Genomic DNA, 144,179 nt, shown 5'->3' on the forward strand with positions numbered 1-144,179 from the left:
TCTTGGGATTATGTTTCCTGACAGATGTTGGAACAAGACACCAAGCATGGACTGTCAGATGTAACCTAACACTGATGACAGATAAAGCGCCTTACCCTATAGACTTGCATCTTTTCAATCCTTGGCCTGTCGGCATGTGCCTACTAATTACTGCCTTTGATTAAAGATGCTTAAATGCAGTGTTTGTGGGACTGAGCAGTGGCATGGTTATGTAGAAGATAAGCATTTACTGAGCTTTCCAGCTGGGCTATTTGAAACCAGCTTTAAAATGCTGGCATACATTTGGCAAGTAGGTCTACACTAGACCTTATGGATAACAAGACGCATGCCAGCTGTAATCGATACAGCTTAGAGTTCACGGTTCAAACGTCTCAGACTATTCCTTAATGAATTTTGTTGCTTGGGATACAGTATTTGTTTACTGTTCACTGAGTTTATCCTAGTTTAGCTAAATAAAACATTTTCTTATGGATTTTTCTTGCTTGTATTGAATTATTGCTGTTCATTTTTGTTTTATTGACTCTAACTTTCATCAATATATCTTAGCTTCAGTTACTGATACAACAAAACGGTGAGAAAAATATAAAAGATGTCTGAAGGCATGCATCATTACCAGAAAAATATAATAACTGGAACTGTAAGAATGCTAAGAATTTTAGCAATATAAGCCTACAATTTTTGTTATATGAGCAATCCTATGCAAATGTCAACCTTACCATTATAAAATGAAGTTTAACCATATCTCAGATATAAATATCCAAGGTCTTGAATTAAGTTATAACGGTGTTTTCCTTATAAATGTGCACACCGTAATTTAAGTAAAATAAATATTTTATGTTTTTTAAAGAGCCAACCCTTCTCCATTTGTTTAATATAGTTGGTTCTAGTTTGTGCATTTTTATTAAGAGAATTTATACAAATTTTGTTGTCTCCTAAAAACAGAAAACACATGCACTGTAAAAAAAAATTCTTGTTTGCACTTTATGTTTATTCAACTTGAATTTGCAGTTCATTTCAACGTTCTTGACTAAGGAGTTGCTATAAATTATAAAAATGAAGTTAAATTAGCTTAAGTTATTTCAATTTAATTTTTTATTATTTGTACTATGCAACTACTCTCTTAAAATGAACTTGTTAAATGAACACATTTTGTTTCTAGTTAAGGACAACACATCTAACAATCTTAACGCACTTTGTGTTGTTTTAACACCGTGTTGTCCATTTCATTTATTTGAACACAAAATCAACACGAAATGACACATAATGTGTTAAAATAACAAATAATGTGTTAAATAGTTTAACACAAAACAATGTGGTAAAATTAACACATCCTTTCTTAGAGTGTACTCAGTCAAAAAAGTTTAACTGTAAATTCAAGTCGTTTAAACTTAAAAATGTAAGTTTTTGTAACGTGGGCTGCTTACAGTGTGCATAATATTTTTAACTGATATGTCTCGACCAGGGGTCTCCAACCTTTTTATGAGCAAGGGCTACCACAATTGATAAAACAATCTGGAGGGCTACTTTTTGATACTGTAGTCTACTCAAAACTTTTTTGTTTTAATTGTTGATTTTATTTTACTATATATAAACCAAGCTAATATAAAAAATATGTAATAATTAAATATTACAATTGAGACTATTAATCGAATGTGCTTTGGCGGGCACCTCAGGTTGGAGACCCCTGGGTCTAGACTCATATCGTTAAAGGTTTATATAAACATAATCGTAAATAAAAAATAAAAACATTCTCTGATAAATTATATTTTAATAATTGACTGATGAATGACACATTCATAACGCTGGAGTTGTTCCTATGAATTGCTTTTCATTTCTCACGCAGATTCTTGATCAACTGCAATTGCTGCTATTTAAAGCAATTGAGCAATATATCTTGACACCACAGAAAACACGCGCTCAGCTGCAGAGGAGGCGGGGAGAGAGAGAGAGAGCGCGAGCGAGCGAGAGAGGGAGAGATAGAGAGAGACTCGCACACCCCCGTTGGGTGTGTATACTGTATGTGAGCGCAACGGAGCGCAGTATTCGTACAGGCTCAAGGCGCAGAACAGAACACTTGGTACCGCAAAGAAAAAAATAAACAAGGATACAACCGAACCGATCACGGATCTATAATCACAGGTCAACGGTGGGTTCGGCTTTTCATCTGCGACGTTTCCTGTAGACCCGCTGCCACAGACGATTCATCTCTATGCTCCAGCATCTTGACAGACTGATTTATATATGTATTATAAAGAGCTACCGGGCGCCGTGTTTTAATTCCCTGCTGCTATCTTTATCTCCTGCGTCTGTGTTTGGACTATTATTTGTTTTATTGACTCTTCCATCAAGGCTTCGTGGTGCTGGCAACGGTAAGCCTAATACACATACAGCCTAATAAATACGAGCTGCAGTGGAGGACGGGTTTCCCTGGGAAACGTTTGGATATACGTGTGATAGTAGGGGACCCAAACAGCATCACTTGTTTCAACTGCATCTTCATTTAACATTGAATCCATCCAATGGCAGTATTTTATTCTTGACATTTCCACATAGAAGTCATTTTTCACTCAGAGTTGGGTTTCAGTACCATCCGGCTATAATGTAGACGCACACGTTTATACGGTCACCATCAGTGTTAATTTACTGAGTATTAATTTTGGGATCAAACCAGGGCCTTCTTGCGATTTTTTGTTCACCAAAATGCCGGCTGGAATGAAGCCTCTTGAAAAATTCTTGAAAAAGCAGACCAATGCGCTCACACGGGCAGGCGGTTTCGGGGAGAAGGCCACGGGAACCGGGGCTTCGAGGCGGCGGGCCAGCTTGTCCCGTGTGGTGCCGTTCTTTAGGGAGACGTCTCCCGAGAGCGGTCCGGCCAGGGAGGTGTTCAGCCCGGAGACCGAAGAACCGCCGTGCTGGCCCTCTGCCACAGCGGACATCAGGAGCCCGTCGCTGTCCAGCGATGAGCAGAGCTCAGAGGCGAGCCTGGACACGAATTGGACCCCACTACCCGCGGACACACCGGACAATTTAGCGCTGGCGCTGATCGACAGTGTGGCGGGAAAGCGGTACGCCAACTGCACAGGTGAGATCAACGGGTTAATGTTTCACGGCGCATGGCCACTGATAGTTTGTTTCATGCGCATGTTTTACTCGTATTTCAGTAGAGTTGCATTTATGGGCTTATTGTTAATTGGTAAACATTTGCAGGGTTGTTTTAAGGTAAAATTAGGCTACTAGTTGTTGAAAACACAGCATAGGTCAATTTCGACCCATGGACTGGATTTGTGCATAGCCTATTTTTCCCAATCACTGAACATCCCAGTGTTCGGGTGTGTGAACAGTGTAACACCGTTCCTATGTGTTGCACGTTTGTTTTGTTAGCGTTCCCGCTATAATGAGCTACATTTACATTTTTCATACGTATTTGGCAGACACTTTTTTCCAAAATGACCTGCAGTGTGTTTAAGCTACGCATTTCAGTGTGTTTCTAGGATCGAACCCATGACCTTTGCGTTGCTAGCGCAATGCTTTACAAACGTAGCTACGGGAAGCTCCTCGAAGGCGCGCGAGGGTTACGTAATAAAACGCATTACGCATGTAAGTCAAGATTTGTTGCATTCCGCTTGTAATATTAAATAGTTGTTGACATACGAACACATGCGTCAGGCGGACATGTCGCGCTCTTTTGCCACGAGCGTTGCCACGCCAGCGAACAATTTGAACTTTTGGAGGCACCTGCGTCCTGTTCCGTTACAGGACACTTGCTGTATGAAAGGCCCTACACTGCAGTGTAATTGGTTTAAAAATTCAAATGCTTCAACTATCGAAAGAGCTACAGTCAACACTTATAGTATGTGTGTAAAACAAAGCCTGTTTCATGAAATCCACACATCAAAGTCAATCGTGGCCCAGTTTCCCCTAATATGCCTGTGCTGGGCTGAATGATGTAGGCAACACATCCCCGAAGGTGAGATTTTTACAACAGTGTATGCTATATTAGTCGTGCAAACAAGGTGATTTTTGTACTTCAGAAAAGCTTGTAAAAGTGAAAAGGTTTTAGTTTTTATTGGATATAGGCACCCAAGACAAGGGCGTTGATTTGGTTTGAACACAAGTACTGAGGTGGGTTTTCATTGCTATTTTTGTTTATTGGGGTTACCTCATCCAATCTCTCTGAATACTACACCCTTGCTGAAAGCAGTTAAAAGGTTTGTCATGTCATAAACCGACTTTGTCAGTCATTGAGGAAATGTACAGGATTATTGGTTTCCCGGACAGGGTTTATTCTAGTCCCAGACTATTATGCATGTTTGAGCTGCCTTAATTTGAAAGCAACTTGGTGCCGTTGTTTCGTCTCAAGGTGCTCACCAGTAGTTTTTTTTTTGTTAGATATGTTTGTAAAAACTACTTTAAATGTCCTAATATAACTAAAGTCTAGTCCTGGATTAATCTAAAACCTGTGTGGGAAACTTAGGTAAGGGTGTAGCTAGGGTATTTCCTGGGGAATAGGAAAGTTTATGAGCAGAAAGTGAAAGTATGACAGTTGCCAAGATGCTTTACTATGTGTCTCTCCTCAGATTTTGTGTTGTGGATGTTTCACAATAAGTCAAGCTATAACCACCCACATACAACACAGAGACCTGTATTCAGAAAACAATTAAGGCAAATCTATTCAAGTTGTGGGGATTTCTCCTTTACCATCAGACAAAAGACTGTTTTTGGGAAATGTGATAGGAATGAATATGCTGCGTGTATGCACTTGTCGGAGACATGTTATCTGTTCCAGTAAGGTGTACTACTTTTATCCTATGAAGAATGGCTCTCCCACACATTCATTGGCCGTGGTGCTTTGCTGCGGAGTTCACTGCACATGTGCATCAGAGTGTTTTTGTGAAGTAACCATGGAAACTGCAGGGATTTTAACAGTATGCCCGTACATAAAGGGAAAAGTATGCTTGATGTGAAATCAATAAGCAGATGGACCGCTTGCCTAGATTCATTGGGGTTATTAGAATAGCATTATGATGAAGAATAGGACTTTTGTGTATTTTTGTAAAGAAAGGGTAGGAACCTTAGCCTGTAGTTAGACTTGTAAACTTGGCATAATACATCCAGTTTTATAGTTTCAGTGCAATGAAAAACACAGCATTTTTCATGAGTTTCACTTACTCTCTGTTTAAAGCAACATGTTTGTTGCAAACACATTCTTTACAAAATGTCTATGATAAAGATGCTTCGATCTGTGTGGTCAATTCAATTAGTCTGCTTGACATCACATGTCGAAATGACCTCACTGTTTTTCCTTTGGAGACCATTTTAATCTTGATTGACCACTCTGTATTGAGCATTTGAGAAAGCTTTAAATTTTTATGTCACAGACTGACACAGTAAGCCCCTTTCCGCCCCACTTTGCCATTATTTTCTGAGTCAGGATGTCGTGTCTTGCCTTAAGATAAGACTGATATTTTCTCTACAATTTTCATTTTTGAAGCCTATTAAATGTTGAATAAGTGGCACTAATCCTGGCTTAGCCAACAATGGACTTGCAATTTGTCTCATCTAGGTTTGTTGTCTGTGGAGCGACTTTGGATTATGGACTGTCGGAAGTCCACTGATCCGAGGTCAAGAGGTAATGCACTGAAATAAGAAACCGCTTCAGTCCTGGTGGGCTGTCAATTTTTCAGCAATAAGCCACATCCAGCTGTTGACCGAATAAGTGAGCGTAGGCAAATGTCACTTTTTTACGGAAGACGAGAGAGGACATGCACTATTATTATTTTTGATTGCTTGTTTTCTCGTGATCACGACTTAATTTTCTCATGATTATCCTGACATGATAATCCAAATGTCATTATGTCATTTCCTGTCCATAATATATAATCTATTTTGAAGTGGACTGCTAATGTATATGAGTTGGGGTCTTCGCCGTTACACATGTGTAGCTAATGTGTAGATAGACTTAATAAATAAATAAATTTGGACGGTTCATGTTCGTGAATTTAGGGACCATCTCTAAAGTAATACTGTACATGTTTCTATCTTCAATAGTATTTACAGTTTATTTAAATAAATATCAACAATCTAAAAAGTGTGCATTATAGCTGACAACCACATAAACACATTGGTTTTGTGACTGTTTGTTGACTTTCAGTCATTCCATTTAAATGCTGTTAAAAGTAGAAACGTGAATTGAGTACCGTAACTTAAAGACGGTCTCTAAATTCACCACTGTAAAATTGTAAATAGTGATAAATCTATTTCAGTTTGAGCGAATCTCTGATCCAAGTAAAATCTCATTTGTTCATCCATGCTAATTTAGCAAAATATGCTTTTGCTGTTTACAAACAAAACAACACGTTCTATCGAGTACATGTAAGCTTTAATCATATCTCAAGTTTGCAACTTTTGTTTTGTTGAGATTACGAAAACAACTTTTGTTATCTTGAGATAACGAGAAATTAAGTCGTGATCACGAGAAAACAAGCAAGCAAAAATAATAGTGCATGGCCTCTCTCGGCTTCCGTACTTTTTAGCTGGTTCTACATTTTGGGTTTTTACGTCTAGCAAACATGTACGTGTTTAGCTGCAGTACAAACTATATATACATTTCTGTATACTTCTTTTTACTTTATCCTCAGTCTTTGCCTTGCTTTGGTGTCTTCCAAGTGGAATTTCCAAAGTTTCACTTCCTGTTAACAACACTCCAAGACAACACACCCAGGCAGCTTTATCTCTGGAATGTGAACTGACACCTTATGTGCGTGCGTGTTTAATGAACATGTTGTGGAGTAATTCTGCCAGGCCCATTGAACTGAGATTAGGAAGTTGATCATTGCATAACTGTTTACCTTTAGTCCCAGTTGTGAGGCAGAGACAGATGTCATTCTGTCGGCTGGCGTGCCTGAACAAAGTTCCAGAGGGCAAGGCAACAGCAGTCTAACGACTTGTTGATTCCTTACTGTTGGTAGTTGCTAAATTTGGAAACTTTTTCTTTATTTGTAGGTAGTAATAGAAGTGAGTAAATCAACCAATTTAGCAGAGAAAACACAACTGTGCACGGTAGCAGAATTGTTGGGTCAGCTCTTCGATCTTTAAAAGTCTCTTAAAGGGATAATTCATCCAAAAATGAAAATCCTCATGTTGTTCTAAATGTTTATGATTTTTTTTTTCTAATGAACAGAATTTTCATTTTTGGGTGAATTATCCTTTATTGTAAGCAAGCATATTTCTTTAACAAAGCTTAGATGTTATAAAGTTGTGAGCTGTTCAGATTGCTGCTACTTACCATTATCCCTGTATCGTAATAGCATATGTAAAAGTACTTCCTGTCACAGTAATTTCGTCATGCTTTAAAACCTCATTGTCTTATTTAGTATACACGATTCTATAAATATGCGAAATAGTCCCCGCCTCTATTTAATTGCACAGCTTGGACCATAGATATGAATATGCACCTAGTCCAATCTTTTGCACTACATCGGACCATAGATGTATATGTAAATAGATGCTACATTCTTTAGTTTTTATACTCATAACTGCTAAGGGGCCAATCACACCAAAGCGTTTATGACAGTTGCAGGTGCCTTTTTGGAATGATATTCTATGCAGAGATCGTTTGCGCACTGTTTATGCGCGCCGAGCGCCTTGCGGTTTTTGCCGGCAGCTGCAGCACGTGCCATTGAAGGAGCGCTGAAAGCGGAGAAGCGCCCGACGTCATTCGCGTCTTTCCATTGTCCAATCGAATGAGGGGAGAGGCGGGCCTTACGTTGTGGTGAGGGAAGTTTACAGTTGCTTTGAAGAACCAGACTCCACTAATTTACTCTCTCCTGTGTGTTTGTGCACCTCTCACTCTCAAACAAGGTCAGAGCAAGCGCCCTCTTTTAAAAATTTCTGCTAATATGACAGTTAACAGCAAAAGAGCGCTCACGCTTCAATATTTGATTGACAAGACAACTGACTCAGTGGTTGCTTAGCAATATAAAAGCTGTGTCGCACTGCTCTTTTTTTAAAGAAGGCATTGCGTCGCGCCTTGCGTTTCCAAGCGTTTAAAGCGCATTTGGTGTGATTAGCCCCTAAGTCAGGCTTGACACAATACATGCATGAACTGTGCGTTTGCAGCACTATTTTTTCTCAGCGCTGATGTTAACAGGTTAAAGTGTTAACACTTCATGTGTGAGCATCACAGAAGTAGAGCCGAAGCAGCCGTGCTGCGATTGTTTCAGCTTCAAGTCTATGCTGCATCCATGCACAATATCTACGGCTCGAACTACTCAGCAATGGTGTTAAAGGAAAAATTTGCACATGGTTAACACATAGACAGATAACCAACAATAAAAATGAATTATCACCAGGGAGACTTTAAATTAACACCACACTGACCCTGTGTAGCTGTTACATATGAAGCATTGAATATGAAGCATTGCATTTAAAGCATTGCCAAGAGCCGCTTATAATCATAAATCAGATTTCAACAGTGATGTTCACTTGTGCTATATAATGATTTACACTGTCAGCAGATGTTAGTGAAGGAAAAGAGAGGCCTGGTTGTGTGAGGAGGACCATCCCACTCTCCATGTGCCGTTTTCTAAAGGGCCGAAATTGTCCTCAGGCTGTTTTCAAAGAATCTTCAGCAAGCAAAGTGTGGAGAAAGAAAGAAATGCACGGGAGGAGGGAGGGAGAGAAGGAAGGAGAGAGAAGTGCAATCTGAGAAAGTGTGTTTGTGTGGGAGGAATACTGACATTTTTTTCTTTAGAAATGAACGAGGGATTAGAGTGCAATGGCTGCCCACTCACAGGCCTCGATTTGCAAGGCTTTACATAACATTGTTAGGAAAAGTGAGATATCCCCCTCACCGCCTTTTAAATGGCTGTGCCCACTCATTTTGTGCACACCTGGGCAGTTCTTTGCTTTAGAAATGTGGTGGTGTCCCCCTCGGCTCTGTCCTCGGACCCCGCGCATATACCGAATATTTGATTTGTTTGAACTGTGTAGGTACTTCAGAGGGTATGTATGTGTGTGTAGGGGGCGGTGCAATAGTGTTGTATCATACAACTGGGTATTTTCTGGTAGTGAAGTGCTGAAAGTGTGTGGGGTTGTCATTATACATTTCTGCATTCATGCATCACTGTTATGCAAGGCAACTAGTATAGTGCATTTGTGGGATACGTAGTTGTTATCAGATTCCCTGGAATTCAAACCCACGTTTTTAGTGTTGCTAATCCTAACACCATTCTTTACTAGTTTGGGCTACATAAAGGCCATTTTTTATTTGTGATGCAGGTATCATGCTTTGCTTTGATGGCTCGGATAGCAATGTTTGTATATGAGCTTGTGGGCTTCTCTTTGCAAAAATGCTTGTGTGTAAAGGATCCTCTTTCAAACTCGGCACCTGTTCACATGGCAACTGGTGCTCTCGGAAAAGGTGGATGAAGATGAGGTAAATGGATGAAGGGAGAAAAATGAGGTGTTAGTGGGGAAACTGTGACATAGACACAACATATGCAGACAGATTTTTTTAAAAGAAGCTGTAAGATGGCATCTCTTTCCCTCTTTTTCTCCTTCTCTCATCTCTCTGCCTCACAAGCATTACACAAAAGAGCACCGCCGTCACTCCGAGTCAATCCATAGAATCAAACCATAGAAAATGGGCCATGTGACAACCCTTTGAAGTGACAGTCAGAGGTTGCTCTTTTGTACCACGCTGTTTGCGCACTCCGGCACACTCATGCACACGCACACACAGATGGCCCACAGCGCCCAGATCAGTGGCTGGACCGACAGCCCTAATAACAGCCTGAGAACAGCTTCCCTGCCTGCTAGTGAGAAGGATGTGATTAGCACGAAGTGATGACTCCCACAGAGAAACAGTCACATATGAACCCGGTCCTTCTGAAACAGCTTCGTGAAAGGATGCAGACCTTTTAAACTGCTTTCATGCATTAGACCACAGAAGTCATGATAATGCTAATATGGTATCTGTCTGCAGGTAATCTGTCTGAAGCATAAATACATACACATATATTTATATACAAATATTACACAGCTGTACAGTGTAAAAAATTTGATCCATTAAAAAATTACTTCAGTTAGTAACACTTTTCACTTTAGTTTTACTTATGTGAAAATGTTCAGTAGAATAAACATATTTTTTATGTTTGTATGTTTCTAGTTATTTTTACATTAAAGAGATAGTTCACCCAAAGATTAAAACTTATTAACTCATCTTTATGTTGTTTTAAACCCCAATGTCTTTTTTTGTTCTTCAGAACCTAAATGCAGATTTTGTTCTTTTGAGGTTTTTTGGTTACTATGGGACTGGATGGTGACTGACCACCTGCAGTTATCATTCACTCCCATAGTGAACAGAAAACTCTTAAAGGAAAACAGCACCATTTTTCAAAAATTTACTATGTTCTTATCTCAACTTAGACAAATTAATACCTACCTATATTTTTTCAATGCGTGCACTTAAGCTTTGTACAGTACGTTGTGAATGTGTTAGCATTTAGCCTAGCCCCATTCATTCCTTAGGATCCAAACAGGGATGCATTTAGAAGCCACCAAACACTTTCATTTTTTCCCTCTTTAAAGACTGTTACTAGGGATGCACCAATACCACTTTTTTGGAATACGAGTACGAGTACTTGCATTTCAGTACTTGCCGATACCGATACCGAGTACTTAATAAAAAACATGATTAAAATTTACAGGTAACAGCTTTAGTCATATAATTTAACAAAAAAACAAGGGACTAGTTTTCCAGTTTGTTGTAAACTCTGCCTCTTTGGACAACACAAGAGGCATTAACCCCTTACACGCCGCTCAAACATAGACATTTTTCAGACCGTGGTATCGATCCCTGGTATCGGGGGACTTTTAACGAGTACTTTCGAAAATGTGGTATCGAAGCCGATACCAGTATCGGTATCGGTGCATCCCTAACTGTTACACAAGTAAGTATGGTGGCACCAATTAAACACAATTTATTTTAAGCGGGGTTGAAGTGCTGGAAACTAAGTCCTTTTTTGCCATACAATATAGTTCTCATTTTTCTATCCCCTTAAAAAAATCACCATATTTTATTTTGTGCCACCATACAAATAAAATATTTGTTTAATTATTTGTTTAACGCTCAAGCACAGGAAATGTGCACTAAAAGAGAGGCAACACTTCTGCAAAAATCTGCATTTGGGTTCTGAAGAGAAATTGGGGGTTCAAACGAGTAAATAATGACAAATGTATAATTTTTTTAATTATTCTTTAATATTTTTTTAAATAATATTTTTTTTAAGAAAATAAATGCTAGTGACTCTTCATCAAGCCGTGTGACGCATTTTAAACCCAATATGCGCAATAATAAATACTTTCTTACTAGACAGCCTTGGTCTTGATGTGCATGATTAATCAGCAAACGTACTAAAGAGAAAAATGTAGCTTGAAAAAAAAACTTGAAACTTTCTCTGGTAATGAAGGTTTTTCTGCTGATGTAACCAGTTGCAGGAAAATTCTTACCATTATTTAATATGAATAGTTAACATTTAAGCGTCCTTGGATTTATGAAAGGTGTTTTGAGGTCTTCCTTTAGCTCAAACTGAATTGAGCTAAACCCTCCACATATTCATAAAATGTATACATTGAATGCTTTTGAAGTTGTTTTAGATAAAAAAGCAAATGCATAAAAATTTCTATCAATAATAAACTAAATTCATTTCTATTACACACACAGTTCAGCTAAATCCCGGTGGATAAAGTCTAGCATACTTTATTACTCACTGAATATTTTCTATCAAACTTACATTTAGATGTTTTGAAAGTTCCTGCAGATCTACTCCTCATTTAAAGAAATTCAGATTATGTAATAAAACCTCACAAACGCAACTTCATTTCTGCTCGAATATTTGCAAAGCGCCTAAAGCAGCATTAACCGACTGCCTGCGGTGTTATGGCATCAATTCAGTGCCAAGTTCAAAGGTCGTGCACACGATAGGCAAACAAATGTGTGTAAATGAATCCATTACTCTGCTGTGGGTTAAGATTTGTTTGCATGGGTGTTCCCTCCAGTATTTGTGTTAGTGTGTGAGTATTTGTGCTGTCGTGCTTTCATGTGGTCACATCTCAGTCTGATGTCGAGCTTTGAACTACCTCTCATTCTTATCTTATTTCATACCAGTCGCAGAGGTTTCGAATCATTTCTCCCCGTTGACCAGACTAAAGCTTTTAAAAATACTTTTTGTGGGAACAATTTCTCCTGAGGCCAGTTTGAACTGGGTTAGGTCTAAAAAAATGCGTGCACCTAAATTCAGCAAGCTCTGTTTTTAGTTTTAAATCACATTGTTATTCTCTAGACTGGTGCCTTGTTGCCTGTGTTACGGTCTTTTAGATTTTTTGTCGCTTTTGCAGACTTTGAAAGACACGCAACGTATTGATTTTCATTTGCACCTGCTTTGTTGCTTCAACTGTATGAGAAGTTTTTTACCACAAGCATTCAAGCGTTAATTTCAATGAATTGTTTTGTTGTTCTGGGATAGCTGCGGTCCTCTGGTGCCTTTAGCGCATTTACTTGTAGTTGGCAGTCAGCCAGTGCAGATTTGCATGTGAATGATCATGTTTTGTGTTACGATCCAAAGAAAAGATGGGAGTTGAAGGGTGAAATGCCTCCCAGAACGGACAGATTTTATACAGGGGGTCAAGATCAAGCAGATATGGAGAACAAGTGCAGACAGCCCCGGAGAATAAACACAGATCCCCCAAAATGCACACAGTGTGCAAACACGAAGTGCCGTGCCAAAAGGCACCAATGCGAAAGATGGAGAAAGCAGAGCAGTATGGAAAGCAGGAGAGCGTGTGTGGGTAGTGGGAGGTTTAGGGCCTCCATGGTAACTGCATGCCTGTCATGGTTTATGTAACACCTCCCAAGTCCTCTCCATTCCCCTCTCCTGAAATCCCAGCCCTTCGATTACTCCAGCTGATTACTATCTACATTGGCCACATCCCTGCAGCTGGAGCTCCGAGTGCTTTTGTCTCGTGCATGAACTCTCTTACCCCCAATCTGGAGGTGTCCTGACTCAACCCATGCCTTACAAACCTGCACAAATGTATGTTAGATTTTTCATTTTTTTTGGTTTTAGCACACCCAAGGAATTTTTTTTAAGATTAGGCCCATCAAGGTCATTTGTTCAGTCGAAACCGGAATGCTTTTGAGATGGCCTTCAGTTGCGCACACGCCCTGTTCCCTCCCTTCATCTATGGCACCAAGACTGTGTCATGAGCTTCTCTTGACCTTAAGATGAAACTGCAGGGAGGATTTTGATTTGTCTGCAAGTCTGTAGGGTGTTCGTGTGAACTCCCAGTTAGTTCTCACAGTGCGAGGGCAAGCATGCATGTGCCTGCGTGGAGAATACATGTGCCGCTTTGCGGTGGAGAATATCTGAGCATGTGCGGTTATCTTTGTGTGTGGGTATCAGGGTAGGAGATGGATTTCGTTCTGCTCCTACTCGTGTCATTTGAGGCGATGCGTTTTGTGCCGTGCTGGATTTTCCACACTTTACGCTCTATCATAATGTGAACGAGCAAATCGAAAGATGGATGAAAGAATGCTGGAGAATGTGGGTGCAGACAAAGAAGAGATTAAGTAGAGAAATGAGCTTGGGAGGTCATATTTAGATCTTCTGCACTTATTTTTATACTGGATTACATTTGGATGTCATATATGGTTTCTGCTTATGCAAGGCGTTCGTTTTATTTCCTGGGATTATTTAATGTGTTCATTTTTCATGCTAAATCTTTGGCCCAAAACCGTTGAGTCAATGCCAGGAGTGTTAAATATGGACAGCTGGATGCAAGCATTTTTCTTCTTAATATTCTCTACTGATATTCTTGTGTTATACGCCTAGGGCAGGCAAAACAAAGTTATAGAGAATTAAAAACTCCTCTGATTTAATCCAAACATTCTTGACAAATACTAATGAAGAGAGATGGTCATTGCATACAAAAATAATGTTTGAAATAATTTGTTTGACTGGGCCGGGCCTCAGAAGAATTACAGTCAACGCTCACATTAACACGCTCATTACGGGACTAAAAAAACTTGATTTATCCCTCATGTTCTGTTTAAATTTGTGCATAATAAAAACCAGCAGGCATTACTGAAGCAATATACCACTGTTTTACCACAAAAAAATTATAAAGGTGAATGACGGACATTTCTAATAAAACTGTTTCTTGGTATACTAAACTGACAGCAATTATATTATTTTTATTATTATTATTATTATTATTATTATTTTTATTATTATTATTAGGGATGCACCGATACTGGTATCGGGTATCGGCCTCGATACCACATTTTCTTAAGTACTCGTACTCGTTAAAAGTCCCCCGATACCGGGGATCGATACCACGGTCTGAGAAATGTCTATGTTTGAGCGGCGTGTAAGGGGTTAATGCCTCTTGTGTTGTCCAAAGAGGCAGAGTTTACAACAAACTGGAAAACTAGTCCCTTGTTTTTTTTTGTTAAATTATATGACTATAAAGCTGTTACCTGTAAATTTAAATCATGTTTTTTTTAAGTACTCGGTATCGGCAAGTACTGAAATGCAAGTACTCGTACTCGTATTCCAAAAAAGTGGTATCGGTGCATCACTAATTATTATATTATTATTTTAATTATTATTATCATTATTATTATTATTATCATTATATATATATATATATATATATATATATATATATATATATATATATATATATATATATAATTTTTATTTATTATTATTATTATTATTATATTTATTATTTTTTGAGAACTTTTAGAAGTTTGGAAAAGCATGACATTATTTTTAGTTCTCACTGGATTAGTAAGATATTACTGCTTTTCTAAATCTTAAATTACCTTGGGGTCTCTGAAGACCCTAAACACAACATAAAGGTTGATGTCTGAGACATAACACCTCGTAATTTACTTGTCGGCGTGTGCTGTTGACAGCGTGTAGCTGTTGACAGGTTTTAGTACGGACTAAAAGTAGCTTGTCTTCTGTCTGGTAGTTAACACATGCCTGTCAGGACGTAGCAGCTGTCAGAGATGGTAATGAACCCTGTTGACTCCGATTCCAGTGATTCCATTCCGTTTTGTTATACAGACTGACTCCCAACTTAGCCAACCAAACGTTGCTGGCTTTGCATCTTATTTGCTTTTCGTGGGGTTTACCCTGATACTCTTTGCATTCGTATTTTTCTGTGTGTCCTTCTCGCTCTTCTTCTCTTCTTATGACTCACCATACAGCCATTAAAGTGAAAGTTGCCACGGCAACCATAAGAGATCTGCAGCCTCCAAGATGTGAAAGGAGCCTGACTCACATGCATGCCCTCCTTTAATGTACATAGAGTGGCCATTAGAAAACAAAACGAGGGACATTAATAGCTCAACATTTTAGAAAAGATGTTAAAGGGATAGGTCACCCAAAAATGAAGATTCTGTCATGATTAACCTGTATAAATTACTTTGTTTTGCTGAACACAAAACAGAACAAAGTGTTCAGCAGAACAAATCAATTTATACAGGTTTGTAACAACCTGAGGGTGAGTAAATGAAGACAATTAAAATTTTTTGTATGAAGTACTCCTATAAGTTTTACAGAGAACTAGGTTCATATATTCACTTAAAGTTAGCTTTATGTATTTACTTTGATATATTTTATTAATGCAATAACATGTATAAGTGTGACTAAAGTGTCTATTTTAATACATATGTGCTTGGAAGAGTAATGCAGGTGGCATATTTAATTTTTAAAATTTTGCTGCATTGCATCTTTTTGTTAAATGTGTATAAGAAAAAGCCTGAGGTTTGTTTTGCTCTTGTTGTTTTATGCATGGTTTGCTTGGTTTGCGTAGCATGTGAATGCGTAAGCTTATAATGAGCTCATTTTGTGCCAACAACTTTTATCTTGTTCTCTCAGTGTTCACAATTTTAATAGTTAAATATCAAAGATTTATGTGCCTCCACATTGATATAACCCAGATACGTAATCTGCATCATGTCGTCTTATCAGCCAAAATACAACTTGAATGTCAATATGTGCACTAGATCAAAAGATATTAAACAACGTATGCACATTTCTAAAGATGCTTAAACACAGTATAGTCTTACTCTTTCATTAGCTTACTTTTATCATTTCCGTTTCACTGTCTGTTGATGTTTATACAAGCATAACTTTTTAACGGCTCTTCCTTGCGGCAGTACAACATCAGATCAAGCGGTTTGTCGGAAGTAATGCTAATGTGCAGACGAACTTGTCATGCTCAGATACAGGGAGCTTCTGGGAGTGTCTGTGCTCCAAAGTGGGCCATGAAGGACTGTGATTTATTTTACCCACAATCCCACTGTCCTTGAGATGATAAAGTTAAAGTAAAAGTGTTGACAGCCGAGGCTATCAATTTAGCATTGTCTCTTCACATGCGTGTCTTCACAACCCGTCAAACAAGTACAGATATGACAGTTTTAGCACCGAAAGACATCATTGATTTTCCCATTTTCTCCTCTTTCATTTGTAAGTTTATGTGCTTCCACTGTTCTCCAAACAAATGTTTGGTCAGACTTGTTGTTCGAAATGATCCCGATGTCAATAATGACCCTGTGTTCTTCTCTATTTTCAGAAATACTCCTGGATGACTTCATGCTGACACACCCCATCTTCTTGGCCTCAGACAAGTTTCAGCAGGTCTTGCTTCAGCAGTATCCTTCTGCCTGCCAGGAACATAAGTATCAAGCAGGCTTTTCTTCATTTCTGTAAATCTTAAAGCCAACCCTGATCTAATAGAGACTAGTCTCTGGACTGGCACTTACAGCACTAGCTGTCATGTAAAAACTTTGTCCCAGATGTTTTTTCCTAAAATATCACTAGAAAGAGTCATAAAACACAAATGAGAGAATTGTTGGCATAAAGTACAAGTAAAGATATTGGATATAACAAGGATTTATGGGTATATGAATGGGGGGAACTGCAACGCTCAATATGGATGCTCTGGCAACTGAAGTCCTGCCTTTCAGTTAAATGAACCAATCATCAATCAATAAAGACTGATGATTCTCTGGGATAGGGGCTGTATACTGATCCACAGTAGCTGAAACGACTTCGAATTAAGGTGTTTTAGTACAATTTGAGCTTAAAGGAGCATTGCGTAGGTTTTGAAATTTCTAACCGTTACTGACACCAGTGGCCATTATAGAAACTGCAGCCAGTCTCATGCTCGTTCTCGGTGGGCACACTCGTACGACCACGACCACAACAACCAGAGTTGCCGTAGCAACCACAGACAGCTCATTGAGATTCACCAGCATGTTTACAGATGTAAGAAAAGTTACAGTACTGTAAGGTTATTGTTTGACAGACCATATTTTAGTAAAATGTTGCAGTGCTACTCTCAAAAGTTTTGTAACACTACAATTTAAAACACACTACCGACACTCACAATCTTAATGCACTCGTACTCTGAATAAAGATAATTCATATAAGACAGTACATTTTGAAATGGTCCTGTGCTACATGCTATCGTTAGCATTACACCACAAAAACAGTGCTATCATTAGCATTACACCACAAAAACAATAAAATAATATATTACAAATGGCCTGTAACTATGTCTTACCTTTGCCGTAAAAAGAAAGCCAGCATGGGGTCTGTTTTCATACCTGATCCAGCAAAAAAGGTTCGGATCGGCCTGATACCTGATCCCAAGCATTGGATTGGCCCACCTCTAGTATTCGGGGTCAAGTACTCATATGGGACAAAAGATTGAATGTTATCCATAGTCATTTTGCATGCTGTCATCCGATTAATCTTCAGTGCACTTAGAGGATTTTGCTGAAAAACCAACAAACCGGTTTTGCTGAATGGCCAGAGGCTGGGGTTCAGCAAATATAAAGCGAAGGTATTTGATGAACATTTATAGTGTGCCGAGAGCATTCCCTTAATATTATCATGGCGCTTAGAGGCTTTTCCATCTGTGTTCCTCATCTACTAACTTACTTGGCTAAGTCATGTCTTGATACCGTACTGGTTTGCGGTGGCATGCGTGAGTACGTTTACATGCACAGAATAAGCGGATAACTATAAAAAATTTGCTTATTATAGAAAACTGTTTTCATGCGTTTACATGCAAATCAATACACTGGCTATGCAGAAAACTGCGTTTACATGGGATTTTAAGATTTTTCAGGTTTTTCGGATGTTGTGACATCACCGCCTATAGTATTCATATAGTCGTTCAAAAAAGCAGACGCAAAATCTGTCATAAGCTATAGTGTTGTATCTCTTCTCGTGTCTGCAGAACCTGTAAATGTAACATGAGCTTTTATTTTCGCAGTTTCTTTTTTGCGTTACTTTGCGCTAACTTTCGCGTGTGATGTTTATCTTTCACACGTTGAGACGCACACATGAGCAAAACCGCGAGAAAGAAATCGGGGTAATGAGCAAAAACTACATGTGACGATCGGTTTTTGCTTATGCCGTTTATGGGCTTTCCATGATAAAACAAAACCGTTTTACGTGTTTACATGACCCCACATGTTGTCAGTTTATTAAGCATAATCGTTGTAAGACGCTGTTTTGAACTAAACCCCCATTATAACCATTCATGTTTATTCGTAAAGTTTTGATTGGAGCTGAAATATGTCAGTGACAGCTTTGCCAGTGTCTACATATGCCTCTGTCCGGTTTGTTGGATTTGTAACATTTTGAAAAATGTGCTGCGTCTTTTTCTGTGCAATGTTGCCATCCAACTGCTTGACAGTCTTCAGTACTTACAAAACAAAGCGTATCTGCCAAAAACAGCCAACACCCCATTACACACGCAGCTGAGGAGCTCTTCATTTTTTTAAAAAGCAGTCGCACAAGCTGTTTAAGCCGGGTCAGAATGATTTAACAATTAGCCGCAATGCTAGCCTCCCTCAAGCTAACTCTGTTGTTTACTCCCTTCGTTCTATAGCTGTTCATTGGGTTCATTCAGATAAGGTGCAATGTCGGGAATGCGTTTGTGTTGTTAGCTCTGTGTGTGTATGTGTGTGTTTAAAGAGGGGACACCCTTTGCTCTATACCCCCCCTCGTTCTTCATTCAGTGACCTACATTCTTTCTGTAAGTGCCAGATCCCCCCCCCAACCCAAACTATAATGGCGTCTAGGGGCTTGTCTGTGGGCTTTAAGTATAAAGGGATTCTTGGGGAGGTTTGTCTGCACGGTTCAGTGCTCCTAATTCAGCGTGTCTTTGGCAGATCTACTGAAACGCACGCACGACGTCTACGGCAATAAGTGTCCTCTGCTAATCTCTCGCCGACTGCCAGCACCACTCCGTCTCTAGTAATGATCCCCAATCTCTCCTTTTTCCCTTCCCGTCATTTATCTCTCCATTTCCACACCTTTTCCCGGTCTTTGACTTGACCTAATCCATGCCTAATCAGATCTTTTGTTGTGGAAACATGTCTGCTTCCTGCTCAGTCTCCTCGCTTTCAACTCATCATGGCTTATTTAAAGGATTGAATGAAATAGATTTAAAACTTTAAAGCATCACGATTCGTTTTTTTTACATAAGGCACCCGTTTCAGCTGAACACACACAAAGTGTTTGAGTGGCTGAGCGATCAAAGCTCAAAGTTCCCGGCGGAGTTGGTCTGGCTGGGCTCCAAACCGCTGTACAAACTGTGATCCAGGACTCGTGTAGAGTTCATTTACTGCAGCTGCCCAGCGGCTCAGACGGCTGCTGTTTTCAGGGACTCAAACAGAGGTGCCGGCTACTGATTAGTCGAGTTACTCTAGAGTTACAAGATAGGAGATGCTGTAAGCTGAAGCTCGGGCCTTTATTTAATTTTAGTTGGACTCTCGGACACTCCGCATGTTTTGCATTAATGCATTCCAGCTTGAACGAGTGTATGAGTTTGTGAACACGATTTTCAATTATTTGACATGATGAAAAATGACATCTTTTTGATTCAAATGCTTATAGCGTGACTTCTGTAAGTGTGCTTGCACAGAAAGATCTGCGTATGTGATGGGTGTGTTCTGTAGCCCTCAATACTTTTCAAAGGTTGTAATTATTCTCTCTGTCTGGCCACAGTGCAGTGGATTTTGTTTTTCCAGACCTGCATGCATCTGTGTCAGGTGGTCGAACAGCGGTTGTCTGAGTATGCGTTTATCCACACATGCACTTATATACAGACTCGCAGTTCATGTGTTTAGAAGTCTGTATATTGTAATGCTGGCATCCCTACTGGGTCCCTACTTTACTTAAAGGGGCGTTCATAAGACTGACACTACACCTTCATAATCATGACATGAAGGAGCTTTTATGCATTTTTATGACAACTAGCTTTAAGTGTCATTCGCTCAATTATGTCATTTTTAATGCAACAATGACATTGTTTGAGATGTCTTTGTTAAGACAGCTTGACATTAGGGCTGGGCGATATGACCCAAAAAATTATCGAGAAAATGTTTTCCATATCAGTCGATATCGATAATTATCATGATAAATAACAAATCTTTACTCCTGTCAAATTTAAAGGCAGATTTTTGCTCCTGAATGAAAATTGTAAAAACCAGACAGTTAATAATGGTTTTGAACTACAATTTATTCAGAACATGACAAATACAAATACTAAAATCTTGTTTTAATGCATCTGTATTAAATGTAAATCTATTTGTTATGAAATCAACACATTTCTGACACAAAAGCAGCAGACTACTGTCCCTTTAAGACCCAAGACAGACTGCTTTAAGTTTCAATATACTGAGTAACAGCAGTTTATGTTCACTTAAACAAAAAAGAAAACTTAGTTCAGTGATCATGCGTGTGTTATACATATACGAGCTATACACGCTGATAAATGGATGTCAAGAGTGTCACGTTGCTGTGGGAGCGCACATACGCAAACACTTTATTCACTGCAGTGTTGGATCTGCTGCTTTTCCTCAGTTTCCTGAATTTGTGAATGTCCTGTAAATATACTTTTAAAGCTGTGCCGATGTGTGTGTGCGCAAGGCGGACGCTGAATGAAAGTACAGTATACTGCACCTATTGTGTCTGCTGTGTTTGACGAACCCTGTTTGCGCGTCCAACATTACACACAAGAAAATGTTTCCGCGCATTTGGATTCCGTGATTCCGTCCGCGTCATCCGCATGGCGAAAATCATAGGTCTCTACTAATAAATGAATAACTTGCCTCATCTTCCACTCCTTCAAGTCTGACACTGTGATTGTAAACCAAGAGCGCGTGCCGCATCCGGAAGTGCTCGCGCAACATTACGCACAGTGCGTAAACATTATCGATCACTTATCGAACTGTCCTTACCGTTTTATCGAAAAAGTTTATATCGGTAAAATTATCGTTATCGAATTATCGCCCAGCACTACTTGACATTAACCAATACATCATAACTTGTCATGACAACTTGACATTTCCAAGACAACATAACTGACCACTTTTTTTTACAAGTGATACAAATTAGGGATGGGACGGTATGAAAATTCCATATCATGATTATTGTGACCAAAGTTATCACGTTTATCAATATTATCATGGTTTTGTTAAAATGAGATGGAAATGTTCAAAAAGAACTGATACACACACTGAAAACATTTGAACAAGGTTTATTTTTGAAAATCACAATTAAATATTTCATATTGAAATTATTTCTGTGCTAAAAAATAAATAAATCTGTCTAATAAGTTTACTGTGAATGAATACAATACAATATCCCTTAAATTCCTTCTTGTGCAAAAAAACTATGTTGCATGTGCGCGCCTGCGTCAAATTGATTCTGGCTGGACAGGATTTACCGCGAGTTTTCAAAATCACGGTAATCAAACACGGTTGTAATGATAATTACATTTTAAAAGAAAAAAAAAACTGTCAGGACATTTTATCGCGGTTAACCATGAAACCGGTTGCCGTCGCATCCCTAATACAAATTGAATATGTCATAAAAATGTCATTAAGTATAAATACTCTGTCATATAGTTTTATAACGGTGTCATGAATATTTTTCTTGACCTCAGCTACAGTGATACAAATTGAATTTGTCATTAAAATGTCATTAAGTGTTAATACTCTGTCAGATAGTTTTATAAAAACATTATGAATATTCTTCAGTTAATAATGTTTTTTTTAAGTTTCCTCCAGGTGTTAGAGAAATAAAATAAATCATTCAATAATAATAATGTCTATAATAATTAAATAATTAAAATTTATAAAATTATATTTTTATATTTAAATGAAAACAGTACAATAATGGTTTTAGCCATGTAGCTCTGGGTTTATATTGGTGCAAAAACAGTTAATTACATCAGTTTAATTAATTAAATATTTTGTTAGTTTTTACTTTTATTGCAGACAATTTAAGAACCCTCAGTGTGAGGAAGAACAAATTCTGTTAGTTGTCAGTTTTATAATGTATTGTGCACATACAAAAAGTTAAGTATAATATTTTGATGTCTCTGATGGATTTTGTTAAGGTATTTAAAATGATTTAACAGTATTAACACTTATTTACATTTTAATGACAAGTTCAATTTGTACCACTGTAGTTGAGGTCAAGAAAAATATTGATGATGCTGTTATAAAACTATTAGGCAGAGTATTAACACTTAATAACAGTTTAATATAATGTTAATCCATAAAGCTAAGTAGTTTCTTAAGTTTGATCATTATTCTGCTATGTCATGTTATGATGTATTGGTTTATGTCAAGTTGTCATATCAAAGACATCTCAAACAATGTCATCTTTGCATTAAAAATGATATAATTGAATGAATGACACTTAATTACAGTTGTCCTAAACATGCATAAAATCTCCCTCATGTTCATGACACATGTCGTGTCAGTCTTATGAACACCCATTCAAGTAAAGTGTTTCATAGTCAACAGCACACCAATAAGATCTGATTTACACTGAGGTTAGAAAGATTCAAGTATCTGCCTGTCTGTCTGTCCATCAATCAATCTGTCTGTTTAGCTAGCAGTGTCTTTTTATTTTTTTCTCTTTCTTTCTCTTTCTGTTTGTCTGTCTGTCTGTTTATCTGTTGAAAGAGCTTTTATACATGTGCAGACGTGTACATTTATATTCAGACTATTTAGGAGACACTCTTATTAAATGTGAGCGCCCAGGTGTGTATGTGTTGGCTTGAGTTTCTTAACCCCGGGCTCAGATTCAGTTCCGAGGGTAAGCAGGGTGAGGGCTGGCCTGGCTGGGATGGAGCGGAGCGCAAACTTGCGGTTCTGACCGTGGCCTTCCGCTATCTGGACACATACAGAGACTTACTACAGGAGGAGGGAGAGCGGTCCAATACATTTCCAAAGGTACTGCACACAGATATTTAAAGAGACAGATGATAAAAAATCATGGGGTAATCTAGGAAGCAGACAAACTCTGTGTGTTTTCATGTATTATGTACAGTTCTTTTCAGTGTCTGCTTTGAAATAAGACTGTCAAGGTTGCTCTGGTAATAAAACATGTTTAGAAAAGCCCCTACCAAGAAAAATTTTAGTTTTTCTCTGGTTTCACCTCAATGTAATGAAAGAAAAATACACCTGTCTTCTAGAGCAGTGGTTCCCAACCGTTTTTACTTCAAGGCCCCCTAGTTGCCTACAACAATATTCGAAGGTCACCAACTCACTCACTTTTTTCCACATAAAATTAAATAGAACTTGGAATGACTAGACAGATGTATATTTGCTACTAAAATGTCCAAAAAATAAGAAACATTTGCTTTGCTTGTTTTAATGCTTGTTTTGTCTAATTTTTATAATTTTAAGTCCTTCGGGCCCTGACTCCCTGGTTGGGAAACACTGGTCTAGACCTTAAGGTTTTTCAAATTGTGATATTTCAGTTTTTGTACACAATTATCTGAAGTTTATTTTAAAGCCTTCTGTTTTTTCCTTACAAATGGTTTTGTGCAGTAAGTGCTCATGCCAGAAGCTATCATTTACTTGACAATGTTTGGTTATTAATATCTAAAATACTGAAAAAACTTTTAAATTGTGCTCCCTGCAGAAGATACATTTAAAAAAAATCATTATAATTTGCTTCCTCTCAGTCTGAAACATGTTTTTTTCCAGGAACTGTATCTGTGCGCTGTTCAAGATCTCAGCCGCTTCCCTGAATTGGTGGAGGACGTTTTGAAGCTTCAGCGCTGGAGCGAGATATTACACAGCCCGTAAGCATTAAATCCTATGCACGGAACAATATTAATATAAGCTAGAAAATATTTTTTTAACTATAATAGCCTTATAAAGCTGAGAAGCAGGAGATGATAATGATAGTAATACAGGAGGATCAGTTTCCTAGAGCCTTTTTGTTTCCTGAAATATTAAAGGGGACATTTCACAAGACTTTTTAAGATGTCCAATAAACGTTGGTGTCCCCAGAGTACATATGTGAAGTTTAAGCTCAGAATGCCATATAGATCATTTATTATAGCATGTTTAAATTGCCACTTTGTATGTTTAAGCACAATGTTCCATTTTGGGTGTGTCCTTACAATGCAAATGAGCTGATCTCTGCACTAAATGGCAGTGCCGTGGTTGGATAGTGCAGAATAAGGGGCGGTATTATCCCCTTCTGACATCACAAGAGGAGCCAAATCTCAATTAGCTATTTTTTCACATGCTTGCAGAAAATGGTTTACCAAAACTTAGTTACTGGGTTGATCTTAATTTTTTCATTTTCTATGTTGATATAAGCACTTGGGACCCAATTATAGCACTTAAACATGAAAAAAGTCAGATTTTCCTGATATGTCCCCTTTAAGTTATGCACTGGCCCTGCAAGAGTTTTCAAAGCAGATGCTGTCCAGAGGTTTAATCTGTTTGTCATTCAATGTGTTATTGAAAGCTTCTCAATAGGACAGACATCCTTTTTCATAAACTCAAACAGTATAATTCAGAGAATTTAAGAAATGTTACTTATGAAACTGGTAACGGTCTGTTTAGTCTTTGCTCATTCTGTGTTTCATTTTTATGGTTCGTTCAGCATTGCAGTGTTCGTAACATTAAAGTACCTTTTAATTTTAAATGGATGCCATTTCCTCTTGCACTTTTAGAGATGCTGTGAGCTTTGCCTTATTGGGAGTTTCAAATTTCTCACAGTCTAGCCATAACAAACAGTTAAAACACTCAGCGTCTCGTCCTCAGATACTTTGTTGATGCATTTTTCATCCCTAATGCCTTGTTTACTATTTTTTTGATTTTTATAAATTGATATTTGTCTTTTGAAGACAAATAAATAATTAAATTATTTGCCTTTCAATAACTAACTGATCTCATTGTGTTGTTTATTTTCAACAGGGCAGAGGAGGACAAGGAGAGCCGTAGAAAGCAAGTTCGTCCACTCTTCCGACACTTCAGACGTATTGATGCCTGCCTTCAGCCCCGAGAGGCTTTCCGCGGCTCCGATGAGAGTATGTTTAAACATTACATAAGTTGTTCCCTGCGGCAATTCTGTTAATAAAATTATTTTTTTTATTTCTTAAAACTTATTCCTGTTAATCAAATTATTAGACTTTTCTATTTAAATATTTCTATGGCTTCATGAATCAATTTTGAGAGCTCCCAAAATTTGAAAATAACTTAAGAAATAAATGTAAAACAAATAAACTAAATCTTAACTACCACTATTGTAAAACCAAATATTGACAAATTGAACTAATTTAAAGATTCAAAACAGTAATAGCCCTTGAACCAATTTATTTTCATCGAGTTTGCTTAGATGTGAAACAAATGCTCATGAGAATAGTTTCAGTGAATCATCTTATTCATACTTCTTTGTAAAAGTGCCAGTCCGCTTCCATTTAATTCAGACCAGGATGACAAATCGGGTCACGTGGGACGTCTGCCAAGTTTTGTAGATTCAGTGAGCTCATCTGATGCAATGGATATCCAAGCCAAGCTAAGTGATTTCCCAGAACTTAATCAATAGGCAATCTGACAGTACAACACACTACTGACCCTGAATCCTCCAGTGACCTGTGGTCTGACCGGATGTGTGGCTGGTGAATGGAAAGTCAATACTTTACATACTTAATATTACTCAAAGGGTTGAAATAATGCAGTAAATTAATTCAATAGCTGCAACTTTTAGTACACGGTGTGCAGAAACATAACCCATGAAGACATTAGGACGTGTGCACTGCATCTACAATGTTTTACATTTTACAGCAAAACATAAATCGTTACTAATTTAATTTCTGATCAAATAAGACTTATGTTAATGAAGTGCACAGAAAGATCAGGTTATTGGTTAAAATTAATATGCAGAATGCATGACTAATCTTTGCTGTATATGTAATAGATTATGATTGCTATACAAGCTAATTTGACTTTGTACCGCTTGCAGATGACATAAAAGTGTAAAACTTTGTGTAAATATGTAGAGTAGCAAGATTGACTGTCTGATCTTTATTCAGTCTTCTGCAGGGTTTACACACCAGATCACTCATACGTCACCATTCGCAGTCGTCTATCATGTCGTGTCGGGGAGATCTTGGCTCTGGTGAGAGAGAAGCTCCAGTATAGCGAAGACCAGCCCACCCAAACTGCCAATCTCATACTGGTAGCCGTCACCTCATCCGGGGGTAAGAGTCATAAAAAGCCAAGTTTTAACGTGAAAGATGATCTACTATGATTGTTTTGTGGGAAGTGTTTGCGTCTGAGTGCACAACAAGTTTGAGATGGAATGCTCTCTCATGTCCTAAATGTATCTGTGTCTGTTTCAGAGAAGGCCGTGTTTCGTCCCAGCGACGAGGCTGTTTTCACAACTCTGGGTGTTAACACCCACCTGTTCGCCTGTGAACCCTCAGAGCTGGAGAGCTTGGTGAGAACAGTGGGCGAGACAGTGATGTAGTGGGAGGGAGGGCTGTTGCCATAGAGACCCGCTTATACAGCCGAGGGAAAAAATTAAGAGACCATTTCAATGGTCCCTTTCAGTTTTTCTAGATTTACTGTTTTTAGGTATGTGTTTAAGTGAAATGAAAGTTTTGTTTTATTCTGTCAACTACCGACAAAAAGTAGTCAATAAAATTATGTTTTTATTTCGAAATGGAGAAAACATCGTCAAAATAAAAAAAATAGATGCAGTGGTTTCTGATCTTTAATACTGCAGAGAAAACAAGTTCAAATTAATTTCTCAACAACAAAATACAAACATTTTTACACGTATTTTAGGAAAAAGTCAAATCTTTCATGGGTCTTGTCTTCCTCTCGTCTTTTACATTTGCTGTTGGGTGACTTTGTCACTCACCAGGTTTGTTGTTGTTGAAATTCAACAGACACTGGACTGAAATGGTCACAGTACATCTAGAAATGGTGATTAAAGTCAAAACTGGATTGTTTTTTTCAATGGCTGTATAGTGACTAGAAGTCTACTGTTAATTGGTAATGGCAATCTTGGTAATGGCCACTGTGCAGCTGTTGTTTGGTAATTCAAGTACCTGTGTACTTGAACAGTGAATAAGATTATAATCTTTAAAACTGTTTGTCAATATAACGTTTAAATAGTACATTATAAATTGAAATGCATGGATGTTACATTTTCCACAGATACCGATTATTCAGCGTGATCTCTACCAATACCAATAGTTTGGTGGTTGTCAATTGCATTAACTAAATTGCACGAGAGGATATATCAGCCATGACTATCGGCCGACAGCGAGAAAAATATACCGATACATATTATTGTCCGATTTATCGGTGCATCTCTAGTTATAAATCTGTAGAAAAATCTAGTTGAGTAAACTCCGTTTTCTGCTGGAAAAAAAACTTTAGTATATTCAAATTTTTACCATAGTAAACTCTTACAAATTTTTGTATATGGTTGTAAAAATTAATTACACTTTATCATAGTACAATTATTATGGCATACTATACTATTTTGAAGTATTAACTAAAGTAAATTGATAAACTGTAGTAGGTACTGTAGTATACTTTAGTATATACTGTTTTAGGTCCAAAACATTGTAGTATCCAGAAGTTTACTACAGTTCACTATAATAAATGTTAAGCATTGGTGGCCGATGACTTCTTTTTTCGAGGGCGCAAGATTTGAAGTTTGTCCCAACATGTATGTAGCCCGTCATGTGTGTGGTTCGTAATTTCAAAATATGTGTTCTGCGCTTTGAGTGATCCTGTGTGCATCACGTGTCTTGTCAAAATAAGTGGCTGCTGCTGACGCGTCTACAGGGTTTATGATAAAAGAGACGCTCACGTTTGCCAGATACTCGCATAATCTCATGCGTAATCACAGTTTAGTATTAAGTTAGTGTCTTGCGTGTATTTTGTGAACGTGTGCGTCTCTTTTGTCATAAACGTTTTTGACACGTTTGCAGCAGGCACTTATTTTGACAAAACACATGATGCACATGATTCACATGACAATCCAAACACAAATTTTGAATCTGCGCACCTTGGAAGAGCAGTCGTGAGCCCCCACTGATGCTAAGTATACTACATTTTATTTTATGTGGGATCCGAATTATCCATGAAAATTTTCACTGTTTTAACCACACACCAAAGAAATGGTCCTCCTTCTAACCCTGAGCTAAAGCTAATTATAGCATATTTAAGATAACACCCGGCACGGCTTTACAAGCTAGAAAATGACAAGATTATTAAAAACCCGTACTGATTAGAACATTATTCTGAAATTAATATGTGGGGTGGGATGCCTGTAGTGCAACAGACCTTTATTAACCCACATATTGTGTTCAGATACCACTCCCGGAGGAGATCCACTGGTCACCGGGTGACAGTAAACTTCATGACATGAGCGCAGAGGAGGTGGCCAATCAGCTGGTGGTGTTCGACTGGGAGATGTTCAGCTGTGTGCATGAGGTCAGGACACCACAGCCCTTCAACCATCAGAGACACAAACATGTTTACAGTCCTGTGTGATGCTGCTGTCTTGCATTATTAAGACATTTTTTATATAACTGATCTTACAAAGCATAATGATGCTTGAAAGATACATTATTAAAGTACAAACACGTCACCTTAATATTTAACTTGGGTTATAATTTGTTTAAATTAAATCATTTAGGATGTTCAAGATGTTTAAATGCACAAATAGATGCCAACCATGCCCTTCGTCCTTAATGATTGTGACATTTTTGGCTTACGTCAATTTTCTAAAGTACTAAAACAATACGTTATAGAGGGTTGGTCAGCACAAAGACAGATTCGGACTTGTCTATAAAACACATTTTATAATTTTTCGTTCTTATTCATGTGATTTGCAAAGGCTTAATCTGTGTGCCCCAGGAAACGCAAGGCTTTTTGCAAACCAAAGGTTAAATACAACCTTGAGCTGTCATGCAATGTTTTCCCATGTGTTTTTGTTCATGTTCGTGGTTGATATTTTTTTCTGGGTTTGTTTGAACAGGTGGAGTTTGTGTCTTACGTGTTTCATGGGGAACAGGCTCGCTGGCGCCCCCTCAACCTGGAACTGATACTGCAGCGGTGCAGTGAGGTGCAGCACTGGGTCGCCACGGAGATCCTGCAGTGCCAGTCGCTACCAAAGAGGATACAGCTGCTGCGCAAGTTCATAAAGATTGCAGCCTTGTGAGTGTGTTTTTAAAAGCGGCTTATTCACATATTGCATTGACGTCAGAACTGCCAACACGTTTGCATATGACACTTAGTTATATCAGCACCTGATATATTCGATATTAGGCAGCGTGATGGGGTGGTGTTAATTATTTCAGATGTGATGTGATTTGTCGATTATAGAGGTCATGTACATGTAGAAATTATGTATTTAAGGTACACAAGCGTGAGAGTGCAACATTTGTAAAAGAAAAAAATGTAAACTTTTAAAATAAGGTTTTATTCATAAGCATTCGTTAAAGGAGTAGTTCACTCCAAAAAATGGGGGCCATTGACTTTTTATAATAGGAATAAAAAATTACTATGGTTGGTAACTCAATAGGGACCATTTTGGGTAACTTATTTCTTTAATGCATTAGCTAACATAAGCAGTATGTTTACAGCATTTATTCATCTCCGTTAATGTTATTTAATACCAAAATAGCACTCAAAAAATGCCACTTCAGTTAAATATATATATTAAGTATGTGATACATTTCCACATAATATTAATTAATATTAATACATTAATAAGTATCTAATCATGTTTGTTGGATGCAACTAAACTTTTTACGTTGATCAAATGTAATAATCTTACGTGGACATTTGCCACTTAATTAAAATTAGGGCTGTCAAAAGATTAATCGCGATTAATCGCATCCAACATAAAAGTTTGTGTTTACATAGCATATGTGTGTGTACTGTGTATAAATATTATGTATATATAAATACACACATTCATGTATATATTTAAGAAATATTTGCATTTAAATACTGTATATACATTTCTATAATTTATATTATATATAAATATAAATATTTTATATATAAATATAAAATTTTTTTCTTAAATATATACATGATTGGGTGTGTTTTTATATATAAATAATAATTATACACAGTACACACACATATGTTATGTAAACACAAACTTTTATTTTGGATGCGATTAATCGCGATTAATCTTTTGACAGCCCTAAATACATTCAAATGATGACGCATTTGTTTATTGATTTTTATTTGTTTTGTCATGTTTATTGATTGTGTTGTTACTGCTGTTAACTTTGCATTTAGAAAATGTATTAGTAAATGAACATTAACATTAATTAAGATAAAAAAAATGCTTCAGAATTATGTTGTTGGTGCAAAACTTAACTAATCTAATGAGTTTGTAGGAAAAAAAAAGTGTGGAATGGCTGCTGTAATGTTAGAGAAAAGAAACCTGTTTGTTAAATTTATTAAACCAAGTACTGTTTGCATTATTTAATTTTTGTGTGTGTGTGTTTTGTTTCAGATGTAAACAGCAGCAGGATCTGCTGTCTTTTCTGGCTTTGGTTTTGGGTTTGGATAATCCTGCAGTCAGTCGCCTACGCTTGACCTGGGAAGTGAGTGCATTTGTTTTTTTTCTCAGTCTTCAGTCTTTCGCTGTTTTTTTCTCTTCTGCACTCAAACAGTTTTAGCACCTTGGCCTACACGCTGTTCTTCAGAAGCGTTGAGTGTTATTCTTGGCAGGAGGCTATTAGCAGTTGTCATGGTAACAGATCTGAATTGACAGTGCTTTCAAAAGAAAATACTTACATATCCAACTTACATAATACTGTTTTTTTGACTAGTTGTGATGTATATATTTTTTCGATATGTGCAAGTAAAGAGAATGTGCATGCAGCTTGGTTGTATTATCACACAGTAAATCCTGAAAGGGTGATCAACTTTGTATCATCGTAATGGGATTTATTTGCGATAACAACTGGCTGGATGTACATTGTCCCGCTTATTACACAGCTAATAAATAAATGGATCAGAAATAATATTGTGCTTTATTTTATTAGCTCATTTGTAAGAATTGCAAACCTTCTATGACGAAAACAAAACAGTTTCCTAGCATTTTATGCCAAGAATCATTCAAACAAGTTTAAGGTTGAAACGAGATGTACATGCATTTGGTTTTAAAATTGTAAATAAATCTCACATACAGAAGTATGCAAAAGCCACCACCACCACTCTTGTTGCTTTAGAAGTTTTAATGTCCATACATATTTTTTTTCAATCTACTTTATTAAGATACAACAGAAAATACAGGAAATGTCTACAACAACAACAAAAAAATTCTGGGCTAAATGTCTTCTTTAGGCATCGTCGGTGTTTAGTGTGACTTCTCTTGGCACTAAACACATATTTAGCAGAATTAAGTGAAAAGACTCATTTCTTTCAAATTAGGATTTAATTTTATTTAGGTTTAAGAGATCCGCAGTTTCCTGCTATTGCTCAAGTGGAAGGGGAGTTTACCCTTAACACATCAGTTTGCATTTTTATACAGTTTTTAATGCTATACACACATTTTCTGTATTTTCTGGATGTATACTATTAAAGAGACTGAGAAACAATTATACATGATCAATCACTATAACATTGCAAAAACAACAAATATAATTCTGGCATGGCAGTACTAAGACTTTAGAAAAGTACTGTATGTGACCCTGAACCTGAGGGTGCAAAAAAATCACCTTTAAAGTTGTCCAGTTGAAGTCTATAGCAACACGTATTACTAACGATAAATACATTTATATATATATTTACGGTAGAAAATGTACGAATTATCTTCATGGAACATGACCTTAATTTAATATCCTAATGATTTTTGGCGTTTAATAAAAATTTAATTTTAAGTCATACAATGTTTTGTTGGCTATTGATACAAATGGATTTGTGATCCTGGGTGACATATGTTATTATTAATTATGCATATTTCTATTGTATTTATTTGTAAGTATTAAACTGCACCTTTTAAGATGTCTCGCAGTACCCAGATGAGACTGTCCCTGTGTCCCAATTCGCCTACCGTCCGTTTGTAATAGTATTTGAAATAAGAAGTAATATGTCCCAAATTGCAATATGTTGAAATGAGCATCCTTACCGGGATGGTCTACTATTTCAGAAGAAAATTCGAATTGCATATCAATCCACAACAGCTGATATTACCCATAACTCATTGCGAGAGGGAGGAGTTTAGTGATGTTGCACTAAATTAACAAATAAATCAGCCATGCTTCTTCGGAGCAGTAAATATGTTAGGGGCCTAATATAAGTAGATGAATTGAGACTTAGCATGTGTTAACCGGTTTCTGGCGGTTATTATCTGGGAATAAATGATACAACCCCAGAATGTCGCCACTGGCCAATCAGATTCAAGCATTCCAGAATGTAATTAGATGTTATAAAAGTAAAATGTGTTGTCTCTTAATTGTATGTGTGTGTATTTTGACAGGGTTTGCCAGGAAAGTTTCGGAAGCAGTTTCAGCAGTTCGAGAGCATTGCGGTAAGAGCTTAACCTCTTGAATATCTCCGTCGTTGCTCTTTTCATCTCAGTTGATACGCGTGAGATTTGATGGACAACAGTTAGACACTTTTGCTTAGGTCTCCTGTCTCTCAGATTTGTCTTACATCTCTTAATAGTTTCATAGACACACCAAAGTCTGCAATCAAAACTCTGAGATTGCAATATGAATTCATTTATCATCAACTTCTTCATGGAGCAAATTGTCTGGACGATGCTAATAATTTTATTGTATTATGTATACTCTACTGTTTCCAAGCAATATGTCAGTCTCATGTGTGCCTAATTTTTACATTTGTGAGAAATGCCCAAGACCTTAGTTAATAAAACATGACAGAGGACTCTATTAAGTCTTCTGTGCTCAACCTCTGAGCAATAAAATTGTCCTGTGAAAATTGGTTATGATGATGATCATCATGTTTGTATTTGATACAGGACCCATCCAGGAACCACAAGTCATACAGAGACCTTCTAGCAAGCCTGAGAGCTCCTCTCATACCTTTCACTCCACTGCTGCTAAAAGGTAAGAATTCACCTGGAAACAATATATCATTGAGGTACTATGGTTGAGAGTCCAGATTTATAGTATCCTAACCTCACCTAAACTTGTTCACCTTATTACATCTAAAGCAAAGTGTGATTTAGACACAATTTATTGGTTGTTTAAATAATGAGGACACTTAAAATATTTGTACCATATTTGTGGGAAGTTTAAAAATTTGCTTTTACAAATAAAGCCAAATCTACAGACACGCACGCGCACACACGATAAAGGACTAAACTTCCAATCTCTCCAGCTGCTATCCATATGTGTTCACGCATAAAGTTTTCCTCCTGCCGTGGCGGTTTGATTTAAAGTCAATGTGAAAAGCTTTGCCTCATTAATTAACATCACTTTCTTCTACAGCTTCTGTATAGAGAACTGTGGACCCTCACAGGGCTAAACGCACACCTGGAGCAACATAAATGCATTCTTTCGTGTGTGCTTTTCAGTCAACAATGTCTGCATATAATAAAAAAGTTTTAATGAATAGAAGCAGCACGCTGCTACAGTGGTGTCTTGCTGAGGATCTCAAAGCGACTTTCATAAACAGTGAACTATAAAATACAGGGGATATTGGCGCACACAGACCTTTTGTCTTACATTGTTCTGTAGCATAAGTGTGTGTTTGTCCAAAGTTTTCAAAGTTGGCCTCATCAGATTTTATGTCCATCAGTTGGAAAGAAAAATCGGTAACACTTTACTTGAAGGGGCGTTCATAAGACCGACATGACACCTCTGAGATCATGACACGTGAAGAGGATTTTTATGCACATTTATGACAATTGTCATTTAAATGTCATTTTTAACAATTGTTTGAATTCTCTTTGTTATGACAACTTGACATTAACCAATATACATTATAACTTGTCATAAATCTGTCATAAACAATGTCAACATATTATACTTCACTTTATGGATGTGCACAATAGATTAAAAAACTGACAACTAACAGAACTCCTTACATAGAGAAACAAACAAAAAAACATTTAATCAATTTAATTTAATGTAATTAACTTTGCAGCAATATGGATGCTGCATGGCTTAACCCATTATTGTACTGTTTTCATTTAACTTGAGGTGAATCTGTCTCCAAATGCAATAAAATATAATTTTATCAATTTTAATTATTATTATTATTATTGAATGATTAATTGTATTTGTTAAACACATGGAGGAAACTTAAAAAAACATGAACTGAAGAATATTCATGATGTTGTTATAAAACTATATGACAGAGTATTAACACTTAATGACAAATTCAGTTTGTATCACTGGTAAAAAGTGGTCAGTTATGTTGTCTTGGTAATGTCAAGTTGTCATGACAATTTATGATGTATTGGTTAATGTCAAGTTGTCATAACAAAGACATCTCAAACAATGTAAACTTTGCATTAAAAATTACATAATTGAACGAATGACACTTAATGACAGTTGTCATGTCATGATTATAAATGTGTCATGTCAGTCTTACAAACACCCATTCAAGTAAAATGTTGCCGAAAAATCACGTGACCCTGGACCAGAAAACCAGTTATAAGGAGCACGGGCATATATAAAGAGTTTGGTTTCAAAACGAGATAACTCGTTTTTTTATCTTGTTTTTTGATTGTGCATTTCAATTAATATAAATCAAACAAATTAGCGTCGCACACCTGAAGTCAATAGATAGGTGCGTAGGATAAGACGACAAAAAGTCTCAAAATGTACAAAGAACAATTCCCGCACACTATCTGCTTGCTGAAAAAATGTATTTAATGAAAGTTGCGTTGCAACGTTTCGATCAACTGATCTTCATCAGGCAACATGCCTGATGAAGATCAGTTGATCGAAACGTTGCAACGCAACTTTCATTAAATACATTTTTTCAGCAAGCAGATAGTGTGCGGGAATTGTTCTTTGTATAATTAATATAAATCAAACTGCAGTTGGTTTGTTTTGATTTAAGCTAGAAAATATAGCAAAGTAGCACAATAAAACACAACAAAAATATATAATAATAATATAATAATAAACATGTTTTGACAGACCTTTTAAAAACTGAGTTATCTCATTTTGGAAACTCTTAATTTATAGAAATATCGGTCAAAATTATTGATTTTTTATTTGATAAAAAAAAACATTAGGATATTAGTAAAGATTGTGTTCAATAAAGATATTTTTTCTTTTTACTACCGTAAAATAGCAAAAATGAATTTAACATTAGTAATATGTGTTGCTAAGGACTTCATATGGACATTTAAAGGCGATTTTTTTTTCTTCAAAATTTCATTTTTTTTCACCCTCAGATTCCAGATTTTAAATCGTTGTATCTCGACCAAATATTGTCCTATCCTAACAATCCATACATCAATAGAGAGCTCATGGTTCAGTTTGAGATGTATAAATCTCAATCTTCATCTTTTTTTGTAGAAATAGACCCCCATCTGACATGTGTGTCATATTTGTGTTCATATTTGTCAGATGTTAATACATAAAAACAACTGAAAACTCCATTAAAAAGCTGTGAGCTATGAACATCTGAGCATATTTATCATTGTACCTGCATTCCCATACTGTACCCTGCTGTCTGCTCATCCACTTGTACACACACACATACATTCATATATAGACGGTTTCATCGGACGCACGTGATACACGTCTGGATCCGAACCTTACTTCCGGTTTGGTTTTTTTTTATGGTCTGACTAGTTACTAAACTGATCTCTTGAACGAATGCCTCGTCGAAAATAACAAATGTTTTGGTTTCCTAGGTAATCTATTTGTTGTTTTTTTGCTTGTTATATAAATATACTACGTTTAAAGAACTTTGTTGTTATTTATTCTTAGCGGAGTTTACCGGAAGTTACGTGCGGACCGCGACAGCCGCTTGTTTATGTTGTAACTGCTGAAACGGTCTATAGGAAGCTGACATATTCTCCATTCATCTGCTTTCTCTCTCAAGTCTGTAGTCTTTTGCCTTTATTGTCTTGTAGTTGTCCATGACTCAAGACTACAAAACTCACTGGCCTCAAAGCCAAGCATCTAAATCATGAAAAACACATGACTCAAAAATGACCACAAGAAATTAGCAATTAGTTTTATATCTATTATAAAATGTGAAACCTTCATGATGAACCAGCATTTAAATGATTGACATGGCATTTGACGCTTTCACTTTGAGGGGTTTTTTTACCTGTCGCACGAGCTGTCTGTCTCAGGTACAGATTGATCACGGATCATGACTTGATGACTGTTCTCTTTCTTCGCTTTCTGTTTTCTCATGTAAACGTCAAGCTTCAGTTTAGTTGTGCAATGAAGATGCCTCGCTGAATGAATGATGGCATGATGACATACCATTGCATAACCGTTCCTTCATTATGCATTCTCTCTCTGTCTCTCCAGATTTGACCTTCCTCCATGAGAGCTGTAAGACTTTCCATGGGGAACTGGTTAATTTTGAAAAAATGGTGAGTTGGCAAACAATGATGTGCTCCAACACACACTTTCGCATGCATACATATATACACACACCATTTAACCAAGCTGTCATAGACTGTTTAAGCCTAACCATATCTATATAATAATGTTATGTTTTGGTATGTTTTTAACCATTTAAAAATTGATAATTTTATCTTTAAGTGCATACCATTTTTGTAACTACCAAAGATTTACCATAGACTATTGTTACTTAATTGTGTAATCCTACACCATTAATGGAAGGAGTGTCATTCAATTTTTTCTCCATCTTGCTTCCTCAGCACAAAGTGGCCGAGATGGTTCGAAGCATCAGGCGGTTTAGGAGCAGTCAGCTAGGTATGTACACACAAATACACCTATCTATGTGTTTACAGACAGACAGACAGATATAGACCTGTCAAAAAGAATTAGTGCAGGAGTTGAGCATGTCTCCACCTGCCAATGTAGCATACCTACATACACACACACACCTGTCTAAGTGGATTAATTCATTGAGACGGCTGCTCCACCCTGACACAGCCCATCTGTTCAGGACAGCACAGCCCTCGGGCGGCCACGTGCTACAGGGCGTCGCTTCAAAACAAAGCATGCGTTTACACACGCAAGCATGCAGCAGCAGCTGGGGGATCCTTCAAAACATTTACTTATTATAAACACAGCCACATGTTTGAGATCTTTAACCTCCATTGTTTAGGAACCTGGACCAGGAGGGTTAATAACTTTTTACATTCAAATTTTTACAATAACACTATTTCAAGAAACAAGTCATTTTATGACTGCTTCTAAAATAATCTCAGTCATAGTTACTGCTAACTGTTTATGTAGTGTCCTAAAGATGGTGAACTAAATATAAATTTCATATCTGAAAATACAGAACAGTATATCACATACATGTGTTGATTTTCTCAGCAACAATGCAATTTAATAAACTTGACTGACAGAGAGTTTCCTGAGATTTTTCCTCTAATGTTTGAGAACTGACTGGGTGAAGATGTAGTTTGTTTTACCTCCCTTAAACTCATCATCTCTCTTTCTGCTTCCCTTTTCCTGCTTTGCCCAAAACATTCATGCCTATGAATAGTGATTGAGTCAAAATAAGATTATTATTATATAGAAACTTACTTTAGTTTCGTCATGTTTTTTTAATTTTTTTTTTTATTATAAGTGCCTACATACAACAGATAGTTAAGTAGTAAACAACGAAAACATAACAGACAACAAAAACAACAATTGTGACAATGATTTGTTCTGCTCAATGATATAGAAAATAAATGAATAATAAATTAAACGGAAATATAGATGATAATATTGTTATGAAGCAATGATAATAAGCAAAATAATAATAATAAGACAAAAAAATAGTAATAATAATTTAAACAGATAATAATACATATTTGGGTAGTATTAATAATAATAATAATAATAAATATAATATCATGTATATAATGTCATAATAGTATTTACAATAATAATGGTAATACCAATGATAATTCTAGGGATTGTTATGGTTTTAGGATAGTTTTTTTTCCCTAATCCCATTATAATAACTTAATAATAATAAATAATAAACAATGATTATTATTAATGATTATTATTAATAGTAATGATCATTATCAATAGCAATAACAGTAACAATACTGAAAACAATCAATATAATATTATATAAAATGATGGTGATGATATTAACATTTTGTAAAAAACAGCGATAGTATTAGTATTATCACTAATAATAATAATAATAATAATACCAACAACTACATTAACAACATCAATAGCACACATACCCAACACATAACACACCAATCCAAACTTCTGTATCAGTGTTTGTTTCTTTTTCTTCTTTTTGATTCATGATAAAATGATTAATTGTATATGTAAATATGTCCAAGCTAAGGTGGTGCATTAAAAGAAAGATGCGGTGCATCAAAATCAGCATGTGGTGCATTAAAATCAAGGGTGGTATGTGTTGGGTACTAGATTTAGTTATATGTATGTATTTTAATTTTGTTTATTTAATTTTGTTTTATAATATTTAAATCGCTACTTATACAACATAAAAATATCAATAGTTTCGTCATGTTTTTATAAGCTAACTCAATCGTATGGCACCACCTGGACTTTTGTATGCAGCTGTGCGTGCACACGTCAGTGCAACTGCTGCGGCGCTTTTACAAGCGTGACTTAACGTCATAAAAAAACTACATTGCATTGTAACAAACATAACTACATTGCATATAGATCTGATTATCTTTTTAAATGAATACATTAGATAACTGCAAAAATTAAAACTTGAGATTTACACTGGGTCACGTGCCCCAGTAAAAGGGGTCTAGCGACCCCCCTGAGCTGGACCTACATCAGTAAAAATTTTACTACTTAATTATTTACATTAATTCATTTAGCCACGAGGCAGCAAGGCAACAAGTCAGCTGCCTTAGCTTTCGGACGCAGCCAACGTCTGTTGGAATCCACATTTCCTAGAAATGACACAAACACATCACAGTCTCCATGGCGTTTTGCAAGGTTGCAAAGTCCTGACTCGGTTCCCACCCACACAGTCACTGATTTGTCTTTTGCATAGTCTGCCGCCAAGCCTTTAGAGGTTGTCTGTACTATCCCGCCTTGACAAATCTGTTTGTTTTAGGTCTTTATCATTTAACCCCCCCAGACAGCAAACAACTCCACTGACTTTGGCGCAGATCCGGTCCGCAGTCGTCTGCTGTCTGATTAGTAAATAATAAAGCAAAATTCATTCAATTGAATTAAATTAAATTTTATTTATATAACGCTTTTCACAATTGTTTAATTGTTTCAAAGCAGCTTTACATTAATAAATGCAGGAAAAAACACAAATCTTAAAACATAAACAGCAGAATACAGCGGTTAAGATTAACCATACTTGGTTGAAAAAAACCCTGGGAGAAAAACCCTGTGGGAGAAAAGTCCTAGGAGGGGGAAAAACCCTTGGGAGAGAGCCAGACATAGCTGATTCTATAGAGGAAATATTATATAATAGGTAAGATTTTTAAAAATGTTATGTTAATGTGTATATATAAATATATGTATATATGTGTATATATACACTAATAAGTAGATTAAACTAAAAGCCGAAGCTGAAAGAGTCGAGACATATGTTGATAAAATTTTTAACCTATAGGTGTGTATACGCATTCACTACACCAGCCTGAAAGATGTAGTTTTAGTGTGATTTGAGCTAAGAAAGTATGATACCATTGGCTCATTTTATTTCAGATTTAATATAGAAACCGTAATAAAGTACACATGAGCTGTACTTGTTTGTATCTAAATTAAAACAGCTGCCTAGGGGTGTCACCAAGATGCACGCCGAGTGAATCAACTTTCCTTTAAGGGTTTTTTTTCAATTCTTCAACTATTATTTAGGAAGACTAGAGTCATCTCAGTTTTTGAAGTGACTCACTAAGAAAATAACCCCCTTTGGATATTATTTTGTCATTTTTTTGAGCTCTTTGTTCTTTTGTTTAGTTGCTGTGCAGTGACGTCAGCGTGTTGAAGTCGAGCAGCAGGTCTCTGTGTGTCAGGCCGCTTATTTTCCCGTCTTTCGTTCTGAATGAGACCTGTAATTATCGGGGCTCGTTCTCTTCCCATCCACCTGAGTGGATTGCCCTCCATTAGAGGAACTGATGCCCAGCCAAGCACGCTGGACTTTTTTTAGCCTAATGCACACAAGTAGCCATTAAAAAAGCGGAGGTTCATTTAGATGGCCCTTATCGTTGTGCATTTGAAACTCTTTTATGAGATAATATTTATCTCGACATTTGTCAGTCTGGTGTGGCGTTCTATTTGTAACAGTGTTACATTTGCAATGACATTTCTGCAGGACCAGAGGGCATCAATTTAGATTTAAATTGTAGCCGGTGACATTTCTGAGACCAAGTGTTGCTCTTTCTGTTAGTGTTTACTTCAGATCTGGCATGAACTTTGTGGGAGTTGTTGGACTTAATGACTGTGTAATGCTCTTCATGCTGTCAGAGGATGGATGAGCATAAACCTGGTCTCGGTTTTGTGATTTATTTGATACTTATTTGTAGCAAATCTTTTAGCAAAAGTTGTTTTGGCAAGAGTATAATGTAACTTCTGCTATGCTTCTCAATTTTATTTAAAAGAATAAAAAACCTCGTAAATGTCTCATGTAGAGATTTCAGTGTCATAAACTGTATTCAGATTTGGCAAGATAACAGACTCCAAGACCCAATTATATCAGCAATGCTATCCATATTATATATAGAATAATGAGTATCTGTTAGGTTTCCTGCACTATGAAAGTACAACTTTTTTTAGATCTGCATTAACCTGCGCAGCAGCCGTCTTACAAGCAGAACTTGATTGACAGCTGAATCTGATGCAGAGGCGTGGTGACACCTTTTTCTTAAGATCAGAGAGCACCGTGTGCAGCTATTCATAGCTACTCAAAAGAGGTGTTTTCTTTCCTGTCACCTCTCTCTGTCTTTCTCTCTGCATTTCAATTTTCCATATAAGTGTGCTAACTAGGCATGACAAAACTGTACATTTGTAGCGCCAAAGCATTTGCAGCAGGGCTGTGTGTGAAATATTGAAAAAAAGTAAAAAATAAAACAAAGTATGTAGTGCAAAATTAAAAGTGAGATAGTAAGTTATGGAAATAAAATAAAAGATTAAGAACTCTCTCTCTCTCTCTTAGCTCTTCCACTCCACCTTGTGGTCAACAAAATTATTACCATGGGTTATTAATTTCAGATACTCAGTAGCATAGTTGAATGTTGTAAATACACTAACTAAATGAAATTGTTGAAAGAATCATTAAAAATATGAAATCTTTAAACAGTGTAATTTTACAAGACTTTTTAAAGATGTCAAATAAATCTTTGGTGTCCCCAGAGTACGTATTTGATGTTTTAGCACAAAATATCATGTAGATAATTTATTATAGCATGTTAACATTGCCACTTTGCGAGCGTGTGCAAATATGTGCCACTTTTGGGTGTGCAAATGAGTTGATCTCTGCACTAAATGGCAGTGCCGTGGTTGGATAGTGCAGATTAAGGGGCGGTATTATCCTCTTCTGACATCACAAGGGGAGCCAAATTTCAATGAGCTATTTTTTCACGTGTTTGCAGAGAATGGTTTACCAAAAGTGGGTTGTTCTTTTTCACATTTTCTTGGTTGATAGAGACACTGCACTGAAAAAAAATGATTCATTCAATTTACTCAATTTTTTTAAGGTAAGTGGTTGCAGTCAATTTCTTTAAGCTACATTTAAACAAAAGAAAAATTAGAAAAGCAAAGCAAAACAAAAAACTTTTGTTTAAATGTAGCTTAAATAAATTAATTGCAACCACTTGCAATGAATCGTTTTTTTCAGTGTGGGGACCCAATTAGCACTTAAACATGAAAAAAGCCAGATTTTCATAATATGTCCCCTTTAAAGTCATGGAAATGCTGGGTTGTTCTCAATCCATGATTGTGTAAATATAGACAAACCCAACCAGTAAATAAAATTACCCTAATTGTAAGGTTGAAACAACCCAACATTATTTAGTGTAGTTATTTTTGGCTCTAAAATAATTTATGAGCTCAATATTGCTTTTATGTCAATTTAAATCTACAGGTCAGTGTTGTCCAGTTTTTGGACTTTATCATTTCTCATTTAATTTAAAGGACCACTGTGGGGAAAATCAGGTTTTTAATATTGTTTATATGTCTATGTGGTGTTATAAATATATGTTTTAAGACAAGCCATCTACAAATTCATCATTTAACACCATTGTTTAGTATCGTCTCATTCCAGCAGTAATAACAGTTTTGAGCGATTGTTATCTGAAAAAAACAAACCTTGGAATGTCTCAACTGGCCAATCAGAATCTAGCATTTTAGAGAGCTGTGTAATAAAACCTGTTAAAATCAGCGCAAAAAATAGTGCCGCCAACGTACAGTTCACGTATGCATTGTGTGAAACCGAACTTATGAAAGTTATGTGACTGAAACTGCCGAATGTAGCATCTATTTACATATATATCTATGGTCCGAGGTGTTTTGAAAGAGTGGAGGCGGGGACTAATTAGCATATTCATATCTATGTTTTGAACTGTGCCTTTGAGTAAAGGCAGTGACTGATTTGCATATTCATAGCTCCACATATAGGTGGGCAAGGGTTTAGAGTTACATTCAAGCTGTTTTAAATCATGAAGAAATTACTGACAGGTAAAATGTTTATGATGCTCAAAGATGTATTTTTAAATGATTCAATTTTTGACTACAGGGAGACTTTAATGAACACATTCTCAAATTGGTCTAAATGATTCACTAAAACTCACAGTGAATGAAAATACATTTAAAAAATTCATTTCGTAGTACTTTTCACAATTTGGTATCGTGGCAAAAGCAGTCTTACAGTAAATAATACAGAGTCTCATCTAGCAAAAGATTGAAAAGGTCATGGAAAAATACCAAAATACCTCAATTTCTTTAACAGCTTTCTCGCTTTCACTAGCTCTAATGGATTTCTTCTGTATCTTTTTTTATTCTTTTTCACAGCATTGGAGGCCGAGCCCTCCCCCTCTTACCTCCAGACAAAAGCGTACGTGAGGCAGCTGCAGGTCATCGACAATCAGAACCTGCTGTTCGAGATGTCCAGCAAGCTGGAACCAAAAGACATGTGAAGCTGACCTACAAGCCATATCTACACGACATCTTGTTCTCTTCAATAAACCCCAGACACACCCCATTCTTCATAATCACAGATCAACCCAGCTGGGCTGTCAATCATCTCACGTTTACCCAGGAGAACGTTTCATGAAAATGGTGTGAATTGTGATTCGAAGTGAATGTGTGTCAATGTAAAGTATCACCACACGTGGAGATTTTTTGCCATTTTCTGCTGTTTTGCCATTCTCAGCTGAGGGGAAACTCGTTCGATTGCACTGCCATCAGTTGAACTGAACCAAACTGACACCCAACTGGGTCACCAGGTTAAAAATAGCTAATATTTGAACTTTTAATCCGGAACAGACCGATTTGACCATACAGCTCTTATCCCAGACATCCCTTAAAACATTAGACAATCTGACCTCGTGAATTTCGACCTTTGGTCTTCCCACCTACCCCTGGCACTTATTTCAACCCTCATGTTCTGTACATATAATGGATCCCCAGCCATCAAAAGAGTCCAAAATCCAAGACCAGCTTATACGTACAGAATCTTCTCATGGCGTACATGTAAATAAGTCTGAAGAGATTCATCTGAAGACTACACGACACCCACAAAAGCCAAATATCATTATTAGTCACTCTTATATTGATTAAAAACCAAAATAATGACCAAATGCAGTATTTCAGCTTCTTCACAACCTTTCATGATTTATAAACCCAACCCAAACTTTACAGTCAAGCACTTTGTCCCAGTACACCCCGGCAATAATTTATTTTTATTTTTTTGAATTATCATAAGCTAAAAAGACTAAATGGCCTCTGTACGGATCGACTTGTCTTGGATTGGACTCTCTCAAGATCTCATCCCGAGGTCATACAAGAGAATGCCTGTAAGGCTTCACTGTACATGCGTCTTGTAAATAGCAAAATAAATATTAATATGACTCTATTTTATGTAAGAGCTATGAGAAGGACTCTCAAGAAGAATATTTGTTTTGTAAATCGAAGAAAAAACGTACGTGTACAGTTTAAAAGATGACGACCCAGACAGAGTCTGAGGTTTAAGATGAAAGAATTGTATAGTATATTTGCTGTTTGCGTTGTTTCGTTTTGATATCATTTTTTTATCCTTTACATACGACTTGTACATATATCCTCTGTTTCGGTTGCATCGTTTTGTTTTGCGTTGTTTGCAATGGATAAATTGTACAGCATGTAGGTGGTTTAGTTGGATTCTGCTGTTTTTATTAGTTGACTTGTTTTAGTTGAATCTTTTTAAAGCGGGTATTCCATGTTGTTTTTGGTTTTGTACAGAAGTCCGTGTTTACAGTGCGATTCTCTGAAACTCAGACATGTCCGATGAAAGACAAGAGGACGGGGCAGAAGATGCTGCCCCGCCCACTTTCTTAATATGCGACAAAGATGCATCTAAAATAAAGCCTCTTGTGATGAGCAACTGATCCACACTGTTTCAGATACCAGTAAGTGTTTGTGTGGATGCATGCGTGTGATAACTGCAAGTACATACAGCAAGTAAGCAGTAACAGCTAAAAACTTTTACTATTTTCAACTTCAATTTTCTCACTTTAAGTGCAAAATGCATGTAGAAAAAGCTTGCATTTTTAAAGTGAGAAAATCAAAAAAGTAAAAAAACCTTACATTTTTAAGTTTTACCAATTGCAGTAATTTTTTTAAGTTAATCTAACTTTTACTTTTTACATTGAACTTACTACAGCATTCACTACAAGCAAACTGGAGCAACATGGATAACAATGAGGATAGCTCATGGTTTGCTGTGAGAGGTTAAATCTTTCGATATGAGATGCTTTAAGGAACCATTTACAGTAAGACCACATTAAAAAGCAAAAGGGTTAATGGAGTTCACCCAAGTAAAATTTCAATGACAAATGCGGCGACTTCCGGATGACGCACCCGAAATCCTGGCCAGGACACGTCCGGGAAGAATGGCACGTATGGTCACCCTTGTAGTATATTTCTAGTGTATAAATTTTACACTTATATTTAGCACAAAAATATCAATGTTCAGTAAAAAAATTTTACTTGTTGGTATTTAAGTATATTTTAGTACATTCAAGTGCACTTTATTTTGACCTGGGTAAATCAAAATAAACACCACATCACAGCACTTTATTGGTCTTTACTATATAAATTAGAATTATATACGACCCTGCCTGTAAAAACCCAGCTAAAGTCTTTTTTTTAGATTTGCTGTTTTCAACATAAAATCATACCACATAATGTAAAACAATTCTGTGAACATATAACCTTGATATATTTAATATTGACCAAGTCAAGGATTGAAATCATAGTAAAAATATAGCAAACTTTGATGCTCATTATCTCAGAATTCGATTATAAGACTTTAGTTTTCACAGACAGGGTCAAATACTGTACTTATATTTAGTGTAATATATTTTAAGAATCTTGAAGGAAACTCATCTGCTGTAAAGTGACAGAAACATCAAATAAAACCAATTCACACAGTGATTTTTAAAACTGACATGGTTTAATACTGCTGATCAGCACATTTCTGCATTTATTAATAATGACAGCAATTATGCAACATTATGACGCTTACTTCAAACGAACGTCTTCCTCTGAATCGTAGCAATTTACACGGCGGGGTAAAAACAGAACCTGAATCAGGTAATAAAATCACATGTTTGTAAACCAACTATAAAATCATAAAACCAATTACAATGCACAACAACCGCATTGTAGCCATTTCCCCATTATAGCTACAAGCAGAACGTCATCGTTGAAGTTATTGTGTGTTGACTTTATTAGATGTCATGTTAAATAAACTACGGACACCAAAGATGATTCGATACAGCCAGTGAGTGCAAGACCAAGTCCTTTTCTGTACATGGAAGCAATTTCATTTCATTAAAGGCAGCAGCTAGTCTAAGCTAAGCTAAAGGTATGAAACTGAAAAGCGTTCATAAGATTTAAAGATTTCATCCATTGATTTGCTTGTTCCTACAGTGTAACAGGGTTACAAAAATAATTCAACTGCAACCAAAGAGATTAAAGCAAACTGTACATAGAAAATATGATCATCACGTTAGATTTCCTTTCAACACACTAATGAAGAAGAAACATTTTTGGGATAATTGTGGAATGACTCAAAATCCTTACAGTTAAAGTTTCTCAAAAAAAAAATTGTTCATGTTTGAGGATAAAACTGTGGTCAAAATCAACAAAAAGAAATAATCACCTTTAAAGATCTCACACTAAAGTGAAATATAGTTTTCATTCAATGCTTGTACTCCTTTTTTAAGATATTAAATGAACTGTAAAGCCAAGAGTTTTTTTCTTCTATCCCATCTTAATGTGTGGAGACAACTGAAAAAAAGCAATTGTCTTTACACACTTTAACTTCACAAACTGCAATTTTAAAATAATTGATTTTGGGAAATTAAATTAAGGATTTGTTCAAAGTTATTTTTAAATCTTTTTTCTATTATTTAAAAGAACTCAACCTCATGGTCTGCATTTTCATTATCCTTATCATTAATCCTTTAACATTTTTAAATATCGTAAATAAAATAAAGTAAATACTAAAAGTTAAGGAAAATTATGTTAAAACGAATCTCTGACCACATTAAAATTCCTTTTTCAATACTGCATTTAGTAAACCCAGACATAATATTTTTTTCTCTTTGAATCGCATACTGATGTAAAACACTGATAAGAACACAACACAGCTATCAGATCCAACTGAAAAAAAAAATAAAATAAAATTCTTGAAAATGACCGTTCAGGTAATCATCTCAAAACTATCCTTACACTGAATCCAATGCAATGATTTAAGAATAATTTAACAATTCATAGTGAAACTTGTGTTGAATGAATGAGGCTCAAATATGTGACCCTGCCTGTGAAAGTGCCAAAATGTCATTTTTTTCTACATAAATCAACTTCTGCATTCTGTGAAAATATAACCTTGAACTTGAGTAAGGTAATGTCAAAGACGTTGATGCTCCTAGCCTCAGATTTTAGTCACAGACAGGGTCACATACAGTATGTGTGTAACTACGTTTAGGAAGAATGCTGATCTGAGACCAGCACTGTATTTAAGTTGCAGAATCTCAATCAAAAGTAGCCACAAGCTCCCTTCATCATTTCCCGTCAAAATTCCAGTTTTTCCAGGAGTACAATTATTAAAAAAAAAATTAGACATACATTTGTGGCTTATAACACTACAAAAAAAGCTAAAAGGTAAACCGCATCATAATAATACTGATCAATCCATGCTCTGCAGGAAGAGAATAACAAGCTACCAATTCTCCTGGACTCTCTGCAGTTTAAATTGGTTTACTGTCTCCACAGACCAATGCATTTGTGAGTAAACACAGTTAGAGACTGCTAAACAGGGTTATATTTCTAATCCATAACTCTTTCTTTGAACATAAAGTCTCATAGATATAGTTTGCTTAAAGGTGTAATGTGGAGTTTTAGCGACATCTAGCGGTGAGATTGCGTATTGCAACCAACCTCAATTTCGAAACACTAAGAGAAGCGGTATGTTTCTACATCGTCTGAAACAATGTAAGTACGAAACGCGCTCTGTAGAGCAGTTTGTCCATTTAGGGCTACTGTAGAAACATGGTAGCAACTTCCATGTATGGAGACTCACGATGTATGTACAGTAGATAAAAACGGCTCATTCCAAGGTAATAAAAACAATACAGTTCATTATGTAACGTCTTCATACACCGCTAATAATATAGTTATGTATATTATATTGCAATTCTGTCAAGAGATCCTTATAAAAGTCCCACATTGCACCTTTAACTAATGTGAGAGATGGCCAATACTTTAAGGATTCGGAGAGGCACACTGTGACCTCTGACAGTTACTGATACTTCCTCTGTGCTAAAATGATTACCCACAATCCCCAATTCATTCAACACAGTTTCCCTAACATTTTTTTTTTACAGAATGCAAACACAAGAAGCCCCTGAATGCTAAAACTAAAAGTCAAGCTTGCCCCCATCACACACTGCTTGCAAATTTTGTCCATGCAAAAATGGAAAACAACTTGCTTGCCTTTATGTGAAAAGGTAAAAGCACTTACCCCCTTCTCCCCCCTGGGCACATTGCTTAAGCGTTTTTAATATTTAAATATATGCAAGAATATATACAAACAGTTCGTCAATCGCTGCTATACAGACCGCCCCTCGCTTCGATCGTCTCCTGATTAACGGCGCGCGCATGGGAAAAGGTGACGTCCGTACTGTCTGTGCACAAGCTTTTGCTGAAAAGCGTTACGAGTTCCATTAACGGGAGACGTTCGGAGACTACATTCCTGCCGAGTGAAGATAGGCCTGCGATACTTTTAAGGACGCTTAAAAAGAAACAAGAAAATCGTGACTAAATGGCTATATAAAAAAAGGGCCTGATGGGTAGACGTCCGTCAAGCGTCTGGTACAGTGTTTGTGTGTTTGGTTTGTCCACTCCCGTTTCCCGATAACTCCACCTCACCGTGTTTCCTGCAGTTCGTCAGTTCGGCTTCAGGTCACAGAGGGAGAATGTGGGCGGGGCGTAGAGTGGGCGGGGTTCTTTCGTTCGCTGCATCACTTCCCCTCGATGGAAAGCTTACGAAGGCTCCAGGTTCTTCAAAGCGCCCACTTTTGACTCCAAGTCGGTAATCTAAGAGGAATGCACGCACAAATCATGAAGACAACCCAGCGTGTGACCAAATTACAATAAAGTGATATGAGATTTTCAAAATGACACACACACACCTTCTCCTGGAGGTTTTCTGTCTCCACCTTGTGACTGGCCTCGGTTTCTTCTTGTGCTCTGCGCTGAGCAGTTTCTTTTTTTAGATACTCAATTTCTCTGTGTTAAAACACAAACACATACAGGTCAAAAGCCTGGAAATAACTGAATGAGACATTTTACCCATAATCTTAAAAATTTAAAAATGACTTTTGTAAACAAAAATATTGTTGTGCCAAACATATTTATTTCATTAAAAAACTAAAATTTTATTTAAAATGTTTTTTTTATGGATGACTCAGACTGAATATTAAAGAAAAAACAGCCAATGCGAAACAATGGAGACAAGGACTAATTTGTATATTCATATGTGACAAACTGTTCTACAAATTATACAACCCCTCTACTTTTACTTTGTTTATCTATTTACAGGGTTCCCTCACCTTAGTTAACTTCAAATTCAAGGAACTTTCAAGGACCAATACCCTCAAATTCAAGGACTAAATGTGGGGACACATTTCAAGTGAGAGTAAGGTTACATCGTGTTACATTTTAAGATACATTGTTACTGTTCCCTTTCGAGGGAACTTGTGCTGCGTCACTGCGGTGACACTTTGGGGACGCCTCCAAGGGTTAGTGCGTCTGAATGTGTATATCAAATTCAACCAATGGTAAGGCTTAACCACAAAGACAGGGTGACGCGGGAGCCAGGAAGTATATCGCTATCTGAAATATTGCCTAAGACGGCATTACAGGGACGCATGAAGTATGGCAAGGGAGACGCAGCGTCTCGTTCCCTTCTCAGAGAACAACAGCTACATACGTAACCCGAGACGTTTTCATGTGTCAAACACAACTATGCAAAAAAGCATTTTGGTATGAATCAACATTCGCATACAGAAGATATAAGCATTTAAAGTGAACAGTTTAGCACGTGTGGTTAAAAAGTCTAGAATTTTTATGATATTATCCTACACTACACAGGGAATAATATGGATTTTTTTCCAGAAAACTTCTTGCATAAAATAGATTCAAGCACTTTCAGTGACCTGTATCTATGTAAGTATATTTTCAAAAACATCCCAGGCTCTTACATTTTTTCCCCAGACTCACAAACTTTCAAGGACCCTTGGGAACCCTGTATTTAGTGCAAATATTTAACAAGCACAGAGCTTATTTATTTCTTCAAAACCAAGTGTGCATCACTGAAGTCCTTACACAGAGCCAGACTCATTCATTACCCACAATCCCTCGCACTCACTTCTGCTGGTACTCTTTGATGAGGCGTTTGGCTTTGCTGTACTTGCGCTCCAGTGCCTGATACTGCGTCTGCGTCTCCTTCAGGTGCTCATCTACCGCCTGGCACAAGCTTTGGGCCTCCATCCAATACCCCTCCAACTTCTCCATCCGCTCCTTATTCTCCCTCACCGTCTGCTCCAGCTGAGCTTTCTCCATCCTCCAGCGGAGCTTATCCTGCTCAGCGTGAGCCAGCTGGAGAGAGAATGAAAGACCTTGTCACAACGAGGGCAAACTAACCAAAATGCAAATAACAGTACTGTATGTCCATCTACTGTATAGTACAGTAAAAAAGATGTCATACCTTTTTCTTGAGCTGTTGGATCTCAGCCTGGGTTACAGCATGCTTAATCTGGAGCTGTAGGGAAGAGATTTTCATGCTCACGGTGCAAGGTTGATCGATATATTTGAATAGAAAGTTTATGCAATGCAGGTTCACACTGACCTCCTTAAACTTGTGTGAAAGTTTCTCTGGGTCCATCTCCACAGGAGAGAGCATGTCCTCATTCTCAGCCAGGTCAAAGACTTCAATGGCGTTGGGGAACATGGGACTCATCTCTTCCTCCTCGTCTGTGGCGTATTCACCCGTCTGCTGGAGAAAAACATTGGAGATCAGACAGTGAATCATGTGATGAATGAACAAACACTGTCAGCCTGAGAATAAATCATTGCAGTAGAGCTGAAAAAGACCCATTCATTCTGTATGAGTGTTTAAAACCAATACATCAAAATGTTTCATGCATATCTACCAGTGATCTGCCCTATTCATCTTTCGAGTGCTACATTATACATTAATTATCAGTTGGTTTAACACAAAGTATTTGATTTATTTAACTTTAAAACCATTTTATAGTTAAAGGTCCACTCTGTTGATTTTAGCGGCATCTAGTGGTGAGACTGTGAATTGCAACCAACAACTCAGTCCCCAGCTCACCCCTTCCTTTCAAAACGCATACACTGTAAAAAATTATTTGCTGCCTCAATTTTTTGTTGAATCAACTCAGATTTACAAGTCATGTCAACTTACTATTATTTATTTTGACAAGAGATGAGTTGCTTCAACTTATAAAATGAAGTTGACTTTTTTCAACTATAGGAAAAACACGCCATCCTCTGAGGCTACTGTACAAACATGAAGGCACAAAATGTACTACTGTGTAAGGGGACCCACGGTATATGTAGATAAAAACGGCTCATTCTAATATAATAATAATACAGTTCATTATGTAAGGTCTTTATACACCACTGATAATATAGTTATGAATATTAAATTGCATTTCTGTCAAGAGAACCTTCTATAAGTTACACAATGCACCATTAAATAGAAAAAGATATATATATATATATATATACTCTAATGGACTTAAAGGAGCAGTTAACCCCAAAATGAAAATGACAGATTTATTAACTCACTCTTAAAAAAAACCTGGGCGTATATGACTTTTATCTTTTTGTCAAACACAGAGTTATGTCCTAATCCGCACAGTTATTAAATGTCGTCTGAGGTAAATGGGTTTTTGTAAAGTTTGGTCAAAGGTCAGCCTCCAGCCTGACCCCAACTCTCATAAAAGTGCATACGGCAGTAGTTTATAAAGTTTGAAATATGAACGCTACCTAACAAAATCCCATCGCTTCACCTCAGTAAACATTTAATTACCGTATGGATTCGTTTTTGATGGATGGATTCGTGTTTTGGAGCTTTAAAAATGGGGCACTATCCAATGCCATTATAAAGATGAGGACAGGATTTCATATTTTATATAACTACTATTTTATATAATACAACTGTGTTTGGCTGAAAGAGAAAAGTTATATACACCTAGGATGGTAAAATATGGGCTAATTTTCTTTTTTTGGGTAAATTATTCCTAGAAGGTAAGGACAGAGTAACAAAATTAAAGGGACACTCCACTTTTGCAACCGCGATATTAAACAGCAGCCAAAAATAGTCCCCTTAGTATCTTTTAGGGGTGGGCAAAAAAATCGATTCTTAGATGAATCGCGATTCGGACGTGGGCCGATTCTGAATCGATTCACAAATGTCAAGAATCGATTCTTAAATGTTAGTTTACAAAATAACGTCACGTTATCAGAACCAAAAGGCGGAACTCAACTGGGGGAGCGGTGATGCACACGGACAACTTAAGAGAGCGCGCCCTGCAGGAGCGCATAGCCGAGCTTACAAGAGCAGAAGAGAAAGAACACTTTAAATGCTTGTAGGACTATACTGCATATATCTCTACATTGAATTTAGGGCTGTCACCATGAATCTATTCTTTTTGAGGAGTTTTAAAAAAAATCCTTGCGTACATGTCGAGTACTCCTTAAAATAGCGGAGAGAGTACTCCTTAAAATAGCGGAGATGCGGTTTAGTGAAACTAACAGTATTAGAAGCATACAAATCAGCGCTACGCTGCCTCTCTCTCCCTCTCGTTTGCTCGCTCACACACACCGTACGTGTGAATCAGGAACTGCGTGAGCTGCAGTGGCATGGCAAAACACATTTGAGAAGAAAGGCGCAGCAACTCAAAAAGACCTGCATGTTTCACAATTACTCCAAAAGACCATAATGACAATTTTGCGCGTGGTACACCCCTGCCTGCCCTAAACCATCCGCAGACTGTTTAGATATAACATGAATATACTTCTGTAAAAATATGCACATAGTTTGTTATTCAGTCGCTGGGTGCGCTGCATTCTATAAATACAGTAATACTGCCAATCACTGTGTATAATGATGATGATTAGACGCTTAACGTTCGTGGAAGTTAATGCCGGTTAACATATAGAATTAATATGTCACGTTAAATTTATATTTTTACTGGTTTTAATGTCTTACAACAGAAACAACACATGTATGTATATAAGAATGACATTATTTATCCCTAGTTGCATTAAAGTACAGTATATGACAGTTCAGAGACTAGCAAAAGCGCAAACATTAACCTGGCTTTGAAAGCAAATGCGACGTAATGACGTCACAGATATGCAAATTAGTACGTCAAGAATCGATTCTGAATCGAATCGGGACCCTAAGAATCGATTCTGAATCGATTCATGAGGGTCCAAGCGATTCCCACCCCTAGTATCTTTCAATAGCAGGGGACTATTTTCGGGCACTACGTAATATCACTACGCCTGCTGCAGCCATGTTACGGCAGCAAAGTCATTGATTATTACGCCAGAATGAGAGTATAGTTCCTAGCCATATCGGCCTAGAAAATCACAACTTTTAATTTTCTGTTGGTCTTAGTACATGATGTAACTACAGAAGAGTCAAGTTTTAAATAAGAAAAATATCTGAACTCTTTGGTTATTTTTTAGTGCGTTGCTATTGGTCTAATCAGATTCAATGGATTATGCTAAGCTATGCTAAAAGTGGTACCGCCAGACCCGGAGATCAGCTGAATGAATTCCAAAATGGTAAAAATCAAATGTTTAACTCTAGGGGAGCTGGAAAATTAGAATATTTTCATAAAAAGTGGAGTGTCGCTTTAAACATATGCAGGACAAAAATCCCAATTTGCATATAAGTAAGTCTCATAGCAAATATGCTAGTATGTATACTTCTGAGACCATGCTAATACTGCATTATGAAATTGCATCTTGATATCATATATAAACTGTTCAATCACATACCTTATGGGTAATTTAAAGAAATTACATGCATGTATACCTAAAATCAACAAGAAAAAGTAAGCACCCTCTGACATACTAATCATAACATACTATGATGACGGTCTAATCCGTAATACTATAACAGTTAAAATGCAAATCCTGCCCAGCGTCCGAAATTGCCTACTGTGACAATAGGTACTGAATTAGATGGTATGAATATGGATAGTACGAATGAAATTTGGGCGTACTTCATCCGCCATGCTGATACATCAAGTGACATACGTCGTCATAACAACAAGGGAGATGTTTACTTGGATGATGTTAAACAAGCACAATTTAACCACAAGGAACATCTGTTATGTATTTACATTTGGACAGAGCCACGGTATCGCTGTCTGACGCTGTCTTTTGAATATGCCAACGCCTCTTCTTCTGCATCGTTGGGTGACTTCTCTCTCAGGGGCTCATGGGACAGTAAAGTGTCCATTTGAATGCACATTTCAAAATCTTGCCGGAAGCAAAAGGTCATCCAGGTACATTCCGAATACAGTTTTTTGAGTATGAATTCTGACGAACTAATTGCCTTGCCTACTTCTTTTGCATAGTATATAGTATGGAAGTAGGCGATTTCGGACACAGCACTGATGTCATTTAAACCAGCTATAAGTTAAGTCATTTTATTGGTCTCAGGACAAGAATTGGTCTCATTAGTAAAGTTTATCACTGGGTGACCACCAGGTGTCAGGGTTGAGCTAAACCAAAACCTATTGGATCAAGGGGAGCAAGCGTGCCAGGACATCATTAAAACCTTGTAACTGGCCAACCACCATTTTGAATTGTGGGGGAGCAGGACGATTAAATCAAGAGTAGACAGAGAAAACTGCAGCTGCTTTATACATTCATGCATCACATTATAATGATCTAGAAGCTGTCAGGACTCTGAAGGCTATTTTGGATCATAAACAAACAATAACATGTGCACACAATCATGTCTTTTCTGTATTCAGCACCGCAAAACATCTGAAAATAAAACAACTATCCCAAACCGCAATTACTGACCCCAAAGACTCCCACACACCCGACACTTCAGAGTCATTGCAAACACACCACTATTACAAACAATCCCCTAACAATGCACTTCCTCTCCATGTTGGGACAGAAGCAAGGCAAACTCCCACGCAATGACTTCCGGTCTGGTTGAAGGAACCATGTGGACATTCACTTTATGACACATATGACAGAAACTCTTAGTTCCTCGATCCTTTTTGTTCCCATTACTGATAATCTGCCCTGTGGTAAATGTTCATGATGTGTTATAACTAATATTTACAAGGAAAGTAGATGTAACATATGAGTAGCTCTGGCTCATATGCAAAACCCTTTGCCGGTATGACATATTTTCTTGTAAATGAGCATTCTCAAGCTTTTAGGTTTAGGTTCAGTAGTTTATATCTAAAAGTGAGTAAAAATGTGCATATCATATTTTCCGCACTACAAGTCGCTCTGAAATATAATTCGCATCAGTCAAAAATGGGTTTTGAAAAGGAAAAAAACATATATAAAAGTCGCACTGGACTATAAGTTGCATTTATTTCGAAAATGATTTCACAAAATCCAAGCCAAAGAACAGACATTTAATCTGGAAAGGCAAGTTATTCAACTAAACAATAGCACAGGACAACAGGCTGAATAGGTGTCAGTACATGTTAAAGTAACATAAACAGTTATTTACACGATACACAATAGCATACTGAACATACCTGAGAGGCTGAATAGGCTAAATTAACACGACAAGCCAAATCAAGTTCATAAAAAGGTCCCAAAGTCATTCCACATAACTGAATCCATTGAATTACATAAATACAAGAGCAGCATATAGCGGACTCTCGCGGCTGTAGACGGTAATGGTTTCTCTTGGTTCATATGAAATAATTTTGACGTATAAGTCGCACCTGACTAGAAGTTCCAGGACCCACCAAACTATGAAAAAAGTGAGATTTAAGGAGGTTGCACACAGGACGCGCAGCTCAGTGCCGCGCCGCTCCTAAAAGCTCGACCACATTGCTTTCTATGAGTATACGCACACCGGCGCCGACAGGCTATGACTCACGGTACATTCACACGGGCGTAAGGGTTAACGCTTAACGGAAGGCTTGTCTGAAGCGTGGCCAACAGCCAATCACAGTGGCCGCTACACATGCTACGTTCTTCCATAAACGTAATTGGCTGGCTCTGCCTAGGTTATTTGCATAAGGCGATCTGATTGGCTGACACACGCGTTGCCGCTTGAAAATTTGAGAAATGCAATGGCGAGCAACGGCACTGACGCGGCGCCGACGGATCCACAATTCAGTTTGGCAACGCATGACATCACCCATTAAAAGTGAATGGGAAGCGTTAACGCTGACGCCCTGTGTGAATACGCCGTCAGGAAGTTGTGCCACAGAGCGCAACTCACATAGTTTAACATTAAATAACATCATATTTGTCCAAAATCATTAACGATTAACATTGGCTGCTAACGTATATATTTTACATTTTGAGGTAGATGCTATCTGACGAAACTCGCGCTATTTAATGTGCACTTCCGGTTTACGATACGTCCGAGTTGTCCTTGATGCGACTTGACATGGTGCAGCGCAACGCTGAGCAGTGCGGCCGGTGTGCGACCCCCTTTACAGTCCGGAAAATACAGTACTATTCTAATCAAATTTGCGTCATATGGCAATGCTCTAACAGTTGAGCTAAAGGAACAAATATATTTGTTATCTCATAAATAAGAGATTATTATTCAACAGAAAAGCTTTAAAGATTCCCAGATGTGTTTTTTTCTGTCTGTTCTCTCATCATTTCAAATCCAGAGCCTGTGGGATCGTCTGAACTTTGCCATGCGGGTGAAGCAGCAGACAAACTGTCTGTTTCAGCGTCTCTCAAACACTGACACAACATCAGACTGACGTGCGCTCGCGGAGGCGATCGGGCTGAGGGGGAGCCGAGCTGGCAGATCTCCGTCCTCTCACAACCCAGATCTCCAGGAATACCAAATGTGAGAACAAACTAATCTTCAACAACTGAATTATTAATCAATTCTCTTCATGCCACGACGACGTGGGCAGATGCGGGAGACAATTATGGGATGCGAACAGGACGTACCGTTTCATGCCACATGAGCGAGTACTGCAGTGCGGTTAAAACAGATATAAAATTGTGATTTCATGAATAATTCCCTTAACGGAGAATACCCCAAAGAGCTTTTCTATCACACTGAATCCAACCAAAATTACAATTATTAGTGCATGATGATATGGTACAACTGGATTAACGCATTTCAATTGTAATTTAAATCTGTTGAACAAAAATGTTTAAGGCAGAATGATTTATGAGAATTTTAAAATGAATACCTCAGACACATTGCCAGGAACATGTAAAATATAATTTCCACATAAATCTCACATACTCCCTATCATTACAGGTATCTATAACATCTGGAGAGAGAGCTATCTCATAGCAGTCAGCATTACCATTCATCATATCAATGACAGGACTCCTGTCTGGAAGTACTCGGCTCTCAGGGCACTCTGGTGACTTCTCTTCCGAGGGGCGCAAATTCAAAATATGTGTTCGGAGTGTCATGTGTGTTGCTCGTCATTTCAAAATATGTGTTTGTTGCGTCATGTGAACCATTTGCATCATGTGTCTTGTCAAAATAAGTGCCTGCTGCACACACATCAAAAAGATTTATGATAAAAGAGACACTCACGTCAACAAAATACTCGCAAGACACTAACTTAACATTAAACTCTAATTACACATGAGATTAAACGAGTATCTTGCAATATCATAAACCCCTTCGAAGCGTCTACAGCAGGCACTTAAAATCTTCATTTCAAAATATGTGTTTGTTGCGTCATGTGAACCATTTGCATCATGTGTCTTGTCAAAATAAGTGCCTGCTGCACACACATCAAAAAGATTTATGATAAAAGAGACACTCACGTCAACAAAATACTCGCAAGACACTAACTTAACATTAAACTCTAATTACACATGAGATTAAACGAGTATCTTGCAATATCATAAACCCCTTCGAAGCGTCTACAGCAGGCACTTATTTTGACATTACACGTGACGCACATAAGTTCACATGAAATGCCGAAAACATATATTTTGAATGATGGGCTACATACATGTTGTGACGAGCTTCGCATTGTGCGCCCTAAAAATGAAGTCACCGGCCACCACTGCTGGGCACAAAAGGCTCTTACCGCTTACATTAAGCAATTTCTATTTAATGGAAATGAACAGTAATTTAGTCAATAATAGAAATGCCTTATTTGTACAAATTCCACATTAATAATTTCATTGTTATTTAAAAAAATTGGACTGTCTTTCGGTGCAAAATTCTCCAAATGCATGCAAGCATTTTTGGCAAAAACCTCCGCTTCTAATAAAGATCTAATTCTTTGGACAAGACAGTAAACTTCTGCAAAATCACTAAAGATGCACATAGAAATGTTGCAAATGATGAAAGTCAAAATTCAAATACCACATGTGGCTGCCACCTTTGGGTTGTATTCAGGTCCAAATACTTACAAGCACTTGAACTTGTGGCATTTAATGGTTTCTGCCAACAAACCAGTATTTTTGAATTGCCTTATGTGGGGATTAAGCGGATTTGAAGTGAAAGTATTTGATGAACGTATAAAACGGGGCGAGAGCATTCGGTTCTCATTTTTGACTGAAGTGCTGTTAAGCGCCTTTAGCAGCTGAGCTCTTAAAGTGTAATTTTAGTCATTTTCGAGACACAGAAATAATGCTGATAGCACCAGAGGAATATGCACATCCCCATGTGTTTTTTATAACAATTCAGTGTGGTTTACATAACGGAGTTGGCTTTTGTTAACCTTTCTGGCCACATGATTTGTTTACTGAAGTATAGTTTGTTGGACAAATTTAAACATATCTAAAATATGTTTTAGCAAAACACAAGGAGAAATATTATATAACAAAATTCAATACACAAACAAATAGCTTCTTAAAGCCAACTCAGCCCAAAAAACAGTTGCGAAACACATGGCAACTTGGCGCAAGACTGTGATGACAGTCCTGTGATCATCAGATTTCCAGTCAAAGCCTGGAGTAAAAACGTGTGCGCTAATTTTCCAGCTCCCCTAGAGTTAAACATTTGATTTTTACCTTAATATATAAAGAATCTCCAAGGCACTCAAATGATATAGAAAAAGTTAAAAAGCCTTTATTTCACATGGCTTAATCTTTTAAAAACAGGTGACAAATACACCTACATGAAAATGAGCATATTTTCATAAAAGTGGAGTGTCCCTTTAACTTATAAAATTATTGTATTAGTAAAATATAGTATAGAAAATATTGGATTTGAAAGTTTGCATAATCTTGTGATCATAATGGATTTAAAATCCATGTCGAATTTTGCATTTAAGATGTATTAGAGAGCAATGACGTAGAGAATATTGTATTAGAAAACACATTAGCACAGGAAACCTGTTTTGTTGTTGCTCATTGACAAACTGTTACTTGTTAAAGACTTCACCTCTTCGTCCTCCTCCATGTAGGGATTGTAGCGTTGCTCCATCATTTCTCTCTGCCATTTCTCCTGCTCCAGTGTCTGCTGTATCAGCTGGGCCACCTCGCTCTGCTCCCCTGGCTTCTCCCGGCCTATCACAAACCTGTACCAAGAAAACACCAGCCAATCAGGAAAGCAGAAGCATGACTGATTTATTACATACAAATGCCTGGTGGATTGTCTATGCCGTTGCGAGTGGTAATAATATTTACGTTTCAAATGTCTAAGCATTCTTTTAAAAAACAAACAACTGTCAACTTCTTAGTAACGGTACATTCACAAGGGGCGAAAACGTTAACGCTTCTCATTTACTTTTAATGGGTGACATCATGCGTTGCCGAACTTAATTGACCTATGGTTAAGCCACGCCCCCTCCACTCACTCGGACAAAAAATCAACATTCGGTGACAGGCGCTATGGCAGCTGTCACAGTAAAAGACATTTCACATGAGGCAATTGATGATTTTTGGAGACAGAAAGCCTATATATCATCTCGAAGTTCCCAAAAGGGCCTTAACTATGCATTGGAGGGTTATATTAATAATTTTATTGTTGAGAAGTTCGATGAAATGGTTTAGCATACGTTTCCAGGACAAGCCTTTTACCATATTTACCAAGAGTAAGTTACCTCTCTGTTAGTTTGGTGCTACAGTATTTACATGAATCATTCAGCACAACATTGCTATTACAAATAACATTTGTTATCTCGGTTATTTACAGATTTGTTAATGAAGCTAAGTGACATGATGTATAGCACAGTTAGAAGCTAATGTTAAAGGGACACAAAGCAGCATTTTTATGTTAATAAATCATCTTCGTAAGTCGGTATATGGTTAAATGACTCATTACATGACGAATGAAGACTCTCTTGCCTGCCCCTACCGTCTGTAGGAAGAATACCCCACTTGCAAGTTCGCTGTATCCGACCCGGTGTCCTTCAGTCTCGTATAGTCTTAGATATAGAACGCATTTACTCCCAGACACTAGGGGGAGCTAGTAGAGAAATAATACTCAGACTTGCCTTGTGTGCCTTTAACGTTTTCTAATGTTACATTAGAGATGGTAAAGATAACGTTTAAATACGTTGTTGACTTAGAACAGATGTAAACATCCTTTAATTTATAGTTTAATTTATCCACGTTTAGTTGGTGTTGCGGTCTACCGCATAACTTAATCTGGATTAAGCAGACACTTTTCTCGGTTGAGATGTGGCTTGGGAAAGGGTAAAAAATACACAACGTCGCCCAGCCTTTCGGTATACCTAGTGTCGGAGTTGCGTGCACACCCTTTGACCATTTTAAACTTGAAATGACAAGAAAAAAAACCATATAAAAACGAATGAAAACTGACTAACTGCAATGCAATGGACGTGAAAGCAGAGAATGTCAGAGTGTATTGGGTTGCTCTGCGCACTGTGATTGGCTCATCGCGTTTGGGGGAGTGGCTTAGCCATAAGTCAATTGTGGGTCGGTCAACGTCGCGTCACTGACATTGCTTGCGGCAGAATTTGAACGTTTCTCATTGAGTGTGCAACCACATAAGTTCGCCTTATGCAAACAACCTAGTGCGAGCCAGCCAATAACGTTTATGCAAGGCAGGAGCATGTGTTGCTGCCACTGTGATTGGCTGTTAACGCTTTCGCCCCGTGTGAATTTACAGTAACTGCCACACTGTCAAAAATAAATTTACTTTTTATTTGTACACAATGCGACTATACAAATCACAACATATAAATAGGAAAATGTTGGCGTTATTTTGTCACTTATTGGGAGCAGTATGCTAGCTGGAGCCATTCACTTCCAGTCTTTGTGCTAAGCTAAGCTAGTGGGGGGTGCGTCAGAGTTACGGCACGCGTGGGATGAAAAAGTTATGTATTGACTTTTCTAACTCTGGGGGATATGGTAAATAAGCTAAATTCCCAAAAGTGGGCATGTTCCTTTAAAGATGAACAGAAAAATGTTAGAAAGTCAATGTTTTGTTATTTTTTAAATTCATTTATTTAGTCTATTTGTTATTTTTTAGCTATCCGAAATGTGCAAATACAGCTAATTTTGATATATTTTGCCATACTCAAAAACTGTCCAGGGCTCAACGCAAATATTTTTTGTACTGGCCTGGTCGGGCCAGTGGTTCAGGTTGTCACTTGCCCTGACAAAATTTAAAAATAATAATTCAAAAGTCAAATATAATTGTATACAATATACAATAGACATGTTCCAATGAAAAAAGGCTCCCAACTTTTCTGCTTTACCTGTAAACTGACAACAAATTGTGCAAAATTTTGCTTTGTTCCTTTTGTCATGTTTTACCCAAGTAAATGTCTGCTTCCAAGATGTTTAAATAATATAAATTGCTGAAAATATATTTTAGTGACTGAGGGTGATGCACTGGCCCATTCGGGCAAGTGACAATACTTTTTACTGGCCCGCACGTCTCTCACGCTTTCCCCCGGGCCACCGGGCAGTCCTTTATGTTGAGCCCTGCTGTCACAAGTGAACTTCTTCAAATGTCGCTGGTTTCTTACTTGACCGTTCCGCTTGTGTTTCTCAGGACGGATGCTGCAAAATTCTGGGTCACGCCCACCAGGCTGGTGCCATCCACCTCCACTATCAGGTCATTCACCTGGATCCTGACAAAAAGAAAAGAGAACAGAAGTGTGTGGACATTCAGTACAGCAGATGAAATCACGGATTTGTCTCGCGCATTTGTAAAATGGGTTGCTGGGCCAAGTTACAGATAAATCTCATCACTCTGTGAAATCGGTGTGAAACTGACCAAAAGCAGCCGTGAATCAGTGTCCCACTAAAAATAAACCTCTGCTTGTATTCCAGGCTGTTAAAGTGATCGATCCAGCCCTCTTAGTGATAAAACATGTCAAACTATACAGCCCTGACGAAAACACTGCCTATTAGGACACCTGTATGTTTGATTGACAGCAGGAAAACCAATCAGGTGCATTTTTTGAGTGATGACAGCTTATTTCAGCACTGGTTTATTAGATGGTTATGTTTCCCATGGCTTCCAGGTGGGGTGTTTCTAAATGTCTTTTTTATTGTCAAGTTTTACAATCTACTACATTAGAAAGTGAGCTAAAGAATATAATGTTACAGTCGAGTAAAACCGTATTGTTTTTTATTTTGACAGATTTTTATGTGCACCATGACTCAAAAAGATCAAATTTTACTCAGACATCAATAAACTATGATCCCAACGATCATCCACGTGTGTGCTGACTAAGTATCTTAAACTAACTTCAGACTGCTATGATCTCTGCTCATCCATTACCTACTTAAAATAAAAAACCAAGCGAGGCTGTGCATTACCGTAACTTTACCGTAAGAGTTTTTCTTGGCCATGACATGATGAAATTGTTCAAACAACATGATGAAATGAACCAAGATTCAATAGTTACATGTATTAATAATCAGAATAAACAATACTTCAACCACAAGAACCACAAGATGGGTGGGGTTGCCAAGCAACATAGTGACTTGGTGAAATAATATGGCATTTAACAGGTGCGCATATAATGGCCACATAATACATCGACTCTGAACGCAGACTCGACTCTAATGGGAAAAGCTATTAAAAATACATCAAGACATTGCAGATGTAAGATGATTTTATGCAACACTCCCGTCAAAATTCTGACCTACCATTATTACAATTTTTATGCTGATTATAGCATGCCGAAGTGTTTCAAGTTCAAGTTCCTTTATTTTATACCCTTAGGTAAATTAGGTTTCAGTGGCAAGTTTAATGAAGAAGGTTTAAGGACAATTCCTACCCAAACTGAAAACAGATTGATTATTTAATCATCCCATATGTCATCTAAGATGTTTATGCCTTTCTTTCCTCAGCCTATAAATAATGTCTCTACCTTGCTTCAGATGCATGTTTGTAACTCACCTTCCGTCACGATGGGCGGCTCCTCCTTCTGTGACCGTCTTGACAAAGATTCCTAGTTTTTCCAGGCCCATGTCTGCACCGGCACCCATTCCGATGATGCTGATTCCCAATCCGTCTTTATCTGATCCAAAAACAAATCACAACTCAACATCTGCAGAGCTTACAGGAAAGATCTGAATAAATCATATATAGGAGCATTTGAATGATATAAGGATCCCTTCAAACATAACCAAAACAAATGTAGATATTCCAATGATGATATAAAGGTGGTTTACTGCAATTTCTCATTTATTTACTCAGCCAGTCGTATCGTAATATAATAAAACTTCATACTGAAATCGTAAACCGGCATTCAATTAAGCTTGAAGGCTTTTAGATGATAATAACTAAATAATGAGCTTATGAGCTGGAATTAGCAAGGGACTAAATCTTGCGACTGTAAATCATTTGAGCAGATTTAAGAGATTATAATTATAAAAAAAATGATTGTATTGATTTTGACCGATCCTCTTGGAACGATGAGTTTTAATTTCTCGTTTGTTTATCCTTAGATGACTTCCAGATCTGACTTTAAATTTAATTTTGCTACACAGCTGAGCAATCCCAACAGTGTCGCACGAGGTCAGCGTGCGCTGAATTGAACATTTACTCAGGGGATGAAGGTTGTCAATTACTACCATTTCTATGCAGTGATATTTCATGTAGAGTAACTATGGCAACCATCAGACAGCTTTAGCAAAACTAGTTTGACCCCTCAAGAGTTTCTAATCAGCAAAAGCTGCTTACCACAGCAGAGCAAAACAAGCTTTTTGAGAAAGTGTGTTATAAAAACAGCAAGTTAAGAAATAATTCTCCAAGAAATTCTCTTATAATTCACTGTATTCAATGTATTTGATACCAAACACAAACTAATAATTTCATTTGCAGTCATGGTGTCTTTTAAATTCGATTTAGCAATCGATATATCATTTATTCAGATATGGTGGCACGTCAATAACTTCAAATCTCATTGGTTCTATCATGAGTGTTTTTATTATTAATCGTAGAGAAAACAATCATACAGTTTGTGATCTATACATGTCTTGTGTCTTATGCATGTTTATCATGACATTTTTTAAAGGAGCTATATACCTCTCGGGTTGCCAGACCCACAAAGGAGCGCACCTGACAATGGAAAGCATCCGTTTAACTGCTAATTTTTACGTTTGCAATGTTTTTGTTTTCTATAAATTACAAACCTGCTTGTATGTATTTTTATAACCGAAGGTCAAATTTATAGGCCATTGTGGTTTCTTTTAAGCAACCGTGCGTGGCATAACTGGCAACCAAGCTGTCGAAATACACTATTGGGTAAGTTGGCAGGATCACACAGACCAAAACAAAAACAGACAATCCAGACCGAAAGGCACATTGTGTGCGCACAGTAGGGGTGGAACAGTACACAGAAGTCCCGGTTCGGTTCGTACCTCGGTTCAGACGCCACGGTTCGGCTCAATTTCGGTAAAATGGAGGGAAAAGCAAAACAAAAATGCAGAAGGCAAATATTTTTTTAGTACTTAAGATAATCTTAAAAACATAAGTGTCCTTATCGGTGTTATTGTGAGATGTCATGAATATGAACTGAAATGCATTTAACAAACTATCTCGTATAACAAAAATTTATAAACTTGTACTCATCTTTCATACAAAGATGGGTTTCAAATGTATTACAAGTTACCTAAAAACATTTTAAAATTACATTTTAGCACATTTATTTCATACTAATGTACTAAAGAACAAAAAAAATTTAGGCTTGTAGGATGCATTAATAGGTGTGTACGACTTCATGAGGCGCTGCAAGAAACGACAAGTGGATGACGTCAGAGTAATGCGGCTTTCACATATGATGCGGTGTGCGCTACGCTGCGCTATGAAACCCATTGATTTCAATGGCTTGCGCCGCGCGAGGGCGGTTTTTTGTTGCGCCGAGCAAAGCGCGAGCGCAGCGGAGCAAATTTCAAAATAGTTTAACTTTTGCGCTGCGCTCTGTGACGATTACCCGCGCGGCCAATAGAAACGGGGCAAATGGACGAAAGCTTATACTCGGGATTCTCAGAGCTTTATAATACAAGTTTATGCTCCTACAGAGACATCGGAAGGAAAGCCGTGTCATGAAAACACGTAGCAATTCAAGTTGGCATGTCAGGTGTGTTTTAAGTCAAGCAGCTTGTTGAAGGTATGCTGAAAGTAACGTGAAATGGAGACGAGCAACATCAGTCTCTGTATTCCTCGTCGACTATTTAACGCAAATATAAACACTGTAGTAATTTATTGAAAACCCTGCCTACTTTGGTCTGGACATCAGAGCACAAATCGCTTGGCTGCGCCGAACCCGGCGGCAAGCGCAGCGCACACCGCATCCTATGTGAAAGCCGCATAACGCGAGAGCGATTTGAAATCAGCCTCCTCCGCAAGATTTCTCGCGGTACACTTAAAAAACTGAAAGCAGCTGAACTCGACAGAACTGCCATGCGTATGCATGCGCTTCGTCCATTAATTGTATATTAGCAGGACAATTTATCTCCTACTTCTCAGCGTGAGAAATACAAGGTATAGCGTGTGAACTGACTGAAATGCATGTGTCCATGGTGAATGCGTGAGACTTGAGAGCCCTGATTAGATGTATTTCCACTCACATACCCAACAACTGCTGAAAACGCCAACACACAGTCCTCGTCTTTTCCACCACTCTCTCGTCTGTACTACTGTAACTGACTGGAAAACTAAAGTTTTTCCAAACTTGCGATCTTAAAGAGGCCGGCGGATCCTCACCACCACTTGCCAAACTCGCTGTCGCTGCTATCTCAGACCTGCCAACCTTGGAATTTTTTTTTTGGAGTACAGTAGCATTGGCCGAAAGGACAGAACACGGGTTTTTAACATATAATTTAACACATGCACGCGCACATGCACGCACACACACCTCTTGGTAACTTTCAAGGTAACATGCTGCACATCGCACTCACTTTTTTCCCAATCCTGCCATAATCTGCTTTAAAAATAATTATAAATGTGAATAAAATCATGTTTAACAAAATTTGCCATAGATGGTGATTAATAACATTAATGTTAAATACTGTATTCTCCAAAGTTTAGCATGTCTGCACAAACACTGTTAAAGTGATATTCCTGTTAAATAGTGGGAGATGGTTAACCCACAAATGACATTCTGTTATCATTTACTCAACCTCATATTGTGTCTAACCTTCATGATTTCTTTCTTGAGTGAAACACACAAAAAAATTTGTTTTTCCCTGACTAGCAAAAAAATACAATGGAGAGCAGTGGGGACCATATACTGTTTGGTTACCAACACTCTTCAAAATAACTTGTGTATCACACAATAAAGAAACTTATAAAGGTTTGGACAGTCTATTCTGTTATGTAAACTATAACTGAATTAAATTATTAAGTAGACTATACCTTTAAGACAGTATTTTAGAGTTAACACTGCTTTAAATTCAACCATAACTGTGACAGTAGTGCTGTTTACTGTATGTCTGTCTTTAATTTATTGTAGCTTTGTTTACAGTACAGTACGGCATAGGCACCTATCACGTGGGTGCTCGAGACACAAGATAATCTCCATGTATAAAACTTTATTTGATGTGGTTTGTATATGATGTTTTATTTTATTGAAAATGATCAAGAGCGCGTTGTTGCAGAGCACATTTAATCCGCTTCACTCGGATGTCAGGTGGATTCCCTTCACTGCGAGTGAACTTTCCGTTTTTATTTGACTCAAACTGGATGCTCTGCCCCTTGGTAAAATCATTGTACTTTTTCGTAAGCGCTCAATTATAAAATATGCTAATTTACAAATCAGAAGTAATGTTAGCGCATCTTGCGGTCAAGTGCACGTTATGAAACGGAGCCCGCGCGACTGTTGACTTTTAACAGGATTAAGCTAAATCATTATTTCAACTTTGCACATCCACCCTGACCAGTTTACCTTAGGGGGTCAGACGTCTTGACTCTCCGTTGAAATAGATTGTCAGAAACTGCGGATGGAGGAAGGAGATCACACAAGATTTTGTGGTTCCGTCGATAGCAGACACTTGTTACTGATTGGCCAAACGACTTGTCAATCATCCCTACTTCTATTTGGTGGATGAGCCAAGTGCTATGATTGGACATATTCTTATTTTGTCTGTTGTTTCTTTTGAGTACTTCGCGAGACAGAAGCTGTGTCCCATTTCAAGGGCTGCAACCTTATGAGCATTCGACCTTAAAAGGTGAGCACTCGGTCTTTCAAGGTGGAAGCCTCAGAAGTTCGCGAAGAGAACTGAAATGAGACGGTCTAACCTTCGGAGGATCCATAATTAGCGTCACCTGCTGCACGCGCCCGCCTGCACGTTTCTGACTTATTAAAATAAATATGACATCAGAAAAAATATTAATTTATTTTAGAAATATGGCACGTTGATGTATATTAAACTATTCAACAGTTTACCAAATTAATCAACCTTAGAAATATACGCAACATAAAAAGAATATTATTAACACAAAACATAACTTATAATACTAAAACAGTGACAAGAAAAAATGTTTTCTGATAAATACACTTTTATTTAATAAAGGTTTTAATTGTTTATTTTAGAATATCCACCCATTATATTCAGCCGTTGCAGACGCGCAATGACTCTTGGGATATCCTCGGCTGTTAAGGATCCATTCGTTCTATCCTTAACATCGCGGAGAAATGAGGACGCATTTTGAGGCTTCATTCTAAGCATCCTTTGAAATGGGACGGCCTTACTGTCCTTAAGTCGCGCTGCTGTGATGCAATCGGTCTTAAAATACGTCCTTAGAAGGTCGCAGCCTTTGAATTGGGACACAGCTAGAGGCGTCATCAGGTTTTTGCGTAGTTTAGTGTGACAAATCGTACCACCGTACTTTGAGGTCAAAATGAGTACCTGCTACGCAAAATGCGTACAGGTTGGCAGGTCTGCTATCTCAATCACTCACTCACTGGACCGTCAACCTGACAAAAAACTGCAAAGTGCCAGAGAATGTAGACGGGCTCTGATAGAGCGCATACATAGGCGGAGCTCGGCTGCATCGGCGCCAATCAGAGCTTCAGAGCTAAAGCATTTCGTAATTCAGATCGGCTGAAATAAAACAAAAAACGGTTCCAATTTATGGCCAGTCGATCGTGAATCTCTAGTTGTTTTAAAATGCAAATTTTTGTGTTAAGCTGAAGACAGGAAGTCATATACATCTGGGATGGCATGAGTGAGGAAGTATGAGTATGAGAAAATATTTGGGTTGTTTATATTTGGCTAATGCGTTCCTTTAAAAACAACAAACAGGATATACAAATGCACTGTGGAAACGAAAAGATGGAGTACCTTTTTCCAGCTCCACGGGGAAGAGATCCAGTCTTTCCACACGCTTCTCCAGTTCGTACTCGGCCGAAGCAGCCATGGGATCGACCTCATCATTGCGTCTGTCATAATCCTCATTTGAGTATGTTGTGAAAACCTGAGAAGACGAAAGCGAAATGTTTGAGAAGAACGAGCAGACTGATAAAATCACAAAAGATCTGACAGACAGGAAGTATAGTTTATTTGCCTCATCTCACAATGCGTGATTACTTGTGAGAGATGCCCAATGTCTTCAGCATTAAGGTTATGGAAAAAATACAGTATGGATTCATTAACATCGGCTGTAACAAAAAGGTGAGTTCAGCTACTGAACAAACATACCAAAGACAAAACTTCTTAGCATGTCATGTGATACAAAGTTTAAGACCAATGTGTTTGATTTGAAACTAAACTCTGTGGGAGTGTAGGTGGTTCTCCTCAGAATAGCATGTATGCCACAACTAGAGGAAGCAGAAGCACCCTTGAGGAACATGCATGCCACAAAGTTTACAGGTACTGTAAGTAGAGGAAGGTAGATGTGGAACCAACATTAACCTGACTACACAAGCAAACAAAATATTTAAGGTTCAAGCCTCCTTACTACACATTTTTAGGGCTTTCCTGCAATTTATTATAAAAATATCAGTTCTTGGCCATCTCAACTTGATTTATGGCTGGATAATGAGCTGAATAAAAGATGATAAGGATTCCTGTTCTCATCTGCTTAATATTCAAAGCTGCAAAAACTCTCAGCTGTAAATGATTTTTCCCACGCCTTGAGCAGTACTAACCGTGCAACTACAGCAGCAGTTTACCAGCTAAAGTCAAGCATCATATGCATCACCAGAGATACAGAGGCTGTGGTGTATCATTCACTATATGCGCTATAATACTGAAACAGGAAACTGTCTGCCAGTCTATGTAAAGCTTGTGTGACTTGTCTAAACTGGTGGTTACATTTCCTGTTTGGGGTCTTTTGTAAAATAAATAATAAAAACTTACCATAACTTACTATTGTGTATATATATATATATATATATATATATATATATATATATATACAATAGTCTATAAGACAGCTGCCTTGTCAACCTCTATTGCTCAAAATGATGACAAAACAATGATTCGAACACTGAACTGATTCATAATATAAACCAATTAACTGATCAGAACAAGGTTTGTTTTCCTTTTTTATTTTACTGCTGCAGTGCGAAATTATTTTATAGCAAAAAATGCTGATGATAAATGGACTGTAGTAGAGTAATGCAAACAGCCAGTCATCACATCTGTGTGTCTAACTTTGCTTTTCATTTTTTGTTTAGTCATTTCTAACTTCCTCAATGTAGACAATCACACACATTGTGTCTTTCACAATCACTCTCTTCCTCTTTTATTTAATTTCGCCTTCTGTCTTTCATCTGCTCATCATTCACATTTCAAATATTTAAAAACCTCCTGTCTCATTCTGCTCCTCATATTCTTATAGAGTAAATGTCACTGAGATATTAACGAAACTTATTACTATACTAATATAATATAATGCAGTAGAAAGATTTTTTGTCAGATTGATGAAAGTTCGAAAAATTGGTTAGAAAGTTAACCAATTAAATAAAATATATGTAAGGTAATTGACGATGGGCTGTTAAATTATGAATTTTTATTATTATTTTACAATAATTCAATGGTCCGGAATCTATTATTTAGGTTATACAACAGTGTTTAAGTACTGTATTCATTTAATTTTTTCATTCTTTTCAATTAATTTCTTTTCGCTACCACTCATATTTATGCTTTATTTGTTGAAAGTAAATAAATCGGTTATTTTAGTTAAACTTGGTGTAGTGATATGGAACTTTAATGCGGTCAACAGACCTGGAACTACTTCATAGGTGTGCATTAACTGAAAAATAATCACACCCACAAAACGTTTCTCAACCAATGAGAATAAAGCATTAAGCAGCCCTCTGGCATAAATAATGAATAATTGACAATGGCTGTTAAATTATTAGATTATAGCGCAAGGTGGTAATACATTATTTTTAAAGAGCACCTATTGTCCGATTCACGTTTTAAAATTTCCTTTGGTGTGTAGGTGTGTATTAGTATATGTTAATGATATGCAAAGGTACAAACCCCAAAGTAAACGATGACACGAGTTATCGTCTTCAACAAAATTTATCTCTCTTCTCGGACTACAATAAACACACGGATTGGCAACACTTTACTTTATGGGATTGGTGATGTAGACAAGACCGACATTATCATAATTCATCTCGCTTTGGACTCACAGCCTGTAAGTTAACTCCTGTTAGCATTGCATTATGACCGAATCTTTCAAACATGATAAGGAGCGTCATGTTTCCGGTTGACGTCCAAGGTATTCAGGCCAATCACAACATACAGATTAGCTGTGACTCAGGGAAACCGAGCTTTACAAATCTGTGCGTTTCAGAAAGAGAGTGAAATCTGAAGCTACAAAATGTACTGTTCGTGGAAAATAATGTGTTTTTTAAACCATAAACCACGCAATAATACTATATAATAGTATTATAACATTGTATTATAACAAATAACGTTGTTTTTAGCAATGAAATATGTGCTATTTAAAATCATTCAAAGGACCGGCGTCAATTATTCTGCTAAGACCACGGTTACCACAGACATTGCTAAAGACATTGCTCTGGTGGTTATATTAAGACATTTGACAGGTTAGGTGTGTGTTTATCAAAAAATAATGCATACCTATTTCTCAATCAGAATAAAGCATTCAACAGCCCTATGGTATAAATGAAAAACGTATACTAACATTCTATTAATTCTAATATTCAATAAAACAGCTCTGTTTGTTTACAAGGCTGTCCCTAGCTTTAATATTATTTATGTCTGATATCTTTCCTGCTGGAAAACCAGGTCATACCTGGGTGCTTAGGTTAGGTTTTGGAACATGATGAATGGTTTGTTGCTGGTCCAAGATCTACTTTGTCCACGATGTTCATCCAGGTCAAAACCAGGTCCACCAGCTGGTAGTACGGCTGATCAAACATCTACAGTTAACGTGGATCAGCTGCCCTGTAGACTGATCACTGATCAGATACAATCTACAATGTTTTATTTCTATTTAATACCCCTGTCTCTATGGGTCACTCCTCTCTTTCTCAAATCATTTTCCTATAAAAATATTCCTTATATCTCAGAACTAAAGCGAACAGCAGGTCGGTGCACCCTCACTGTGAATGCCATGGGCCTGTTCATATGTCTCTGTCTCCATAGCAACGGCTTGGCGATTGTAATTATGGCATCGCTGTGCCACCTCCCCCTTAATCTTTTTATTTATTCCTTTTTCATGATGGCTGTGAAACAGTCAGGAAGGTGGTCTTATGGTGACCCACAATATATTGGTATTGGCAATTTGTTTCACGAAAACAAATAAAACTGTCTATAAAACAATTTATGTTATTCCAACCATATTTCCAGTGACACTGCATATGTTATTGTTGACTGAAGATATCAGACCGACGATCTAGCCTTTGAATTCAGCTCAGAAGTTTGGGATTTAGTCACTCATGTTCCTGGCCAAATCAAACTGTCCGGTGCCAAGTGCCATCTGTGGACTGTCTGTCATGTGTTGCACTCCTGACAGAAGTCCTCCATCTCCTCTGTCTCTTTTAGTGTATCCCTTTCTGCACCTCTCTCTGTCTGCCTTACAAGGAATGTTGGATGTGAAAATAGAAATTCAGAGTCCAGATGTGTAAAACACATCCAACCCTTTTGAGCTCCCTTTATTAAAACCGAAAAAGAGAGTCAGGGTACATAGACAGCTTATTCGACCTTAAGATATCATTTATGTTAGCAGCTAGCTAATTTTAACCAAATTATAAAGCAGAATTGCATGTTTATAGCATCCTTACTGGAGAAGGCAATCCCAGAATGAACAGCATAAAGGTCAGTGGAAAAAATAAACAGGGTGGATGAAGCTAGATAATGTTGATCAATCATAAATATCATAATTAATTTAAAACTAAAAAGTTTAAATAAATGTAATAAAAAAATCAATTTACACAAAATGTTTGTGATGTGTTTATTTAAACTTATTAGAGTATCATCATTTACCTATAACGTTAAGACTCTTATTTACATTGAGCTTTGTGGCCCACTTCCTGTCTGAGACAACAAATTATGCCAATTCAAGGTGCAATGTGCAACTTTTAGAAGGATCTTTTAAAAGAAATGCAATATAATATACCAAACTACGTACATCGTCATTTCGCATCGCCATGTTTCTACAGTAGCCCTAAACGTACCAACTGTCCTAAATAGCGTGTTTTGTCACTATGTTGTCTCAGATGATGACATGTTTGTTCTGTGGCGCCTACTGTAGCTTCTCTATGCATTTTAAAAGGGAGGGGTGATCTGTGGACTGAGCCGTTGGTTGCAATTCACAATCTCACCACTAGTTGCCGTTAAAAACCTACATAGTGGATATTTAAGTGGCCGTTCACATGTCTCACCTAAATCACGTGGAAAACGTTTGGTGCGTAAGTTTTTGTTACATGACTTGTGGTGGGCTTGTGGCATACTGAAAAGTTAAAATGTTTTTAACTCGATGCGGTGCGAACATGCCTGGAAAAAAAATTGTGCCTGCACAGCGTCGCTTCCATTATGCGCGCCTACATTTGGAATAATGAATTTGAGTGAGCAAAAAATGCAATGTGTGAATCACCCCTAAGGGGGCTTGCACACCAATGCTTTTATGCCCGCGGCCGCACATGTTTTCAATTGTTTATAATGGAAGCTCTGTGTTTTTCAAATAAGCCAGTTTTTTTTTTGCACTGAAAACCGGCACTCGCTGAACGTCGAGAGTTGAAAGAGATTCAACATTGGGTGAAAAGCTCTGCTCGTCAATGTCAGTTCTCACACGGCCGTCCAATCACAGTGGAGGAGCCAGACAAGTATCACAACAACCAACTGGCTCACGGCTCAAGTATCACAGCTACCAAAGTGCTCGGCTGAAAAAAGCCGGCGCTCAGCTGAAAAAACAGCTGGCAATCGATGTCCTCTGGGCGTTTTCAGATGCGTTTAAAATTTTTGGTGTGCACAACCCCTAAGGGTGCTTTCTCACCTGCCTTATTAAGTCCGGTTGAATCATACCAGAGTTGGATAGCTCACTTGGTGCGTTTAATTTGGGCAGGTCAGAACACAGCAATCAAACTTGAGTGTGCACCAAAAGTGAACCAAACAAGTGGACGGAGACCTCCTTGAAGAGGTACGCTTTCAAAACGAACTCTGGAGCGGTGAGAACGCAATCCAACCTCAACGCAAAAAAGTGCTGCACATTTTTGAACTAATCTAGCTGCCGTAGTCAGCTGCGCTGTGGAATGAGGAAGTGTTTGTATACGGATCGCACAAGCAACAAAAGCCTGATGGCAGCTTGGGGACAAACTTCGCCGTTTACAGTGCATAAAAACATTCTTTTTAAGCCGCATCCACACTTCATTGTCGAAATGAATAGTTTTCCTAAAATGGTGTATCGACGATTTCAGCAGTAACAACATAAACTAGCCTCTTCTGTGGTCAACCCGTAACTTCCTGTAAACTCCACTAAGAATAAATAACAACAAAAGCAGTTTATTTATATAACAAGCAAAAAAACAACAACACATAGATTACCTAGGAAACCAAAACATTTGTTATTTTCGACAAGGTATTTGTTCAAGAGTTCAGTTTAGCCACTAGTCAGACTATTAAACAAACAGAAACCCGAAGTAAAGTTCGGACCAGATGTGTGATCGCGTCACCTCACGTGCGTCCGATAAAACCGTCTATTCAAACTATGCAGTATATAACGATCACGAGTACAATCAGAACGTGCAGTCGTCTCTGCATACTATATAAACAGTGGTGCAATGCCTGTTGTATTTTCCTCTTTTTTTTTGTTTACTTCCGGGGTTACGTTGAAATTTCCCGCACGTTGATTCTGACCAATTGAAAAGCAGTTTAGGAAAAATTTTCAAAAACATGCCAACAGGTGATATGGATTTCATTACATGACTGCATTTTGGTTCGTTTCAACTGGTTTGGACCAGAGCATCAGTGTGGTGTGAAAAGGAACCAAAACTTCTAAAATGGCTACAGTGTATAATTTTTTGCCTTTGGTCCGGACCAAAAGAACCGAACTACAGATGTGAAAGTACCCTAACAAAAAATAAAAAACATCTTTTACCTATTTCTTCAATGATATGCCATATGAACATGTCAAAGTGTTTCTGTAATTCAGCTGGTAGATTATTGCATTAACAGTGCAAAGGTCATAGGTTTGAATCCCATAAATACATATACTGCTAAAAAATGTATACCTTGACTGCACCGTAAGTCACTTTGGATAAAAGCTTCTACCAAATGCATTAATGTAAAATTGTTGACACACTTCAAACATATATCAGCTTGTATCAGCCAGATGCTTTGCTAGATGTATACTGACACCCATACGCAGGCATACTACTGCGACTGCGTGGTTGGCTCAAATGTCTCTATTCTCGCTGGTATGCAGGGGACGGTGCAGTGTTAGCCTAACAAGCATGCAGCTCCCCCTTCCTCACAAACCAGCGTACACGTACACTTCATTTCTCTGCATGCCGCATCCCTGGTCCAAAACCAAGATGTGTTTAAACACAGAGAGCACATCATCACTTACCCAAACCCTAAAATGGGGTTCATCAGGCCAGGCCTTTAATTCGCTCCCATTGCAACAACTACAAAAAAGTAGACATAGTAAACGTTAAACAATCTGAGTAACATCGATAAAAAAGCAACGTGTGTGTGGGCTATCGTGCTCCACCGGTTTATTTCTCTCTTCTCTTTGAGCATCTTTGCTTACGTCGCTCTCTGTGAGCGGCTGTGAAAATCACCCTCTGTGGGCCCTGTTTTGACACCCCTCGCCTGGTTGCTATGGAGATGCAGAGTGATGCACACTCTATCGACACATACACACAAACACACACACATTAACACAAAGTGATACCGACAAAAGAAAGCCCCGGGCATTCTGAAAGGTTGAACAAATATTCTTAGCAACCTGCGTTTGACAAATAATTAAACCATTGAAAATCACACACGTGATTCAGCTGCAGGGTGGTCTACTGTACAGACAGAACAAAAAGAGAGAGAAAAAAAAGAGATGGGGGTTGTATTACATTGTAAGACCACATCAGGACTGAACAAGAGTCAGAACATGACAGATACAGAAATCCTTCACTTCTCTTCCTGTTTAAAATTCAACTAATGCAGATGGACTCATTTGCATATGACACATTGTGTTTCAGAAGTTGCATAAGCATCCGATTTTTTTTATGAATGTCTACATTTGGAGAACCAATACTAAATAACAATGTTTGTGAGTCTGTGATAAAATAAGCTAAAGTTACTAAGCATTTACAAAATAAAGGCAAAAAGCTAAGAAACAGGAAGTCAACTTTGACGACAGGAAGTTGTTGATTATGATCAAAACTACACAACGCAGGATAAAGCTGTGCATAGCACTTTACAAAAGGCACAGGTATAGCAATAGCAATTGCTAATACCAATAAACAATAGCAACCATATAAGTTAGCTTTATCATAACTTAAATAAGATCCGCTGCCGCTTTAGTTATCTCTCGTACATGTACATACCCCAGGAACCAAAATAGCACCAAATGATAGCTTTAAAATCAATGCAAAGCTGAAAAAACAATTCACAACCCATTGATCCATTAAAGGAGAACCAATCAATTAATCAATCAAAAAACCAATTATCCATTTAGCCAAATGGTCCATGTACACAATGTTGTGTACGGTTTGTCTGGACAAAGCCACAATTTAAGCAATTTGAGAAGGTTGGGGCATTTATCAAATGAAGTGGAGGAGCATGGTCATGTAATCCAACCAATAACGGCGCTTTTCCATTGCATAGTACCCCACGGTTTGGTTTAGTTTGGGTCAGCTTACTTTTGGGAGCTTTTCCATTAGGTGCAGTACGTGGTACCCGATACTTGGTTGGGGTTCCAAGCGACCCGAGCTGATACCAAACGTGACGCGAAAACACTGTAGATCACTGATTGGTCTCAATTTGATAAGTTCCCAAACTCCCTTTTAGCGATGAAAAACATTCACAGGTTGAGAATCAGGGACTTCATAATTTTTTCCAGACTTGCAGTTTCTGGCAGAACATTCGCGACGAGTACGTCAGCATTATATATGCTTAAATGTAACTTCAATGAGGCTCAGCGAAGTGCCGTCGGCTGACGCCACGGGTGTTTTAACAGAAACTGTCATGTGAGACAGAGGTAGTGATAAAGGCGATGTGCAAACATCTATTTGTGGTGGCCAGTTTTAATTTTGTGGCGGACTGAGAAATAAATAAATGTATGGGAATGTACAATGACGCTCTCACTTGTATGATGTCATAGCAGTAGGCAGCGCAAATATAACGACACGCCTATAATCCCTCCCACTACGAAGTGATACTAAACTCGATGGAAAAGTTACCACGCCAAAGTGAGGTGAGCTGACCCGACCCAAACTAAACTAAACCGTGTGGTACTATGCAATGGAAAAGCGCCATAAGAGTTGACAGTTTTTGCAGCATCCCTCCTCCACCCCATCACCTCATTCTCAGCTGGTACATCTACTCCTAACAGGGGGAGTACCCTGGGTTCAGGCTAATATTCCAAAATGGAGCCCTCCCATCGGACAGCACTCCAAGTATGCTTTATTATCATATTATCCTGTTGATTACAGGTTAATGCGTGAAAGAGTTTGAGACAATTAAAAATGTTTTTACTTTGTTTTAGTGGTGGTGTGATGAACGGTAACAACATGGAAAACCATTACTGTTGTGACAAACATTCCAACTTCACCTGAAAAGTTCATTTAAAATTATATAGAAATGCAGTGTTTCCCATACATTGATTTATCTGTGGTGGCCCACCACAGAATCAACACTGGCCCCCACAAATAGAATTTTCATGATTCCCATTTACATTTTTATTTCACCATTTAAAACAGTATATAAGTATATAAATATAATTTGATATATAATACAGATACAGATCAAAGAGTAGAAGTGAAACATATTTCAGGTGCCAACACTAGATCAAACTCAAACACAACATGATGACGTCACATATATGCTAATAAACGGGTGACGTCATCACCACCACAGTCTCCTCAAAATCCTGTGGGAAACACTGAAATGATATTGAATTTTATGTACAAATAAAAAAGCATAGACAGAATACAATGAACAGGACACTATCAAATGTGTCAAAAATGTAAAACTCCAGGGATCTCCTCTCTTATCATCTTACTTATCAACCACTGGCAAAATCGAAGCAAATCTCTCCAAAACATATCACAGAGTTTAAAATTAACGAGTTCAGGCTTGCTCATAACAAAAACTTAAATTAGATGATTCATTGCTGAAACCATGACACAGCCCCAAAGGTTACGTAACAAGTCTTTTAATCATGCAAGACGCACTGCTAATCCTGTAGGCATCAACCTGTTGGCTTAATCTCACCAAGTGAAAAAATGTGGATTGTGGGTAACTGACCTCTTGGTGACTGGCTGCTCCAAACTAGAGGAAGAGCTGAAGCTCTGATTTGTAGGCTATCGGAGCTAAACAACAGTTGCGTTGGAGGCTTTAGTCCGGTGCACTTGCATTAATCACCAATGCACACATACAAAAGAATGTAAAACACAACGCGACTCAGCATATTTTTTGTTTTTTAATATTTTGGTGTTATCATGCACAGCAGAGAGAGCGACAACTGCCCATATGTGCTTTGGAATGCGGAATTCGTGAGTTGCCAAGTTTATCAACCCCAAAGCCAGAAGTAAACATCTGGAACGGCAAACCAAGTCGTGTATCCGACTTCTCAACTTGGGGCAGATTGATCAACCCTGACCTCAGCGAGATGCGTTATTTGACATCACAGAGAAGATGGCGACTAGCCATTCACAGAGTAACTTGAACCACATTTAAACTATAAACTATATTTACAGCATGTAATATGTTTGAACATGAATGTTAACCAGTATAACCAGTAACTGTTTCTGTCCTAATTGGCAAAAGAGGATGAACTTGTCTAGGCGTCTCATCATGACATCATGTGGTAAACTTGCAAAGTGAGGCATGATTGACTGGAACACATTGAGGTCGGAGATATGATATGTAATGACATAATATCTGAAATCCGTGCAATGCATTATAATGATCGTCGTCATTGGCTAAAACAATTGCGAAAGTGACATGTTTGTCAAGAATGCAACGCATATCAGAAATGTGACCTCTGCATTTAAACCATCCCGGCGAATTAAGAACAAACACACATACGAAGCAGTGGACAGCTAACCCAGCGCCCCCTTAACCCCAATTAGAGTTAAGATGCTTTACTCTACGTTAGTTTCCTGCATCAGGTTCGGTACCCCGGTGCACTCCCGGCTCCACATGACAGCTTCACATAACATGTTTTTCCATGCAAACTGTGCCCTGTGAACTAAACTGGCAGTGTGAAAGCCCCCTAAGTAATATCAGAACGCCTGTATTATACTGTGTGTGTTATGGGTGTTGTTTGGGAGCGATAAATTGGATTCCAGAAGTAGGAAAAACAATCATGATAACACACACTTTAGGGGCTTCCTGTGTAATCCACAACGATCTGCTCGGCTTTCACGAATATCACCTTTACTACATTGATCAACAGACTGACCAGCTGTTCCAAGATTTTCCAGCACACATGAATGTAACATTGTATTTCAGTCTCTCAACATCAGAGCTGCTATTCAGAGTGCCGGAATGCAGTCTATCGGGACAAATGACTACAGCTTTTGTGATTAACTTGACAACAAATTGTAATGGCCTCTGCATCAGTAACTCCCCAATCTATTTTGGGATCATTGAATGCATCCAGGAGAGATTTAAAGGAACAGTTCACCCACAAATACTGTATATCTGGTCATCATTTCTTCACCCTATCTTTAAAACATGTATGATTTTTTAATTCTGTGGAACACAAAATGTGATGAATATCCTGACCACTTATTTCTACATTTAGACAATGAGTGGGGACTGGGGATGTCAAGCCTCAAAATGACAAGACAGCACCTTAAACATAGCTTTTTTTAATGGCCAGGATATTCTTTAAAAACTGACTCAGAAAGAAAATGTCATGGAGGCTGGAAATTACATGATGGTGAGCAAATGACGAGGGAATTTTTCCTTTAAGTATAGACGGCAGGCAGAGAGCAGCGGTTCTGTCAGGATGTGTGGACAACAAATGGGTTTAATAAGAAAACCGAGCTGGAAATGAAACTCTGGCTGTATGCCTGCCTCCACTGCGGATCCCTTTGCTGCAACGTTCCGGGAAATCCATCGGAGGATCCGTTATCAGAACAAACAAGGTGGCAGAGAATGAGAAGCTCAGAGTCTGATCAGTATTACTGAAACATTTAGAGAAACACTACAAGAAGATTCAAGACTAAGCTAAATGAATGTGGAAGCAGAACCCTGCAAACTGATTTAGTTCATCACTAAAGAAAGAAAATTTGGTCTATAGTCTATAAAGTGCAAGATGAGGAGATGGAGATGCAAGTCATTTTATACATTCCTATGTAGGTTATCCCCCTTAGGTCCACTTATAATGTAAGCAATGATTTTGTGCCAAAATATGACCATTTTCCTCCCCTCTCCCTGGTCAATTTAGTGCTTTTCTGTGCCTTAAAAGAATGTTCCAGTCACATATGCAATGACCGTCAGTAATGAGTGCTCATGCACCAGCTTGGGGATATACTGTCCTGTGCATTATTATTTTTAAACTCCAACATTGTTCAACAGCATCTTTGCAAGGCCTTTATACATTAGATGCTAAAATGCGGCATGGATAGGATCACACTGAACTAATCACATTTGTCGATGGAAAGAAGCTTGTAACACCACAAACTTATACTTATGTGGATAAACAGAAAAATTTCTTTCAACATCTTAGGCTATGTTTACAGTGTATACGTCGATCATGTAGTGAAAAAAAGGAAAGTTTTTTTCTAATCAGTTACGTACACACGACAATACTGTCAAAAAGATCTGGAAAGTTTACTGGTGCTTTACAGATGCCAGGCCGATAGATGGCAATGCCTGTGCACATGCTTCTACAGAGCAGTGGCGGACGGTGACTTCACTACCGAGGGGCGCGAATACCTTTGATATACATAATAAAGGCTAGATGTCTTACAGTGGAGTCTCTAACGTCATCACCGTCGGCCATCTTGTCATAGGCAAGCTTTCCGGCGGGCTCTGTGCCAACTGATGTAAGGTAAGTGATCTGTACGAACATGTTTCATGAACATTATTCATAAGTATGCAGTGCCATAAGTACATCTCTGATGTTTATAACAAACCAAACAGTTTGAAAATCGGTAGAAAATTGACCAAGTTATGGTTATTTAAAAAGTACATGCACCATTAAAACAATGTTAGTAGTGAGCGAGTTGACTGTGACAAGATGGCCGCCAGGTGCAGACATCGAGCACCATTGGCCAGCAGCGTGGATGAGACATCTAGCCTTTATTAGGTATATCTATGGTGAATTCAAAATATGTGTTCGGAGTGTTGTGCTCGTCATGTCAAAATATGTGTTCATTACGTCATGTGAACATGTGCATCATGCGTGATGTCAAAATATGAGCTACACATCTGGCGCTCACGAGAAGTCACCGGTCACCACAGCTACAGAGCCACTATTGTCCTTTTGGTTCTACTTTCGCATGCCTATAGACTGAATTAACACATGGGCATGACGGCACAGTTATCACAGATTGCTGTTATGTCGTTTACACAGAGACAACAAGGGGTCGTTATTTAAATCTTGCACTTTGAAACCCTTAGTTTTAGTAAATGACCTTTTTGGACTGGGGAGAAAGTTCAAAGTATGTTTTAATCAGTACATTAAACCCTTTCATCTCAAAAGATCAATAAAACTGTGAGTGCTCATGGTATACTTAAAGCAAGAGAAGGCTACAGAGCGGATAGCGGCAAAGACCGGGTGTTCACAGAAAAACAGCCAAGTGAGAAAACTTGTGAGCGAGATGAAGAAACAGACGCTTCAGTGTGCCCGTTTCCAACGTGACCTGGCAACCTTTTTACAGCAGACCGACTGTGACCGAGCCAAGGCTTGATGTTTGGCTCTCCTATACAGAGGAAAAAGTCGTTCGCTGTCTCGGCTGGCATTTTCATTTCTCACACAGGAAGCAACTAAAGTGGCTAAAGGTGCTATTAGAGAAAGACAAAAGACGGCAATGACCCAACCCAGCAAAGAAACATCACAAAACTGTGACTTATTGTTCTGACCTATAAAAATAAAACTGCTGTCTAAGCGCTGCCTGATTACGAACATATCCGTTTACTAAATTACACAAAATAACCGAACTGCACACCCCTAATTTAATCTGTCATTATAGGAGCCAGAAATAGAGATTTTGCACTGCCCATTATCAGAACTGTAGAGTGATCCGATACGGCTTTGGCAATACAACCATGCCATTATTTGTCCCAAAAATAAACAAATGTATCTTTTATACCAGAACAATCCACGCCTGCCCAAACAGGAAAGGATTTTGGGATAGAAAAATTGATACGGGATGCAGAGTTGTGTCATGTACAGATAAACATCACCTAATGGATTACAGCATGTGATGCATAGCAAACAGTGATAATGGCATGAGAGAGGATGGTTATACTATCAAATATATCGTAATGCAAGACAATAGTAAACAAATGCTTATCAATGATTAATAAACGTCACTCTTTAATAAACGACACACATTTTTTTTAACAGCACGTCATGTTAAAAAAAGTGAATAATGATTGGTTATTTACTGTCTGTCAAAACTTTGGCTTTACATCTGAAAAATTAACAACAAATATTAACAGAAATATTTATTGGCCGATTGAAGATTTATTGGACGACCCCAATAATGGTTTGAGCTCAGGAAATGCACACATACTGATAAAATGTATAAACTGTATGTCCTTGTATGCATTGTAAGTCACTTAAGATAAAAGCATCTAATCGAATATGCTTTGTAAAACTGATACATAATAAATGTCATGGACTGCATTAAATACTTTTGATGAAATTCAAGTAATTTTAATAACAGCGGACCTTGCCTGCTGGGAAACAAGCCTCTGTTATTTTTCTCAGGATTTAAATATATCTAATTAAAATGCCATGAAGGAAGAAAAAACAAAGATATGAGCGACCAATACAGCTTCTACTGCAAAATTGAGAAGCTCCTTAAAAAGTCATTCTCATCAGTCTGCCAAAATACAAATAAGCTTTTGCCATATGCTTTGCTCTCTGAAACAAGTAATAATAAAGCATACAGTCAAATGTGAAAAAGATCTAAATTGTCAGGCAATTGTGCACATTCAGACTCAGAGTACGCCCTGCGTAGACGATCTTCAGTCAGCCACATGATGAGAGAATGGGCAGTATGAACTGTTTAACAAAATTAGGCCATACATCAATCAATAATCATCAATCACCAAAAGCCAGGCACATGCCTTCTACAGTATTAAAACAATCCTCCCTCTGCTTATCAGTGCATAATTGCTATTTTATCAAGCTGTCTGTCTTGTTATCCTGATATGCATCTATGCAATATATCAAAGTTTTATTTAGCAGCTAGAAGGTTACAGTTCTAGCAAATAAACAGGCTAGTTTGGCAACCCTGCCATCCTCCAGGGCTGAAAACTGGGATGATAATGCAAAAAAAAAAAAAACTAGACAGATAAATAGCATAAACAGGGAATAAACTGGCTTATTCAGTTTAAATGTTCAATTTGGTAAGTCTTAGGAAACCACCGAAAGGGACACACATTGCTTGAGGTGTATGAGCAATATTGTTAATAAAACTGATATCTCAATATTTTAAAATATTTAAAGTCTCACTGTGGGGAAAAACAGGTTTTTATTGTCTTTGTGGTGTTTTTAATATGTTTTAAGACATCATTTGCCCATTGCTGAGTATTTTCTCCATAAAATTAGATAGAGTCTCATTTCTGTGGTTTAAAATCGCATTGTTGTCTATCGTCACAAACATGTAATCTATACTAGTTTGAGTATAGTTATATTCGGATTGGATTGGTTTTACATAGAGAGGTGGGGTAAAGCAATTTTTATCAGAGCTTCTCAGTGATTTTAGTCCCGTCCGAATGCTTTTACCTTTTGTAAAAAGGTCCGGAGAAATTACTTCGTAATACTAATTCAGTGCGAATAGACCAGCTGTAAATATACACATATTTCTTCATTTCCTGTGATTTTGCGCATATTTTCAAATATAGAAGCACTTGAAAAAGCATTGACTTGCGTTCTAGGGGGTGGAACAAGTCAGTGGTAAACCTCAAGTTTTTTGTACGACGACACTTAAAAAAAAAAAAAAAAAAAATACGGTCAAAAGCACTTCTCAGTGGCACGTTACTTTTGTTTGCATTAGGTAAATGCCTATTAACAACAGAATCCATTCAGAATGTATTAATTGAATGAATTTTTTTTCTACAGATCTTTGTTTATACCTAAAACTTTAATTATATTATATAATCTATTATAATTATTTTTATTACTATTGTATAATGTACATGTGTGTGTGTGTTATAAGTCAAACCAAAAAAGAATCAGACACCACATATAATTTTGGATTTTTTGATGACATTATATAAAAAGGAAGCAATGTAATGTGCACGTGATGACGAGGGAGGTAACAGCGCTGCATAATCGAGTTACCCCTTCCACTACTAAAAGTTTTACTGAGATTTCTAATCCTGTGCGAATTGGATTATTACATACACCCTGTGGTAAAGTTGCATTACTCCATCTAGCCCCGTAAAACTAATCCTCTTTCCGAATAGTGCTATAGATATCATGTTTGGATGCTGCATAGCCTATCGCTGAAACGATCACAGCACTGCTGCCTTGCCTCTGCTACTGTGTAACCTGTTAACATCAGCACTTAGAGATTAGTGCTGCAAATGCACAGTTCACCTATGCATTGTGTGAAACCGAACTTAGCAGCTATGTGTCTAAAACTGCCTAATGTAGCACCTTTTTTACATACATACATACATACATACATACATATATATATATATATATATATATATATATATATATATATATATATATATATATATATGGGCCGAGGTGGTGTGAAACAGTGGAAGTGGAGACTAATTCACGTATTCATATCTATATATATATATATATATATATATATATATATGGCATTTCATTACATATATACAACCAGAGGCATGCATGGGTTTTAATATCCCATTTAAAAAACCCACACTGGCCCTTTAAGACAGCATTTCCCTTTCCTTTCAGTTTCCTGTTTAAGCACGGTAATAGCCCTTATTCAACAATGCGATAAAGAACCCCAAAACTACAGCATACAGCAGCTTTAGTTCCTGTGATATTGGCTATAATCAGGGCTACAGTATACCTTAATCCTTCAAAAGCTCTATCACCACCTGTAGTGCAGGGAGCGAGACTTTCTTAGTGGATTATGTGAAAGTGAGGAGAACGCAACTATTTTTGGAGGCAATCTGTTGTGAGCTAGCCTGCTACATATGTCAGCTGAGAGAGTCAAAAGTGTCCATGTACAATTTATTTCTGTAGTTAAACATCAACACAGACATAACACAACATTTTCTTTAAAATCTGCAGTGTACGGATTGATGAAGGGCACATACATTTTTAAATATAAAAATGAAAACATTATAATAGTTCATCTTTTAAAGTTAAATAGTGTTTTCTCGTATCCTTATGTGATTCATAAATTAACTTTATACCGTAAAAAATATGCAGCATTTTTGTCAAATCAACATATATTTTTATGTTCCTTTAAAGGTCACCCATTTAATTGCAAATCAACATTATTTTGTGTATTTGGTATAATACAATGTGTTCACCTAGTTTATGGTTAAAAAACACATTATTTTCCACATGCCATACATTTTGGTAGCTCCAGATATCCCTGCCGTCCTGAAACACACTGATTTTGTACAAAGGTCATCGATCTGATAAGCGCTGTGTCCCTGATTGGCCAGCTAACCTGTCCCTTGTGATTTGCCTGAATCTCTCTGACGTCAGCCGGAAATGTGACGCTCTTTATCATGTTTGAAAGATTCGCTCACAGTGCAATGCTAATAGGAGTTAACTTACAGGCTGTGAGGAATTATGATGTTGCTGGTCTTGTCTACATCACCAATCCCAGGAAGTAAACTGTTGCCTACAATCCGTGTGTTTGATGTAGTCCAAGAAAAGAGATTTACGTTGGAGATGATAACTCGCATCATCATTTACTTTGGGGTTTGTCAATATTGTTAACGTACTAATACACACTTACACACCAAAGTTAAATCGTGAATCGGATGATAGGTGCCCTTTGAAACTTTTCACAAGCCAAAAATTAAAACAGCAGACTGAATTGACTTGCAAAAGTTGTATTAACTTTACAGTACAATATTTTGGCTCCGCAGGGCTTCAAAAGTTAAATGCAGTTCAAAGTAGTAGTGTTCAGGAAATTTTTAGTTTGAAACGCAACATCATTTTAGCAATTTCATTGGGTGCCACTACAATTCACATTTAAAAAGTGGCCTGTTTAAAAAGAGCAGGAAAGTATACTGTAGTTTTACTTAAAGAGTAAACTTCAATATAATTTCCTACCATTTTAGTGTAGTTCCTACAAATCTGACTAAAACATGTACTTTCTATGCTATTTTTGAGATCTAATAGCACCTAAATCCATAGCTTCTTGCTTCCGAGATGAGTTGCAGAGCTGGTCCGAGATCAGTACTGAAAGGCAACTTTCACAACAACCCTAAGTTCATCATGTTTTGCTACTGAAATTGCTTTAGTTCTTCCTGTCTGTGAGAGGATAAGAGAGTCTGTACATGCCTGTCTGGACTCACAAACCACTTAGTTACAAGGCTAGTCTATAAACTAATAATATAAATGCAAATTATCAACAAAAGTACAGGCGGTTTAATGAATACTGAATATTCATGCTAGCGAACATGCGACAACATTAACATGTGAACAACAGGGGACGTTAGACACAGATGGTTCCAGAAAGATTTCTTTGTGTCTCTTTCCCACACACAAACAATATAAATACATACACGAGTGACCTTTAATACACACCCTTGCCAACTGTATGCTGTTTGAGGATAAATCTCTGTCAGGAACACGTCACCAATAAACAAAAAGCAGCACCAAAAGGATTTTTTGGAATAGTGAAATTTTCATGAGGTGACAAAGGAGATGGAGAATAGAGGACGAGACAGAGAAATGTGGGAATGAGATCAATTATGAAATGAATGATACAAATTATGTCCATTATGAATAACAAGATGTAAACAAACACTGCAGAGAGCAACCACTATGTTTGCATTGAAAAGGTTGAAGATAGAAGAAACATTACAAGTTTAAACAATAATGTGCAAGGTGTTGTGCTCAGAAGGTGTTTGATTCATGTTAGGGAGATACTAGATCTACTGTAATTCATGCTGTATCTAATGTGCACACCGTGTAATCTTACTGACTTCTGGAGATTTAATACCAGGGGGTTTGTTTAGCTTTACCAATCTGTTTCTATTATAAAAGACAACATTTTCAAAGCAAAACATGCCTAATGCAGAACTTTGGGACATGTTTGCTCCTGAATGAACTCTGGAGCAAGACTCGATACCCCCTCATATATTTAATGGATGTGAAATAAGGGATCTGAGCCATGAGATGGAGACCATGTCGAAGCTATTGTTAAATATATAGAGGTAGCTCTGGTATGCTGTGTCAACGGTTTAAAGTCCCTGTAAAGTCAGATATAAAAAAAAAGTTTTATTAACCACCCAACCAAATTTGAATGATGTAAAAAATGACAAGTAAATTAAATAAGCTCTCAAACGCTGGGGGCGTGTCCGCCGTTGGCTCTGAAACCACACCCACTCATGGTTTATTAGGGTGTTTGTCTTGGAATAAATGTTACTTCACTACATTCTAAAGCATAGAATTATACTATTTATTCTTTTATATTGCATATTTAAATGTATTTAATACCTTATTACATTAAAATTGTGTACTTTTACTTGAGTAAAAGTATGTAAATGTACTACAATATTAAATGTAAAACTTGTATTTATGAAATGTAATAGAGAAAACTTATGATAATATGCTTTGGAATGTATGTTTTCCAAAGAAAAACACTTATTAAATACAAATACTTGAAAAAAAAACTTTTAAGTAGACAGTAAAATGCTTAAGTATTGTCCACCTAGCAACTCGAACTTGGCAACTCAGTGGGCGCAGGGCTCTACACTAACTTTTTGCATGGGTTGCACTGGGGCACCTAACTTTTTTCTTAGGTGCAACAGCACAAAAGTTAGGTACACCTACATTTTTGACTGCATTGCATTTAACCCATGGTGGTTAAATGTACAGAATATAAATGAACATTTATATTTTCATGCTGTGATTCTTGTTTCCCTAATAGCCTATTGCTTTTATGTTTGTTCTAAAATCTATTTCCTAAAAATACTTTTATAACATTGCTTTGTTCCCAACTTTCATATATATATTTTATATATATAAAATTACTGCATGGCTACAGCTTTCTCGTGTATAGTGGAAACGTTTTGTGTAGCATTTAGTGCAAATATGTTTTCATATTTGATGAAATCTTCAACTGCGCCTGCCGTGATGAGCTGTGTCCTAACAAGGGACAGTTTTTTGGGGTGCAGAGGCAAGGTGTGTGGACCAACTCCGCTTCACCTCTGTATTCGCCCCCGTTTGGCCGCGTACCGTGTGAAACGCCCATAATGAGGGAGGGGAGGTGTCTGCCCTTCACTATCTGATTGGTTAAGACCACGGTGTATGTGTCTGAGATATCTCCCATTCTAACCGTTTTCCTCCGGCATCGAGACAGCCGTCCAATCAACGAACAGAGGGCGGGCTGAGAGCCGTGACGTAGACGCTAAGCGCCGAATGTACGGTTGTAGTTTGTAGTGGACATGGAGGTACAGAAAGCTATTTGCTCTGTCGTGGAGAACCGGCACTTGCCAACTTAAGCCCGAACAAGAAGAGTGTTTGTAAAACATTTTTTTATGGACATTATGTTGTTGCCCTACTCCCTACTATCGTTATGTGATTGGCTTACGTTTAGACCAATGATTTTAAACTTCAGACAAGCCCCTCCCATGAGAAGGAAAACGATTGTAAATTATGCCCAGCCAGACTCTGTCTTTGAAGCAAAGCAAAATAGCAGAGGATGGTATTACCAGGCTACCGTTTTAGGCCCGGCTAAAAATCCTGAACTCAGAAATGGTGAAAAACTCCTTAACAATCTAACTTTTCAATTCAGTGCAATATAGTTTACAGTCTTTGTTGCATGTTTCAGCTATTTTTTTTTACATTAATAATGTGTTTTGAAACAATTGTCAAGATTGACTTTACAGGGACTTTAAGATCACAAGACCATTTAATGAAGTTTAAGTTCGGGAGGAGCATGGTCATGTGATCCATCCAATCAGCGGGAAGAGGTACCTATAAATAGCAGTCCCTCTCGTATGTCCCGTGACAGTTTCACAGCATCCCTCCTCCACCCCATCTCCTCACTATCACCTAGTTGCATTTATCCCAGTTAAAGAGGGGGGAGTACTCTGGGTTCGGGCTAAAATCCGAGCTCGGAGCCCTCTCCTCGGACAGCACGCCAAATATGCTCATCTTATTATACTTATCGATTACATGTTAATGCGAACTCGTGAAATTAATAAATAAATACAAATAAAAACATGACCAGTTCCGGACCGCCATTGTCTTAAAACATAATATATCAAATAAGACAATGTAAACCACCTGAACAAAATGCGGCTTGCAGGCGCAATCTGAAAACGGACGCTGAGCTTTTCAACCTGCTCAAGTGGGCCATCAAAGGTTGAAGAGCAGTGTATCAAAGTGCTGATGGTGCCTTAAAATGACCGCAGTCAGTGAAGTCGTTCTTATATAGAGGTTTAGACAAACTGTGACTGCACATTCTAGGAAAAAAGATCTGTACTACAGCATCAAGTCATTAACACTTACATGGAAATCCCCAAACGGATGCAATCTAATATTGCTAAGAAAAGACATGCTCTTGAATTTTGCATAAGTTGTTACTCCAGTAACCATTTAGGCTTTGTTAACCCACACTCTAATTAAAAAATGATAGCTACAGCCTGCCACAATATATTATTTTACACTGTGATGTCATCCTAATGTGTTTAGTTTATAACAGATTTGTGCTCTTGCACATTAAAGCACTCACCTTGATAGGGTTCACGCTAAAACGAATCTTCCTGCTAGGAGGCGGTTCATCTTCAGACGGCAGCCCAGGGATTTCTGAACAGCTGGATTCTGGCTCATAAACAGCATCATCATCCTCTGGCTCCTCATCGTCGTCCAGCTGGCTACCACCGGAGTCCTCTCCGATACCGCTATATGCGCTAATGTCCACCAAGTCTGCTTCTGAGATATCCTCTCTGTGTGATTCCTCCTCGGTACAGGCCTCTCCAGCTGCCTTTCCGATTTCCTCTCTTTGTTCGGAGCTGCTGGTGGCCTCTCCGTTTTCCAGCGAAGCGTGGACATCCGCCTGTACCAGTCTGCTCCCTGCATCTGCATGCTCTGCAGGTTTGGACTCTTTTACTGTGCGTGATGGATCCTGGATCTTATCTAGATCTGTACCAGACACTGGATCTTCAGATGCTTTACAGTTGGGTCCATCAAGTTGAACGCATGCCCTGGTCTTCAGACTCCCAGGGGCACCATCATGGTCTTTAATTTGAGCTCCCTCCTCTTGATCATCTGTTGAAGAGAAGGCTCGCACCTTTCTGGTGATGATTTTGGAGTTGTTTTCTTCTACTTTGTCTGCAGTAGGGTTCACACTGTTAAAAGGCTGTGGAGAGGTTGAGGATGGTCGATGAAGGTTGTTGCGCTGGTCTGCTTTTTCAAACACAGCACTCAGCTGGCTGACCGTAGGGGACACAGCATCTCCGGGACATTCCCCTGAGTCCAGCCTGTCCAGGGACTCGGTGCTGCCATTGAATCGAACCAATACATCCAGGCGGCTTTCCTGAAATCCAGACGCCCGCTCTTTCTTCAACAGAATACGATTCGTTGCAGCCTGTTTCTCCTGTAAGTGACGTTGTTCGAATATCTTCCGTGTTTCCTGCAGCTTGGAGTAACCGGAGCCTGGCCCGCGGGAACCGCTGCCATCAGTCTTTCCATCAAAGCGGCTCACCCGCTCTGACACAGTCCCACCGAGTTTGAGCAGAGCGCTATGATCCACGTTTTCGTTCAGACTGCTCGCTCTGGGCAGAGACAATCGGATGGTTTTTGACGGATCCTCTTCTTCCCCGGGAGAAACCATCTGCATAAACATGTTCTTGATGCGGTGCACATTGGAGCCGTACCTGCGGCCCCGACCCTGCAGCCGAGGTTTCCCATCCTCTCCGTTCGCAGTGCTAGGATCTTTCACAGGCTTGAGAGCTTGAATTCCAGCCTCATAGGCGTTCCTGTGCGGAGAGGCGCTTCGTGCTACGAGGGTGGTGGTGGTGCTGCCACTGGCTGCAGATGGGGGTTCAGTCTTCATCATGGTTAATCAAACAGCAGTAAAGATGGCATAGCCCTCTGCTTCTCCTTACCACAAGAAGGATCAATCCACATTATCAGATGCAAATGAGAGAAAGGGGAGAGAAACAAATATGAGACACAAAAATAAATAATGTATAATTATAAGCATGAAACCCCCTTTAAGTTTACTATAGTCAGGCCTGTATACAGTGTTGCAACTTGCACATATGAAGTATTTTGTACACTTACGGTACACATTTAAATGTAAAACATACATTTAACCACAGTTACCACATGCAACTCATGATGTTGACAGATGCATTTCAAAGAGTTTAACAACAAAAGCTTTTTGTCTTACAATTAAAGAAATCCATTTATTAATAACCTGCTTATAAAATATAAAATTAATTATACTTGACCTGATCTTTGTTTGTAGTACAATGATAATTTTTGTATGCAGCTAAATGGGTTTTACTAACCCCAAACGGGGTTCATTCATTGACAGCTTCGCCAGATGCCCCAGGGTCAAAAAGCCAGCAAGGTTCATTCTCATTTGTATCTCTATTACTTTTAAAAAAGTAGTAATAATTGCATTAAAAATAATGGTGTAGCATGATATACGCTTACTTTTAATATTACCACTATTAAATTGTACACTTTTTGGTCACTATTTAATAATTATTGATACATTTTCCAGACAATACGATAAAACAAGGCTATAACGCGTTGATGAAAACGCTTCCGTAAAGACAAATTTCGAAGACCGCCTAAAGCATCGCTTGAAACAAAAACAATACTTTCTACTTTTAAACCAAAGAAAAAGCCTTTAAACGAGGGATATGAATTTATTTTGACTGTTTATTACATGTGTTCATTATGCACGTATCAGATATTGTTTGTAACGGTAACTTACAGTATGATCTCTGTAGGAATCTTTCTGTCACATACAGGAAGTCAGAGTATGAACGAAAGCATAAACACAGTAAACAAATGTAAACGTAAGACAATCGTTTGATATTTGTCTACAACGTTTCATGAATCCTTGGGAAATACCATACATACTAGCATACACAAACAGGCTTTGTCATCCCATACCGTTGCTGATGCCAGCAGATGACTTATCTTATCGGGCTCTACAACAACGGCTGTCCCTTATCATTTATGTTTGTATAAGGATAATCCTTACGCGTAAGAAATACCAAACTCATGTTTCAAAACGAAATCTTTAAAAGATAAATATATATATTTTGTTGCAGATAACTGCGTTTAAGTAGTGTCAACATATTGAAGCTACAGCCTGTCAAAACATGACATTAGGACCCTGCGGAGAGCTCGGGCCCCGCTTTCTGCAATGATGCCTCGACTTCCTGCATCCTCATCCGTCCACATAACTGTTCTCCGCTAAAATCAAAGAAATGGTGGAAAACGCGACAAAGCGCGCAAATAACGTGCCGCTTTAACCTGACGACTATATGTTACCTGGTTTCTCGTGTTCATCGAAGACAATGTGCTTTATTCAACGGAAAATCCTTCTGTTCGCAAATCCATTGTGTCCACGAGCCGTTTCGCCCTCTTGATTTCCCCCCACAAGCGTGTGACGCGACTGCTCTCTCTCTCTCTCTCTCTCTCTCTCGCTCTCTCTCTCTCCTCACCAATAGCAAAAAGCAGCATCGCAGTTTTACCATTTTAACATGGCCACATGGTACCCCTACGAAAATGAACCCTAGTTTTACTAAAAAAATAAAATAAAAATAAAATAAACAAAATGGTTACTAAAGTAAAGTATGGTGAGGGCAATGAACCCTGAAACGTGGCAAAAAAATGTATTAGTTTCTCATTTTGTCTGTGTTCAATTCAGGTGCATGATGCAAATAATATTCAGATAACTATGAGTTTAGCTAGAATTAAGGTGTAGTAACCATGTTCTTTTGTGTATTATTTTCCATTTGCATTACTAATATACCACAATACCATAGATAAAATATGGTCGTATTAAAACTATATGGTTCATTTTTTGTAAGGGGCTTTTCAATCTTTGTTCGTCTCGTTCACATTTACATTTTTATCTAAAGCGAACACATGCCATTTATTTTTTTAAAGGATTATCAGTGAGTCATAAATAAAAGACCAAGGCTATCTTGTCAATGACAAATGGCATCCTGATGACTCGAAAGTTCAAGGAGTTTTATAGGTTACATGTAATGTAAATATCATCACGCATCTCGGTTTAAATGAATTAAACCACTGCAATGCGAAGACCTACAAGACACACTGACCCATTTTAGCGAGATTACGGTTTCTGTAAAATTGTAGACTGGCGACACCGTGTGGCAAACACCTTTCCTTCTAAATGTGAATAATGTCAATGTTTCATGTTTATATTACAGTATTTTATAAATATTCTTAAGGTTAACATATTCATACCAAAGCCAAAAAAAATAATTTTGATTTCACAGGACCTTTTTAGCAATTACGTATTCAAACTTTAATATTTTTAACAAAATCAATAAGTATTTTTACAACAAACACAGACACCATATACACTGTATGTTCATGTAGTTAAATAGCCAGTTAAATTAAGAAACAAAAGGGTTAATTCAAGGTGGCAACACAGCTGGAGCAGGTGACTGACAGCTGAGCACTGTAGTTCCAGCCCAATACTAACAGCTGTGTGGTTGCCATAGTAACACTTCCACGGCATACTGACATTACTGTGACCCAGATTTCCTGATAACAATCTCTCAACTCACAAAACACTCACAGAGCTTTTTCTAATGTGCAGAGATCCTTTGAATGGGTTTCTTTTCTTATTATGCTGACTAGGTATCATGACTAGGTAAATGTGTTTTGATTGTTTATTTAACTAATTTGACTTTTGTAGGTTTTTCAACTTTATACAACTACATTAATACCTCGCGCCCGGTTGTTTGTTTACCTTTATTGACATGCTAGGCCAATATGGAATTATATTTGTGTCAAATTAAATGAACGCAACTTTTGCAAAAACAAACAAAAATATACATTGATAAAAGAAAAAAACATTCTGAAAATAAAAACAATCATCTAACTAGCAAAAAAATTTACATCATCTTTAAATAAACTGCATTCTTTGTTTATGGTTTTCTAAGTTTCACTTTCACTTAACATAGTTTTGAATGTGCTGCAAATGTTTTCGTTTTCGCTTTTCAAGTTTTCGTTTGCGCTTCGCAAATTTACGTTCTCCATTTTGACACAAACCTCTCGTGAGGGGCGGGCTTAACAGCGGTTCGCTCTTATTGGCTTGTGATATTTTGATTGACAGCTCATTGAACCGGAACCCCGGAACAGATGGTGGCAGTAGTGCACCAATAAGCTGAATGCCAACCGCTGTTAAAAATAACAAGAAGAAGAATATCTGACGCTGTTTTTCAGCGGAGCTGCAAGTAGTCTAAACAAACGCTAATAAGAGTATATTAAAGAACATTAATGATAAAACACGGATAATTTACACATCAGCAGAAGAATAACAATAGGTCAAGATGAGTAATCGGGAGGCTCACGGTCCGGAGCATCAACACCATCCTCCTCAGCCGGACAATCGAGGCAACCTGAGGTAAGTTTGTAATAACTATCAATATAAATAAATAATCCCACTGCAAGTTTTATTAATGTGAAGACTGCAACAGTTGTGTTAAACTGTATATAAATAGTATTGCGTTTCTCAAAAGCAGAGCAAAGATCGTTACGTAACAGACTATTTGTTCCATAGTTTACTTTGGCACATATGTTAGGCTTACAATGGATATGTGAAACGCGAAGATAATGATCTTTCTTTAATTGTGGTTAGGAAAACAATTCTATCTTTGTTATTGTCCATACAAAAACAAATGTAAGATTTTAGCCTAATTCGGCTTTTCTTTTTATATTATTTATCAGGACCAAAGATTGTCATTTCTCCAGGTAGGCACTGAACCAGTTCATGTTGTTCTCTATATATAAAATACCACTTTAAAGGGGCTTTGGTATATTTTTAGGTGTTTTTAGTTGATGTTTTTATAATATTTGAAATGTAACAAGTTCAGCATAGAATTCATGTTAGCTATTCCTACAAAAACAAGTGTGAGAACATATTTTGCAGCGTATGTTAAGTTTAAATCAATTTTAATTCAAATCAATTAATCTTTAATGCACGTTTACAAGAGCACCGTGGTACATAAGGTTAAAATGAAGCCTTGAAAGTGGTAGTCATGTTTGCTGTTACTGGTGGGACAGAAAGCTCTCTTTGAAAAGATAACATTTTAAAGATCTTTACTTGTGTTCAGAAGATGAACAAAAGTCTTAAGGGTTTGAAACGACTTGATGGTGAGTAAATGATGACAGAATTGTCTTATTTAGGTGCATATCTGCACCACATCTGGTGGTATTCAGCCTACCTGCCCTTAATGTTGAAATGCCACTAATTTGGTTTCCATAATACTTCACATGATGATTTACTATGGACAAAATTTTTTTAATAAGCTACGATTTGACCATACTTCTCTCTTCTTTTTTTTTTAGAATTGAGCCTCTATGGTGTGATGTTTGGTCGGCCGTCTCTTGTACTATGAAGAACTGCAATGGAAGAAGAGACAGTGCTTGATTCGGCAGGTGAACTGCACCTATTTTGAAAGACCAGATTTAATTTTAGAATATTTATCAAGAATTAATGTTTAATTTTTCATCTTTTATTTTTATTCATAATTCTAGCTGGGTAGGTGGCATGACATTAAACTATTAATAAACAACAAAAACACTGTAATAATACATCCTTCCCCCCACACTTTTTTTGCAAAGTCATTACTCATTATCATAGTAAGTAGTGTGCTGTCCCCTTCCCCTTAAAGCAAATGTGGTCTCAAGACTCATCCAATGCCATGTGTAAATAGGGCCTATGTTACATGAGATTGGAATATCATAAAGGATTTTAATCTTGACATTCATGTACTTGCATATAGTTACTTTGGCATTATGTAATTATGTGTCCTTAGAAATGTATCAAACTAAATTTTGCTAGCATTATAACACCTTGTTTCTTTTTCAGATGGTGGAACAACTTTTTCAAGAGGAAATTGTTGACATTGTCACAGAGGATGATGGTGTGGTCGTGGTGCCAGAGATCTATTGTCCTTTGTCAGACCAAAAGCCTTTGATATCACCATTGAATGTCTAGGAGTTATACCAACAGACACTTGATGTCATCCAAAGACTGTGCTCCATTTAAATTGTAAAAGTCATTTTCAGGTTTGAAAGATGCAGAAGTTGGTTCACAGATGTACTTTTTCTTTAAAACTATTTCCCACCTGTAATCACAATGGAGACACATCTCTGACTGCTGGGCTTCCCCTCTTATTGTGTTCAGATTCATATGCATCTGCAGGGTTATTCATGCCAACACTTTATAACGTTGTGCTGGTAATTTATCTTTATATATCATGCCTTCTCAATGCGTCTGTCAGCCTGTGCTTTACATATCTGAGAGTCAACGCAGCTAAACATGAAGGACAAATGCAAGACATTCATGTTATATATCGGCATATGGATGATTAGGTTAGAAACTGCTTTCTGTTTGTGTGTTTAACTTCTTCCACCCTGAAGCTATTTTGGGGATTTTTGCCTGGATTTGGCCTACCCAATTTCAAAAGCTTCCCATACCCACATGCAGAGGTTTACATACAAAAGTTTGGTATCATTTTACAGGAAACCCTTTGAAATTACATAAAACACTGTTGAAAGTGCTAAACATGGTTGTATGTGATGTCAGGCCTCTAATAAACACAAAAATAAATAGGCGCTTTTTATGTTTTTTTTCTAAAGTTTTTATTTGAAAGTATATAACTCTGGCCCTGAGTATCTCAGGTCCCTGCAGACAGTTTTGTTTGATTCCAGCTATTGTCAGCTTACAGAGGAAAAAGGAATTTTTTCTCTATCATAATCTATGCAAAAGTTATTTTACTCCAACTGATGGGAGGAATAATACGCTTATGGTGTACAATTTCTGCCAAAAAACATTTGAAGTGCTCCCATAACCACATACAGTGGAATAAATGCAATTTCTTTATATCATTTTAAAGAAAACCCTTTGAAGTTACATAAAAAGCTGCTGTTTGTGACAAATATTGTTATTTATGTTGTTTTTCATATGATGAAACACCAAATTTTATTTTTTATGTTGTAAACACTGTCTTTGATAGTGTATAACTCTGGTTCTGTGTGCTCTAGCAGACTGCAGACAGTTCTGGTTGTTAGCAGCAGCAGACAGTAAACACCCAAAAAAAGAATGAACTCTTTAGCATGTCGCATTCAAAAGATATTCTTATTTTACTGAAGGGTGCGGAAATACATTTTTCATAAAAATATTAATTTTTTGTTTTGCACATATAATAAAAAGCTAGGGATTAATTATGCAAACAACCAAAGAAAATGCTGTGAATGGACTCATTGTTTAGAGTAGGACCTAAAATAAAAGATGGTGTATCATTTGTGGCTATATGTGCTATCTGAGGCAGTCCACACTCAAGTTTCACATATGTTTACAAAAGACCATTTTTTACCTTATTATTCATTCGATGATTGTTGGATATGTGTTGATATTAGAACAAAAATAATGATGTAGCCTTATTTCTGAGAGTGAGAGCTTTCATTTGATATAAGACTTGCCCATGTTTGTCATTTTTGAAAAATATGAAATATGTGAATATTATATGATATCAAAAAATATTGGGGGGGTGATAGTGTAAATTAAGTGTAAATAACTTTCTTACAGTAAAAGATATGTCAAAGTGATGCATATCTGCAGAAAGTAGAGACTCTAAGCTTTCAAACAGTATCTCATATGTGTTACTGGGGTCCATGACGGAGCATTAAAGATTAAAAGAATCTTTTATATTAAGTCAAAATACGAAATTCTGGACCCGGGACAGGGTCCTCAGGGTTGAAGAGGTTAAACATCACGACATAGAAAATTTACTGTCTTCCATTTTCTGTTGTGTAATAAATCATAGGAAAATCACTTTAAACCATTCAACCATTTAATTTCAGAAATAACTTTTTTGTAACAAAAATATTTAAGACTTTTTAAACCATGTATCACAATCACAAGTGGTTTTTGTCATCCTCATCCCATCTCCATATTGTTTCTTTATTCTGCTGAACACAAGACATTTTAGAAAAAGAAGACATTTTAATAAATGATGGTTAGCACACATGAGACTGTACCCATTGACTTCCTTAGATTTTATTTGTACCTTAGACGTTAATGGGTACACTCTCCTGTGTGCTTTCCATCATTTATCAAAATATCTTCTCAGCAGAATAAAGAAACTTAAACAGGTTTACAACAACATGAGGCTGAGTAAATGATAACAGAATTTTCATTTTTGTGTGAACTATCCCTTTAAGACTCTGTAAACCATTCAGATGCATGTAAAATCATTAACAACTGTTAAACAGCATCTATAAATGATAAAAAAAGACATTACTATTGGGAGAAACATTTTGTCTAGACATTTGAGTTCATTTCAACCGACACTGTAAAAGTAAGCATCATGTTGCACTGCTGTTTCCATTCTTTCTTTAAATTCATTTGCTTGGCCTTCGGTGCATGCATGTGTGATCAAACTCAGTTATTTGGAAGGCGTTTTTCTCTGACAGAAGCAGGTGCCTGTCAACCACTGCATCACCCGTGGGACAGAAAGTGCTGCCTCGTCCTGAGTATCGCCGTCTAGGGCAGTAAAATAAACAATAAGCATTTAATGACATCACTACATATAGCACAATAATCATTAAACACAAATACTTTAAAATGTATAACTTGTTTGTAACTAATTGTTGCTTTAGAAAACCGCAAGTTTACAAGGTTAACATTAGAACCCTGAAATTTTGAAGCTGGCCACCCTGTGCAAGGCTAACAGCAAAAACCTCTCCAGCAGCACATAAATAAAACTTGCAGTGGGATTATTTATTTATTTTGATGGTTATATTACAAACTTACCTCAGGCTGCCTCGATTGTCCGGCTGAGGAGGATGGTGTTGATGCTCCGGACCGTGAGCCTCCCGATTACTCATCTTGACCTATTGTTATTCTTCTGCTGATGTGTAAATTATCCGTGTTTTATCATTAATGTTCTTTAATATACTCTTATTAGCGTTTGTTTAGACTACTTGCAGCTCCGCTGAAAAACAGCGTCCGATATTCTTCTTCTTGTTATTTTTAACTGCGGTTGGCATTCAGCTTATTGGTGCACTACCGCCACCTTCTGTTCCGGGGTTCCGGTTCAATGAGCTGTCAATCAAAATCTCACAAGCCAATAAGAGCGAACCGCTGTTAAGCCCGCCCCTCACGAGAGGTTTGTGTCAAAATGGAGAACGTAAATTTGCGAAGCGCAAACGAAAACTTGAAAAGCGAAAACGAAAACATTTGCAGCACATTCAAAACTATGTTAAGTGAAAGTGAAACTTAGAAAACCATAAACAAAGAATGCAGTTTATTTAAAGATGATGTAAATTTTTTTGCTAGTTAGATGATTGTTTTTATTTTCAGAATGTTTTTTTCTTTTATCAATGTATATTTTTGTTTGTTTTTGCAAAAGTTGCGTTCATTTAATTTGACACAAATATAATTCCATACCCTACTGCATATTTTAAGTTACTTATTAAAATATGCAATTAATAAATCAATCAATACCAGTCAATCAAAACAATTTCACTGTTTTACGATAAAAACAAGATTCAGCGATGAACAGTGAAACGTTTCATAACATTAAGAAAACATAACATATACAATATAAGATCAAACCTGTATTTTGAAACATTCTCATCAGGGCGCTTCACCAAACAACGTCCATAAGGCGTTTGCTCCATACCTGTGCACAATTTAGAAATACTGATAGAAGTTTACTTCACTTGTCTTTAGAAATAATTAGTATTACCTCAAAACCATAGACTGCTCAAAACAAGCAAAAACCAGTAGCCACCTAGCGGATATATTGGTAGAGCAAGCAGCCGCCAAGGATGTCAAGGATAAGTTTTGTTTAACGTCATGTGGCGCCGCAAGGACTGACAGGCGGATGACCTCAAAGTACCTGAGAGCGAGTCGAAATTAAACTTCTCCATAGTATTCACCTTATTTTCCACGACAACAAGGGCGGCGCCATTGCGCTCATTTTGTCAACGTACTTCCGGGTGCATATGATGAGCAGCTGAGGCAGTGGCTGAAGGCGACGCGTTAAACTTAAAAAGCTCACTCAAGCGCTTTTATGTTTGTTTCTTACCAATTTTAATGGACGGGGAGCCGACTGAGGAACACCCTAATCCCAAGTAATGGTTCGACTACGATGTTCCGGTAACTTTAAACCACGCCGGGTGTTGAAAAGGGGGTCAGTTTCAGGTAAGCTATCTTAGCTTAATGTGCTCTTTCGCCTAACGTTAGATTTGTGATGTCCGTTCTACGAATAAACTTAAGATCAGTAACGTTAGTTTATAAAATGCAATTATTTTGAATGATTTTCATTGCCCACCTGTATTTTTATATTTAAGATAAGACAGCAATATATTATAGTACATTACATTCTTACAGTAGCTCACGTGATTCATACAAGTTACGTAGACTTCAGATGCTAGGAGGTCAGTTAATTTCTCATTCAGATATTGATGAAAATGACCTATTGAACGACGTATTATTTAACACTGAAGTTAGAGGTTGTGTGTATAACTTTACTGTCTCTTCTTAATGCATCTCTCTCTCACACACTGTTCTGTTTAAGTATGGATGTCATTTATAAATTAATTCTCATGATGCAAGTTTCTTTTAAATACTAACATAAAAATCTTTATGGTTATATTATTTTCACAGATGCATTGATGTTTAGTGATGCAATGGACAACTGTGAGGATGATACAATCAACGTGTTCCTAAACTGTGATGCAGAAACACAATGGGAGGATCAATCCGTCTCTGAACACAACTACACTTTAAAATCACAACTCAACCTGAAGCAACCTACATCTGATATGGGAAAACAACCTTGCAGTTCACCGGACAGGGCTTATGCTGGTCCCAGGCTAAAATGCTTATTTGAGCTACAATAATTTTAAAACGCCTTGTACTGACATACCTCAACATATATGAGTGCCATTGTTTTGTCACAAGATGTGGTTTGTTTGTAAAAACTAAAATGTCCTAATATAATTAAGGCCTAGTCCTGTAAACCCTGTCCGAGAAACTGCTTCAATGCTTCTGCTTCATGTGTTGAGCTGGCACAAATGTACATATCTCTGCTGAGAAACAACCATCTTTGTCAGCTTTACACAGGGTTGATATTGCATGCATTACATTCAGTCGCTAAGCACGTCACCAGTACATACACCAACAGCTTCCAGATAAACACTTGGGATCAGCTCCTGATGACTCTGATAAAGCTGTGTCTTAATTCATTGCAGGGTGGTCTTGCTGAAAAGTTAGTTGTTTCTTAGTCCATAGTTATTTTTATAAACCTTTACAATTTGACCTGATTTTACCTGTTGTAAAGTTACATTAAACCTTCATACAGTTTGTTATCAGATGTCATGCAGTGATATTAAACATTTACAATGTGATCTGTTGTGCATTTATATTAAACCTTTATAATGTGATCAGATATTACCTGCCATGCAGTTATATTAAACCTTTACAATGTGATCAGATGTTGTGCATTTATATTAAACCTTTACAATGTGATCAGATGTTGTGCATTTATATTAAACCTTTACAATGTGATCAGATATTGTGCAGTTATATTAAATCTTTACAATGTGATCAGATGTTACCTGTCATGCAGTTATATAAACCTTTACAGTGTGATCAGATATTATCTGTAAGGAATTTCTTAAACCATATGTGAGCTTTGTAGATTCCACTTAAAAGGATTTAAGTCTCCTGATTTGAAGGAATAGTGTTGGCAAGTTTGCAAATGAATTCTATCATGGTACATTACCACATAAAAACGAAATAGATATTGGACTGGCTAAGGTGCACATTTGCTTTAAAAAAGACGAAATCACTGTGTAAATATTGGTAAGCATAATTACTTTAATAATTCTGCTCCATCAACTCCTTCTGACACGACGAGGTAATAAAATATGTCCAATAGGTTACTTGCCGCGGCCGCTTCATATCGTCTAAACACGAGACGATTGATGGGACATTATAAGACTATCCGAGCGTCGTATCAAGTTTTCTCCGTGCTCCTAATTCAAAACATTTACAGCAGTTGCGATATTTGTCATTTAGCTAAAGTTACAGTGAACTACAAACAATCTTTTAACCACCAAACTAGCTCCCGAATGCACTGTGCCATATTAGCAGCGGAAGTCAGTTGACAAAATGCGGAAGAGCGAAGAATTGAAAAGGGGCGTGGCGGAATAAGGTGAATAGTTCTCGCTGTACTTTGACGTCATCCGCCTGTCGTTTCTTGCAGCGCAACATGAAGTCGAACGAGCCTAATGTCAGGCAGTACGGTCTGATATGCTGGGTATTTCACAAAGGTATTTGTTAGTAAAATGTAACTACAGAATTGTAATAAAATTATGATAGCTAAGAATTTTACAATCGAGTGGGACTATGGCATAACACTAATAAGCCACGCCCATTTGTAAAACACTTTTACATTGTTAGTATGTAAAAGTAAATATTTCCTAATACATTACTTGAGCCAGTAGAGGGGATACTCTGCGCTGCAGTCCTCCAGATTAAAGAAAGCGAATGATACCACATTTTTTTCTGTTTATTCCCTTCTATCCAGATATACAGTAAACGATGGCTTAATTTAAGCAGTAGCATCAAATGTCCATAGTCCACTTAATATCCCTGTATAAATGACGTAATTGTATAAAAATGGTAAATTTCCACTTTCAATATACAGATTTGAAATGTAATGAGTTATAAATAAAAAGTAGAGTAACATCCAATGGCCACGACAAACTATAAAAACAGTCTTGGGTTTGTACATTCAGTATCTAAAAGCAGGTTGTTTTACATTTGCTACGCTAGTACAGTTTCCCCCTGCCCTCAATAGCTTTGGCTTTTCGCAGTGAAAGCGAAGGCAGTTCGGATATTCAACGCCCCCCATGCAACGGAAGACTCCCCATACCTACGATACAATGACCCTGTTGTGTCCTGCAGCGGTACCACCTTCACCACCGACCACCTTCATCATTCCACTGCGCATTTGAGCAAAGAAAGGTTCCTCACACACACTGAATTTAACCTCCTGAAACGTTTTTGAGATGTTATAAATTACTTTTAAAATGCTAAGTGTACTTCAGAGATCTCAAGATCAGATTTAAAGTTTTTGTCTGCTAAGGAATGCGACATCAAGGATTACAAGGACAGATGTGGCGTTTGGGGCTTCGACCTGAGGGCTAAGTCGTGCGGAAATCTCAAAAATGAACCATTGGATTACTTGTGGATTATTAACCATTTTCTGAGAAAGTGATGTTTTTCCCTGACAGAAGTACGATTCAGGTTAGTACTACTACTACTGCAAATTACATCAAAAAGCATTTACTAGCTTTTATTGTCTGCAAGGATTTCCATAATTTGGTTAGAGATTGCTCAACGAGAAAGTGCTTTAGCAAAAATCAAAATGACCAAACAGTACCAACGACAAACGTTTCTTAGATTTTCTTTAATCTTCCTTTTAGTCAAAACAACTGTAACAGGTGCAAGATGTGCTTCATTCAAGTCCATTGGGCAGTCAGGGACGAGTCAAGATCACTTCTGACAAACTTAAGGTCGACCACTTAACATGCTTTATTTCAGCATTCAAAATAATTAAAAACATCTCATCAAATTATTATACATATACAAAATAGGTACAGATCCTCTTGTTTTAATCCCCCTATGGTGTGTCTGCTTCTCTCATTATATTAGGACTTTTCTACTTTATTGCCTTTTTTAACCCTGGGTAAAAACAAATCAAATCCTTATTACAGAATTTTGGGAAGGAAGTGGGGATGTAGCTGGAAGCAATTGGACAACATTGGGGGGATAGTTCGTAAAGAAACCAAAAGACAACAACCAAAAAGTGTCAAAAAGCTATTGGGGAAAACAAAAACAGACTCCACCTGCTTATTCTACACTTGAAAAGACTGCGTGCATCACAGCTACAGTATTGCTTCTTTTGGCTCGTAGCATATACACTTCAGAAAGGATGCATCTGTTACAACTGGGCAGCAAGATGCTAGGCATTTCTTTTAGCACCAAAGGCCCTGTGAGCAAAGCGACGAAAAATACATTGCTTTATAAAATAAAGCAAAACTCTAGTTCACTGCTAACAGGACCTCATGAGGAAAATAGCACCTTTAGCTGTCACTTGCTCTTTAATCCATTCTTCTGTAAAATCCTGACCTGGTATTGGTCAACACTGGGAATTGTAGGTTTCGTTTTTGAGGTAGCCATAAGACATCAAAACAAAGTTGAACCCCATGTTTCTACTAGCTGTACTTTGTGTGACTATTAAAAATAGAGTTGGCATTCGGCACCCGGTGGTCCTAATGGGCATAACACAAAGACGCTTAAATGTCATTTTACATATTTATTTAACACCTGAACATGGTACAAAGCATTTGGTTTTGCTCTTTCATTGTCCTTCCGCAGTGGTTGAAAAAAGTCACGTGGATCAGTGATGTTTCTTTTTAACTCCAGGGGGATTTTACACTTTATAGGTATATATTATTTTCTTGTTGCCAGTGAAACAAATGAGTCTTCTAAAGTATCCTCAGCGTTGGTGGTGACAGTATAGTGGTCCAAAGAAAAAAGCCTGACAACACACAACCACTGTCTTCTGAAGCGCAGGTCTAAGCAAGTGGACCATCTGGACAGCCAATTTGAATTCTAGGGTTTGAATTTTTAATGCATAGAAAAGATTTTAGAGAGATGATTGCTAGAAAAAACACACACGCACACAAACAATCTCAAGTCCAGATTTCTTTTTACAAGAAGCAGACTGGGCCAACTTCAATGCCAAATTCCTGATTAGGTGCACCAACGTCCATAGGGGCGATGTCAATAATAGGCAGACGGGATGTTTTTGATGTTTTGTAGTCGATGACTGTCTTGCCCCATGCACCAGTGTGCGACTGCAAAAAAGCAACAGAAAGATAACATTAGCATAATGTTGCTATATCAACATATGAACATTCTTTATTAAATCCAATCTTTTCCAATTTTCCCATTTTTATAATTTACATTTGTAGATACGATAAGGTAATGCTTATATTAACTTGTATTCTTGATTTTCTTGCAATTGATTTTATATAAATTCTCATATTCCCACAAACTTAATCACATACATATAGTACAGAGTTAAAAACACGGAGTAACGTTTACTGAACCATATGCTATTGTCGTGTGTACTGCTGTGATATTGTTATGGTCACATAAGAGACAACAGAAATAAAAGCCTTTCGTACCGTGCAACCATCTTCGGTGACGCTGTATGTGAAGCGGCTATTGCCCTCTGCTCTGATCTCGATCTCGTTGGATCCCTGCAGAAGAAGAGCCTTCTTCAGGTTACCAGAGGCCTGGTCCATGTATGCAATACTGTTCTTGCAGTGGTATGTGATGTTCTGGGAAGCCTCGGTGGACATAAGACGCAGGAAGGTGAGCTGAATGTTGACATCCTCAGGCTTGGAGCCCTCGCTGCCATACTCGAACTGTAGGGGTTCAGAGAAGAAGCACAGGAAATGAGCAAATACAATAAATGGACATATGAAGAGAAATTCTGCTATACTTGACAAATATCCTCACCTGGAAGCCATCGGTCATGGCCTCTCCGAACCAGACGTGTTTCTTCTCCTTGATGTTCTTGCTTGTGTACCAGCTCTTCTTGGGAATGTTGGACTCGGTGGGATAGACGCAGGTCTCACCAGTTTCCATGTTACAGTAGACCTTGATGGCATCCTGGTTGCATCCCTGGTCGGGGTCAATCCAGTACTCGCCTATGTTGAAATGTAGGAACGGGAATACATTTAGCATAGTAATGTGGTTCAGTGTGAACAAAGCACCATAGAAAGATAGATGTGGCTAGTAGCATACCGCTCTTCCAGTCTGGGTGGCACATCTTCAGGTCACGGCAAGTGCGTGCAGGGTTCTTCTGTGTGCCGTCTGGGCTGAAAATGCTCTCAATCTGCTGGCTCAGGGACTTCAGAGTGGTGTCAATCTCAATGTCACGGTCACGCATCACGTTGGCATCATCGGCACGGAAGTGACGGAAGGGATCAGGGGCCTTCTCCTGTGGCTGTGCAATGAAGCCCATGTCGAATCCACCTCCAGAGGGTCCGGGAGGTCCAGGAGGTCCGGGAGGTCCAGGGGGTCCCTAAACCACAGGGTTAATCAAACATAGGGGGTTAAAGTGTACATTTGGCTAACTTGGTGCATAACCGTGTAGAAGAGAAAAGATTCACTCACAGATGGTCCAATTTCACCATTGCGACCACGGGGTCCAGGAGGTCCAATGGGTCCAGGAAGTCCAGCCATGCCATCCTTACCATTTGAACCAGAAGATCCAGCAGGTCCCTATTGTAGAAAGAAAGAGAAAAAGATCCTCTCAATATTATTGTCAAGAACTTTTGTTAACATAGGATACTACGTTTATGCCTTAACTACGGAATCAAAGTAGAGAAATAACACCAGTAAAAATTGGTAAAGGTTCTATGTTTTGTGAGAATACTTACTCTAGGTCCAGCAGGTCCAGAAGATCCAGCAGGTCCAGGCTCTCCAGATGATCCCTACAGAAATGCATATATATATATATAAACTCAACTTCAGCTGACAATAAGCATACACTTTGCTCAGCTTGTGGATATTGTTTTGAAGGTTTATGAAGAATTTCCTATGAGTCACAAGGAAGTACTTACAGGAGGTCCTGGGGGTCCCTGCATTCCGGTGAATCCTCTGTGTCCCTTCATGCCTCTCTCACCAGCCTCACCAGCCTCACCTTTGTCACCACGTGTTCCAGCGGGTCCCTGCACAACAAGATTATACCTCAGTCTACAGAAAGGTCTTTTGAGCACATAGAAAACAGGCTGGAAAGGTATTTGCGATTTAAGTTAGGACTTACAGAAGGACCACGAGGACCAGCAGGGCCAGCAGGACCGGGAGCTCCAGCAGGACCCTAGAAAGGACAGATGTATGGTTTTAGCTTACTGTACTGCTATGCTTTGATTAAAAGTCAAAAAGTGCAGTTTTTTATTTAAGATGGGACACTTACAGACTCTCCACGATCACCAGTCTTTCCAGCGGGCCCAAGGGGTCCAGGAGCACCAGGGGGTCCAGGGGCACCTGGAGCACCAGCAGCGCCAGACTCACCACGGTCACCCTGTAATAAGGATACAGTGCGTTTAGTAAATTGAGAACTAGTGACCATGCAGTTTTATACTTTCTTTAACTAAATTGTCTAATATTAAAAGTAGGTGCCTAAAGAGGCATAAAGATAATCACCTTGGGGCCAGGAGCACCATCACGTCCAGCAGATCCCTCAGTACCTGGGGTACCCTAATGTAAGACAAATCATTGTTTGTTAAATATCTGCAAGGCAGAAGGATCTACAATCCTACAATAGGTCACTTAAATGTTCAAAGAATGATATACAAGTGTATATTCTGACCTCACGACCAGGCTCGCCAGGAGATCCAGCCAGTCCAGGGGGTCCCATAGGTCCAGGAGGTCCACGTTCACCAGATGGGCCACCAGGTCCCTGTTTGCCAGGTTCTCCCTAGATGGCATGATGAAGAAGGTTTAGCAAACTTAGATATGTCCTTGGAAATAAACACTGGCCGATTGTATGACAGGACACTCACAGATGGGCCGTTCAGACCAGGGAAACCACGCTCGCCTCTTTGTCCAGGAAGACCAACAATACCACGCTGGCCACCAATACCTTGAGGTCCAGGGATACCAGAAGGACCCTGCAAGAAAAACGATGACAGATATTAAGCACTATGCAAAGCAACTTAAAGTGCATTTAACAGTGGTGTATTGCCTGGAAATTAAACCAATGACCTTTCATATTGCAATGCTCAACCAGTCGAGCTACAAGAACAGATAATCTGACAGAGGTATTGTATGACCTTATGCTTTATCCTTATCATGCCTTCTACCTAGAAAAGACTTCCATTTAACTTAATCACTTGAAGGTTTATAAACCATATAGGAAGCTCTGCCTATCACTAGCCTCTATGGGAGTGACACAAACCATTGCTTAAAAAGCCATTTGAACCATGCATGAAGTTTGCCAGAAAGTATTATACTGGGCCAGCTGAAATGTGGGAAAAGATTTTGTGGTCAGACAAGACCAAGACAGAGCCTTCAAACCCAAGAAGCATGTGTGGTTTGGGTATACAGTAACAAAATATTTCAGTCAACAAGATTGTCCTGCTGTGGCCCTGACCTGATCTCAGTTCCACAGTGTTAAAAAAATGTATGGATATGCAAATACAGTACAACATATACTGGCCTTGAGAAGATGTTATTAAAGATGTTACTGTTCAGCATGAAAGACTTACAGTGGGACCCTCAGATCCAGGAGATCCTTTCTCACCAGGGGCACCAGGTGGTCCAGCAGGACCAACTTCTCCTGTGCGACCAGAAGGTCCAGTCTCACCACGGTTACCTTTCTGTCCCTCCTTACCAGGGGCACCGGCAGGTCCTGGTGGTCCAGCGTTACCCTAAGACCAAAAATAATCAATAAGTTATTAATCAATATGGAAGAGGATTCTTACTTTGAAGCACACAGTTTGAAAACCAATGAGAACAGTCTAGATTCAGTCTGAAAAGAACATGCTAGTTGATATTAATCAGTGATGAAGTTGTTCTTACAGCGGGGCCAGGAGGTCCAACTCTTCCAGCAGCACCAGGGAAACCAGTAGCACCCTTAAAATAAAATATAAAGTATGAGTAAATAGCAGAAGGTATTACTTTTAACTGTAGTAAGTATGTCTATCAATACTAAGCCATACTCACAGGGGGACCAGCAGATCCACGGGCACCTTTGGGTCCAGTAGAACCAACAGGACCCTGCACAAATCAGTTTTTTAAAATACATTTAAAATAGTCATCACAAGTATGAAGACATGAATTATTGTGGATTTATTAAATATTGTAAATCAAATTACTGTATTTTGCAAAAACGATTTTGCTTGAGGAGAGCTATACTGTATGACCAGTTCTGGACTAGCAGTTGGCAGAAGTCTAAGAAAATTGTCCCTGTTGTTCCTGAACTGAGGTGGTATAGAAGATAATCACACCTGAGGTCCAGGGGCACCTGTTGCTCCTGCAGCTCCTGGAGGACCAGAATCACCCTTAGCACCATTGTCACCAGGCTCTCCCTTAGCACCAGGCAGACCATCTGCACCCTGTTGGAAAGAAATTAGAGGTTTGAACTATGAACTGGCCTACAATCTTTAAAACATGTTATAAAGCTATGCTGTTTATTTGTTTTTACTCACAGGAGGTCCAGCAAATCCAGCAGGTCCAGGGGCACCAGCCTCACCACGCTCACCCTAGATTACAGTAAACATGAGAAAATCAGGACACTTCTGTAAAACAACTCCGTACATATCAAATTAATTAATGTCCCTATTTACTCTAAACTACTTATAGGATTGTACTTACAGGTGCTCCACGTGCACCAGTAGGTCCAACAGGTCCAGCAGCACCAACCTCTCCCTGGATTATGATACAAATAATAGAAAACATGACTAAACGGTCTCTTCAACTTTGTAAGAATTAATCGTAAATGACAACAGGTGTATGCAGTCCAGTTTAAAGATTTACCTTGTCACCAGGAGATCCAGCAGGTCCAGGAGGTCCAATTGGTCCAGTCATACCACGGATGCCATCTTTACCAGGGGCACCATCACCACCCTTGGCACCTTGGTCACCCTAGGGTTAAAGTTTTTCATCAAAGTTTGTCAAGCATTGCACCAAGCAAGTGCACCAACACCCCTACAGTTTGTTTAATCACATTTGTTTCATAATCTTTGTGCATTAGTACATAGGTGGCATGGAAATACGTTGTCAGGAGGTGATCTCAAAATTCACTGTGCCTTTGGTGGTGTCTAACACCTGGGCTTATTTGTACTAGAGTTCTGGTCAAGTAGTGTACATTTCCCCAGGTAATGCCATGTGGTGTGCTGTAGTCTAGGCCTATTCATACTGCTTAGTGTTGGCCAGTTGGGGTAGGTGAAGTGTGGTTGTTTATCATTAGCACTTACTCTGTCACCCTTAAGACCTGGCAGACCAGCAGCACCACGATCACCAGGCATGCCTTGAAGTCCTGGAGGACCCTGAGCACCAGGAGCACCTGGAGCACCAGCATCACCCTAAAAAAAGCAAAGAAATGAGCTTTGATATGTAATCTCTGATATTCAGGTTGCTATAGTACAATTGAAGCCTTGTCCAACAGATATGATGATGCGGCTTAGCTACAGTATCTGTTAAGCTTTACCTACACCAAGCATCTGAGAATGGTGTGTCAGAACAGGTACAGTAAGACTCACCTTGGCACCATCATTACCAGATGAACCAGGAGAACCACGGGCACCAGCGGGACCAGCAGGACCAGGTGCACCACGTTCACCAGGGAATCCTCTGTCACCCTGGGTTAAAAGTTGATAGATACCATCAGTATCAGTTTGGCATCAAACTATTCCCAGATTTAGAAGATGTCATAATAGGGGCTATTCCATTTTGTGATTATGGCTTAGATACTTACTCTGGATCCAGAAGGTCCAGGAGCTCCAGCCTCTCCAGGGGCACCCTTTAATAGGCCAAAAAGGCTAATTAGCATTGTGTCACTATATATGTTAAGGAAAAGTGCATTCTGCATTTTTGTTTCATCACGAAGGCTGGGAACTTACCTGCTCACCAGGCTTGCCAGATTCACCAGTTGCTCCCTGAGGTCCTGGAAGACCCTGTGATGTAAAGACATGAGAATTATGATCCCGTTGTCCACAGCAGATACTTTGTGTTTTCAGTAGATGAAATAAGTGAAAGAAACACATTTACCTGGAATCCAGGTCCACCAGCAGGTCCTTGCTCACCTCTCTCACCAGCAGGCCCCTGTCCAGTAGATGGGACAAAACATTTAGCCAATTTAGCCAAAATGAAAGATCAGAATATTTATAGATATGTTTCTTCATCGATTCATTTCTTTTTAACCCAATTGTTATTTATGACCATTAGACATTTGATGCAATCATTGTGCTGCATTGAGTGGGATTAGCAGGGTTTCATTAAATAATTACACAATGTTAAAATGACTAGAAACCATGTGACAGGTGTATTGTGGAACACTGAAAGTGCAACTCACAGCAGGTCCAGGAGCACCAGGGGCACCAACATCACCATCTTTACCAGGAGCACCCTATAGTCAAACAAAAAACATTAAGATAAGCCCTAGACAAAAATACAATACACCAAAAGGATAAAAGTGATATGAAATACTTACAGTGGCACCAATGGCACCCATCACTCCCCTCTCACCAGGTTTGCCTCCCTCACCCTGTACAGGGGCAAAATAAAAGTCAAGATCAAGTTGGCTACATTTTGGCTAATTATTGAGAATACATGAAATATTTTAACAGTTTGGTTTGTCCCAGTGGATATAGCTGCTAAGAATTTATTTAGGAGCCTAACAGATCAGCTTGCAGAAGTAAAATAATGAAAAGGTGAAGAGAGCACTTACAGCAGCACCCTTGGGTCCAGGGAATCCCATGACACCAGGCTGTCCTCTTGCTCCAGCAGGGCCGGGTGGTCCAGGGCGTCCATCTTGTCCGGGAGGACCCTGTCACAAAGGCATGAGCTCTTTAGGCATGAGAAGCTTATGCACATTGGATAAATCTCAACATAGGTAGTGGTCGTAGTAGAGGGATGTATGTGAGCCTTAACTGAACTGTCTTTGACATTCTAATTTAAGGCTTGAGAATATAATGAATGTGGAGCATATTATAGCTTATACTGATTTGGGCTTCTTGCCCAGTGACCTCTATTTTTGCTTACCATCACAATGGCAAAAACAAGCTAGGCGGTCAAAACATTGGGGTGCAGACAATAGCGGGAAGGATTTTAGACCAGTCCAGTAATGATACTATATGTTGGAGGGTTTGCTGCTGTATTGGGAGTATTGTCTAAAGAACAAGAAACTTACAGAAGGTCCCAATTTGCCATCAGGTCCAGGGCTGCCAGGGCTACCAGTCATACCCTACAATTGGCAAGAAGAAGGGGAGGTGGAGTTACATAGTGCTCAGTGACACCGGCACACAAACAATACAACCAGTAACCAATGACAAATGGCACTCTTTTAGATGCCAAATTTCTTACCTTAGATCCTGGCATGCCAGGTTCACCGTTGCGGCCAGGCTCTCCAGTGGCACCCTTAGGTCCAGCAACTCCAGGGCCTCCACGCTCACCATTGGCACCCTGTCACACAGACCAAAGATAGTGTTACAATTTACAACTGCTAAAAACATGAACACAAGAAGTTTGCTATATGGATTTTTTTTGGATCTTTTGAAAACTTACCTTAGGACCTGCACCTCCATCAGCACCAGGGAAACCACGAGCACCAGGGGCACCCTGCACAAAAAGATGCAAATGTTGTAATCATTGCTACTCAGCCACTGGTTCTGAATTATTTATACTTAGAATGTGTCGGAACAGCATATATATATGAAATTTATACAGAGCTCTGCGTTCACAGTCCTACAGTATCTGAATAGATTTGATGTGGGTACATACACGCTCTCCAGGGCCTCCACGAGCACCAGCAGCACCGGGCTCACCACGGGGTCCTCTCTTACCCTCCTCACCAGGTGGGCCAGGGGGACCCTGAACTCCTGCAACACCCTGGAAAGATAATAAAACAACCATTACGATATTGTATCAATGGTTATATAAGCAACTGGAAATATTGGTCCTTAGAGAGATGGATGAAGTCTTGGAGCATGTATGTGTTATGATAGTTATGAAAATTTTTGCTAAATTTGAATGATTAAAAGTCCAGTCCATGTAAAGAATATACTTACAGCCTCTCCTTTGGCACCAGCCTCTCCTTTGGAACCAGGGGCACCAACCTCACCCTACAAACCAAACCAAACTGGTAAACAGAAGTAGACAAAAAGCCTAGAATAATTTGAATCCAAAAGTAGAAGTGCAAAATAAAAAAAATTGACACTTACGGTGTTACCCTTAGGGCCGGGGGCACCAGAAGCTCCAGCAGGTCCAGGAGGACCACGAGGTCCAGGGAAACCAGGAGCACCAGCAATACCAGAAGCACCCTGCAGGTGGCAGCAGAGAGTAACACGTTTTAATTTTTAGGGTTTAATTGCTAACGCAACAGTTTTAGTCGACAAACAAATAATATGTGCATCTACAGAAGATCTGTAAGAAAATTAAGATTTGTTGATAAAAACGATACTTACAGGAGCACCCTTAGCACCAGGGGCACCATCAGCTCCATTGTTACCCTATAGAAAAACCAAATGGACAAAAGGGTCAGGACAGAACTATACATTTTCTCTAGATGTTCTTAGATACGTCTAATTAGATTTAACTTTTTGGAAAAAAAACAATACTTTAAAAAGATTCACTCACAGCGGGTCCAGCAGGGCCAGCAGGTCCAGGGTTACCAGGCTCACCACGGGTTCCCTGGGGTCCCTCTCCACCACGGGCTCCCTGAGGACCAACCTCTCCCTTGAGAAAGCAGAAAAGAAGAGTGAGGTTTGAGTTGATACACCTAGTTGGTATTAAATGTTGTTTATGTCATTTTTTTTTTAGCAAGGCTTGCTTAACTTTATTGTGCAAGATGGATGTAGTCTACTTCATTTCTAATGTGTATAATTTAATCTCCTAATTAATTAAAATGACTTTTATTCTAAGTTATTCTAGGATGTCAGATTTATCCTATTAACACATTGACCAGGGATGGGTCAGTCAGTGTTACCCTACATAATCCAGATGATTGACACATCATTTTTGATACAATCTTAATTGACAAGAGCAGCTGGCATTTGGCTCTCATGACTTAACTATAGTGCCATCTTGTGGTACTCTTACTTTATTGTGTGAAGTTCAAATCTCTGTGATGAAAACAACTGAAAGGAAACTCTTTACCTTAGCTCCGGGGCCACCAGGGAATCCTGGGGGACCAGCAGGGCCAGTAGGGCCCTAAAAAGTAGAAAGAAAAGCAAACCACGTTGAGTCGTGTTTCGTTTGTTCATTGATTGTATTGTTATTGCTATTTTTATATTGATTATTCAAAAGATTTTTATTTTAAAAATGGTCACTTACAGGGGGACCAGCAGCTCCAGCAGCACCATCATTACCACGAGCACCCTAAAATTAAGGGAGAAACCGGAATTATTTGGAGCCAAAATAGAGACCAACATCACAGCAACTTTAAAATAAATATTTCAAGGGATAATCTGCACACCACAAAATACAGTGCTTAGTATTTTACAGGGATAATATCACTATTTTAAAAGTTTAGTGTGTCAACCCAAATACAATTAAGCACAGTGGACATATTTTTACGTTGTTAGCATGTCTGTAGCTTGAAATATAGGGCTTTACAGTATGTTCATATCATTTTTACATATACTATACTTACGGCAGCACCAGCAGCACCAGGGCGACCTCTCTCACCAGGCAGACCACGAGGACCCTGTGTAATATTGTTTGAAAAGTCAGAAAGAACTATGGAAGCTTAATCTCAAGATAGGACTGCATAAATGCCATCCTTAACTATAGCATGTAAAGGTGGAAATAATTGTTACTTACCATAGCACCAGGAGTTCCATTCTCACCAGGGGCACCAGATTCACCCTAATAGGCAAACCAGTATGTTTAGTTTAGTCTGCTGAATGTGACATTTAGGTTAAAGTGTAATAGTGATTCAAAATGTTTATTTCACCTTGGGTCCGGCAGGGCCAGAATCTCCCTTAGCTCCATCTAGACCACTGAATCCCTGAGGTAGACAGGAAGGGATGAAGATTAATTTTATGTGGATAGATGTCCTGGATCATCAAACTACAGGAAAGATTTTCTGGTGAACTTACTCTGTGTCCCTTGATGCCTGGAAGTCCGGGGGTTCCGGGGAATCCACGAGCACCCTAGGTAGTAAGCAATATGTTTTAATATATTAAAACTTAAAAGACATAAGTTATTTTACTGTGTTATGCTAGGACTCTCAACACTCACCTGGGGGCCAGTGGGTCCACGCTCACCTGCGCGACCAGGTTTGCCAGATTCACCCTACAAAAAGTCAGAGAAGGAGGAAAAAGGAAGGGGTTAGGCTATATAAGAGTTATAAGGCCTTTTAACATAAAAAATGCCAAAAACTTTCCTTATATTTTGTTTATACTTTGTGTGGTTTACTTACATCTTCTCCGTTCTTTCCAGGGGGGCCAGCAGGACCACGGGGACCCATGGGACCCTAAAATATAGAAATCAGCATTAAAGTTAGGTTAGAAAATGTATTTTTGTGTTTGCATGTGCAGAAATGTGTCTAACATTGTGGTGGTGTCAGTATGAATTAGCCAATAATAAAAAGTAAACTAAAATCTATTAAAATTTAAATTAGCTGATCCAGTAGCCCTAGTTATAATATATATCCACACTTTGATTCATCATTCTAGATAGCTATGGTCAAGATTCATAATTCACCTGTTGACCTTATGGAGTAAAATAGCAGCTATGGCAAAAATGCAGGTGATGTGAGGTTTTTTTTTTTGGTTATCTTTTGGGGCCTTACAGCATGTGAGGAAAAATTGTGTATTTGATTCGATTAAAATATGTTTATATACTCACAGCAGCACCAGCCTCACCAGGCTCACCAGGGGGACCAGTAAAACCTTGGGGTCCCTGTAGAGATTGACAGAAGAAAACACATGCTTTATTATATTATAATATTGATACATGGGATTGCAGGAAAACTCTAGATTTGTGTTTTACAGTTGTGTGTTACACATTTATGTCTCTTTTAAAATAGTAAAATTCCAACAAATAACTGTTCACTATTTGCATATAACATGTAATGATGGTAAAGTTTTAAATAAGTGTTACTTACAGCTGCTCCAGGAGGTCCAGGGGGTCCACGGGGGCCCATGGGTCCCTATAAAGAAAGAGAAAAGGGATGCAGAGTCAGTACACCTGCAAACTGAAAGTGTAATTGCAAGTAGGAAGGCTGTTTAAGATCAAAGTCTGGTTATGGTTTGATGAATTGGTAAGATTATAATAAGCAGGTGTTTGTAGCGTGACAGCTAAATTGATGTTGTCTTTCATCAAGAAAAAATATGTGCAAACCTTCCAAGTAAATCTGCATATTGGAATATCTTTACATCAGCCAGAGTGCTTGCATGGATGTGTAATTTTATGTATACAGTTTCAATAGGAATATGGTCAGGTGAGCATGTGGGCTTATGCATGTGTGCTTACCATGGGGCCTGGGACAGACATTCCACCGCCGGATTTCTCATCAAAGCCACCAGACATCTGAGGAGAAAAGTTCTGTGTAGGAAACAAAAGAGAAAAAGCTTGTCAGTATTGGACTTGGATTATTTAGGTTGCTAAAACCATTTCTTTAAAAGAGATTTCAGCTCGTCTTAGTGAACAATAGCAAGTTTAAGCACAATCTTTCTTGAGTTTTTCTCAAGCAATGCACTTCTGTTTCCAGGGTGCTGTCCACTATAATGGTGCTGAAAGGTGACCTGTAAGGAGGTCCTGACTTAATTGGTACTTAAACCAATACATTGGGAACAAAAACCCCAGATGTTTATAATCCATCCTGATGGCACGTCTAAGTTGTTTCTTTACTTTATTTGACTGTCTGTTACAAAGGTTTAATATTTTCACTTTTTAGGTGAGATACGTACTCCACCAAGTCCAGGAGGTCCAGGGGGGCCTGGTGGCCCAGGAAGGCCGGGCTGTCCGGGGATTCCATCATTGCCGGGAGGACCAGCAGGACCCTGTTTCATAAAGACAAGGAATAATATGATTTGAGTGAATGTTGCTGATGATACGCTATGTAACATGCAGGTTTGTACAGTTCACAATAAAGGCCTCACAGTTAAACATCATGCACAGCATTGCTAAATCAGTCCAACTTGGTACAAATGTAATTTAGGGAAAACGGTGGGTTCATTCTGTCATTTCTTTGCTTGAAATGCAGGCTAGATAATCGTCCTGTGTTTCATTATAAGTGTTACTGCACTGTAAATACCCTAACATGGTAAACTATTAGCTGCATGTGCTTGCTAACATCTTTGTGATAAAAAGACACTGCAAGAGTGTAATTTATTAATGAATAAATAACCAGTGCTGCCACATTCTGTGTCTTTAGATATATGAGAGTTTATGTGGTGTAATAAGACAAAAATACACCAACCAAAAGCAGTACAAACAAAACAACTCAAAATCACTTCAACACCTAAGGCTTGACACTGAATGCATTTGGAGATCAGGTAAACTTTAAAATATAAATGACTTTAAATAATCATATACTGTAAGTTGTAATGCCTGTGCAGAACTAAAATTGATTGAAACATGAGGATTTATAAATAGGTAAACAAAAACATTGATTCATGATAAGCAATAAACGCGTACATTACAAAAGAGAGAAAATTAAACCTACCCTGTCACCCTTCTCACCAGGAACACCTCTAGGTCCCTAAAAAAAGAATAGGAAATGCAAACATGTTTATAAGCTTATTTTAAAAATACCTTTAACTAGTTTAAATTATTTTCAAGTAAGTCTTATGTATGGGGTAATTAATAGTAAATGCATATTGACTGATATAATATATACTAGTGACTCAAAATTAATTGTAATAACTCATTTGGGGTAATTAAAGCTTATTTCAAAGAAAATAAACATTTACCTCAACATTGGGTTCCTGATCTATAAAAGTAAAAAAAAGAAAAATTAAAACCATATCATAACATTATTAAAAAAAAAACTTGTATTCCTCTTTTGAGGATAAAACATTTAACGCCACTTATAAAAGTATCAGCAATGATACTGTTTGTCAATATAGGACTGATGTTTATCCCAGTTAGATTTAGGCCCTGGTTTAGGCCTACTGGGCCAAAGGATCAGGGTGATGAAATAATCCATAGATTTGGCCATAAAGCTGGACAACATCCAAAAAGGGAGAAAATGATGTGGATCCATGATTATCCCAGGACACCACACAATTTTAAAAGTGGGAAATGTGGATCTTGTGTTTCCAAGAGAAAACTGCTCGAGAATCAAGGCGTCGTACCGTCGTCTGGGCAGACGGGGCAGCACTCGTCTTGGGGAATCACTGGGTTGGCGCAGTCAGTCGTATCCTCGCAGATCACCTCGTCGCACATAACAGTGCCGCTGTCGCACACGCAGATTTGACATGGCTCGGGTTTCCAGACGTCCCTGTCATTGTAGACCTGGCCGTCCAATGTGCAGCTGCCAGCTGTGCCTGCGAAAATAACAAATAAGATCATAAGCAGGAAAGTATGAGTTACGTTATATATATGTTTTAGACGTTGTCTGTTTTAATGCAAGCAGATGATATTAAAATTATTTTACGTCATTGTATTTGGTATTAAATCTGTTGACAGTTGCATTTTGTTTGATAAAACTTTTTTCCTGAGGGGCGTGGGAACAAGCAGGGTGAGAATGACCCCGTCGTGACGCACTTATACTTGAAAGGTGTTGGTCTGAACATGAACTCTGGGTGGCGTCATGCTTGTATGCCCAAAATCCATTATTCAGGAAAAAAGTCTATGGAAAAATGTCCACGTCCTCCGAAGCTGACCGTCCGTTATAAAGTAATAGAAAACTGTCGGTTTGGCACCGACTAGCGTTTTCCTTAAGTGGAAAGTCTGCAGAGTCCGCATGTGTTTCCAATCATCATAAAAGAAAAAAAGGGAAAGGGATGGGGGACCTTTTCGGGGCAATTGTCTAAATGTGCAGTTGTTGCGTATGAAAACCTCTGGGTGGCGCTGTTATACTGCATGATAAAATAACGCTTTAAACTGGTTGAAGTGGAAGTATGAAAAATGTAAATGTTAAACGGATTTAATTTTAACTTTTGAATTATTCCAGCTTTCTTTATAATTTTAAGTAGATCAGGTTGCTTTGTTTTGATGCAGTTAGCAGACCTCACTATCCAGTTTACATGTAAGATGCTCCAAATACCAGTCCAAGAATGAGATCATCCTTTTGCTGGGGAAAACTTTTTCCGATCATGTCTATCCTATTCGGATAAAAAACGAGAAACGTGTTTTTCTTTCGTTTTTTTAACTGGCCAATATTTGCTCCAAGTTATAAATTGCATTTAAATCTGCATTTTATCATTGAATATTTATGTTCCAAATCATATATTATAAGATACCTGATTCTAGGTTCCCCATCTGCTTTTGTCTTCTAGCAGCTGAAAGCTGAAACCTAGCTTGAGGATAATAAATTGCGCACGGAGGAGAGCCTGAAAACCTGTGCCAACTTGTTTCCAAAGGCTCGCGCATGCAGAGCTTGGAAAGGCCCATTGGGTCTAAATCACATCCAGGTTTTTCTCCCATGTCAGAGCAAAAACCGTGCAAACTTAATGCACAGCACAAACTATAGTACAATTTTACGCGTTTAGTGATTCTCACACAGTCTCTCCATCACAAAGGCGCCTCACCCCTTTTGCAACCATCAGCCTCCAGCAAAGCTTGAAACTTTTAGAAAAGTTATACTTACGATCGTCTTCGCCTTGTCCTCTTGCCAAAAGCACCGTTGCGCTGAGCAACAGCGCCAACCGAATATCCACAAAGCTGAACATGTCTAAATATTAGACATGTAGACTCTTTGAGGCGAGGGAAGCTCTTTTTTCCTTTAGACTCCAATCATACACGGTAGGGTCCGGTCTTCAGTGACTCCAATTCAGACCCCAGCAGAAACTCCCTACTGCCTAAACGAACTCCAGGGCCTGGCTTTTATACCCCAAACTTTCTGGGAGGCGCCGAGCGCACCAGATAACTCCAGCATGTTCACATTTAATAGTATAGCGTCCCTCCTTCACCGGACGGAGGGGCTGTCTTCAAAACTTTTTCACCCCGACATCTAAAGAAATCTGATCTCTTAATAAAAAGGTGAGGGTTTGCGCTCCACACTTCTTTTGGGCAGGTTGTGGGTTGTGTGCCAAGGCGACCACCTGTATTGTGAGCAGAGCTCAGGACTTCTTATTTCAAGACTTCTCTACTAAAGAATTTCTTCACGATTATCCTGGAGACGAGGACGACATCGTGTTTTTATCTAAATGTATTTTATTTCTTATTTATTTCCATTATTTAAAGATTTCGTAAATCGGTGTTTTATTGAAGAAAAAAACAATTGTAGTTATTATCGTCATGATAAAAATCAGTTAAAGACTGATAATAAAACAGACTGTACATTTGCATGACATCGATTGAAAATTTTATGTTAGAATATCGTTTTAAGTGTTTTAAAGTTATTGACAATAAAATAAGAATGGTTGACAGCTCGTGCAATATAAGTTTTTAATAATTAATTGCATTTTTATTGAATGTCTTATTGTTGAGTGCTTGCTAAACGTTTGAAATGCTATTGAGATGCATACACTGTAATTAGTCTTATTTTTCATATATATAACCAAATTGGCTGTACAAGTCGTTTCAACTTATGTGACGAGTTGCAGTAACTTAATAAAAAGTTGAAATTTCTTTACTTATTGTTATAATGTAAAATCATATGCTGTCATAACTTATTGATCACATTTTGACAGTGCATTCAGGATGGGGACACTTTATTCGTTAATAAAAGCATAAAAACAATATTGGAAATTTACATTAAACACATTGTCAAGGATAACGCATTAAAAAAAATGCCTATCCTAAAAACAAAGCCACGCAAGGAGCGACAACTCATCGTGCCTTGGTTATGATATCTCAAAAAAGGATTTGGCTCGTCAGCAGCTCCATCTCTCTTCCGCAGACACGTCGCACCTCTGTAACTATCCAATCAGAGCTGACGCTACACCCCCCCCCCTTCATCTTCACATCATCCAAGAGCTGGGACTGCCTCATCCCTCTCTGAGTAATACAGATGAAAGTCATAAGCATTGAGAGAGAGAAAGAGAAAACGCCACCTCATCGCTTTCAGGTGCATATAGGGTCAAGGGCGAGGAAAGCGCTCGTGCTGTACATACTGTACAAACACAATGACAGCTCATAGCAATACGACATAACGAAAGGATTGCACGTGCATTTGAAATAATAATCTACTTACTGTAGAAAGTGCCCACATGAAGAAATACTATAGTAGTATTTACTACTGTAGTAAATTGTAGTATACTGTTGTACATTATTACTAGGCTACACTTCGTTAATGTACAGTATACTATTATGTAAGCTGTAGTAAATACTGATATTTACTTTGGGATTGTTCAAAACAATATAGCATCTAGAACTTTTACTGCAGTTAAATACTAAAGTACATTACAGTACATTCATGTGAATGCATTTGTGAGCAACTTCTATAAGCTGACACGCACATCATTGGATTAAAGATATCAGAATGGCCAAAGATCCATTGTATGGTTGCATTAACATTATTTATAAATACGGTATATGCACTTTTTTCAAAGCATCTCAGAAAAACAGATATTAGTTAGTAAATCTGTATATATTTTTGTTTTTAACATGAACTCAATATGAAGGTACTCTGTGACCTCTGTATATTCATGAGAAGCACATTTTTTTTTCTGCTCATTTGTTCCCCTCTGGCAATTTAAACAAAAATAGTAACCAAACATTTTTTTCAAATTAAAGGCATAAGTGAAACAAAAATGTTGCCAAAGCTTGCAAAGATTGTTCTTCTGAACAAAATGTTGAATACACATCGAATAAACTATAAATATCCGAAGTCAAAGAAACAGACGTATAATTTTGCGGTCATACAGTAGACCCTTAATTTTTAGACAATTTTTGAAGATGTTTTTTTATTTTATTTTGACGCTAAGTGTTCATTTGTCATAACTCTGCTTTGCTATAATAAAGTGCACTACGCTTATTGTGTAGCCAAGTGGCCGACTTTTGTGAATCTCATATCATATGCAAACAATTCTTTTATTTTGCCAGTCAGTGTTAAATATAAAATGGCTCTTTTTCATGTACAATGCACATGCCATACCGTGACTTTCACAGTGGGTTTATTTCCGAAAGCAGACAAGAAAATGTCTTAAAGTGGGCCTGTCATCTGCCTAAATACTATGAAGACATGCAGCAATAGCTAAAGCAGGCTTGAAAATGTATGAAAATTGATGCAACCGCATAAAAGCCAAGTATTAGTGTTTAGCCTGGGAGAGCAAAGCCTTGTGGGAGCTCACACATTGTCCAAAGCCAGCGTGAGCTGCAGCAGAGAAACGGCCAAGCAAAACATAGCGCAGACAGCTTCTAAAGATGAGACCTGGAAAAAAGCAGCAGGGAAGGAAGAGAAGGACTCTTCACTCAGCCGAAAAATTGATCATAAATGAGATCTGTCTGGCTTCGGTTTGTACGCGAGGATCTGCTGTGTCCTCCACATTATAGTATCATATATGGGGTATAGATTTATACATTTCTTGATTTGTAAAAACCTCGAATGGAACATGATAGGCCTCTATCTAAACTGGAATAAATACATTAAACCATAACATAATCTTTGTATTGCTTGTGAATGCATTCCCCCCCTTATTCCCAATAAAATATTCAAGCTAAACACCATACTGCACCAGACTCATGTTCAAAAAAGAGGACACGTTGGCATGAAATGCTTTCTGACCATCTTGTCATTATGGCAACCAGCTCAGTCTTGCACGCTCAGAGACTTTGCGCTTAGATAGGTGGTTGTGTGTCCTGGCAAACAGGTGTTATGACCCACCCCACACTTTCATGGTGCAGAAGGCCTGTTCTCCAAAAATACCAGCCTGATTTTACTGATGCGTCCACAGCTGTTGCTCTTCAGGAAAGTGCTTATCCTCTTTATGGTTTGCAGTCATGCACACACGCACACACAAATGTACACACACGCACACACTATGATGAAGATTCTTTGAAACTGAATGATTGAAAGATTGGCAGGGTTTACACTAAAACGCTGATAAATCACCGGATTTACGGATATAAGCTCACACATCAGGGTTTATTTTCATTAAAATATAGTCAACGTTCGCCACAGTTACTGTGCAATCTGTGTTATTTGGACCTCTTTTAATCTCAGCCAAGATCTTCAAAGCATTGCTTTTATTTTTGTTAATCCAAATGTGGGTTTTAGGCAGAATTTGATTTAATGTCATTTGCAAACCTCAAACAACACTCTAGATTAAAGTGGGTTTTTTTGTAAATAACAAACAAAAACCTAAATCCACTCGTGCGTATGCTAGAAGTGACTCCAAAAAGCCCAATTAAAGGACACAAACTTTTTCTCAAAACATGCGTGCTCAAAACAACAATATCATATTTTTAAAAGCAATGTTTTGGAAAAAGTACATTTAACCGCAATGTTTTTGTCAGCTTGCCTCGAGTCAATTTGTACGTTATGATATGCTTCCTAATTTAGCGTCCTTTCATGTTGCAGTCCATTGCGTTCAAGCTTTTTTCATGTTGAGAAATGTGGGCATACTGTAATTGAGTCTCTGCATTTTAACAAGCAAAACCTTATGCAAAGTAAACTGTACTTTTTTGGCTTTAAAACAAAGTAGTTAAGTAAGGGATAATGTATAGGCAGCAGGTTGTTATCGCAGAAGTAAGTCCTGACAGTGTGATCAGTCTACTATGTTCAAATGTCACCAACACAATATTTGGTTTAATCATTTGTAAATATAATATAAGATATGTTATTATTTTGTGTAATATACAACTGTACCTGTCAAAATTATTAGCAGAATCTGAGTTACCATGTGTTATTACGCGGTTGTTATGTAAGGAATAACTGACGATGGACCATTGAATTATAAGAAAATAATGCACACCCAAGGTGGTAATCCGGCACGACGCGAAGCGGGTGTGCATTATTTTCAAATGAATCAAAAGAGCGGAGTCAATTATTGCTCTTATACCACGCGGTTACCACAAACATTGCTCTGCTGCCTACTGTATTTTTAAGACATTTGACAGGTTAGGCGTGCGGTTTACAGAAAAATAATCAACACCCATAGAACATTTCTCAGCCAATCAGAATACAGCATTCAACAGACCCATGGTATAACTAGGAATAACACACCTTGGAATGCCTTAACTGGCCAATCAGAATCAAGTATTTTAGAGTGCCGTGTAATAAATACAAATAAACATTTGCTATATAAAGTTGCGATCAAAAGTGTACATACACCTTGCAGAATCTGGAAAATTTTGGAAAAGGGAATGTTGAAAATTAAGGTTTGTTTTTATCATTGTTTTTTAATATTATTTTATTTTTAGGTCCTGCATTGAACAAGTTATTTCACGTGAAAAATGTTTACAGAAAGTTCGCAACACAGAATAATAACAGAATTTCTACAAAAATAATCTAGTTAAAAATTTACATACCCCCGATTCTTAATATTGCACAATGTATGGACAAATCAAGACAAAAACGTTTCTTTGTTTTGTGAGAGTTGTTTATGGGTTTCTTTGTTTGTCCTGAGCCATTAAACATCACTGAATGTTTATTTATTCTATATCTTTTTACAGGGCAGGCGTTTAACACGTGTTAAAGTCTGTTTGCAAAAAACATGCATCTACCAGATTATTGAGCCACTGTTTGAAAGGTAAAACAATCCAGAAAGGAAAAAATTCCAGGCTTAGGAATGCTAGTTCACAAGAGACCGATAAGTCTCTATAAAAATAAAAATTAACAAAGGCAAGAACCTTTGGAATAGATAATAAATATTTATACCACGGGTCTGTTAAATGGTTTATTCTGATTGGTTGAGAAATGTTCCATGGGTATGGATTATTTTTCGATAGCCGCAAACCTAACCTTTAAAGGATTAGTCAATTTTCTTAAAAAAAATCCAGATAATTTACTCATCACCATGTCATCCAAAATTTTGATATCTTTCTTTGTTCAGTCGAGAAGAAATTTGTTTTTTGAGGAAAACATTCCAGGATTTTTCTCATTTTAATGGACTTTAATGGACCCCAACACTTAATAGTTTTAATGCAGTTTAAAATTGCAGCTTAACAATCCCAAACGAGACAATAGGGTCTTATCTAGCGAAACGATCTAGAAAAAAATTCACTTTTAAACCACAACTTCTCGTCTTCCTCCGTTCGTTTGACACGCCAGCGCGACCTCATGTAATTGCGTAATGCCATGGAAAGGTCACGTGTTACATATATGAAATGCACATTTGTGTTTTAATTAGTATCATTCCACATACAAAAACGTCGGAACGGTCCTCTTTTTCCACACTTGTAAACACTGGGGCGTAGTTTCGCATACATCATCCGCGACCTCTTGACGTAATGACGTATTACGTGAGGTCGTGCTGGCGCGTCACACGAATGGAGAAAGACGAGAAGTTGTGGTTTAAATGTGCATATCTGGATTTTTTTTAAGAAAATTGACTTATCCTTTAAAATGTATTAAAAATAGGCACCAGAGCAATATTTTTGGTAACCGTGGTACAGTATAAGTGGAATAATTGACTTCAGTCCTTTGAATTATTCGAAAATAATGCACACCCGTGCATTCACGTCGTGCCGCATTACCACCTTGGGTGTGCATTACTTTCTTATAATTAAACAGCCCTTCGTCAATTATTTCTTCCTTAATCCCTTGTGTGTAAAATATCGATCCAACATAACTATTTTCACTTTAAATATAATTTCACTATTTCATGAAAACAATAAACTAAATAAATTTTTTATAATGAATGTTAGTGTTACCTATGCATAAAACAAGTTTTATGCTCAAATTAAAAGAGTTGCTCAAGGGAGCATCTCTAATGAGCAACAAACAATAAAAAGCGTAAGAATGTTCTTTCACTTTTATGCCACACCTCCCTTGTCCTTCTGATGATTTCTGTAGGGTTTGTGGTGAACATGAAAGTTTACAAAGCTACAGTAGCGGAAAGGCACAGAATTGAAATAGCAACTGGCATTTTAAGAACCTATAGTCTGCCTCTGGTCTTTGTAATCTATAGTTCTGTGGTCAGAGTCTAGTAGAGGTCAGTGTGTGATTATGGGTGGAGTTCCACTGGATGGAGAAATGAGGTTAGTTTGGAGTAGGGAACTTCTCTCTCACTGTCTTTTTGTCTTCGTCACCTTTTCTTGCTCTCTTTTATTTGCTTTCCTCTAGCGTATACCATACAATGACACAAAAAACAATAGTTGATGGAGTTTGCAGATGGCAGGCTGCTCCTCTAATGAGAATTACTGATGGACTGAGGAGTGGCAAGAACTAAAGGCTTGGGATTTATTTGGAATACAAATATAATACAAATTATGTGGCTATAAATCCAGGTTAGATGAAAGTTAGGTTATCCATTTTAAAGTGCAGCTAAAAACAACCTTATTTTGTATATTTGATATAATACAATGTGTTTGCATGGTTTATACTTAAAAAAAACTTTATTTTCGTAGCATCAGACATAGGCCTACTGTCTTCCTGAAACGCACTGATTTTGTACAAAACTCATCGATTTGAAAAGGGCTGTGTCCCTGATTGGCCAGCTAATTTGTACGTTGTGATTGGCCTAAATACCTTTGAAGTCGGCCAGAAACGTGACGCTCCTTACCATGTTTGAAAGATTCGCTCACAATGCAATGCTAACAGGAGTTAACTTACAGGCTGTGAGTCTGAAGCGGGATGAATTATGATAATTTCGGTCTTTACTAAACTGAAAAAAATGATTCATTCAATTAAATAAATTGGTTTAAATGTACTTAAATAAATTGATTGTAACCACTTACCTTAAAAAATTTTATTAAATTGAATGAATCATTTTTTTCAGTGAACATCACCAATTCCAGGAAGTAAGCTGTTGCCTACAATCTGTGTGTTTTTTGTTGTCCAAGAAAAGAGATTTATGTTGGAGACGATAACTTGCATCAACGTTTACTTTGAGGGTTTGTACCTTTTGCATATCGTTAACATTTACTAATACAAACACACCAAAGGACAATATGTGCTCTTTAAGCACGTGTTTGAATGGAGCTTATGATATATAATAATAAAATAAACATGCCTTTTTATCTATTATTCATGCAATCACCAGTAATGCTTCTTGCTTTACTCAAATCGTGCACAACGTTGAGCTGTGCTTTAACTTTTTTTTATCAATCAAATGTACTGAAGTGAGTACCAGGTCACATGGACAAGACTACGTGACCCAGTGCGTGAAAACATACTTTTTTGTGCACTCCAAAAATGTCTGGGTTATTCTTGACCCATAATGGGTAAATATTGGACAGAACGCATAGCTTAAAACTGACCCAATGCTGGGTTGTTTTAACCCAACTGATGGGTTATTATACCCCATGGTATCATAACAACAACAACACAACACTTGTCATTTTTAACCCAGCATGTTTTGTCCAATATTTCAAAAATAACTCAGCCATTTTTATACTGTGAGTAATGGTTTTCTACATAAAACAATCCTAAATAATGTAAGAACATTCTGTAAAAATATAACTTTGATGTGTTTAATATTGACTTGAGTAAGGTCATGTCAAAGATTGAAATTAAAGTAAAATCAATATTGACATCTAACTTTGATGCTCCTAATCTCATTATTAGATTGTGACTTCAGCCTGGATTTTACATACAGAGTCACATATCACACGAAACAGTGGGTGGGCTCTTTTGACTTGGGACAAGCAAGCAAGCCACCACCTAGCAACACAACAGCATCCATACAGAACAGCATAGCAACCACATAACAATGCCCTAGAAACCACCTAGAACACCCTATAGCAACTAATAACCCATAATTTTAGCAAATGCAAAGCAACACTCATTTAATGTACTTATGTGTTAACAGTCATTACTTCAACCTACACATTCAACATTTACCTCGACACTCTTAAAAAAAGTACAAGAAGGTACAAAAGTTGTCACTGGGGCAGTACTTTTTCGGAAAAATTCACTAAAACGTACCTTAATTAATATATTTAAGTTTTTTTTAAAAAGGTACCGTCCCAGTGACAACTTCTGTCCCTTTTTCTGATAGTAAACAATTGATTCCTGAGAATCAAAGCTATGACCCTGAGGTTGCCAGCACCATGCTTTTTCAGTTGAGCTACAAAAAATGTTCAGCGTTAATGATCGGTAAGACTTCATATTGAGTGTTGGCACAGTAAACATGATTAGTAAACAGTAAAAACAACTAATAACTACATAATCTTGCACAAGGCTTATGGATCGTCTGGACAACAGCTGCTTTCATCTCCCTTCATAAAAGGCCCTAATTGGTATACTGTAGCTGTCCTCACTGAATGCTTAAACCAAAAGGTGCCTCTCTTTAAAAGCATGGCTTTTATGAACGGATGCCAGACATTTGAAGAGCTGTTAAAGGACACGCTCACACATACTTCACAACACAGAGTTTACACACATCTGCAGGGCAGGAACCAGCACACCAGGTAATGAAGTTTTAATGAAACCCACCTCACCTGAGGCCGCTCATCTTTTACCTTTCACCTATTCGTTCGTCAGCTAAGATTAGGGAAAAGTTAAATTTAGTGGATGTGTCCTGTCATTCATAACAGAGATTGACGTATATCGATGAGGTTTGAAGTTATGAATATACTACATGTCATTATAGTGATATGTTACCTATTGCAAACATGTACATAGTTTTACTCTATTACTAGTATTATTAAATGTGTTAAATCTTAAATAATCAGTCATGCAAATACAACAAGGTTGTATGCACAATTAAATATAATGAACAATTGTTTTGGTGTTAACTAACATTATCAAAAATGAATTAAAACTGAAAAACTTTTTTGCTCATTGTAAGCGTATGTTAGCTAAAGCATTTACTTATGTTAACAATACAACCTTATTCTAAAGTGTTACCAAATAACTTTTAAAAGTGGCAAACTGATGTGCAAGCCGCTTAACATCACCTTTGTTAAAAATTAGATAATGCTACTAACCGAATGCTCTTGGAACTTATTAAATCACTTAATCCCAGCATCAAGTCATTCAGAAAAACTGGTTTGTAAGCAAAACCCACTAAGAGTCTAATAAAAATGCTTATTTACAAGAAAGCATTTCAGACGTCCTTAGAGAATTTGGCATCTGAGCTCTTCAGTTTTTATTACAAGAATGGATCCACCATTATTTAGGTGTCTTTAATTACATCTTATGTAAAATATACATAGGTACATAATAAGTACAATGTAATAAATGCCTTTGTCTTATGTAAGTATGCAGCAGTTAAAGATGCCTTATTATAAAGTGGGACCTATATGGCTTCCAAAATGTGCTTAAAGGGGTCATAGCATGAAACTCTGACTTTTTCCATGTTTAAGTGCTATAATTGCATCCCCAGTGCTTCTATCAACCTAGAAAATTTGAAAAAGATCAACCCAGTAACTTTGTTATGGTAAACCATTCTTTGCAAGCATGTGATAAATTAGGTCGTTTAGATTTCGCATGTTTGTGAGGTAGGTAGCAACGGCAATTCACTGAAAAAAAAACTTGTGGACATCGGTTGCACATGATTGAATAAGGTTTCCTCAAAATTAAATTTACATGAATTAAAAATAATTTCATTTTAAGAAACTGAACTTATGTACATAATTAAATTATGCAGATCCAACAACTTAAAAAAATCATTTTAAGAAAACCTAATTCGATCATGTGAAACCAGAGATATTTTCAATTCACAATACCACCCCTTAATCTGCACTACGGCACTGGCATTTAGTGCAGAGAGAAAGAGAAAAAAATTTCAACAAACCATCATCATTGCGATCAGTGTTTGCATTTCATCCGCTCATTTTATACCTAAAAACATCATATTTTTGCTTGGACCTACAAAACAGGAATTTTAACATGCTATAATAAATTATCTGTGGGGTATTTTGAGCTAAAACTTCACATATGCACTCTGGGGACACCAAAGATATATTTTACATCTTAAAAAAAAACTCATAATATGACCCCTTTAAAATTTCTTGACAAGAAATACCATTAATTATTTTATATAAAACAGTTTCATTATTCTAACCAATGATAGGTCACTGGTTCTTTTTACAATGGGAAAACTATAGTTGATCTGTAAATTATAAAGTAAAATGGTCATAAAGAAATATGGAACATGAAATACAATATTTTTTATTGGTTTAAAAATATAGTAAAGAATATTTAAAATGGACACACAGTCAGAATCAAATGTAAATACTGTGCATTTATCCCTGGTCTACTAATCTAATTATGAGATATAAGAGATAAGTATTCAAGAAGTTGGCTTTATAAAATTGATTTTAGTCTTTGACATAAACTTACTCATTCAACATTAAACATATATAGTTATATTTTCACATAACGGTTTTTACATTATGTAGGAAGATTCTATGTAGAGAAAAAATTATTAAGCTGAGTTTTCACAGACTGGGTCACACACAGTACTATATAATATTATTGTTCACATCTGTCTGTAATTGTAATGACTTTATAGGTAAACTTGTGATTTATATAAATAATTTTGTATACTTTTTTTAAATGTGTCTGTGATGATTTGGAGAATTGGCAGCAGCCACGACACACACAAAAAGGACAATATGATCGCACACTAAAAGCTAATGTCACCATCCAAAAAATATACATGATTAGATGCCAGCACGGCAAAATTCACCAGGTCTGGTGGTACTCAGTGTACATTTAACACTGGTGATTTTGCTGTGTGATGAATTTGTTTTATATTTCTTTATTGGAAACATATATGGTTAAGCACATCACTATCCCTTTCTCCGCTTGTAGCAGCTTGTAGACAGATGTTTCGTTTGGCGGTGCTCGCCCAAGGCACTCCACAAAAAATTTAAAAGCAGGTACCATATTGCTACCTTGTTATGCAGGGGCCTTGCAGTTTGCGGGGGCATTTACAGTAATATTAAATGGCATTAGGAGCTGTCCTACATTACTGCCCTATAAGATTTACATTTCCTTTCCTCTATAACACCTCAATAAAACTCGAGACAGGTTTTTAATACCAAACACCTCCCCATGAAATGTTTATGTTTAAATTGGTTAAAGACATAGATAAACTATTGTTCCAAAACACTGACAAAATTCACTTTAAGAAGATACAAGCGTCCAAAACGTACAGTCTCTCTATCATTATGACATCATTCTGCACTTGCAGTTCTTATCAGATCCCAGGTAAATTAAACGCTATTAGCTATTTTAAAAAGGGGTGGAGCCACTCAATACTGTATGTTCTGCCCTAACTTCCTGTTTCAGGGGTAATTACGTCAATGCAAGTGGCGCATTTCACATAATTGGGTCTTTAATTCTCTCATATCATGTCAATATCTAATAGATGTCTTCATCTGCAAATTGTCTTGAGTCTAATTGCTTTGCCATAGAAAGAACATCCAGATGTTAATGTGGCAAATGGGCCATGAAGGGATAAATACTGCACTACACAATATCATTTGATTTCTTTTTATTTATTAGCTATTTAAATTGTAACACCCACTGTGGGATCTTCTCATATATTATAAGCAGATGATGTTGTCGATCAAATGTTGAGATCTTTTGTTAACATTTTCCTAAGGAAGTTTAATCCCCCATAAAGGTCAGGTAACAAACAGTTAAAACTGCATATGTCTGCATACGTGTTCATGCTGTTTAGTTTCGTTTAGTTTGTGCTTGTTTATTGGCCCTGTGAAGTCCGTGTTGGTTGTTTGCATGTACACGTGTATGCGAATGCCAAACAGTAGCTTCTGGGTGTGGGGCACACTTCACAAGGCCCTGTTAGATGTTAAAGACCTATGTGAATGTGTTAGTTGGCGCCTGTGCTACCAAGACACTTCTGCAGCTCAGCAGGTGAGCAGTCGCATGCATTATACACACACGCATTTGTTCTCTCAAAGCAGCAGGTCGCACTTCAGAACCACAGCCCAATTAAACAAAATCTAAGCATGCACAAATTTACGCCGTTTGATCGAGGCTTGCAATTTGGTCCAAAAATGCTGATCTTGTACTCAGATCTGAAACCTGCAGCACTTTGTGTTTGAACATACATCAATCCATCCATCTGTCCGTCTATCCATCCACCCGTTTACTACATGGTAAAGCATGGCATTAGCAGCGCAAAGGTCATATGTTCAATTCCAGGGTAGACACTTACTAAAAAAATTTGCTTCTTGAATGTCCTGGCAATTGTATAACATTCACAAAAAGCGGAGAAAAGCACTGAAGCTGAGTGATCGGCATAAGGCACAGAGTAGCCTATAGTCACATTTTTACGCGTACGTTCAACGCACAACCTTGCAAAGTATAGTTTTGAATGTGTACACAGATGTTCAAAGCTTGCACATTGCGACAAAATGCAATGCAACTCCTGGGCTACATACTTCCTTCTCCTGTAGGCGCATGCGTGACCATATGCGTACAATGTACTTGGGGTTTTAAAAAATCTGGTGGTACGTATACAGTATGCACGCACTCATCTGATGATGACAAATGCATCACGCGCACTGTACGTGGACCCTCAGACTATGCCTAAAGGGCCAGGCATACCTTTTTTAGGCGTCCGTGCAGCTATCCAAGTATACTTGGATGGCCGTGTTCGACATGTACGCAATACAAATGATTTCTTATTCAAATGATTACTCTTCCAGGTCATCAGGGCAGCACTGATTAGCGCACAGATGGCCGCGGACCCTCCTGATGACGGAAATGGTGGCATGCGGACGGCACGCATACTTGGATGTCTCTAGTATCGGCTTTAAGAAAGGCCCATCTATCCCTTCAACCTAAAGGCATTCTGGGATTGCTCTGTTACTCCAGTAATAATAATGATAAAGAAACAGATCTAGTGAATGATATCTAGTGATAATACACATATAACAGGATAAAGTGCTGCTAGAAGAGAATAAACAACGCACAAAACTATTGTTATGAAATTCTAAATAACTGCAGGAAGATTCTGAACAAATATCACCACTATGTATATAGTGCACAAATATGGCAGACATTCAGTACCATGATATGAGACTATCTGACAGTGTACCCAAGTACGACCATAGTACTTTTCTTGATATGTACCTTAATAAATGTTGTGTGTTTTTGTTGGCCGCTGGTCTGTTACGCCATCACTTCTGTTTCGATAGGCTCCTCACATCCCAGACTAATGACAGGGTGAAGGTGGGTGGGGGTGAGGTGGGATTCAAGCTCCAAAGTGCCGTCTCAGATGAGGCGACGACTGTAAATGTCTGTCATTAAAGCAGAGGTAAAAATCATCTTACACAATTACAGGTGCCCACCGTGTTTGCGCCCAGACACTGAACAGAAGCTGTGCTGGTGAACAGGTGGTTGGAGCTCAATATACTTGAATTTTCAGATGTTCTGATGTTTTATGGGTTGAAAGACAAATCTATGATGGACAATGGAAGGAGATTAACCAAATAATATGGAATTCATAACAGCACACCACAGAATTTATCAAATCCATATCCACTGATAATACTTACTGATGTTGTTTGTCTTCTGACCAAAGTGATGTCACTTTCTGTAAGATGATGTCATTAAAAACTGTTATATATTAGAATATTAAAATAACTCTATATGAAATACACCATGTGACACAGAAAATAATGGTATTTTAGTACTTTAACATTTACTGTGTGAAAAACATGCAATACATACGCCAAATTCCACTTTGGCGTGCAAATGATATGCCAGTCCTTCCCATTCACTTAAACAGTGCATCTTTTTTGTTGTTTTATTTATTGGTTTCTCAATTTTTTTGCTATTTTTTACCATTTTCACTTGGGTTTAGGGTTAGAACAACTTTTTGTTATATAAAAATGACATCCAAACCCAAACCCCAATTCTAACCCCAACTCCATGCGACCATGGTCTAAATATAGACAAAAACATTAAGAAACCTGTATATTAAATAACCTCCTTAAGCAAATCTTAAATCTAACCCTAAACCATAGCGAAAATGGTTAAAAAAATTGAGAAAACAATAAATAAAACAACAAAAAAGATTAAATGAATGGGAAGGACTGGCATATCATATGCATGCCAAAGTCGAATTTGTATGTATTGCACGATTTTCACATTTCGTGCTATTTATACGCATCTAAATGAGACTGGGTAGCAACATCTCCGAAGAGTCTTTAGTTTTATCAGATTTTTAAAAGACCGGGTTTTTAACGCTCATTTGCACAATGCATCAGTCATTTTTGTCTAACACAGTCTCACCCCATGGCGTCAATATTTGACGACACTTGACCATGCGTCAATATGTTGACGCGGAGGGTATACCTTTCGCGTCATTTTTTGACGAACTGGGGACTTCAATACTATTACGTCCGTTGCATTCTCTTTCCTATTTTCTTACCATTTTCGAGTCGGTTTAGGGTTAGATTACGCAAAATTAAACAGTGTACGCGAAATTAAATAGTTGTCACCTGGTGTTGGGGTTAGAGTTAGGTACGCGAAATTAAACAGTTGTCACCTGGCGTTGGGGTTAGAGTTAGGTTTGGGTAGGGATGTCATTATGTAAATCTAACCCTAAACCGACGCGAAAATGGTAAGAAAATAGGAAAGAGAATGCAACGGACTTAATAGTATTGAAGTCCCCAGTTCGTCAAAAAATGACGCGAAAGGTATACCCTCCGCGTCAACATATTGACGCATGGTCAAGTGTCGTCAAATATTGACGCCATGGGGTGAGACTGGGTTGTTTTGTCACCATGTGCTCAGTTAATCTACATCGGTACACGACCTTGCATGAAGTCGGATAGTATATGGCAGTGGTTCTCAAACTTTTTCAATGTGCGGCACCCCTTATGTACGGTTCATTCCTTCGCGGCCCCCCAAAGAAAATTTACGACAAATTTGTTCTAAAAGGTAACATTTTAATTAAACAAAACATATTAAATTATACAAAGTAGTGCTGTTGGTTAGTAGCCTTATTTTTTAAGGTTTAATTACACAGAATTCATGATAAATGTATTTTATAAAATGTCATAAAACTGGGGCCCCCCTGGCACTATCTCGCGGCCCCCCTTGGGGGCCCCGGACCCCAGTTTGAGAACCACTGGTATAGGGAATCTCTTTCACTAATGTGATACAGTATATCTTACTTTTTTACTTAATTGGGTCTTGGGGTTTCTTATGCCAAGAATTAGTCAAGGAGGTTGATTCTTATAAACTCCTTCAAAGTTTGATCAATTGTGTATACTGACATGTGCAACAAATGCATATAGGGTGTCAGAATATCTTTTAAAATATTTTTGGGTCAATGTCTGGCACAGCTTTAAAGCTGAAACTTATAAAATTCCTATCAGATGTCCAGCATGTTATTAGTCCCTTTCACACATACAGTCTTTACTGGTAATTTACTGGTAAATTGCAGTTAACAGGTCATGTGTGAACAGAATCTTTTTGGTAAATCAGTACTGCCAATTTACGACTAAGAGAGTTTTGATTACCAGTAATTTACCGGTAAGCGCTATGTGTGAACAAAAAATATAGATTACCGGCATTTAGAACGAACAACATCAGATCGCTCTGACAGCTTTGGGCCAATCATGGCTCTCCTGATTTTGCCAAGTGGTTGATGTCCTCAGGGCAACATTATGTTGACCCTGGGACAACATTTTAATCAACCAATCAGATTTCAGAAATAAGTTTACAGTTTGTTTTAAGTTTAAGCTTACAATCAAGATTAGCTGTTTCTAGACCATTGTTTTACACTAATTATGTCCCTCTGATTTTAGGGTTTGGTTATGGTTAGGGTTGGGGTGGGTTTAGGTTTTATTTTGAAAAATGTTGTCCTTGGGTCAACACAATATGTTGCCCTGAGCACATCAACCACTGGGCAAAATCAGTTTGAGCATGTTTTGATACAGATGACGCGTTTTCCCCAGCACTGTTTACAGACGTTTCCACACACACGCTGCTTAAAAGTCGAACACACCTGAAGTTAACGTTCACATTCTTTCACTAAAGTTGTTTAAAACAGCTTACCATCTATTTGCCGAGTTGACAACATCCTTAGCACACCCTCTGTAATGCCTAATGTGCAAACAGTACTGTTGTTTAAGACGCATTTTCGGTTTGACGTTGCTTAATGCAATGTTGTTTGGTCACGAGCAACTTCGTGACCGTCAGTGTTTGCCACAGACTTGAAAACAACAAAATACGGACCATGGATATGAAGTCATAACCCACCATTGTTTACAAATACAACACTGAGCTTGCCGCTCGCCACAGGTAACTTCCGCTTTCTCACCGAGTATTTTGATACTGATGTGTGAATGATATCTTATGGCGCTTTTCCATTGCATAGTACCCCACGGTTTAGTTTAGTTTGGGTCGGGTCAGTTTACTTTTGGGAGCTTTTCCATTGGGTGCAGTACGTAGTACACGATACTTTTTTTCGTACCACCTCGGTTGGGGTTCCAAGCGACCCGAGCTGATACCAAACGTGACGCGAAAACACTGTAGATCACGGATTGGTCTGAGAGAATCGTCACGTCATCGCTATAATGTAAATATTAGCTTTAGCTTACTGCTAGCTTGCGCTGTCTCAAGCAAACATGTTGTTATCTGTGTTCTGCTATAAGTTTCCAAACACCCTTTTAGCGATGAAAAACATCCGCAGGTTGAGAATCCGGGACACCATAACAGTTTTTTCCAGACTTACAGTTTGTGGCGGCACATTCGCGACGTGCACGTCCGCATTATATATGCTTAAATGCAACTTGAATGAGGCTCAGCGGAGCGTCGTCGACTGACGCCACAGGTCGGGTGTTTGAACAGAAACTGTCATGTGAGACAGAGGTAGTTATAAACGCGATGTGCAACCATCTATTTGTGGTGGCCAATTTTAATTTTGTGGCAGACTGAGAAATAAATGAATGTATGGGAATGTACAACAACGCTCTCACGTGTATGATGTCACAGCAGTAGGCAGCGTAAATATAACGACACGCCTATAATCCCTCCCACTCCGAAGTGATACTAAACTCGATGGAAAAGCTAACCACGCCAAAGTGAGGTGAGCTGACCCGACCCAAACTAAACTAAACCGTGGGGCACTATGAAATGGAAAAGCGCCATTACTGGTAAAAAGACAGAACGTCACTGCATGTGTGAACAGCACATTTTTGTATTTGGTAAATTCATTCTGGTGAATTCATGGTAATTTACTGGAATTACTGTGTGAAAGAGGCTATTGAAACACACCAGTGGCTGTTACCCCTTGAACCCCCTGACCCCACCCACATAACAAATCCCAATTTTACCCATTTATATGGACTTGCGCGATTTTGGGTCAACGTCTGGCCAAAATGCCAGACAAAACACAGACATTTGATGCAGTTTTACTTACCACCTACGACTTATGACCCAGTTGGGACTGCTCCATTTCACCAAATTCCAACTAACACACATGCACAACTCCGCTCCTACCCTGGATAAATAAACTATATGCATTGTTTCCATAATGCTGGGTTCATTGTGAAGTTGAACAATTTCCAATACAAACTAAACACACTTCTTTGGTGACATTGATGTTGTGTCAGCTCTTGATTGGTGTGCTTGCCCTATTCTGGGTGCCCATATAAGGACTTCCACTGTACTTCCTGCACTGAAATTGTCCATAAAAGAAAAAAAGCAAGATTGCTATGTATGACTCTCTCATGTTGGGAAAAAAAACTTTCAGAACTTGTCGATCTGCATTCGGCACAAAAAATACTCTGTCACAAGTCCAACTGCTTTTTTGACACTTTGCTTATGTTAAGCATGAGGAATCCAACTCTTTAACAGTGTTATTAAGCCAAAATGCATGAAATAGCTTTAGACGTCGCCCCACATAACTCCTCTCTTTTTCCTCTGTTTCTCTCTTGTTCATTCTCTAACTCACTTACACTAATGTGTTTCTTCCCAGTACTGCCAATGACATTTTATAGCACCTTTATTATTAAGAGTGCAAGTTGAATTATTTCTACCCTCTTCAGTTAAAACATGGTGTCCAGTGCTTGGGATGAACCATCTTCTCCTAGATTATTGGTGTTGGTTAGGGAAGAAAAGCACTGTGGTTTGGGGGATAAGAGAAGACCGGCTGCCACGTCGTCTTAGTTTTCGTGCTTAACAAGGTGAAGTCTTGTAATAAAATGAGAACTTTAAGAGTCCAGCATGAAATTGCTTATGTGAGCATCACCTTAATGTTTGACTTATTCAGTTGAGACTAACTGGCTTGGAACCATTCAACTGATTTCAGTTTAGTTTTACCTACCTATCTCACGGACAAAACGCAAAAACGCGGAACGCTACGGCATTCGGGATATTTGTTATGCCAGCGCTCAACACAAACACAGACAGCTCTAATCATTGTGCGCGCTGGAGAGTGCAAAGCATTATGGGTCTGGGTGTGTGCGCATATGGGAAACTGCTGGTGAGCTGGCCAAGCAAGCAAAGCTGAAGGAAAGCTGCGCTCTGGGTGAAGCGGGAAGGGGGGCATCTTCCTTACAGTTCATTCACAGTTCACTGATACCTATAAGACAGAAAAAATTACAATTGTGATCTCTTTCTTGTCTCATTTGTTTCGCTTTCTAAAAGCACTGTAATAATACGGAAAGCAAACGGAAACCTTTGGCTTAATTCTACTGCTTCCTGTATCTTTATTCTCAAGCAGAGATATCGGAAACAACAATGTCAATATTAAAATAAATATACTGTATAGGCCTAAAAGCTAGTCTCCTGAGCTGTAAAAGAGCAACGTATGAGCAACTTTTATCTCTAGGTGCAGCAGCTGCAATTTTTTCTCTGCATCTGTCTATTAAAAGGTTAGGCACATCAAAAGCAATGTTGCGTGAGCATTTGATTAACATACATTATTTCTCAACCACTGTCTCTCATGGCTCAGAGCAGACAAGAACGAGGTTAGGAGGGTTAGGAGACGACCTACAGTGAGATAGAGACATGTAATTTACCAAAACAGCATGAAAGAGTGGAAGCGGAGATCTATTTTACTCTGGTATAATTTCATCTGCTTTGCCTTTGACTAATTATGCGTTTTAGTTTGAAACGAGCATTTGGCTCTTAATGTTTTTTAACTGGTCTCTTTATCCTCCATTTCTCTCTCGTTCATTCTTTAACTATCTGTCATTGGTTAGTTAGGGAATAGTGAGACTCAATAATGGGAGCAGTTTACTAAGGCTATACATTAAGATTGCTGAGATAATTCCACCAAACCCTCAGGCATGACTTGAACTGTTACCAGTAACATTCCTGCTATCATCTGCACAGATTCCCTCGGATAAACTTTCCTACTGTGGCATTCTGGGAATTTTATATGCATTAATAATCTTTTATAATAGTATACAAAACTGCATCCTCACTCCAATGGCTCGTAGTTTCATTAATAAAAATAAAAAAATTGATAGATTCTATAAAGTGCTGGCTTTCAAACTACGCAATTAATTCATAGGCCTGTATTACTTCATAATTTAGAGACAGTCAGCATGGTTTAGGAAAGTATGACAGCATTCCTTTGATGCACAAGGGAAATAAAGCAGTTAACTCAATATCACATGTACCAAACGTGTGAAAAATTATGAGAGAGAGAGAGAGAGAGAGAGAGAGAGAGAGAGAGAGAGAGAGAGAGAGAGAGAGAGAGAGAGAGAGAGAGAGAGAGAGAGAGAGAGAGAGAGAGAGAGAGAGAGAGAGAGAGAGAGAGAGAGAGAGAGAATACCTTTACAAATTATTTATTACACAAAATAACACTAATTATGCAGTGTTACCGACAATATTTCTTCTTATGGCTCCTAAAGTATGGTAGCAACCCCAAGGTCAAGGGTTTGATTCTCAGGAAATGAAAGTACAAATAAAATGTATAACTTGAATCCACGTTGGGTTGCTTTTAATCAAATCATCCGCAAAATATGGTTTTGTTCAGAAAAAGTGCACTTCAGTGCAAACACACTTTGTGGGAATTTATATCACATGATCTGCAATAACTATGATTAACTTCATTTCCTGGTTCGTTTTTAGATGTCCGTGGTCATAATTTCCACTGCAATATTCAGTTAAATTTAAGTTTATTCCTATAATACTTTTCAGAAATGTACTGTTACACAGCACCTTTTAGAAATATGTAGCCTTCTTTTTTTTCTCATTTTATGTCGCATTTGTGTATGGATCTTTGATTGCAAAAAAATAACAATAATACGTAGCGTAAATACATACGGGAAAACAAAAATTATGAAAAATAGACTTTTCAGCAGCAGCAACAACATAATCAAATGGGTTTTGTGGACTTAATAACAAACAGAGTCCTTTAACATTAGTTCATTTCTGATATAAATAAATGATAAAGTAAATTACATTCGCTCATATCTCATATCTAATGCATATCTACTATTACACTGAGCTAACGTTACTGCACAGTAAAAAAAATTATACGCTGATTTACTTAAAAATATATTGCATCATTTTTGCATCCACTTTTTTAAGTAAGTTTTACTTGAAATTTTAAGCAATTGCATAAATTACTTAAAATTCCATGTAATACTTACAAAAAAAAAATGGATGCAAAAATGATGCACTATATTTTTAAGTAAATCCAGCCTTTATTTTTTTTCAGTGTAAAATGTTAGCTGCAGGTGCTTGAATTCTTGCCTGGCTGCCAAACCTCTCCGACCACTTGTGATATGCTCATCGTCTCCCCTTGACTTTAGCAAACCAAAACATTTTATTTTCAACAAGTTATTTGTTTCAGAGATCAATTTAGGCACTAGCTAGACCGATAAATAAATACAGACTGGAAGTTCACTTTGGTTCAGGGGTGTAACCGTGACAACGCATGTGCGTCAGATAAAAAATGCATTTTTGTGCATATATACATTATTAGCACTATATAAAACACAAATAATTGCTTGTAGGTTTGTAATCCGTCTGTTATATAAAGTACATAATGTTATTAAGCAAATATGTATATCAAAATTTTCATAATATGTAGGGGAGAGCGGGGCACAACCTAACACTTTTTGGTTTTGGCTCAATCAGTCAAAAAATATTTGAGTTTTATTAATTATGTTTTACGCAAGCAACACACACATCTCTGCTACAAAAGAACATTTGAAGTTTGTTTCTATTACCTACCATTCTTGGACAATTACACCAAACGTGACAGAAGTGCAAACGTTACAACTTACCCCATAGGTGGGGTTAATTGTAACAGGCAGGGGGTTAGTTGTAACACTTGCTAAAAATTAAGTTTGCAGGCAAATATTTCAATACTATTTTGTCTATATACTTAAAGTAGATATTATTTATATATCTGTCTATAATAGACAGGTATCCACACTGTATTCATTCATCCAGCCCTTTTCTAACAATAGTTCACTTATAAATACAAATGTCTAAATATGTGAGAAAAAGCAGCACAATTATGAAAATGTTTTTTTTTTTATACGTGACCCAGTCTGTAATAACCATACTACAGTTTCAAAAACAAATTCTGAGATAACGAGCATCAAAGTCTGATTTTAGCCATTCATTTCATTATGATTTCAATCTTTGATGTGACCTTATTCAAACAATATTTAAGATATGATTTTTGATAAAACAGGCACATTTATTTTGTTGGCAGCCAGCAATCATTTGTGTGTAGCCTATTTAAAACAACGGAAAGAATTACGCTAACGTTAGCGGTTTTCATATCGTAAGTGCTGAGGGGTTAGTTGGAACACAGCGTTACAATTAACCCCGCTGGGTCAAAATATTTACTTACATGCTACCAAAACACTCGTTCATCAATAACTCTCTGGAAAAATATTATACATTTCCAATAATTTGCGGGAGATCGTCTTTTGGCAGCGTGAAAAAAACATAATAATTGTCTGGTCTGTAAGATTGAAATCAGTTTCCAAATAGAAACATGACTGAATTCATGACAAATACAAGTCATTTCAAGAGTTGGACGCACATAGATCTACCCAAATAAAAGTATACATTCTGTGGTTGTTCTGAGACGACACATTAGTGAGCATGATCAATGACAGGTTTCAAATCAAACTGGACATGCTAGCGCATGAGAAAGTGCCCAGAAAGAAATTAAATAAATACAGGAAAATCATAATCTACATAAAGAATTACAATAATACCATACATTTTATTAAAATGCATCACTGAGATAATAATAGCGAAGGCTCTATAGCATCTATAAGATTGGTAATACTGCCAATATAGTTCGATTTGAATTGTTTTGTCACCATTATAAACATCACAGCAGCCTATGTACCCCTATAAGCCCCTTATATTATACAGATTAAAGGGTCAAGAAATTGGGAAGAATGTCTCCCGCACATGCCACTGATCAGTCATTCTGAGTTTTAAACTCTTTCTACTAGGAGCACTTTGTCCAGACCTGCACACTGCTGGAAAAATGTCTTGCTGAAAAGCGATTACTTCTTCCCTTCCCCCTTTCTGCAGTGTCCCAGCCGGGAAAATTAGTCAGGGAGTGAGTGCGCTCAAGTCTGCGTCTGCAGAGCACATTACCTCCCCCTTTTCTCTCTACTCTCTCTCTCTCTCTCTCTGTCTGTCTTTTTCTCTTGACTCCTAGAATGCAAGAGAGTGTTTGTTGACAAAAGCAGACTAAGACAAAACTATGATCGGGTTGGGATCATTTTCCACAAAATTCCAGGTGCAGGAATAGACCACTGATTTCGCAAATTTGAAATTTACTATATAACAGATGAGATGATACAGAGATGAACTTTGAATGTTGAAACTTTTAAGGACCAGGCCTCTTTTAGGGAAAGCAGAACTGTTCCTATTTAGATAGCTGTTAGTGCAGCATTCTCTGGCTGAAGGAATTCCTTCCCCATAGGCCAGTTTATCTGACTTGAGAGGCTGTTTGGCACTGAGGTCCATCTCAAACGCAAAAGGGGGAGACTGGGTGATTCACTGCATGAATATGTACACACACTTTCTCTCCATTGCTGAGACAGTATAGGGGCTGGAGTTGAAAAAAGTTAGGAGGAGCCAAGAGAAATCATATGATATTGAAAAATTTGACATATTAT

General features: G+C 37.9%; 3 protein-coding genes and 2 long non-coding RNA genes across 6 annotated transcripts; 3 read left to right on the forward strand and 2 right to left on the reverse strand.

Moving 5' to 3' along the window:
• Positions 1–1,968: 1,968 nt before the first annotated feature.
• rapgefl1 (Rap guanine nucleotide exchange factor (GEF)-like 1) lies at positions 1,969–45,081 on the forward strand. Its single transcript, XM_065252770.2, has 15 exons — positions 1,969–3,082; positions 16,651–16,729; positions 23,194–23,344; positions 24,104–24,201; positions 25,331–25,443; positions 26,449–26,616; positions 26,758–26,855; positions 28,748–28,870; positions 29,418–29,596; positions 30,915–31,005; positions 32,886–32,936; positions 33,390–33,477; positions 36,880–36,944; positions 37,236–37,290; positions 43,507–45,081. Exons 1-15 carry the CDS (start codon positions 2,701–2,703, stop codon positions 43,629–43,631), a joined length of 1,866 nt encoding a protein of 621 aa, XP_065108842.1. The 5' UTR covers positions 1,969–2,700; the 3' UTR covers positions 43,632–45,081.
• On the reverse strand, positions 43,844–93,504 carry ppp1r9ba (protein phosphatase 1, regulatory subunit 9Ba). Of its 2 annotated transcripts, none has more exons than XM_065277792.2 (11): positions 93,374–93,504; positions 90,591–91,960; positions 69,184–69,316; positions 63,794–63,914; positions 62,409–62,513; positions 59,852–59,987; positions 51,110–51,253; positions 50,969–51,022; positions 50,630–50,859; positions 49,392–49,488; positions 43,844–49,296 (listed from the first exon to the last, which is right to left on the reverse strand). In XM_065277792.2, exons 2-11 carry the CDS (start codon positions 91,914–91,916, stop codon positions 49,243–49,245), a joined length of 2,400 nt encoding a protein of 799 aa, XP_065133864.2. In that variant the 5' UTR covers positions 91,917–91,960; positions 93,374–93,504; the 3' UTR covers positions 43,844–49,242. The 2 variants fall into 2 exon arrangements, with proteins under 2 accessions (XP_065133864.2, XP_065133863.2); XM_065277791.2 differs by having other exon boundaries at positions 51,110–51,256.
• A 1,452-nt stretch (positions 93,505–94,956) lies between these two features.
• Positions 94,957–97,465, forward strand: LOC135733783 (uncharacterized). The gene is made up of 3 exons (XR_010527009.2): positions 94,957–95,486; positions 95,810–96,520; positions 96,954–97,465. It is a non-coding gene; the product is annotated as an uncharacterized lncRNA (long non-coding RNA).
• A 3,564-nt stretch (positions 97,466–101,029) lies between these two features.
• On the forward strand, positions 101,030–102,505 carry LOC135733940 (uncharacterized). The gene is made up of 2 exons (XR_010527060.1): positions 101,030–101,297; positions 101,763–102,505. It is a non-coding gene; the product is annotated as an uncharacterized lncRNA (long non-coding RNA).
• A 2,050-nt stretch (positions 102,506–104,555) lies between these two features.
• Positions 104,556–120,879, reverse strand: col1a1a (collagen, type I, alpha 1a). Its single transcript, XM_065252767.1, has 51 exons — positions 120,667–120,879; positions 119,210–119,401; positions 118,826–118,845; positions 118,579–118,614; positions 117,821–117,913; positions 117,384–117,455; positions 117,016–117,060; positions 116,757–116,810; positions 116,329–116,382; positions 116,148–116,201; positions 116,006–116,059; positions 115,861–115,914; positions 115,728–115,772; positions 115,558–115,611; positions 115,239–115,283; positions 115,062–115,115; positions 114,543–114,641; positions 114,371–114,415; positions 114,128–114,226; positions 113,975–114,028; positions 113,688–113,795; positions 113,472–113,525; positions 113,271–113,369; positions 113,098–113,151; positions 112,636–112,734; positions 112,399–112,452; positions 112,261–112,314; positions 111,957–112,010; positions 111,809–111,862; positions 111,664–111,708; positions 111,449–111,547; positions 111,164–111,271; positions 110,724–110,831; positions 110,562–110,615; positions 110,396–110,449; positions 110,195–110,302; positions 109,911–109,964; positions 109,767–109,820; positions 109,454–109,615; positions 108,749–108,856; positions 108,556–108,663; positions 108,390–108,443; positions 108,160–108,267; positions 108,010–108,063; positions 107,807–107,914; positions 107,624–107,677; positions 107,358–107,465; positions 106,986–107,265; positions 106,698–106,888; positions 106,361–106,603; positions 104,556–106,027 (listed from the first exon to the last, which is right to left on the reverse strand). Exons 1-51 carry the CDS (start codon positions 120,746–120,748, stop codon positions 105,881–105,883), a joined length of 4,344 nt encoding a protein of 1,447 aa, XP_065108839.1. The 5' UTR covers positions 120,749–120,879; the 3' UTR covers positions 104,556–105,880.
• Positions 120,880–144,179: the final 23,300 nt, after the last annotated feature.

The sequence above is a fragment of the Paramisgurnus dabryanus genome, chromosome 3 (genome assembly GCF_030506205.2).
Source record: "Paramisgurnus dabryanus chromosome 3, PD_genome_1.1, whole genome shotgun sequence".
Classification (NCBI taxonomy): Eukaryota; Metazoa; Chordata; class Actinopteri; order Cypriniformes; family Cobitidae; genus Paramisgurnus; species Paramisgurnus dabryanus.

Coding starts and splice junctions, on each gene's coding strand:
- rapgefl1 (XM_065252770.2), top strand. CDS start 2,701: ATGCCGGCTGGAATGAAGCCTCTTGAAAAATTCTTGAAAAAGCAGACC. Junction 25,444..26,448: donor TTTCCGCGGCTCCGATGAGA/GTATGTTTAAAC, acceptor ATCTTTATTCAG/TCTTCTGCAGGGTTTACACA. Junction 36,945..37,235: donor TGGTTAATTTTGAAAAAATG/GTGAGTTGGCAA, acceptor TTGCTTCCTCAG/CACAAAGTGGCCGAGATGGT.
- ppp1r9ba (XM_065277791.2), bottom strand. CDS start 91,916: ATGATGAAGACTGAACCCCCATCTGCAGCCAGTGGCAGCACCACCACC. Junction 63,915..69,183: donor CCCCGTGGAGCTGGAAAAAG/GTACTCCATCTT, acceptor TTTTTGGATCAG/ATAAAGACGGATTGGGAATC. Junction 59,988..62,408: donor AACACAAGCGGAACGGTCAA/GTAAGAAACCAG, acceptor TTCTTGGTACAG/GTTTGTGATAGGCCGGGAGA.
- col1a1a (XM_065252767.1), bottom strand. CDS start 120,748: ATGTTCAGCTTTGTGGATATTCGGTTGGCGCTGTTGCTCAGCGCAACG. Junction 112,315..112,398: donor TGGGTGCCATTGGTGCCACT/GTAAGTATTTCA, acceptor GTTTGACTATAG/GGTGCTCCTGGTAAAGATGG. Junction 112,011..112,260: donor CTGGTGCTCCTGGACCTGCT/GTGAGTTGCACT, acceptor TCTACTGGACAG/GGGCCTGCTGGTGAGAGAGG.